This window comes from Drosophila takahashii, chromosome X, assembly GCF_030179915.1.
Source record: "Drosophila takahashii strain IR98-3 E-12201 chromosome X, DtakHiC1v2, whole genome shotgun sequence".
Lineage (NCBI taxonomy): Eukaryota > Metazoa > Arthropoda > Insecta > Diptera > Drosophilidae > Drosophila > Drosophila takahashii.
This window is the reverse complement of record NC_091683.1, coordinates 22,425,368-22,569,546: the sequence shown is the minus strand read 5'-3', so window position 1 is coordinate 22,569,546 and position 144,179 is coordinate 22,425,368. Positions and strand designations below refer to the sequence as shown.

Genomic DNA, 144,179 nt, shown 5'->3' with positions numbered 1-144,179 from the left:
CACTCCAAAGCCATCAATTTTTTATTAGATTATATAAAATTTACCAACGATTTATCTATGCCCAGCGCCGCTAGCGTGTCACCATCTAACCCAATCAGTCCCCTTCCATGCTCCGACCTTCCCCCCGATTCCCGATTCCCACTTCCCATTTACCAGCCCCCTTCAACAGTCCCCTGTCGCCGCCTTTTCATCCGCTTCAGCAATCGGAAATCTGACGACAGCGACAACAGGATGTATTGGTTGCATTTAATGCAACTAATTTAATGAACAAAGGGCGGCCGATTGAAGGGGAGACTGATTATAAATATGCACATATATATCGGAGTAATCGTATTATCATTATCGCTGGGTGTCGGCGAGCTGCATGAGTTGTATTCAATTGAAGAGTTTTGAGCAATTAACTTTTGCCATGTTCAAGGAATGGGAATTTATTGGAGCCAAATAAAGCTTTTGTGTATTTTTTCTCGAATATTCTCCAAGCCTATGCAAGCTTTTAAATATATTTGATTTTTGGGAGCCTTAAATGAATTTAAAGTTAAGTTCCCACACTTTCAATCAATAAATTTATTGATTAAAATTCCCTTCCTCATTTGCACTTTAGCACTTTCTGTTAAAATGGGAAAACTCTTAAGCTCGCCTGATGCTACTGTTGTCACTGTTACTCTGCCCCGCCCAACGCCCACTGCCACGCCCCCGACCAACGATACAGTTACTTTGAGTTGTCTTCCTGCAAATACATTAAAATGCAGTTGGAGCTGCAATTGCTGGCGTGGCCACGCCCCATTTTCCCACTTCCACTTCTCGACGCCCACCTGTCAGTCTGGCTGTCAGTTTTCCGTTTTCCCTTTTTTGCGCTGGCAGGCATTCATCAGCGTTATCCTGTCTCCTTATCCTGACGCTCTACATGCAATATCTGCACTTTGCATTTCTTTGCTACTTTCGCGCTGGAATTAACATTAGTTCAACCAAAATGAAAGGCAGCCGGGAAATTGATTTGCTCTTGTTTTCTCCATCTTTGCAGGTTGCCTGGCAATCACCTGTGAGCCGGAGAGTCAATTGGTAAGTCCTTGAAAACGATAAACACTCCTAATATAAGGTTAGTGTCCTTACCTTTTATCTCCACCTTAAATTTAATATGAGGAAAGGAAATGAGTGAGATTTTAAAATCCTAGACTTTTGATAAAAAATATTTAGACCTAAACATCATTTTAAAAACTGCTACCAAGCGTAATTAAGTGATTTTCAATCCCTTTCCATTTTTGAACACCTTGGCTCCCTTTAAAGCAGCCCAGATATTCAACTGCTGCTCCCGATGTAATTGGAAACTGCCGATGGCCCCCAAAATCCGAGAAGAAACCTCGCTTCCTAATGGCACGACATTAGTCCTGCTGCCGGGTTTCCCTCTAATTTCTCTCATGTGATCCACTCTTTTGAATCCGCTGGCGCTGGGCTTTGACTTTGGCTTAATGCCGCTGTCGTTAAGTGCGCCAAACGGGCGAAAAGAAATTGCCACTAAATGTTATTGAAATCGAATACGTTGGCCCGCCCCCTTCGTCCTGTGTGGGCGGTGGTCCGCCCCCTTGTCACTTGCCATTGGCCTCGGTGCGTTGCGGTTGCTTTTAATATCCTTAATGTCCTTGTATCGACGAGACCGAGCTTTCCCACCGTCGTCACCGTCGTCATCAACGTCCTTCTTGGCTTTCCCTGGGGCTGTTCAGCGAAGCATCCTGCAGTGTTTATCCTTTTTAATCAGAAATTGATGCGCTGCCTTTTTCACAGCCACCGAGGGCGAGACAGCGAGTTTCAGATAAAGATAAGACCACGCATCCCGATACAGATACAGATAGAGGTACAGAAGACAATGGACAGCGGATACGTGTCCTTTTCGCTTTTTTCGTTGTCATCGCTTTAACTTATTGCCCGCAACAAATTCCTAATTACAATTTCAATTAAATATTTATTTTAATTAAAAAGCCAACTTCAAAAACACATCTCATCCACATCCGTTGCTTGGCAGTTGGCGGTGTACTGAGCGAAATAGGTTGGGCATTTAATAAGTAAGGTGCGTACTTTCTATAAGGGCGTATTTGATTTAAATATTTTTGTTTTTTGTGAAGTTTATTTTTATTTATTTATAGGTTAAGATTACACATATTTTGTAAAATGTAATATGAGTAAACAATCATGTTTTTTATTTAAAGCCTTATCACACTAACTTACTGGATTTAATTTAAGAAGTCATCGCAGCCTAAAAAGAGCCCCATCTGAAGAATTTATATATGGAATTAAAAATACATTGTACTTTGCCATGACCTTTTAAACCCAGTAAGTTAGTCGAAACCTAAGGGTATTATACCGCAATCTTATTGGAGCTATTTTTTAAAGTCGTGAAAATCGGGAGAAAAAAATCCTACAGCTTATCTTATGAATTTATATATTAAATCTAAAATACATGCTTAGGTTGCCATGACTGTTGGAAATCCAGTAAGTTAGCCGAAGGTCCCGCAAGTGCATTGAGTAAGCTAATAGTTATAGGTTCTTATATATATTAAATTAATTTATAATTATTTTTTTAACACGTGCATCTCTGGTATATGTCTTTAAATTCAACACATAAGAGTACATGATGCATTAAAAATATTTTGTTGCTGTATGGTTGTTCTCTTTTTTTTATTTTATTTTATTTATTCACCGTGTAGCGCCGCTAGTGGAGCAGCAATGCGAATCTGGTGGTTACCTCGAACCCTCCGGGTCGCCGAACCGTCGAACCGCCGCACCGCCGAGGCCCCGCTCCTCGCGCTGCTTCATTAAATTTCATGAATCGCCCGCAGTGCTCAGCCATACCATATCCTGTGCATGTTGTTGATGGCTCTGCCCACAAAATGCCGCGGGTGCTACGGTGTGGAGAGGGGTTACGGGTATATCATCTACCATTGTTGTCTGCTCAAACATAACTCTCCGGGAGCAGGGCCAAAGCCATACACACCCGTATCCGTATCTTGACCATCCTATAAAACTCGAACCACCCAAGACACCCACCGAACCAACCTCCATATTGTTGTTTCAGCAAAAGCCACAAAAAATGTTGGCGCTTTTATTTATTTGCTATTGATTTCCACTGTCCCAGGACGCAATTTGTTTGCAATAAACTTCATAACAATAATTCATGTCCGTTCAAATAAATAATTCATGGACCCCGTTCCGAAAACGAAAAGGAAAACACACATACATATGGATACATAAGATTTGCACAGCTTTGATAGATAATTTCTTGGCCACCCCACTTCTCTCTCTCGCTTGTTCTCTCTCTCTCCCTCTTTGTATCCCTAATTTTGGGGTGGGGTTGCTCCTTCCAAGGACACCGCAAGTTAATAAATCCAGCAATCGCCATGATAATAAAAAGTCGGCGTTAAATTAAAAGGTGTTTCAGCGCAGCCAAGCATGTAAGCGAGTTCTGATTCAATACATTCGATCGGGACTTGCTATTAACTCAGGATGGGAACGGGCACGTGAATGATGATCCGATGAATGATTCAGTAGGTTGCTTAGTAGAAGTGAATAAGAGTATTTCCAGTGCAAGGCGGGAAAGTTAGTTGAATGGACGGAAACAGTGGTTAATATGGAGAGACCGTGATACAGTGATATTTGGGATTAGATGAAAAAACAGTTTGAATCTATTTTATATTCGGAAGTCTTATCCTAGTTATATCGTTTTGATGAATAAATAAAATGCTGTTAAGGCAAAAACTTCAATGCATAAATATATCGATTTTGATATTAAAATTGTTTAAATGTTTTAATTATGATTTCTAAGCATGATAAAAATGAATAACAATTAAAGCATCCTAATTTTTTTTTCTTCTACATTTAGGAAGTATCTCGAAAATTGATGTCAAAATAATATGAAAACCCTATTATACACCCAGAAAAAAAAATTACCTTGATTTAAGTCCACGTTCCTTAAATTAAGGAACGATGGACTAAAAATGGCTAAATAAGGCTATTCATGGACTTAAAAGTTTTCATCCCATATACATTTTAAGTCTACATGGACTAATTTTGGACTTAAGGCCATATGGACTGTTACATGGACTTAGGTCCATTTTTAGTCCATGTAGACTTAAAATGTATATGGGATAAAAATTTTTAAGTCCATGTATAGCCTTATTTAGCCATTTTAAAGCCATTATTCCTTAAATCAAGGTCAATGGACTTAAATTAAGGAAATTTTTTTTTCTGAGTGTAATGTTTTGAGTATATACGCAAGTACATCTAAACGTAACATTTTTGTAGCAAATAATTACCGATTTCTGAAAAGGATTTTTAAATTTGCTTCCTTTCTTGTTAATTAGTGATATTACTTGGCCCACTGTAGTGTATTAGTTCCTGGTCAATTTTTTTGAGTGCTCCCGTATGATTTCGCCAAGTAATCGAAATCCAAAGGCAATAAACGAACCGGTGCACAAAAATACGACTTTCTCCGCTCCTCCCTTCGCCTTTCTCGTGACATTTTCGCATCCGCACTTAAATTCGCATTGGAATTCCGATTCGGCGGGGTATGGATTAACAATTAGCATTTCCATTGCCGTGGCCAACCCATGCCCATTACCTCGTTTTGTGTGCGGATTGCGGTGGCGATTCCACTGCGAAAGTGGAGTGGTATTGGGGACATGGGAAATTGAATTTCCCATTATCGTTTAAATGAAAATTCGTGCAAGCGGCGACAATCAAAAGCTGCAACATTTTACTTTCCCCCCTCTTTTAGCTGATTAAATGCAGGCCACGCGGCGTATGGGGTATATGCTTCACCGCGGCATTGCTCATTCGCCACGTGTGACGCTCTGATTTCTCGCCATAAAGCACAAAACACAGGGTGTGAGGTGGCCAAAGGAAAGCGGTCAATGGGAATTGCGTTTCAGCAGGCCGGACAGAGTCGGACAAATATAATAAAAATCAAGGGAAAATAAAATATTTACACATGCATACAAATAAACACAAATAAAATATGGCCCAGGACGACGGAAAGGAAGAAAAAGAGAGCGAATCTCCAGCGACAGCGACATTGGCGAGAGGCAATTGAGAAAATGAATTTACTGTGTACGAAATGGTTAAGTAAAAGTTTGTGTATCGAAGCCAAAAGAGGGCAGACAGACAAAGTGGCTGAAAGTCGGACGAAAACAGTGGGTTAAACGGCACAATACGGGCTGTAAAAAGTTGAGGAAAAATGGTGAAGTCTGTGCTACGGTAAGATGTTTCTTTTGATCAGTAAAAAGTACCTCTCGAATATTATTTCAATTCTATTGCCTAGTTAACTAGGCACAGACGATTATACAGAAATCGAATGTGAGTTTGTAAGTAACAAATGCCTCACCATATTTAGAGATCTATTCTTTTTCTAAAAACCCCTCCCACAACCAAATCCTGAATCCGCCACTGAGTCAAACGATTAATCAAATGATATAATAATTTCTTGTATAGTTATGATCTGTAGATTATTGGGCTTGCCTTTACATTTAAGGTTATATGAGCGCCACCTTAGCAAGTTCACACTCTTAAATATGTTGCTAAAAACTTCTCTATATGTTGCGCCACTGTACGGGCAAAGTGTGTCCCAATTTCGGGACTTGGCTGTCGTCCTAGCCATTTTCCTGGTCCCGTTCCCTGTCCCGGAACCCAACAGCGTCCTTTTTGGCCAGCGAGTGTTTCCCTTTGGCCGGGTTTGTTTAACTGTTTGCCGATGCTGGACGGCTGACGAGCTGATTGAGGAAATGCGCATCAGGCGCACTGAGCCACTGCCAATAAACTATGTGCCTGCTTTCCCCAGATCCAGCTTTATATATAGATATATATATATATATGTATGTATGTATAGATATATGGGAAGTGTGTGCATTGATCTCGAGGAAAGCAAGCGAAATCCTATAAATATGTCATTTGAAAGATAATGCAGCAATAACAAAGTGGCGGCTGCAGGAGAGGCTGGGAAATGGCAAGGTGGGTGGAAGAGCTCCAGGGAAACCCGAAGCCAAATGCAGGCTGGAGAAAAGATAAATAGGCAGCAGTAGGCAAACAAGATGAGCAAACAAACGTGCAAGGGGGAGGTGGGCCAATGTGGGAGGATTACACTCAAAAAAAAAACCATGAAATCCAACATATATTAGCATATACCATATAAAATTAAACCCATATAAAACGCTATTAACAAATTTAAAATTAATTGATTTAAAGACATAAGCCTAAGTTTACGCCTTTTTCCTACTTTATAATTACACCCGTTAATCGTAGAGTAGAAGGGTATACTGTATTCGTGCAAAAGTATGTAGCAGGGAAAAGAAAGCATTTCCGACCCCATAAAGTATATATATATTCTTGATCAGGATCACTAGCCGAGTCGATCTACCCATGTCCGTCTGTCCGTTTGTCTGTTTGTCTGCCTGTCTGTTTATCCGTCTGTATGAACGCTGAGATATCGGAAACTACAAAAGCTAGAAGGTTGAGATTTCCCACACATATTCTTGGGCTTCCTACGCAGCGCAAGTTTATTTCAGCCGAGCGCCACGCCCCCTCCAACGCCCACAACAGCCCACAATCGCCCACTAACGTTTTTAAAATGTGTCTGGCGCCTACATTTTAAAAGATTTCCGAGAAGTATAAATGCAATTTTGTTGTGTATATTTATACCTATCGAAATGTAGAAAACATTTTTCAAATCGGACCATTCATTAAAAAGTTATGTGCAATCAAAAAAATGTTATATATCCATCTCCCTTTAGCTGAGTGACGGGTATTAGATAGTCGGGACACCAACCCGACTATAGCGTTCTCTCTTGTTTTCATGTATTTTCTATAAAACTGAGCCGATAAAATTAAAAAGTATGACTTTCTATCTTTTCTTTATTGGAATTAGAGCTTATCAAAGCGATAATTTTGCTGCAACTTAAGAAAGGTATTTAAAATTATGCTAGCCTACTGGGTAAAACTCTCTGGATATCAAGCATTGAGTAAATGCCGTTGCTTGACAAGACTAGAAATGGGAGGAACAAATTCGTATAAGTAATTTTAAAGGAAACTTTGGGGACGTTTTGCAAGGTCTAAGCCCGAAAAAACTTTTAGCTTTTACATTAATTTTTGGCTCACTTTAGTCTACCACGAGCATACGATTTTATTTTTAAACCGCTCTAATGTAATTCTGTCATTTTTACAAGTGTAGAATTTATTTATTTAATAAAAAACTTGTATTGATGTACCTATACATAACATAGTTAATCAACACAATTAGCCTTTTTCACATAGTTTTCGATACATTTTTTTACGTGTACCGTCTGCAGTTCCTGGCTTTCGACTCAAATGGGTAAACAAGCCAGCATACACACACACGTGCAAGGGTGCCAAAGGCGGCAAAACGCATTTGGAAAACGCAATGAGAAACAGCCAGAAGGACACTCACGAAGCCAGTAACACAGCGACAGAGTGCAGACAGGAGGGAGTCGCATAAAAATGCCAACTGTCCGCTTGTGTGACTGAGCCTGTCAGCAGGACATGAGCAGGACACCGAGCCTGAGACACGGCAAAATAGATAGATTTCGAAGCTGGAAGCTCCAGCGGGGATTTGGCCCACAAACATACTGTAAAAGAAAAAATTAGAAAGCCAACAAACACGCCGACGTAGTGGAGCATTGTTAAAGGAAATGGCACACGGAGAAGAATATAACCATTTTCGAAACTAGGAAAGCCACCGTTGAACGATTATATTGTTGCCATATGACACGTTTTTAAACTCTTTTATTTTAATTGTAATTTTAATTACAATGGTTATGACAAGCTTGGTTGGGCCTGTCATGAAAATTAGCGATCAAATTTAATAATAAATATAGTTTCAAAGAAAAATTTATAAAGTAAAATCCGTGTAATAAACATGCATAAAATAGATTTTTTTTTCAGATAGAATTAAAACAAAAATGTAATGCTGTGTCTACTGTGTCCTCCGTGCTCAAATAGTGAATAGTTTTCCTGGTCCAGAAGCTGTAACGGTTTTATAGGTATCCTCGGGTCAGCGGGAGGCCAAGGCAATATTGGGAATTTCAAAGAGAGATAGCAGGACGCGACGGTTGTTTGCTAGATTAAATTTACTACATTTCAAATTGAATAACTAAAGCTCCCTGAGGATCATCTTCATTTTGTATTTATCCAGAATGAATGGTAAACGACAGTTGAAATAACACACACACATACGCGGAGCTAGGGATTGATGATAAAGCAGAGCAAAATATTGCAGAATTACGACTGGAAGTCGACGGAGGGGGGCGATGGGGCAGGATGCCAGGACACACATACGAAAACAATCAGTAATGTAATAGAGACGACGACAAGGACAACAACGCCTGCAAATGCCGAGCACGGACTGAAAGCACAGGACTGGGACTCGGGACTAGGGACACTGGACTCCTCCGGACGGAGGATTGTGGAATCATGGCGAAGACAGGAGGAGCCAGGACGAAGGACGAACGAAGCCATTACAGTTGCCAGCGGCATTGCAGGAAACAGCTTGACAAGCCGTTGAAATTTATATTGAAAGATGTTTCGTAGCCAGCTCTGGCAGGATTAAGTAACTACAGCCACCACCAAACCCCCTTCCGCTGGATTTTTGGTCCTGTTGCGCTGCATAATTCATATAGAAATGAAATCATTGCATATGCATGGGAACAACAATTGCAATCCTTTTCTAGACTTCTTCTTTTTAAAAAGGTATCGATGCTGAGCAAGTTGGGAAGCTAGCTTTGACTAGCCGAAGTTAACATAACCTTGGAGCTCTAACAATGTCATGCTAATAAAATCATATCACATATATAAGTATATAACCCAATATTGTATAAAATAATGACCCAATAAGGTATACATATATATTCTTGATCAGCATCACTAGACGAGTCGATCTGGCCATGTCCGGCTGTCTGTCCGTCCGTATCTACGCAAAATAGTGTCTCAGTCTCCCAGCTATCGGGCTGAAACTTTATCAAAGGTATTCTTATATAATTGGTCGTATAGTATGGTTTGGATCAAGTAAAGGTAATCAGGATACGACAACCAACTTTTAAAGATAATGGCGGTGGCACTTCTTTTTCGGTTATAGCTCCGTTAAACAAAATCAAAAGTCTGTCTGTCTGTCTGTCCGAGAAGTATAAATGCAATTTTGTTGTGTATATTTATACCTATCGAAATGTAGAAGACATTTTTCAAATCGGACCATTCATTAAAAAGTTATACGCAATCATAATTTATATATCTATCTCCCTCGCACTCCCTTTAGCTGAGGTTCGAATATTAGATAGTCGGGACACCAACCCGAGTACAGCGTTCGCACTCCCATTAGCCTAGTACTCAGTTCGGCTAAGAGTTTTACTAGTCGAAAAATATTAATCTTTTAGTGTGACCGAAGTTTTCGGAGTTCATCCGCAATGCATGTAGCATGGTCTTACTCTCAACAAACAAATCAACTGGCGCCAATTTTAAAATATTACAAAACGTTGAGCCGACCTGGGTCGAAAGCTTTAAATTCGCTGTTGGAATGGCGATATGTATTGCAGCAACTCCTACAGGCAGTTTTCCATTGGTTTTTGAGATTTTCCTTCCATTTATAAATTGTTATTGGCACACCGCTTCTGCACAAACACAGCCAAAGATCAAATTTTTTATTCTTTGGGCCGCGGCTAAAGGCGTTCATCGGAATTCATCTGCTAAATCTGTTTTTTTTTTTTTTGGTATTTTCTTACTATTTCCTTAGCTCAACTGAGTACTGAGGTGGAAAAAAGTCCTCGGCTAAAGGCTTTAGCTACCTATTTGCCTCTCGCTTACTCCTATGCTTAGCTAGCAATTTTCGTCGTACTGAGTACTAAGCTTTTCGCTGAGTGACGGGTATTAGATAGTCGGGACACCAACCCGACTATAGCACCCCTCAGTTCAAGAGTTATTTCAATTCAATCTTTATTTTCAATTTTTATTATAAAAGTTGACAAATAACTCTTATTTGTTGATTTTTAAAATAAAAATTGAAGCGTAAGAGTTATTTGTCAACTTTTATAATAAAAACTGGAGAATAAGAGTTATATGTCAATTTTTTTGAATAGGTTAAGCCTTATTTACGATCCCTGGTTTTTTTTAATCCAATTTCTTTAAACAAGTCTTCTGCTGTATTCTATGAACGCACGTTGCAGCAAGTGGAGCGTCTCCCTCTCTGCGCAGCAAATTTCTCACTAAAATCAGCATCCTTCTGCAAGAGTACAAAGATGGCGACTTATATTGCCAAGTCCAAATTACCACTTAAAACCCTCCAAAACAGATTTTTTAAAGGGAAGAAAGCCATTTCTTCTACCCTTTTTTAAGTTACTCAAGCTGATTTAAAAAATCAACTCGATGGCGGATGTTAATCAAGCGCATAAATAAAAGAACATAAAAACGCTCGACAAAAAGCTTTCTCCCAAGTAATCCCCGTCAAACCGTTGGATGAAAATGTTGAATTAGCAAAAACTCCGATAAGAAATATGCAAAAATGTTTGAGAAAACAAAATGGTACTCACTTTTCGTGCCATGTGTGTGTGTGAAAGCGGAAAAGGGTAATACAAAAGGGAGGTAAATGGGAATCGGGTGGAGATTGTGAGGGCCGAATCTCTTCCTTGGTGGCATGGCAGGTATGAATAAACATAAAAGCGTTTTCGGAGCCTTTATCGCGTAAACGCATCAAAAAATTCAATTGTATTTAATACACACACACGCATCGATTGAGCCGAGCACAAAAGAAGCAACAGAATGTGTGAGATTGGGCCATAAAAGTGAATATTACGCATACGCCCTATCATCCACCCAAGGGATCGGACCAGTTAAGCCGAGCCAAAAGCCAATTTGATTAACAAAAAACCGCCTAAGATTGGAATGAAGATGATGCTGATGCTGATACTCCTAATAATGATGATGATGCAGCATGAGCATAATACAATGGAAAAACTTTGGGGGCATTGCAGTTAGGCTTACCATCTAATCTCAGGAAAAATGCTGAAATTTCCGAGAGCTTACCCACTGAAAAATGAATATTTTCTCAAATAAAATGCAGCCATTGAGACAGGGTCGTTCGCCACCTTTTCGTAGATGGGTAAATTGTATTTGAATATAAATCAAAAATATATTTTGGACAGCTAGGGGAGTCGAAAACCTCAAAAACCAAGTCTCAATTAATAGAGAGGGCGGAAACTGAGTGTACACTTGAAATATAAGAGGAGCTGAAGGGTATTTTTCCGTAAATTATGTTTTCTACATTATATTACACTTTCTTGACTTCTTAATAAAATAAGTTTCTTTGTTAGTTTTAGTTTTGTAAGCCTCATTAACATAATCAAAATAAAAATAAATGAATACATACAAAAATTTAATTATATATTTTAATAATTTAATTATTATACAATTTTAATTTTTAATCGGCAAATTTTGGAGCCCCTATTTAGTGGTTAGAATACGGAAACACCCTTAAATAAATCTCTTTCACTGTGTATTTGTTTATATATATTTCCGAAGTGCACGATAATTTTAGCATATCAGTCTGATGCATAGTGCAGGCAGTTGGTTTTATATTTACCTGAATATTTTTGCTAATTTAAAATGCGGCTGTTGACAATGCGTTCGGGTAAGCATATTTCATCCGAAGAATTAGGCAAAGCCTTCTTTTCGGGTTTCTTCTGTGGCCCCAAGGATTGAGACAAAGTGTGTGTGTATTTGCGCAACGGGGGCTCTAACGCGCCAGCAGCTCTTCAACTTTTGGTGTTGAAAATTTATCCCGAATGGGGTGGGGTTTTTTTTCTGGGGCCAACGCTTGGCCTAGTTTCCGCATCGGTGGTTCGCTTTACACATGTTAAGTGTTCAGCCAGCTCACCTGGCCCAAGCTGGGGAGACATCCCCCTCCATTTTTTGGCCGGTCAAGCGACCTACGTTAAGTGTCAAACACATTTTACTTGGCAATTTCTTGGGTCGTTCGCTGTGGTTTCTCCCACACGCTTCTCCCCGAGGCGCCTAATGCTCTTGTGTCTCATGTCGTAGGCGTTGCCAACTCTAATGAAATGATTCATTTCCGCTTTCCGCTCTGGCTCTGTTTGTGAGTGTGTGTGTGTGTGTGTGTCTATATGTATGTGTGGCTGTGAGTGTGGGTGTCTTCCGCTTGACACTTTCTTTCCGCTCTGGTTGTGTGTGTACGTGCAGCCGAGTTCTTGGCGGACTCGCTTCGTTGGCTTTCAGTTGGCCACGTTGATAAATTTGTGTAAATTCGTTTTATCCAATTTCCACACACACGCGAGCGAACTAATGTCCTTTGGGACTTGCCTTTACCTTTTTTGTACGCTCAACGGTGTGCGGTTTGCCTATCACGTCCTTTACTCCCTCGAACGATCGTGGATAAATTTGAAGATAATTTCACCGGTTTCGCAACCGGATTTTGTCAATGAGGCAAATGCTGTGTAAATATTTCATTGGCACCTCTTTAGCTGCATGTTTCGCAATTAAATGCTTGAGTCATGGCGTATAAGCTGTTGAACAGATAAATAAATAAACGGCAAGTTAGGGGCTATTTGGCGTGCAACCACGGACTAAATTTGTGTTAAATGTATTACAAGAGGCATAGGTGCTCTAAGTTTAATATGATGAAATATATTGGGCATAACATTTATATATTAGAGCACAACGGCTATTAACAAAATATTTCATAAGTATAAGTATATTATGAGGTGAGACTATAAATATTTATTACATTTAAGAGGAGGAGGAGTTTTAGGTCGCAAGAAGATCATTTTAATAAATTCATCCTAGTCGTAATATTCCAAAAAGTTTGTTTGGCAATGTAATGTGGGTCAATTGGTTTAAAGAATAAGAACAAATTTTTAAAATATTCTCACATGGATTTCCCAGTTACGTTTACTTAGTTTTGATAATTTTCAAGCATCGAGCGCATCCTATATACCATTTTTGATATCCATATGGTTGTGGCTTTATCTAGCGACGGAAACAACGCCAGAAATGTTCAAATTGTCTCGTGTTTAAATAATTTCTGCGCCACTTTTTCCTAAGCGCTTTGCACGCTATATATTTTTTCTTTTGCTATGGGGGTTTGATCTTTTCGTTTATTTTCCTCATCGTTTTTTTTTTTGGAGGTTGAGTGGGGGTTGCTAGCGGAGCTTGGTGCTGCGGTTTCATCTGCAGCCGACAGGGGGCGCCTCTTGGTCAGCCCACCCATTTTTCGCTTCGGTCACATGTTTCATGCCAGTTACAGCGGATTGGTATTGGGTGAGAGGATGGTGGTAGGAATAGCGGTACACTAATAAAAATAATAAAAAATTTAAAGAAACGATTTTTAAATATCAAAAACGTATGTTTCTGTAAAGTTTAAGCATTTTTAATGAAGACGAAACGAGAGAGTGCCTCGACTATTAGATACCCATTACTTAGATAACTAACAATTAAACACAAATTAACGCGGCGGCCATCTAGGGGAAGTCATCGGAACCCCTGGCGATTTAGGTAAGGTTTTTGCGTTAAGGGCGTTTGTCGGCATTAGAGTAGACGTGCCAAACTATATTTCGGTAAATCGATAGGTATTGACCAACAAAATGTATTTTAACTTAAATTTTCATTTTAGCATCAAAACTAACGGGGGCGCAACAGTTTTTGGCGGTTTGAGGACGTTAGAGAGGGCGTGGCACCTTGATGATATAAACTTGCGCTGCGTAGGGGCCCCCAGAATCTGCATATTTAATGTCAATCTTCAAGCTTTAATAGTTTCGGAGATCTCAGCGTTAATACGGACAGAAAGACGACTCGGCTAGTGATACTGATCAATAATTTAGGGTCAAAAATGCTACCTTCTGACATAGCATAAATGTATAGTATCTAAATTGATTTTAAGTAAATCCAAAATATCAAAATCTATACTAAATCAGATCAAATCAAATAGAATAGGTACTACTTGGAATACTTAAATACATTTGAAAACATCTTCGGAATTCTAATTTTATTGAGTCTTGGCATTGTGTGCTGCTCTCGAAGTGCTGAAAGAAAGCATTATTTTTTCTCTGAGTGTATTGGGCAGTGGGTGGCTGTGCCCACCCAGCGAACGACGGGCCTCATAACTTATGCCAGAGTCCCCTCCCCTTCCTGCCCTGCGCTTCGTTACCAAAAAATGGCAAATGGCGGGCCGAAGTAGCGCATTTGTTACCACGGCCATGTTGTCACACACACACACCCTCTATTACACACACATGGCCTGGGGGGTTTCCCAGCCCCCGATACCGAAGACCCCTCCCCGACTATCATCATTCCCTCTTGCTTGCTGCACCATCCTGGGGCGTCAGTTTTGAAACATTTACTTTATGTTGTTCACAGGAAATTAGATTTTTTCCCCCTCCGGTTTTTGTTGTTTTTGCCGGCTGCTGCCACGCCTCTCATTTCGGCGGGCGATGGGCAGGGTGTCCAGTGTTGGGCAGCGCATTTAGTTTTTATAGTCAACTTGTCAATGACAGGAGCAGCAGCAGCGGCAGAAGCAGAAGCATCCCAGTAGCAGGAACCATGTCCTTGCGGACAGGAAACAAGCTCATTGCGGAAACAGCTTTTTAGCCGTAACAAGCCGCACACCAACACTGTGCCAACTTGTTTGCCATGCTAATTTATTTATAGACGGAATGTGAGGGGACGATAAAGTAAGCTTCTTGTTTTTTCCACTGTTCACTGGATCCTCTGGGCGATTTATTTTTTTTCTGGATTGGCTTCCATGTAAATTTCCGCCGCAGACGACAAATTGCATACGTGGCACGCCCACCTGGTGAGCAGTGGGCAGCTCCCCCTTTCCCAGTCGCCCCTTTTTCCGTCTTTAATTCGATTTCGAGCCGTGCAAACAAATCATTTAATGCTTGCCAAACTCATTTGTGCAAACATATTTGGGTCACTCTCCCTCTCCTTCTCTTTCGCTCTCCTTTCACCCCGTTCCTTCTGGGTAGGGAAAACCGTGAAAAAATGTAACCGAAAATGTTTCGCTGGTTGGGAAAACTATCCAAATTCCCCAACACCTCCAAACACTTCTCTCGATGCTCTGGAATCTGAATCCATTTGGTGCATTTTTGCATATATCGTGTATATTCGTGGATAGTGACCGGTATTAACAAACTGTGGTCAAGGGCAGGTTTAAATTTAAAATATAACTTACATAATGTCTTTTAGTTGCAATAATATCTCGTCTTACTATTGACTAGCCTCAATTAAGCTCTTTCGCGTTTCATTTACGTTAAAGTAGCAAGTACCATAGATTGGTATTATACAGGGGTGGTCAAAAGTATTTTCACAAATGTTAATGTTAACTGTACTTATATTTTGAACTTATAATATAAACTTTTGAATGACACAAAAATTTTCTTAACCCATTAAGACCCCTTTGAAAAGTGAGCAAATTTTGCGAAAGTCAAATTTTTAACTTTTTTCCTGGGGCTTAAAACAAAAATGTTTTGATGCAAAGTTGTTCCCCAATCAAAATTAATAATAACTGCAAAAAAACAAATTTCAAAATATTTTTCCTTGTATTTTTTATGATTTTTTGAATGGAGACCTCTCAGTAAAATTTTGTATGAAAAGGAAAAAAAAGCGGCAAAAATAGCTATTTTCATAAAAAATACAAGGAAAAATATTTTGAAATTTTTTTTTTTGCAGTTATTATTAATTTTGATTGGGGAACAAACTTGCATCAAAACATTTTTGTTTTAAACCCCAGAGAAAAAGTTGAAAATTTTACTTTCAAAAAAAATTGTCTAATTTGCCCACTTTTCAAAGGGTGCTTAATGGGCTAAGAAAATTTTTGTGTCATTTAAACGGAATTGAAGTGCTCTTTCCAAAGGTGCCAAAATGTTTATATTATAAGTTCAAAATATGAGTACAGTTAACATTCAAATTTGTGAAAATACTTTTGACTAGGGTTGTATATGAAGAAAAAATCTCTTAAAGGGGTAAAGGGTCGTGACAATCGTAATATCAACATACAAAAGATCTGATATCCCATTCGAATAAACAATTTTCAAAATTTTTCTCAATTTTCTAAATTTGTAGTGTTAAGCTTATACCGCTCTTTTTTAGCCAAACCAAAAACATTTTTTAGTTTTTGCGATACCTTTCGATTTTTATTTCTTCGTGAATGTAAAGTAGTCGCCTTCGCACACTCTTCTGGTGCTAAAAGTGACTTAAACTATAAGAAACCCGCTTTATTCAGTTTTGTTAACTAACTTTTATCCACCATATTGGCTGTATAGTGGTACGGGAATCCCTTGCTTTACCCGCGCTCCTTGCGTGCCTGTTTTTTTCACGCTGCCCTTGTGGACAGCTGGCCCCTATAGAAGCACGTGCCTCGCCTCCTGTAGCTCAACGCCCCCCCTATTTTTTGCCAACTCTCCATTTGTACTGCAGCTCGTTGTAGGACATGATAAGTAGCATAACCATTAAAATCAAAAGCAGCCAGCGCCATTTGCAAATGGAACGCGGGCCACTTTGCTTAATGTTCGGCCTGGTAACACGGTGAAAGCATCGCCATAGCCATCGCAAGCGCCATCGCCACGGAACGGCCAGAAACCCACCAGCCCAGATCCCGCGGACATCCCATGGACATGCATTCATTTTGAATGGATTCGCGGAATGTCGACGGTGGCCGCAGTGGATCAGGTGGACATGAATGGAGATTGGTTGTCCCAAGGTAAAAGGAGCCGTGGAAGCCGTGGAAACCGTCGAAACCGAAACACGGGGCGATGGAAGGGTATCCGTAACGTTGACTGAGCGACTGGGGGGAGGGAGAGGGGGCGGGATGGGCAATGGGTTAATGGGTGAATGGGTGAATGTCGCGGCGAGAATAAATTGTACGAATTAACCCATTTATGTGTGGGCTTATTCAAGCCCTATTCATTGTTTCACGGTATTAAACGTGAATGCGCGAATTAAATAGTTTACCACTTTATTTCATCATGTGCAGAGACAGTTTAATACACATTGAACAAATGAGAAATTTACAGCGGATTAATCACGTAAATTTATTGCCTTTATTTAGTAATTGTATTTTGAATCAATCAGCATTTCGATAGATTTTCCCCCGGCTGATTCACTTTAATTTCATGCTTCAATTGCAAGCGGATGGGCATTTAAGAGCTATCTAGCACACAAATTAAATTTTAGTCGAATTCATTTCGCCTCCGACGCCTTCTCTTTAACAGTTTTCGATGGTCCTTTGAGATCGTAGAGGGATTAGGAGACATCGATATGCATTTCAATTGGGTTGCCACTATAGCATGGCGCCCGAGCAGGGACTGTCATTCGCCAACGATTTTTCCCAGATGCTAATAGAGCAGCAGAGGTAACTGAGAGACGCCCACAGTGCAACGAATGGCATTAATGGTCGTACGAATGATGAATTCATTTACTTTTGACCTTATCAAAGGTTGGCTCATTGCAGCTGCATTGAAAGGACCCGTCGCAGATCCTTTCAACTCATCTGCTTTGAGTTAGAGCAATACGTTTAATAACCACAAGCATCTTGGTGATTATGATTATGCCACTGCCATTTCCCCGACTTTTCCACCATTCATTCAACGACCTGCCACCGCACTGCCTCTTCTTTTTTTGCAGCTACCACCTTTCGCTGCTCGCTGCTCATTCGTTTTCTTTCATTTTGCCGTGCACGAGGAAATTTCGTTTCAATTTGTAAAACGTTCTTCTTTGTGAGGGCGACGTCGTCGCAGTGGTTAAATTTCATATTTTTTAAGGGCATTCGAAACTGTTGCCTCCGCTCGACGGAATGACAGCTGTTGCCGGACAGCCACTCCCATCCCCACTCCCCCCGGCAATCCGCACTTTTCCAGCTCACCCCGTTCACCTTCCCGGCCCGCACCCATTTTCCTCCTTTCGTACTTTGAACAAATGAAAAGCAATTTACGCCGCTGAAGGTATGACAGGACAAGGGCGGGAAAAGTGGGGGGCGTGGCGCCACGAGATGCTACCCGTGCGGAACAGGAAAAGCGGGGACTGGCATCAGGCGATGGCCAAGTGAATCAAGGTACAGAAATCGCTCAAAAGCATTCAGCAACCGCCATTCATGCGAATGACCAACACCAGATGCCCCGCTGACCCCTGACCCCCGATCCCCGATCCCTGGATGTTAACCCTTGCCGCTGGCCATCCCCGATTTTCATTTTCATTTTCCGTCTGTCGCTGTTGTTGCCCACAACATTCTAAGTTGCTTTAATGGACGGCGAAATCAACATTTTTGAATATTAAAATGAGGATTCTTTGAGCGACAGCGGAAAAAGGTTGCAGGGGCGGATGGGGTGTGGCCATGGTTCTGTGGCTCAGCCATAAATAAGAACATTTTCTTAGCGAGTTTCAGCCCGCTGAAAAACTTTCCCGCCACATTCGCTGAAGCGAGTACGTCTTCTTGGCTTTTTTGAGTGGGTGTTGGGAGGAAGAGGATGAGGATGAAGAGAGAGGGTGAGGGGGGTGGGAGGGTTGAAGAAAAGGTTCGCGGTTATGCACCTTTTGTTGGCCTGGTCCGGAATTTATATTTTATTTTATTTCACATTTCGCCGGTGCCATTTTAATATACAATATTATGTTTTGCCTGTTTTTCGTAAATTTCCCCTTTTCCTTTGCGAGACAGCCAAAGAGGTTAAAGAAAGGCGGAAATAACCGCAGCAACAGTGACACGTTTACGACATTTTTAACGCTGAGAAAGTGTTTAAGTTGGGAGTAGTTTCGTTGGGAGCGATACAGATACTATTTTTGAGCGCACGTGGATGATGTGAATGGAATCGCAGGACAAATAGTAATGTATTTTGCAATTATTAGTGATCGGTTTAACTGTCGCCCACTTTTAGCTGAGAGTGAATCAATATGGCACATGCATATATAAAAATTAAAAAGAAAAGTGACTTTAAACGCTTCCTTCTGCCTCTTACTCCTGCAAGTAACGGGTATAATAAGGTCCACATCTGATATGGATACACTTTGTTTATTGGTTGACATAGTATTCAATCTTCGTCTTGCCAAAATTAACTCTCTTTCTTGTTGACTTAAAAATTAATTGCTGAATCATATTTATACATTAATAAGCAAATTTAAAAGAATTATAGTAAAAATTTTGGTCTCTACTTAGAGCCGCTTTCTTGCTGGTTTACCTTTCCCTTTACTTCTCTGTTCAAAGCCAGGCAGCATATCCCTATCAACTATGCTACTTATGCTGCTTGAACAGCTTTTCTAGATGTCCTCTGTCATATTTGCTGCAAAATGCTCGCTCACAACTTATTCCGCTTCGTCATGCGGCAGTTAAAGCTGCCCCTTTTCCAACCCTCCCCATTTTCCAGCTTTTCCCTTACCTACATTTATTTGAGACGCCTTTTAGCTCGTCCAGCGCGTGTCCTGTTGCCGAGGCTTCACATTTTCTATTTCCCGCCACAGTGCTGCAATCATTAGGGAAAGGCCACCACATATTCCACTTCCTGCTTCCTCAAGTAGATTATTCCTTCGTACTTTATAAAATTGTATTCCTTAGTCAAGACTGAATAGCCAATGAAAATACATTTTAAATATATCTTAGTTTAGGAAGATTAATTTCTTGATTTAGAAAATTAAACATATGTATTTAATACAAATACGTATCATCTGGAAGGGCAAAATTTCTAATAATAATATATATATTCGGAATTAATTCAGAGGTTCAGTCAGGAAAAGCGAACTATTGTGGTCAAGAACATAGCTTTTAACTCAAAAATATCCTAAATTGTGGGTCCGTTCGCATTGAAGTTTTGGGTGTATAATATGGGCATCTTCATCTAAATTTCCTATTAATTACTATTTGATATTCCAACCGTTTATATGGCAGCTTTATGATCTGAGTGATCTGATTTTATTTAACTTTAATTCAAAATTCAGAAATATTTAAAAAAAAATGTATTCCCAAGAGTAGAAGGTAATATTACAAAAAATACCGAAACTATACTTTTTTTTACGTTTTTTGTATCTTTCCTATGGGAGCTAGATATAGTTGTCCGATCCGGCCGGTTTGGGAAAGTTTCATCCCTATAGCATAAAAACTAAGAGACTAGTTTGCGTAGAATTGGACGCACAGACGGACTTGACTTGTCTAGTGATGCTGATTAAGAATATATATTTATTCTTTATTGGGCCGGAAACGTCTGCGTTGCTAACTCCCGACTGAAATCATTATTCCCTGTGCAATTATTATTATTATTTTATCCTCGGTAACCTGTAACTTCTGACTGAAGATATTGGGTAGAGATATATTTTTAAATCGAATTTCGAAATATTCATCTTTTTGTAGTGCAATTTCAGCCCCATTAAACCGATTCTGCTCCAATGTGCGCTGTTGGAAACCGAATACGGGGCAAGGGACGCCAACTCAAGAACTGGACAGCCACGCCTACACCCTTCTTGGGCTTTCACCGCGCCCTCCTCAGCCCACCCCTCAGCCCACCCTTCGCCTACTTCGCCAGCGCCACCGCCTGCGTCTCATTTCATTTCGTTCCATTTTGTTTTAATAAATTAAAATGTCAACTTGATAAATGAAGGTTTCGTGGCGGCATTTTTGAAGTCGCATCCGTATCCCATTCTCGTTGGCGAAAAAGTTGACGCACACACACGCACTCGCACTGGCACTCTCGCAAGGGAAGGGACACCAGGGCATCACACACACACTGGGGATCCGCTGGTCAGCCAGGAAAATGAAGACTGTCCCTTTTGTGCGGAAGTCCCAAGTCCATTGCCGCACTAAATTACGTTGTTGTTAGTTTCACTTCATCTGCGGTCCGAATGCGAACGCCTGGGGCGTGTCCTGCGGTCGTCTAAGTGGTTATGAGTTAATTTTATTTATTTATTTATATTTTATTGTTATCATTTATATTACTTTTTGTCCGCTTCCGGTGTGCCTGCATTGTTTTCCCCTCAGCTCGCTTCCCTGGACGAGCACATGTAGGTGGACTTTGCAACGGACCCAACCATTTCTACAGGGCGTTGTTGCTTAAAGCTGGAAGAACGGACTATAAATTTGCCCTAAACCGAAAGCCGAAAACCGAAACCGTAAAGACATTTCCGCCTCTCATTAAATTTGTCTACGCATTCATTTGTCAGCAAGTCGTAAAAAGGACCCGACACGAATTTTATTTTTAGGCCTTGTCCTTTTTTTATTGTTTCCCGTGTCCCTGCTCCTCCGCCTCCGCCCCGAAATCCGCCCATCTGCCTTTGGTATCCGGACACCTGTTTCTTTTTCAGTTTCAGTTTCGGTTTCTTTCCCGGCCCTGGGCTTATCAGTCAGTCAATGCCAGGCATCAATTCATCCATCTGGCCTCGTTGCGAGAATCTAGTCGGGGCAAGCCAAAGACATCGTAATATGGATTGATAGATACAAAGGGAATGACAAATTATAAGGAAAAATGCTGGAGACAACGGCAAAGCCATCTTGAGAATGGAGGACATCGGTTCCTAATCAGCATTGAAGGTCTGATTTGACTGGATTTAAGGCAGGCGATTAAAGCTAACTTGATTGCACTCATTTCATATCTATATATGGATAGGCTATGGCCAGACACATGCTGGGATTTTTAACTTAAGCACAATTCGATTGACCATTGAACCGAAGAACATTTTTCCTTAGGTTGCATATCTAATTAAATTCCATAAAAAAATGTCCGCAGTCATATTGTTGTGCTTTAAATTCCATTTGGGTGCAGCCAACCGTTTCGTGCCCCACTTTGTTGATTAAAAGTTCCAGCAATTTTCATATGCACAGCCCAATCAAGCGCAGCTAAATTTAAAATCGGAGCAATGATTATTTTCTTTATGCGAATTTTATGGTTTGGGTTGGCCGAACTTTTTATATTCCTTTTCGGGGACAGTCTGCGAGTATCGGTGGCAGGTGGCTGCGAAGTCTCGTTGTCCTGGCCATTGTTAATTTTCCTTTGGCAGGACTTTGACTTGGTCACAAAGCGAGCTCCCCAAAGGAAAGCGAACGGACAAAGAGAGTGGGAAGAGGAGGGAGTTCAGACATTGACCCACCTGAATGACTCCTGGGAGCTGTCGGAAAACATTTCCCATCCACTGCCGCCCAGCCCCATTTCTTCCGCTCCTGCGCCAAATGCCTGCATTAATTGTCAAAAAACGAGAAAAAGACACAAACGATCACGGGGGAATGGGGGATTTTTTCGTTAAATTTTGTTGCCAGTGCAACAAATCAACAAACTTGACTTTAAATAAATGCACCGCCAATCCACTTGGATGAGCTCGAATTGCAGGAGCAGTTCGGGCAGGAGTCAGCTTTCAGTTTAGCCACCGCCCACCGAAGTTTGTGTATTAAATTAAAACGCTCAGCGCCAAACTTTCCCCGGAACACACCCACACACACTCGTTTACACGCAGATGCCCACAGAAGGCAGAGGAAACGCCAGGATAGGAAACCAGACCAGACCAGACCAGGACCACCTTGGGAGGACAACTTTTGCACCTTTGCTGGCACTTTCAGCGTAAATCGTTTTCTGCCAGTGCCCACTTCCTTACCCTTTTTACACTGCGCAAACTCTTTCTGCAATAACTTATTTTAAATTACCGATGTTAAATCAATGAAAGGTTAAATTATGTTGGCTTAGTTTTGCCTATATATTGTTCACATGTTGTTTAGGTTGTACATTTTATGAATATCTCTCTCGTTTTTGGGGCCCAAAATTTACTTTAAAAACAGTTTAGCTATCTCGCCTAAGGTGTTTCTAAGAAACCCGAGCCGTTTTACCTAGTTTTTTCTACCAGTGTCGCATTGCAACTGTTATTAGCCGGAGCTCGAGAGCCAGGAGCGAAGGCAGGTTCGGGATCCAGAGGACGAGGAGGGGGGGCAGGCTGAGCAGGAGCAGCTGCTGCTCCTTTGGCGCTTGTGCGGCGTCTCTGAAGTGCAACTGCAACTGTAGCCTACATCGAGGCGCAGAAGAACCGAAATCCCAAAACAAAACTTTTTCTTGCCACGCGGTTTGTTGATATTGGAAAACGGGAAAACGTAGGAGAGGAGAAAAGCGCGGGGAGGCTCAAGTGCCGTAGTCAGTCCTCGCCTAAAACTCGAAACCAAAAGGAAAGTGCAGGAATGAGACAACAATAATGCATGTACTTGAAAGAAATTGCCGAAAATCGCTTATGTATTTTGAAATTCGCCATTGATTTAAGTCAATGGCGATTCTACAGGATATTTAAGTAATGCATTTTTAATACCCCTTGCCCAGGGAGTAAAATGTGATTTCACAGAAGAAAAAGAAAAAAAGGAAGGCTATGCCTAATTCTAATTCTATACCAATTCTAAGATCTCGAAAACTATAAAAGCTAGAACGTCCTCTAACGGATACAATCGCCTTCAAGGACCTTATAAAAAGCCTGCCGCCCACATCTTTACAGATTTTTTTAAAGTGTAAACTCCATTACACCATTATATTACACCATTATATTGTGTCTATAAATCGAATCGGGCCATTCATTAAAAATTTATAATGAAATAATGAATATTCCGCTAGATGGCGCCACTTTTAAGCGATTATTATTTGGTCATCCGTAAGCACGGCTGTACTCCCAAAAAAAAAGGCATAACAAACATTCGCGAAAAAATCACAATTACGCGTAAAAAAAAACCGTTCGCACACACATTTGTTTTGGGTGTGATAGAAAAGCAAGTCTCTTGAAATTCAATTATAAGAAAAGTGTGACCGCTTATCGCGGATGTTTTTTTCACGATGTTTGTTGGATTGATTTATATCACTATGGACGGCAGTCCATGTAGTGACGAAGCGCACCAGGAGAGTGTGCGAAGGCGACTACTATATATACACGAAGAAATGAAAATCTACTGTGATGGTCCGATCATAATGAATAATACACCTATCGAAAGGTATTGCGAAAACTAACAGGATTGCATACCAAGACTTTAAGAAAATCAATTGGCTTGGGAGAGAGAGCGGTGAAAGTGAAAAAGTGAAAATTTCGAAATTTGGAGCTGTTGGGGCCGGTGGGGATAAATGCCCCCTCGCAATATTTTAGTTGTATTCCTTTTGAAAATACCCGTCGAATGAGGGGTCATTTGTCAAAATCCGACTCTCCGTTCAAAAGTTATAGCCAAAATAAGATTTTCTTCTTCTTCCCAAAATGAAAATTTAATTCTGTTTGTCAGTTTGTCAGTTTGTCAGTTTGTCCAAAACATGTTTTTTAAGTTTTGAAAATTTGATATGACGTTCATCACATCGATATAAAAAACTTTTGTTCTACCACTTTTGGAAAAACTCGCTAGTTTAGCGGGAAAACAGCTATAAGTAGCTAAAATTCGGAAAGCCGTAACTTCTATACTACTAAAGCTACAGGCTTGTGCTGCATCTCGTTTGAAAGGTATTTTTAAATGCTATAAACGCCTTCTATATGCAATTTGTGTAAATGTAATACTTAAAAAAATATGAACAAAAGACAATTTTTTAAAATTTTTTTTTTTAGCTTTTTTTTATTTTTCTCAAAAACGGCTCTAAGGATTTTCTTTAAAACCTTAAACTGTATAGCCCTTGAGATTCCTTAAATTTTGGTATATAACACATTACTGTAAAAAGTCACGTTTAAAAGTTATTTTTATTCGTCACGCTGCAATAGAAAATGCCTGTAAAGGGAAAAAGGCTGGAATAGTTTGCTAGGGCGGGCCGAATGAGAAAAGATTAGAAAGTCAATTTAATGACGAGTGTAATAATTTTTCGTCACAAATGTTGATATCAGAACTTTTGTATGTTGAAGGTGCGGTCGTCACTAGTTTTTTACCTCGTTAAGAGGTGTTTTTATTTGATAATTATTATAAGTAAGGTTTAACTTTGCATCTTTGCATCTGTTTACTATATGCTCTTGCCAAGCCCTGTTAATTTGAAATTAATTATCAGGTTCCTTTTTTAGCGGCCAATAGTCATTGAATTTTCAACTAAAATTGGTTTGGTCCAAATTTGCTTTGCTTTTATAAAACACAGTATTAAATTAATTATTTATGTTTGGACGGGCATCTCTCATTTCGGCCAAATGTAAAAAACACACACAACGACATGAAAGGCCAACAAAATATCAATTTTATGAAAATCAAACACACAAAAATAACGCAATTAGCGGCTTGGATGGGGCAATCATAAATTGTTCCCGCTATGTGTGTGTGCGAGTGTTTGTATATATACATATATGCGGGTTGCTTTATGAGTTTTTCGTTTTAATTTCCTCTTGTTAATGGGAAAAGCTCACTCACATAATAAATATGAATTTGATACGAAAAATGCAATTAAAATGTATGAAAAAGCGTCGAAGAAAAGCCAAGACCAAGAACGCACACACACAAACACACACACAGTGACACGGAAAAGTGTGTGTTTGTGCGTGTGTGTGTGGGTACGAAAGCCATTCATGCAAAACATCAAAAGCTTGCGCTCCTCGCGCATTTGCAATATTTCATAGCATATTTTTCCGGGCTCGCCGGGCCTAAGAAAGTTGCAAGAATTTTTCAATCGAAATACAAATGAAATTATACCTACGCGTGTGTGGGGATGGCTGGTGGGTGGTAGGCTGCTGAGAGTGCCGCTTTAAGTGAGTTTTCGTTCATTAGCAGCCACCCACTTGGGCGGGAAAAGCCAAACAAATGACAGCAGAAGAAGGAGAGTGTACGGCAAATGGCAGCGGAGGAATGAAGGAGTGGCAGCGGGCCGAAGAAGGGCCAAGAAAAATAAGGCAAAATTGTTGCCACTTCAAAAGCAATGCAAAAACTGCCGCTGGGCCCAGAAAAGAAAAACAGCTCTTCCCACAGAAAAAACAAGTGCGGAGATTGCCCCACAGCACCGAAGTGGGAAAGACCCTTCAATAAACGTTAACCGACATTATCCAAAGACTAAGTTGGGTTTTTCTCCCTGTTTTAACTTTAATAACGATTATTTTCATTAATGAGATGGAAAATTTAAAATTGAATTACCTGTAACAACTACATTATCTAATACTTATATGAAACTCTCGGTATAGAATTGAAGCTACAAAGTAACGCTTCATAATATTAGGTAAGAAATTAATAGTTAGCGTGCAGAATATTTTTAGTGTTAATTTAATATCAATTTTTCATACTTAATATGGTTTTTAACAACATTTTACAACATTTGCCAATTTTCCCTAAAGATAGGCAAATCTGAGACTTGTAGTTCGAATTGGAAACCTTTCATTCAATTCTTCCTGGACTTCAGAACGTAATGGATAAGCTCTGCCGTCAGCACAATCGCATTGCCCTCAAGTAGGGTATCAAAAACGAAGACAAGAAAAATGTGTAGTAGTTGGTGGAATCTGTGCTTGACTTTGACTTCAATTCAACGCCTTCGAAATTGCTCGGCGAAATGCGGCAGGCTCTCCTGCCAAACATACTTTGCCATTTTTCTCACAATTTCCCCGCTTTCCCGCCTCTTACCACTTCCGGTTTGCCTGCCCACTGCACTGCCGTAATACGCGACTTACTGTTCATAAACATTTGACGACGAAGCAACAGCCTGCAAGCCCTGGACCTCTTTCACCCAGATTTCCACCCCCTATTCAGCCGTTTCCCCACGTTTTTCGCCCCTTTTCCTCAATCTAGATGCCTGCGGCCTTTGCACATGCGATTTCCTTATTGTAGCCATTATGTGATCTGCTGATGGAGGAAACTGCAGCCGTCGCTGGTTGACAAGGCTGTCACGCCCCCTATGGACCGACTCAAGCCACCCCCTGAAGACGCCCCTCCGCTCCTGAAAAATTCCCCTGAGCTTCCGACAGGAAGGCATTGAAGAAAGCCACTTCCGACTTTCTCGCAACCGCTCTCTTTTTCGCTCGCCCACTGGATTGTGCCCAAAGTGCAAACGGAAATGGGAGGGGTTAAGGAAGGTGGTTCGAAGGGGGTTCAGCAGGAGGAAACAAGGAAGGGGGAGGTTGTGAAGCAGGAGGAGTCTACATGCCATCAACATTAAAGGCCCAACCGCATTGTTGCTACCATTTTTATTAGCCACAATCAATCCGCTTAAGCAGAACGACAGGGAATGATAAAAAAGCAAAGAAGGGAAATATTTAAAAAAAATGTAGAAAAATGAAGAAAGAATAATAGAAAGTGGGCAGGGAGATAAACAAGTGACGAAGAAAATAAAAGCGAGCAGCAAGAAAGGAAAACAAGATGAAGCAAAAAAGAGGAAATCGGAGAGAGAGTAGGAAAAGAAAAATAATAGAGTAAAGAAAGTTGTAAAAGGGGCCCCACTTTGAAGAGCTGATGTCTGCTTTCAGTGGTTCCTGTTGATTACAATGTCACCCCACAAAACGGAACCCATCTTTTTTTCGCCTCCTCTTTACAAAATCACAACAATGGACCGGAGGAAATTCACGGCGAAAATGAATGGAGAACGTTTTACAAATGGTGGAAATGTGAAGCAGCCATTTAAAAATATAAGTCGGTAATCAGTAATCCGTAATCGGTAATCAATGAATTACCACATAGGAGGTTAATGAAAATGAGACTGCACTTAGCATTCAGGCTAAGAAACGTTTTACCTGAACAAGAAAAACATTGTATTTTTCAATGAAAATTTACGATTTTTCTGCGCAGAAAAAAAAAGGATCAATTTGATATGCGCATGGTTAATTTATTTAAAAACGTTTTTCGAAAAGATCAACCTAGCGCCTACAATTACTATTTTTATTAAGTTTAAGTTTAAAAATTGGTAACAGTTTTTTAATGTTTTACAAGGAGTCGTTCAAGTAAGTTTTTTTTCTTTATTACACACAAAAAAATTTGCTTGGTAAAATTGACCAACAAAGATAGTTACGTAACTATTAAAATAGTTACGTGTATTTTGTTTTTGCTTTGGGTTTGTGTCTTTGCTAATTGTGTGTATTTTGTTGTTGTGAAATGACTATTTACTTAGTAGAATTGACAATTTTGCTGGTTGGGGCCTGTTTGACAATTATTACAGTTGATTTTACCAAGTTTTTTTTTTTGTGTGTATTATTATTTATTTATAACAGTTTTTCCTAACGGTACAAGCTTAGCACTTATTTTATCGCGCTAGTCACACAGGACATACTATTTTAAGAGCAGATTTTGTAAATTATTTCACTTAAGGCATAGTTAAATTGTATTCTACCTTGGTAAATAGTTCCACCTGAAATCATTTTCTGATTTCTCTACGAACATTTTGGCAGCAGTCTTGGCACACTGGGCCCCTCACTTACCCTTAACCGGATTGCAAATTCAGTGAGCTGTCCATCGACGCACCTCGCACAGCAGTCCTAACCATCAATTCAGCTTTCTGGCCCCTTGAACGCCTTCCATTTCCCATTGAAATTGTTGCGGGTGGAGCTGGCGATGCCGCATTGAACACCAAATGGCCATTATGTGCTGAGCTGGGCCACTTGATTTGTGGGGTCTGGTTCGGTTCCTGTTCATGGAAAAACGTGATTCGTGATTTACATGTGTTTAACTTCCGCACTCGCCCACACGCCCACGCTCTTTTGTCCGACAAAGCCGAAAAGGGTGTTCAACTTTTGCCTGGGGAAGCGATTTATTTCCAATGGCTCCCGGCAAGGTGTGAGATATTTGCGAGGGCACAATTAGCTATGTTTAATTCAAAAGACGCTGCCTTGAGCTTACCTCGGAATGTGTGGGAGAATATGTTAGAAAGTCTATACAGACATTTGGTTGCAAATTCGAAATCTTAAAAGTAAGCATATTTCAACTAATTATCTAATGCAACACTTATATATAATAATTAGTTGGCTTTAGCTTGATTAATTTTAACTAAAATGAAATGTTTAAATTTTGGGTCTGTTTTAATTTAAATTTCCGTAGTTAATGTTATTGTTTACTCTTCGTATTTTTTTTACTTTCAAAAATCATCGCTTGCAAAATCATTTTCTCTTACCGAATGAATATCTTAAGAAAACATCTTAAAGCCGTGCGCTCTGTTTGGTGTTTTATCCATAAAAATAAATACAATTTGAAAATAAAATCGATATTTGGGGATTTTCTTTTGACCGTTTTTGCGACATTTATGTTTGCATTGCCATGCACTTAGCTTTGTTAGTCTGAGCTGATTTTTCCCCAATTTCCCACGCTTTTCCAGCTGCCATTTGCCATTCGCCAGATGGCTGTTGGCAGACTTTTTCCTTTCGCCGAGTCGTATCTGTATCGCTGTGTGTGCGGGTTTAATTGTCACAGTGCGACCCAAATGCAGGCCCATTCCGAAAGCACCCCCATCGCAACCTCATTTTTGGCCATTTTTCGAAAGGGCGTTCGAGCCACGTAAATCGCCTAAAATTGTCCCAACAGCGCTGTGTCGTCGGCTTTCAATGAAATTTCGTCGACCATTTTGTGTCGCTGCAAAAGGAGATCATCGCCATTCTTTTCCGCGGGATGACGCTCTGCCATACCCTGCAATCAGCTGGGTATTTGCCATCGGAGAGGGCACTATCTGGCTGGGTGCCGGAATTCCCGGAATGCAGTTATACCCTCGAGACAGACGACGGGTATTAAAAGTTACCCAACAAGTTTGGCATTGCAAAAAGGAACAGGACAAATGTTTTTCGCTTCTTCGCTGATAAAAATTGCATGCACGCATGCACAGGGAAAAAGTTAAGAGGCTCGCTAATGAAGAACGTTCCTCATTTAACCTAAATTAGATATTTTAATTGGATATGCTGAACTGTATCGAACTTACAACTTACTCTTATTGCCTCACTAAAGGTGAATAATTGCCACAAGTTGACAATGGGCAATATATAGTCTGCATTGAAATTGTTAACTACTCCTTTGTCTAGACTTTTTGTTCGTGTCTTGTGACACGAGGGGAGAATACGGCATTCCCAATTTATATAAATAAAATCCTCCAACTTAGTTCTTTTTTTCCCAGTGATCCTGTTCATATGTGTGTTTTTGCTGCTCGAGAAAATATGGCGCAATAAAGTTTTGCGCTCTTGCGACATGAGCGCATTTTTGAAGGCTCCTGTTGAGTTTCAGTGTGCTTCGCGCATATGCAGATTCATTGGATGTGCGGGCTGTGGAAAGAGTGTTTCAAAGCGACGAAGGGGGATGGGGGCAGCAGAAATACCCCACAGGAAGTTTCTATCGCTGCCAATTTTTTAATTTCGAAATGGGCCCGGGGCCATTTCAAGTCAACAGCTAGTGCAGCGCTCCAAAAGGTAAACGGTGGCGGGGAAGTCCCCGCTTGAAAAGTGTAACTTGGGTGTCAGTTTCAGGCGGCGAAACTTTCCCCTTTAATCTTTCAATGAAATGTTAAATTAATAAAGTTAGCTGAATTAAAGAAGATATCGCAAAGATATCATACTCGTAGAGTATTCGGAATATTCCATTCGTTAAAAAGTATGTACTGGTAAAGCGTTTTTGACCATAATAGATATCCAAACCGGGAACCATATGCTACTTTTTTCTAGTTTAAAAGAATGGTTTTTTGTAAATAGCACAAACGGTAAAAACTCATATTTAACTTGGTTCAAAGCACGAAATAAAATCTTTATTAATGAAGTCTCCGCGCTCGACTGATTCAATTGGCATTCAATTTGTTGATTTCCGCTACGTTTTTTATTTTTATTTGGCTTTTGCTTGCCTTGGCGCCGTTTTCAATCAGAGCGGTTGGCCAGTGTTGATTTTGGCCAACACGACCCAGCGGGAATGTGAGAAGTTGGTTTTTGTGTTCTTGAAATCCTGTTCCTTTTTGCAGGCGGCGGTGTGGGGTTAGATAATTTCTGAGCGTTAAATGGGGGTGGGTTTCTGAGTAGCATCAATATCAGGCCACTTATGCGCTGTGTGATTTCTGTGGCACCACGATTATAATATTTTTGAACAAAAAAATCACCAAATTCAAAAATTCTATGATTTGCACCAAAACCAAGAGACTTGTTCTCACATTTATTTTTAATTTTTAGTAATTTTAAAATTCGTAGAAAATATATGAATAATTGTTAATCAAAAAAATTAAACTATATAACATTATTATCATAATGTCTATAATGATAATATTAATTTATTTTACTCAACATTTTTCAAATAATAATAAGGATGAATGTGGGATTCAACCAAATTATAGAGAAAAGCCACGGTAAGACGATTAAAATATTTGATCACATTTATCAAGGAATTACATTAAATTACAAAGAAAACTATTGTTGTTTTTTACATTTTTAAACATTTTCTGTGAAATAAAATAATTTGATCGTCAGATCGTGGCCTAAGCCATTTTTAAGTGTTGTTAAAATATAAAAATTCGTGTTGGTGGTATTGATAACACGAAAAATGCCTAATATACCTATAATATACGTAACCTTTAATGATTACGGTCCCTGAAAAGTATTGTTTAAATATTTATTCGGCGCCAAAGTGTGACCCAACTTTACAACGAAATTTACCTCACATTTATCTGCATTTTGTATGGTATTATCAAGAATATAATGCAGGGTCACATCATTTTTAAATTTGTTGGAAAAAGTGAAAAAAAAGTGAAAATAGTTAATTTTAATCTAAACAACAATAAAAAGGTGAGTGATAAAATGAATTTTGTCTTTTTATAACCTTTATTTCAGCGTTACAAAGGTTAGTATCACAGATATTTTCGCCATTAATAAATATACGCCTCCGGATGCTATCTTCAACACAAATACTGCATTTCAGTGACACTTGAAATGTTTTTAATCTTTACCAGTGGTAAATGGTGTGAGGTGTTCATTAAATGGTTGTATAAATAGTACTTCAGTACGAACTTAGTTGTTTAACTTAATCAAAATATTACATTTATTTCAGCCAGCCCGACTGAGACTTCTTGGGACCAGAAGTGTTGCGCCTGCGTTTGTCATATTTTATTTTTTCTTCTCATAGTTTTTGATATAGATACCTGACATAAAACAACTGAACAGAGGGTAAATGATCGGCCATGGCAAACCAGACATAATTTCTGGAGAGATCCTTTAATTTTGTGCGGAGACCTAATAATGGTAATTACTCTTATTATTATTCCTGGTCTTACATTCATATCTAAATTATGTTTGATATTTTCAGAAGACAGACAAGAAATGGATATCTAAGTACTGCATTCGGCCAAGCAAAACCCGGGAATGCTTCAGGCATTACAAATTTTTAGTTCCAATGCTTCGATTGTAAATATTATTAATAAATACACAAACAAATATTACAAAAAACATGATTTTTATTGTGGAAAATCCGATACTGCAAAGCAGTGCAAAACCAAAACTGCGAGGGTCTGGAAAAACCAAAACTGGGAGGGTGTAGAAAAACAGATATTGCAAGTGGAGGAAAACCATAACTGGGTACGTGTGGAAAATCTATAATGCAGGAAGTCGAAAAACCAGTGGATTTTGTCCTGCATTCTTCTGCCAGAGATCCAGATAGAAACCTCATTTCCCCCTTACTTTTTGTGTCACCCCCGTGTATTTTGAAACCAGAGATGGAAGAAATGTAAGGGGTGAATGAGGTTTAGTCCCTTCCGCTTCTATGGAGAAACCTCTTGAAAATATGTTATTTTCCAGAGGAATTTTCCCGGTGGGGACACCCCGTCCACACACAGATGGAAACTGGCACATACACATACACAAGGCCGGCCTATGAATACGCGTTGGTGTGCGCATATCCGGCAAACAAAAGGCGACATCGATGGCTAATTTTGTAGCAACCGAGCAATGTCAACAATGGTGGACAACAAAAGCTCCAACAGGTGATTGAGCCAGGCCTTAATTCCCGACAAATTAATTTAAAAATGTTTTAAGGGAAAGGGATATTATCGGAATCTAGTTTTGCTAATTTAATGCAAAATATAAAAAATTTAGAGTTTGCAAAGGCTTTATTTCGCAAGGCCGATCTAAAAATGTTTAAAATTGTACAGAAATACGTTTACCTTAAAAATGCAGCCTCTGGATTAGGGGTAATGAAAATAAATATTTTTTGTCAACATTAACTTATTCCTGTCTGATTCCCCAACCACTTAAAGCGCTGCGTTTGACATGATAACAAAGCTCGAGTGCGCCGGGATTACCTGGATTCCATTTCAACGGCTTCACGGCTTCCAGCTGCCTTTCCCTGCTCCGCTTTTCCAGTCGACTTTCCCGACGGCAGCTGGCATTAGAGTCCCTCCTCTTCAGACCAGCTCATAAAAGCTACAAATAATCGTGCATTTATTACGCTTATACCCTGCACCAAAAACACACATGTTGCCGTTATTTATTTAAGCGCACAAATTTGGGATGTTGCACTCAGCAAAAAAAGACTTCTCTCTATAATTTAACTAAGCATTTTATCTGAAAAAAATTTGATTTTGTTTTGAATAAATAAAATATTTTACTAATATTTAATGTCAACATAATAATTTAATTCACATGATTTGCGAAAAACTATGACATTTTAATTTAAGCTTTTGAAGTTCTATAGACAAAGAAAAACTCAAAACTTATTACTTATTACTTAGCTTCCGCTACTCATATTTTCACAGTGTAATTGCCCTATTTTTTTGCCATTTGTTTTTTGCCCTCTCCCCATTTTTCGCATTAACATTTCACCCTAAATTTGATCATTATTATTGTTATTACTATTATTATGCGTCGGGCTAATTCGCACAGATTTCGCAGCTACACGTGGGGCTCCTCGGAAGCCCCATTTCCACCTGCACTACCCGTTCCGACTTCAGTCCCCTTCTCCTTCTCCCTTCCGGCTTTGGGTGCCCCCAAGTGGCTCAAAGTACTTGGCCATGCTTCGCGTATTCGGCCGCCTGCTGTTTTGCCTGCGGTTCGCCATCTAATAAGCTAAGAGGCAGGGTAATGCCCTTAAGTCGATAATTAGGGGCATTGTTGTGGTTGGCCGACGAAGGATCCGTTAACCAATGTTATCGCAGTGGGATTGACCGTAGTTGCCAGTGCCTGCTGTCCGTTGATGAATATTCTCGGGCGATAAATAATTCCGACTTCGAACTGCAGTCGTTTAAATGAAGTTGGAAGCTTGAAATAATGATCTAGGGATTTACTTTATTAAATTAAGGCCAAAGCTGCACTAGAGTGGCCTTAGTTTTGTAGTGCTTAAAATTAAAAACATGTTCTATAAAAAGCAAATTCAAAAAATGTTTGCTTAGTTACTTTGAAAAATATTAAAACAACATTTTCAAACTAAAAAAAATATCAATAAATCCCCATAGAACTTATTTATTTTGGTTACCTTTATTAACTTAAGTTTTATATAAGCCAAAATCCGATTAAGCGACGGTTTCCTGAACTAATAAGCTTGTAGAAAGCTGGACAGTTTCAGCCAATTTAAATTTGATTAATACAATCTTCATTATTATTATCATTCACCCCCGGCATCTGCTCTCCTTCTCTCTCTTGCAGCTGCTCGGTGGATGCCACGTGACCGTTGAGGTGAGTCGAAGGCATTTTAAACATGCTGCACCCATCTAGGGAATTGCCCGACGGCTGAGATACAGATACGAATACAGATACAGATACAGGGACCCGGCTGCAGATACATTTACAAATACCAGGCCAAGATACTCATCCGAGACAGCTGTCTCGGCATTTTAAGTGACCGGATTCCACTTTTCCCCGGCATTTCTTGGCCCTTCCTTTTACCCGTCTTACGATAACATAAGCAATCGACCCAAAAACTTGGTCAATTGGCAATAAAATCAAAAGCGAAAAAAGTTCAAGAGCAACGACAGCTTCTGCGGAAAGTCGGTGAATGGGGGATGGTGGATGGGGGATGGGGGATGGGCAGAACGGCGGCCTGGCGAGGGCTGGAAAAGTTCCTCGACAAAGTCCAAGCGTGACTGGCATCAGAAAACCGACGCGGTCGCCGTTCGAAAGTCGGAGTTGGTTTATAAAACGCTTTGTACGCTCAAACAGACACAGTAATTGACGATACACCAGCTAGCACATACACACACACTCACAGGGTCCGGTCCAGTATTATACCCCTACTTTGTTTTACGTGGCGGTCGGCGGTAGACTACAAGAATTCTAGATATATGGCCTAAGTCACCGACAACTGAGTGTTCTTTCAGGAAAAATTGGTTTATTTTTGGTGAAATGATTATGTAAATGCCCTACTGACAGCTGTAAGTATGAAAAATCCTAGTTTATGAGAGTTTCGCGTTGTTGGGTCTTTTAAAACATCTATAGTGAACGGTATTGATGTTTTTGACTATCGATAGAGGCACAATAACATCAGACTTATCGAAAATTAAAAAAACTAATTAAAAAATTGATGTAAAATTATGAAAAAAAAATTATTGATTGAAATTATTATTATTATTGTATCATAAAACTTATGGGGAAACCCGATCTAAATTTTACTGCGATTAAAGTGAAACAAATTTCAATGATGAGACCTAACAATCGAAATACCGTCGTGTTCTAAAATATTTAGGTACTCTAAAATACTTTTTTTCTTATAATATACCAACAATTTTATGTAATTGAAATTATTTCTTTGAGCGATAGTATCGATTGTGTGACCAAACTATCGATGTTTTATAAATTTTAATACCATCGATAGTGCTATCGATTTCGTTTTCAACTCTGATGCAAGCCCTCAGGGTGCATTTTTTCTGCTCGTAGAAAGCGTTTCCGACCATTAAAAATATACCTATTCTAAATCAGGATCACTATTCGGGTCGATCTCATCATGTGTGAATTTACATGAGCTAGAAATAGTATTCACTAATTATAAATGTATATCCAAAAGAATGTGCTATGGATTTGCTGACGAAAATCGTGTTTACTTTATATCTAGAGTTGCAAACTTTTCGCCGAGAAATCCGCTATTTCGACTTGGCACCACCGTCAACTGAATCCCTTGAGGCTTTGCTTCCTGTAGGGTATTGGGAAAACTTTGGAAGCGACGGCGACGCGCCTTTCATAAACTTTGAGTGTTTCTGTTGCTGGCATGCACTTACTACATTCCGCTTTTCTTTTTATTTCCCCCCATTTTTTTGGCCTCACTCGCATTTATTTGTATTACGCTCAGCTTTGTTCGTCCTTTTGCTCCTGCTGGTGCTTGTCGAGCGCTTTCTTCTGCTCCGCTCGTGTTCTTATTTATTTTTTTATTGAGTGGCCATCTTCTGTCTGTGTACTGTGTACTGGAATTTTAGTGAAAAATTATTTATTATAAAATCCACCAACGAAATTATGAGGGAAATTTCCGTTCTTTTTGCTGCTGCTGTGAAAATGTATATCGCATTCGCTGCCCAAGCACTGTGTAGTCTATATAGTTCATAAATGTAGCAAGTTGGAATTGCATTTCAAAGCAATAAGCAAGTTTATTCCTTTGCCGGCGAAGTGGAGGGCAAATGGACAAGGGGAAATGGGAAAAAGAGAGTAAGAACGGGCAAGTGCACACTTGAAATTCGGCTTCGTTAGCAGCTGACCAGATCCTTTGCTTTGAGTTCGAATTTCGGTCTTGAGTCCGGGTCTCAGCCCCAAATTGCATTTCCCTGTCATAATTCGATGCAGGCCGGCCAAAGTGCCGATTCCCTCAATTTTGCAGGTCCCCCTGAGTTTTTGAATTTTTGAAACAGCCATAGACATTTGAGCCGATGGTTATGGTCGATGGGTTTTTCGTAACTTAAGCTGGGCTTTTGAATGGCCCGGCAGAAGGCAGCTGGCACACTGCCACCTGTTAAATAATCGACAAGCATGGAGTCCAGCGTGGCAAAAAGTACTACTGTTATTCACAAGGTAATATAGAGGGGTAAGGAAGGTTAGGAGACAATTGGTAGATACGATTCGGTTTCTTTGTCACTTTTAAAATCACCTTGCAAAATGTACGATTTTTTATACGTCGAACCAATCACAAAATGTTCGATTTGCGGTTTGTCGCATTTACTTAGGAAGAAGCTTGTTGATATCAATTTTACATCTTAAATTAAATCTATAGAAATATAAATAAAAAATGTTTCAATGATTTTTTTTATAGGAAAAAAAACTCAAATTAGAATAAAGCCAAATTTTGAACCTTAACGTTTGTTCTTAAAAAGTACAAAAAATCGCATTCAAAATTAAATATTTTTTAATTTAAAATTGAAGACAACGATTTTAGTTTAGCAACTTTGCATCAAGCAACAACCGCGCAACGTGTAAGAAGAGAACAGCAATACAAACACGGGAAAGCAGGAATAAAAACAAAAAATAAAATAACAAAAAAAATAAAAACCAATCCTTTTATCTCAATCCTTTATCGAAAAAAAAAGTTTCGATAAATTTCGGTTGACTTGTTCAAAGGGTGTAGTTTTTCAAAGACATTCGGCCGAAAGGCTTTAACAAACAAAAAACATGTTTGTACACATGCACATGGTGTCTCATATTGTAATTGTAACATCTGATGATGCAAAATCAAATTAAATTTTTAATTCAAGCAACAAAAAGCGTTAAGAGCGATTTTATTTGATTGTATAAATGTCGCTGAATATTGATTAATTGTAAAAACGCAATCGGTAATTGAAGTACTGAGTGCATCAGCTTAATGAATTTGCACTTCATCGAGAGTCACAAAGAAGTAATTACCTAATGCAAAGGAGACGGCGGAGAAGGATGGGCGTGGCTCATCCTTCAACCGCAAAATCAAAGCTCCCTCTGCTTCCTTTCCCCTCAAACAGACACACAGGGCAGACAAACAAAATGCCGGACAGCAGGATCACAGGTTGAGTGACTGGCTGACTGGCTGACTGGATGACTGAATGTCTGGATGACTGGATGATGGTTTCAGCCATTCTCGTCCTGCTGGCCAGCACTTGTAGCCATTCTCCTGCTAAGCAGGCCGACACCAAAGCCAAATGAGTTCAGCGCCCGCAGGCAGAGACAAAAGAGGGACAATGGCAAAGGGAAATGGGACGGGAAAGGGGAAAACTAGGAGAAAATGGGGAAATTGCGAACAGAGTTTTTGGGCTGTGTAGACTGATTTAATACCTCATTCTACGAGTAAGGGGTATCCAATTTATATTCGCCTTAAATTTACTTATCTTATTTGGGTTAATAATAAAACAATTTGAATAATGTTATGCTTTTTTTATACGATATATTTATGTTTTACATTTGTATAACGATATACATATTTTATTTTACAATTAAGAACAATTTTTCATAAAACCTTTAGCCCAACTGTTATTCAATTATTTTTTTATAGGGCTGCGTAGGAAGCCTAAGAATATGTGTGGAAAATTTTAACCTTCTAGCTTTTGTAGTTTCCGAGATCTCAGCGTTAATACAGACGGACAGACAGACAGACGGACAGACGGACATGGCTAGATCGACTCGGCTAGTGACCCTGATCAGGAATATATATACTTTATAGGGTCGGAAACGCTTCCTTCTTCCTGTTACATACTTTTGCACGAATACAATATACCCTTTTACTCTACGAGTAACGGGTATAAAAACAAAATTTATGAAACAAAACTTCAAATTACGAATACTTTATCTAAATTTTTTCTTAATCTAAGAAACAATCGTTTCAGACCCTATAGAGTGTATATTTTCATAAAAACACTAGAAAAAGGATATCAACGTAAAATCGATATGACCATGTAAATTTCAGGTCAGGTCATGCAAAACGCAGGTCGTTTTTATATGAAGTACCCTTTTCGACTAGGTCAAATTTACCTGAGGCCAGGTCAAATTAAAATTGATCTTAAATAAGGTAAAATTGACCTACGATTCATATCCATTTTTTTTTGGGTGTAGTCTTGATCAGAATCACTAGCCGAGTCGATCAACCCATGTCCATCATCTGTTCATATGAGTGTCAAGTGAGTTACCAATCAACATATATAAAATTGAAAGGATTGGTTAGCAAAAGCAGAGTAACAGACTATATGCTTCACTTTTGAAAATTTGTAAAATGGTTTCATTGTCTCACAATAGAGAACTATTTCAACATGTGCGCAATATGCACATCAGTATTTCTTGGAACAGTTAGGAATAGAATTGTTCCTTAAAGTGCCAGGGAAATGATAAAAGAAACTCAGCTCGAATCAGTGTGCAAGAAAAGGCATTGGACGCTTTTCATTGAGGTTGTTCAGACCACGACCACTAACTCCGCACCCGCCTGCCGCTTTCCCGAATTTCCTCCCGCTTTTCCCACTTCGCCGGCAGCTCCTAACGAGCGGCGAGTCGAGCAATGATTGCGGTTACTTGCTGGTTTTCATTTCATTTTTCATGCCACTTCTTTGCTGGCTGCAGCTCCATCGGAGGTGGAGTGGGTCAACTGGCTGGCGGCTGAGGGCTGAGAGCTGACGGCCCTTGGAAGGTGTTGGCTCCGGCTGAGCTGTGGTGTCTGCCCGTCGTATTTGTGATCCTGCCGCTTGTTAAGCACTTTAAACAATGTGGCAGCCTGGCGCTCGTCTTGTTAAATTTAATTTTGCCACTTGCCCGACCAATGACAGGGCACAAAACGAATTCCGACAGCAGTCCGAGGACTGAAATGAGGCATCTGCCCTCCGCACTCGCTCCTCTAGACAGACAATTTGTCAAATGAATTCCGAGTCATTTTGGAAAATTGCATAAGTAGAAAAAGCGGGGGAGAGCGCAGAGAGCTGGGGGACACTTGACATGACACTTGGAGTGGCCGGGGAATCCCCGGAATGCAGCAAGGCGAAATGTTTTAAATGCAGTTCGCTTTAGATATTACCTGGCAGATGGAAAATCGTGCGAAGGTGAGAAGCTGTGCGCCCGCATTGTTCCACGCTGCAGCAGCGTAAAATTTAATTTTCCAATTAAATGGCGAAAGTTTTTTGCGCCTTCGTCCCCTTGTTGTTTGTTGCTGCGGAAAGTTTGTATTTTTTGGCCATCAAACTGACATCGGGGAATATTACAAAACCCCAAAACGCAGCGGGCGAGATAAAACATTCAGCTGCAGCGGAAAAAAGAAATATAGAGCCCCTGACCACTCCGGCGATTGCATTTGTTTTGCGTATCGAATGCACAAACATTTTCAGCTCCGCAAAAAATGTTTTAAAAATAAATACGTGTATATGCTGCTCGCGAAAAAGAATTTGAGGGAATGTATTTGAGCAGGGGCGTGGACCGTTGGATAGCCTGCAAAAGAAAATATTAGTACTTGCCATGAACAATCGAATAAACAATCGAACAATCGAATTAACTTTTAATTGATTAGATTTAATCGGTAACTAGAAGCGTGTATTATCTGGCGATTTCCAGCCATTGCTTAAATCATTATGTTCACATTGTTTCAAACTAATATGCCCCAAATTTCCGAGAGTACTTCGCTGGCCAATCGCGAATTGCGAATGCGGGCGCGAAAAGTTGGTGGAGCATATTGTGTTTGCCCCAGAGGTGCCTCTGCATACGTACATGTATGGTATCGATTAATTAACTATCGTGAAATTGTTTAGCCAGCCGCGCTTAGTGGAACTTGAGAAATTTGCGCCAATATTTGTAAAACTCCCGGAATTCGCCTGGCTGGCGAAATGCAGAAGGAAAAGGAAAAAAGGAAACACTTAAACTCCAACGGACTTAGGCTAATTCCGTGGCCGTCAGTTGGCCGAGTAACCGTGAAAAGTTTTCGACACTTTAGCAGTAACCGTGAAATTTGTATAAATTGCACTTGACATTTTCTCCGCGCATTTTTCAGCTCAACTTTCGCCATAAACTAGCGAGGGGAGGGCCAAGAGTTCGCGACTGGTCCCACATTAGCCGAGAGCAATTGAAATTAGTGCGGTGGTCGGAGGGCGACTGACTTCGGGGGCGCGGATGGTGGCAAAGTTTCAAGTTTTTCGCGAATAACTTTGGCTGCAATGTGGCGGCAAATTGGACGCTTGGCAAAGACCGAAAATTAAGCGGCCACCCGCAAGTCATCCGCTTTCCCGAACCGTTTTCCATTTTCTATTCACCCTCCGCGGGGAGCGATCTCCGACCAACATGTCCCACTGAGTTGAGGAACTAAAATTCATCAGCTCCAGCGAATCGAAAGAATCGAGTGGTGAAAAGTGCCGGCATTTACTTAAAAACTAGCTGCGAAATAATAGGTTTTTGGAGCCCCTTTAATAGTTTAATTCAACAGCTTTAGTGATTGAAAACGACGAAGCAAACACAAAGAAAAACGAGCCGGAATCAAATCGATATGCGCAGGATTTCGAGCATATCAAATCGACCATCGTTGCATACCCAGTTTTTTTGGAGTATCAAAGAGCAGTGAAACAATAAATGCGCAACAATCTTACTGATTTTGATGCCCAGTTCCCGTGTGTGTCCACAAAAGTGCTCGCCCACTCAAGGAGAAATGAAAAATTAGACACTTAAGATCCATCAAAAGACAGTAAAAAGCCTCCTCAAGCAAAGTCTTATTGCACACTCCATGCTTAATTCAACTACTTAGCATTCCAGCTTCAATTGAAATTCCTTTTAAATTAAGAAGTTATAAACTGGCGCTATTAAATTAACGGGCTTTCAAACCATCCCGAAACATACCGCTTTCGCTTCGTTCCGTTCCGCGTGTTCCACTTCGCTCCGTTCCGCTGGGGGCAAATAATTAATTATGCAGGGCCCCGAGAACTATGCAACAGATATCGGTGGGTCGCTCGGAAAAACCGATGTGCCGAGGAAACTTTCGTTGGCCGTTTGACGTTTCGCCGTCCAAAAAAGTTAAATGAGTTTTTATGCTCCCCCTGCAAACACCCCTGAAGCCACCCCCTGAAGCCACCCCCTGCAAGCCCCCAGCACTCCCATCTCTAATTGGAAAAAGGCGAACGTTCGCAATGACAATACAAAACTTTGCAGCTCGGCGAAAATTGAAATAAATTTCCGGCAATAACAACAACACACAATAAATAACAATGAACGAGTTGGCAGCACCTTGAGGGGGCCGGGAAAACTGGGGGTGGTGGCTGTTGTGGGGGTTGCGGCCATTTAAAACTTGATTAAGGCCCTGAACGATGACGTTAGTTGATGAGAAACCGGGGAGGAGCGGGGAAAAAGCCCATTAAAAGGGGGCCGCCGACGGCCTTCCCCAAACATTCTTACGTTTCCTCGGCTTTTGGGGCATTCTCAGAGCTCAGAGCCCCGCATTCATGTGGGCCGTTAAATCGCTTTAATTGCCAATTTCCGGTTAAGTAATAAAAAGCGTTTTGCGCCCGCTCTGCACGAAAATTGGTGGGAGAGCAATTAAATGGGAAAATATTTCTCGTGGCGATTCCGCTAAAATGAATAAATTAATGTGCGCATGAACGATTGCCTGATTGATTGATTGACGCTCAGCAGCAATCGGGCCAATGGCCAATGTGCTCGGAAAATTGGAAAAGTTTCCTTTGTCTGTGCGGCCGAAAACATTTCATGTTTGCCTTTCATTTCTGCGGCCGGCCACGAATGAGTTAAACAAGTTAATTCGGGTTAACGATCGCCTGGCTCTTGGCCTTCCATCATTTGAGCTCCAGCGGTCAGGTGCAGATTGACAGTGTTTCCACTTTTTGCCGTTTTTTTGCAGATAATAAATCATATCAAGTGGCCGCATAATAGGAAAATGCGAAATAAATGTGTTAGGCTTTCTTTGGCCTGATATTCATTGGATTCCAAATGAAAATCACACTGCGCACGTATAAAAGCGTAAGAAAGTTAAATTAAAAATTAAATTAATCAAGTTGCAAGCGAGCTTAGGAAATTTCTGTCACAATTTCAGCATTTATGTTCATATGAAGACGAAAATGTTTAATTTATATTTGCGTTTCAGGAATAACTAATGGGACAGGCTGGAGTATAGAGCACAGTTCCCGTTCAAATATTCACATTAAATAACAGACAATCAAATCTAATTTTCGTTTCATAACCGCTAGAAACACCGAAATATTTGCAATAATATTTTTAAAATTGTAATTAAAAAATGAAGAGAGAACTCGGAAAACATTGGGGGAAATGCACAAGGCTTACATGCATGATTTGCAGTTTGTTCCACGTATTTTCCCCCGTTTTGCACTGCCTTTCGACCATTAAGACCCCTCGCTAATTGAGTCTGCCGTTCCGTCGACGGGGAAAAACCCCGAAAATTCTAATGGGTTTTTCCCGACTGCCCCCGTGCTTAACGTTTAATAGCGCATATTTCCACGTTTGCTCATTCGCATATTTCGGCATTGCAATAAATACAAAAAATAATTAACTCATTAAATAAGCATTTGGCGTTGCAATTTGTGGGGTGGCGTCTGTCATAAATATAGCTTAATGTCTTGGCCAGGAGTGGGACTTTGGGTCAGGTAATTTTTGGCCACTAGGCCGCAATTAATGCCAAATGCCGGCACATGGCCAGGACATCGTCATTATCGTGCCAAACAACTTGCGGCAATAATAAAAGCATAATTTACAATATTCGTTTTGGCCGGTCGGACTCTTGCCTTTGCCTTTGCCAGCCACTTAATAATTTAGTTAATTAATTTTCACACAGGCCGGGCCAGAAACTTTTGTCCGGCTGCGAAACCCTTGCACTCAATTAACATTTGGAATTATTTATCTAAATGATCACAGAGCCAGGTATACATGTGAGTTGTATATCAAGTGTGGAATGTGCAGGAGCAGGAGCAGGAGCAACGAGGACCCACGTAGAGACAAAGGCAAAACAACGACAACCGACAACCACAACGACAAATGCCGCCCATTGTTGGCATTTGCAATTATTCATACGCCACGTAGACAAATGTGCTGACAGCACACACACACACGCGATGTACACAGGACATTCCTGCTTAGATTTGTTGCCTGCTTGTAATTGTCGCAGATAATTAAGTTGCTTATACTCGTAAGTCAGTCCCGAGTTTGCCCCAGGTCAATGGTTCTGGCCATTAAATGATCATCCTGGGAAAAGGGAAAATTGGAAGTTCCAACTTCCTTCTTACCAGGATTCAGGCGAATTTCTCGATTTTAAGGTGCACACAGGATAATCGGGGATGCCACCGAAATCCCCCAGCGGCCGAATTCAGCGCTAAGCGATTTCTGTGGCAGCCCAACATATTGATTCCCTAATTTAATTAATTTAAGCCCAACCATCTAGTTTTATTTGAGAGCTTTTCTCGATTTTTCTCAGTGCAGTCCCCCATCCTTGCCCACAAAATCTCCAATTTAAACTTAAAGCTATGCCCAATCGAGTCGGAATCCGGCAATTAACAAGCTCCGTTCTGTCACCAGAGGGTTAAGCAGCAGAGGAAACGCAAATATAAATAAATAAGAGCTGCAGAAATTCGTTTCCATTTTAAGTAAATTAAAGAAACTGCAACATTTTTATACCATTTCTCCTCGTCGCACCGTGGCGAATTTGACCAAAGAAGGATGCAAAAGTTAAATTATATATGTGCTACAAAGCACAATAAGAATTTCTCTCCCGATTACAAATAAGTAAAACTTCAATTTATTTAGAAGTTTAATTCATTTTGCAAATAATTTAACTTAAATCATGAGACTGTAGTCGTCCTGATGATTATTCGCAACACCCAACAAAAAATGATCAATTTGATGTTATGTGGTATCAATTTTGACTTGATATGCTCGAAGTGTAAGCAAAATGTTCTAATTAGGTCAGTTTCAATTTCTAATGTGTCTTGCTCCCTCCCACTTATGTAATTTTAAGCGCTATCTCGCTCTATTTCGAATTGAGATAGAGGGTTGTTAAAAGATCGATAGTGGACACCATCGATGTTTTTGGCTATCGATGGTGGTCACTATCGATACTATCAATAGTATCGAAAATTAAAGAAAAGAAAAACAAATTGTTTAAGGAAAATTATGAACAACAAAACAAACAAAAACTCATACAAATTAGGGGGAAAGAAACGGTCTAACTTTTACAGCGATTAAAGTAAAACAAAATTCGATGTTGAGCCTTAACAATTAAAATACCGTCGTGTCCTCAAGTACATACTTTAAAATACTTGTTTTCCTTAAAATATACCAAAAGTTGCATGTAAAATTCAACTATTTTTTTGGAGCGATGGTGGGTTCAAACCATCGATGTTTCCAAAATATTAAAACCATCGATAGTATCGATAGTGCTATCGATTTTTTACCAACCCTATTGAGATAATTATTTACTCTCGCTCCCACTCACGTAATTTAAATCACCATATTGCTCATTGCTCTCTTTTTCGAAGTCAGAGAATCTCCGAGAGAGAGAAATCGGTATTGCATGGTAAAAACGACATGCATATAAATACCAGAATTTTACCATGCGTAGATCGATTTGATACCGGCGTGATTTTCTTTGTGCATTAATAGCCCGGCCATTTTCAAACGAGAGCCTTAGAAACAATAAATGTGATTTGACTTGTGTCGATTAGTACTTCCGAATTTTGAGAGCCAAACCGCAGTTACGCCCTAAAACGCTAATTGTTGTATACAATTTTTTTAATTGTACCAAACACTTCTTTTATAATTTATTCGATTAACTGATTTATTCATTTTATTTTACCATTTTGAAATGAAAACACTCGAATTGCGCCAATGCGCGTCGCCTGTCGGATCTTTGTCCTTTGCAGTTATTTATATTTAGAGCCTCTGCTCGCAACGCCCACTTCAAGGCGCCCTATTTGGGGGCTTATTAAAAGCGAAGGAGTGAGAAGTGAGCTGCAAAAACGGGCATAAGATTATAAACAAAGTGCTCAGTTTTTGAGTCTTTGTAAAATATTAAAACACATAATTTACAAGGCGGAGTGGCAGGAAAAGGAAGCGCAAAAAGAGGAGCTGCGAGTCCTGGGGACGAAGAACAATGGGCAGATTAAAACGCATCCCAAAGACAAAGCCAGTGCAATTTGTTGCCAAAGCGAAGTTCGCCCCCGAGTTGCAAGTTCACAAAAAAAGGGATTCGACCAGAAGCTGAGTCAAGGAGTTCAGGATATATTAAAAAGGAAAGTGGCAAAAGGGAGCTCTCTGAGTCCTTGGCAGTCGTAATTAACACTTTTCGGCTGCACCGTAGCCACTACAAACATTTCAGAAAATAAGTTTAGGAAATTTAAAAAAAAAAAAATTAAAGGAAAATTGCTCATACTATACATATTGGGAGATTGTAGTAGATAATATCTGGTAGTTATAAGAATTAAATTTGCCGTCTCTATTCTTTTTTTGTTTTTTTTCTTAATCTTAAATAATCGGTCTTTTTTTCTTTTAACACATTTAAATGGACTTTATTAAAAGGTGCAGGCCTCTGGGCATTTAAATATGTTAATATAGACGTATATAAGCATATCTGCATACCAGAAAAAAAAATTACCTTGATTTAAGTCCATATTCCTTAAATTAAGGAACGATGGACTAAAAATGACTAAATAAGGCTATACATGGACTTAAAAATGTTCATTCCATATACATTTTTAGTCCACGTAGCTAGCTAGCTTTCTTTCTTGTTTGGTATGAAATGAAATAGAATACATTAGAGTCCACATGATAACACTTTTATGTTCGTACAGTTGGAATCGGCATTGACATTTACTTCTCAAGTATATTTTGCTATACCAGTTATAAGTTGCTAAAAATAGGAATTGCCAATGAATTTACAGTAAAACCTACACAATTAAAGATGAATCGCTAACATCTTCAAGATCGTATTACAATTGTTTACTTGCTGACTCCCAAATTAAGTAACAACAAAGCCTAATGCTCCGAGTAGAATTGAGAAAGGAGCTCAACATAATGCGAGTTTTTGCTTCTCGTATTAACTTGACCAGAAGGAAGCTCCACAACACCTGATTGCCGGACCGAATACGACGAAGTCCGGCTGTTTTGTTGCCGTTGCCATGGTGAGGGATCTGTTTTTAACCGGACAATGGTTGCGGGACAATGGACGCAGGACGAAGGATCCAGGAATCAATTGACCATGCTGTGGCGATGGCTTCTTGTGGCTGCCACTGCAGCTGCTGCAGTTTCAAGGGTCCATAAATAATAGGCACTAAGCATGTGCTCTGTAATCCGCCAGCAGTGTCCAAAATATACGAAGAAAGGGAAAATAAAACCAGAAAACAGCACAACAATCCAGTCCACTCCACTGGCAGCCACTCTACTCGACTGCACTCCAGTCTTTCCCACTTGCCCACAGCGCTGGATTTCTTTTGGCTTGGAGTGGCCAAAGGTGCAACTATTTAAGGCACTACGACTGCCACAAGGCAAGCTGTATGAGTACACTCGGAAAAATTTGTAATTTGAAACTGATATGAAACCAATTTTTTACAAAAACCTAGAGAGTATCTCGACTATCATATAAACGTTACTCAGCTTTAAGGGAGTGCGAGGAAGATGGATGTATGCGAGCTGCAAGGCGACACCTAGCGGGCAAAGTTTTTATTGCTCACAACATTTTCAAGAAAAATCGGTGATATAGAATTTTTTTATATATTATAAAATTTTGAGTAAAAGGAAAGGATCGAAAAATAAATTTCAAAATACAACGAAAAACGCTACAATGTAGTAGGATTGAAAAGCAAAGGTAGATGCCGAAGTTATAGTTTTCAAAAGAGAAAATATATTTCAAAATAAAATCAAAGGAAAGATAAACATGTTTCTAAACACTTTCAAACAGTTCTTACTAGCTTCAGAGGAAACTTTTCTTAGAGTGTAAAATAGCCTCGCCTTCTGATTCCGGTGGGGCAGCGCAGCACATCAGAGCGCAGTACACAACAGGATCAAAGTTTCGCCCTGCTGCTACCCCATTTAATATTAAACGTTTTGCCTTGCCCAGCTGCCTGGGACTCTCGACTATACCTCGAATTCCCTCCGCTCCTCAGCAGATTTTCTTTCTGGCGTGGTAAACTTTTGCTTGTCTGTTGGGTTTTTGCCCCTTTTGTTTGGTTGGCATCGGAAGCGACCGTAAAAACTTGTCGAGAGTGATAAATAAAACTATAAATAATTATGCTAAATAATGAGTTGGACCCAGAATGCCAAAGACTGATTAAATCATGACAATGCATCATACAAACAAGAAGGGAAGCTACCTTCGGCCAGCCGAAGCTTATATACCCTTGTAGATTAAAGAATGCTTACTCGGTGCAGTTCCAGGAATTCCAGATTCAGCGTATTTATTTATTAAAATTTTGTTTTTAAGTAGTCAAGAATCAAAACGCCTACTTCCTACAAAGTTACAATGAATTTTCTCATATTTGTTTGAATATTCCTAATGGAGCCTTAAGATATAGTGGTCCGATCCGGCTCGCTCCGACATATGTACTACCTGCAATAGAAAGAAGACTTTCGGGAAAGTTTCATCGCGATAGCTTTAAAACTGAGAGACTAGTTCGCATAGAAACGGACAGACTGACAGACGGACAGACGGACATGGCTAGATGAACTCGGCTATTGGTGCTGATCAAGAATATATATACTTTATGTGGTCGGAAACGTCTCCTTCACTGCGTTGCAAACATCTGACTGAAATTATAATACCCTCTACAAGGGTATAAAAAGAAGTCTGAGGGTAGAACTGGGTGTAACTATAGAATAGTCGATTAAGAAATTGCCGTCTAACGTTTTTTTATTCTCTTAAGAAACAAGTGAAGAAAAAGGTGAACTTAAAAAATTATCTATTTCAAAAGTAGTATATGTTTTTGTAAAATTGTTCAACAAAATAATGTTATAATTTACAAAAATTAACTTTAAATACAATTTTTGGCAAAGTACTTTCTTTTTCATGTTTCGTTTTTTTTCCAGGGACTACTCTTAAGTAAAAGGTATGAAATATTATCTTATTAAACACCAAGTGTGTAGTGCTCAGGAGGGGATTAACCAACAAGTTCGGCCTTATGCTCATAAACCCGTTCACACATTCATTAATGCGGATCACCCGTGAGTGCTTACATCCATCATAAAATTACTAGGGGAATACGCACTTCAACAGGAATTTGAAACACTTACACTGGCAAAAATGTTACTGATGCAGCATGCTTGCCCAGGCGGACACATATATGGCTTGTAATAATTTTTTTTTATAATTACTAGGCTTATCCCACGCACGAACGTATTTTAAAATCCAATTTTGAAGTTTTTTGTGTCAACAACTACTTTTTTAAGGGTTTTAATATACTCTTTTTCTACAATAAGCCTTAAAAAAAAGTAATTTTTAATTTATGGCAAATGGGTCAGAACGCCATTCCTCTTATTGCATACTACACGACCAAAAAAGAATTTCTTCAAATACATATTGTAATATCCCTGGCCAATACATATTTCTCTAAGTGTACTTTCGGTTTGTTTTGGCCTCGTCCGCTCCTCGATGGCCGGACAAATGTGGCCTCGTTAGCGGCCTGGTCGGTGAAAACGAGTTAATCGAGGGCCGCAAGGACGAGTGGGTGGGAATATGGACTGCGGAGAACGGAGAACGGAGAGCGGGCTGGACAAGGGCGCTAATTGCGTGGACATGCCAAATGTCGCACCTGTCCTGGCCAAACAGGACAAACGGCAAACTGGAGGGCAGGATGCGAGCCCCGGAAAAGGATCGAGGATAGGTGGCATAGCAAACAGCAGGCGCTGAAATGGCAAATAAACATTAGAGAAAATACAACAACGGCAGGGGCACATCAAAGGGCAATCACACGTGGCTCGTATCCTTTTTTCGCACTTGTCCCCGGTCCTTTCTGTCCTGTCCAAGGGATGCATACCGAAGGAGGGGGTGGCAAAACGAACGAGCTGGCCGCAATAAAAGCGCAACACGTAATTGTTGTTGCCATCTAATGGCCGTTCGAATGAGACGGGCGGAGCGAAAGGATACACGGCCAGGATAATAACACTTGAAATGGGCAACAAAAGGAAACGATAAAACAATCAATCCGAGGAAGCGCTCAGATTCAAAAACAGAGCAGAAAAAAGACAATGAAAATCGCATAATGAAGTTATGGCGGCAAAATCGGACTAAGACCGATAGAATTTATTGCCTTCAATTAGAAAGCATTTGCGCCACACGAACTAATTCATTTATGTAATTATGCACTTATACATTTTAAGTATCATACATACGTCACTGGCCATTTGCCTTCTAAGCTTTATTTCTAAACTGCTATTTAAGAGGTTTTCTTGAATATAATAACATGAATAATATACAGTTTTACTGTGCGGATAAACTCTAAATAAAATATTCAGCTAATAAAATAATAGGTCATAAGTAAATGAAAATATTAATCATTTCATTAAATGCGTTTTTCGATGCCAATAACAATAATAAGTTAAAATTTGTCTTTTAACTCCAAGCCAGTAGAATTCTCGATTTGCACATTTTTTTGTATTAGTATAAACAGAAGAGGAGTTCGATGTCCATCGACTTGGTTGGCTTCAGTTGGCAGTGGACCAGGGAAAATAAAAACGAGACCCAGGACCGCCGATGGCCAGCAATCTGCTCAGTGGTAAGTGAATAAAGCGAGTCATTCTCCATTCGCCAGCTTCACTTGGCCAAATTAAAAGCAATAAAAATTACCGACCTGGGAGAAGGGGAATAGAGCTTGGCTCCAGGACGAAGTGTTCACATGCATGTGGAGTGTGAAAAGTTGGCTGACCTGCGGGTGATTTCGCAGAGCTTTGTGGTGTCCTCGACAGGGTAGTTTACCTGTTGCCTCAGCAGATGCTTAGCTGTATCGTCAGGGCCAATGACTCGAAGACTAACTAAGTTGAAGGAAAAATTCTGATATTTATATGTCTTAAATTGCACACCCAAATAATCTTTAATCTCGCAGTTTTCAGATTATACTTCATGCAGTATGGTATAAAGGCTGTACTCTGTAGTATTAGGCTAAATTCAGTTCCGAAAGTTTAACTTAATATTTCCGAAAGTAAACACAATGCTTTAAAATTAATGTATGATTTTTGATTTTTTCGGTGTAGGCAATCTTATATCCAATTTCACCTATGCCTTTCAAATATATTGAGTTTCTTTAATCAAATTGAATTGGTTTATCTAAAAATGTATTTTCTATAATACTTATATGTTTTTGTATTTTAAGCCGACTAGCGTTTATCACAAAGTCGCCATTTGCTTGGTTTTTAGTTTTTATCAGGGACTGTAAATAATGATGACTGATTTATTTATTTTTTGAACCAAAAAATCAAGCACCTAGGATCGACAAACGCAAAAAATTAAAACACCACAGAGATCGTCTTTCCTTAAAATATTCCTTTAAAATAATGATTTTTTTCTTCGTTTTTTTATCACAAATAATGAATATTGAGTGAGTTTTAAAATAAAACTCAATGATTACGGTCCCTGCTCTTAATATATATAATTATTTTTTTTTCATTTCTTAATTTTTTTAGTTTTTTCTGTGGTTTACACGAGCTACATGCACTCGTATACTCCTCTACAGTTCTACGACCGCCAGTGCTGGCGGCTTGGAGTGGTTGGCAAACAGTTGCATCGCCGCCGGATCGGCGAGTAATCAAAGCTGGACACGAAGCCCGGGGCTTCATCCTGAATGTTTGCCCTGCTCTTGATGGTGGGCGGTTTTAGAGTGCGCCTGGGTGCTCAGCCGCTAAGCCTGGAACTCGTCCTGCTCCTCCGGGGGCCTGGTGACCTGTGGCCTGCCGTGGGGGAGCAGCTGCAGGGGTCGATCGGCCGCGGCCGGGGGCTCCAGACTGGGCAGGGGTATGAGGACCTGGCCGGTCCTTCCGAGCGGGCTGCCCTCCCTGCTGCCCAGAATCTCCTTGCTCAGGACGAGGTCCCTCCCCAGCTGCTCCTCGCGCCAGTGGACACTCCGCTTGCCGCGCTCCCTGCCAGCCAGACCCTGCGATGCCGTGGCTGCCACGCCTTGGATGCTCGTGGCACTGGATGGCCAGAGCCGTGAATGGCTGCTGACGTCCGGCAGACTGCGGCAGCTGCTGAAGCCGCTGCCCCCCGTGGTGGTGGTGGTGGTGGTGGTATTAGTGGTCTGGGCAAACAGCTCCATCACACTCGGCGGCTGGGCTTCCTTGTGCGCCGACTTGAGGCGGTGCAGCGTGATGCAGAACTCCTGGAAGCCGTGCACCGTGTGGTAGTTGTCCGGCTGATCCTTGCAGCCGGCCAGGGCCATTTCGGAGCCCCCGATGCGCGCCTGCCGCTCCATTCCCGGCGACCAGGTGCGCTGGTAGTGCGGCGCCTCCACGTCCAGCTGCGACTCGTCCAGGCGGTCGATGGCGCTCTGCAGCGCCGGGTCCAGGAGCCCCACCTCGCGGGCAGTGCGCACGTCGTGGCGCCAGAACTGCTGATGCCGCCGCACCGCCGGAGCCACCTCCTTGATCCGCAGCACCACCACGCCCATCAGCCAGACGCAGACGATGTTCAGCAGGGTCAGGGCCATGCTGACGGCCGCGCAGACCAGCAGCTCCACGGAGAGCAGCGCCGAGTAGGTGCGGTGCTTCGTCAGGCTGGCCAGCAGCTCGTGGTCGGCGGGCAGCAGCTGGCACCCGATGGCCAGGGCCCCGAGCAGGCCGGCGTTCACCGCCGGCGGCAGCAGGGAGGCCGAGATGGCCACGCCCACCAGGGAGCCCGTGTTGCCGCCCAGCACCGCTATGGCCCCGGCCGCCCCCGAGGCCAGGGCGGTGCAGACGCCGATGGCCAGGGAGTGCGTGTCGCAGCGGGAGACGATCTCCTCCGTGAGGCCGGCGGATATGGCGAAGAAGTGGCCGAAGCCACAGACGATGGCCCCGAAGAAGAAGCCAATGGCCACGGACACGGCGATGCCGAGCAGCTCGTTCTTCAGGCCCAGCCAGCGCAGCTCGCGGTCGCCGATCACCGAGCCGAAAATGGCCGCAATTATGGGTCCCATCAGGGGCGAGATCAGCATGGAGCTGGACAGGAACAGGAAGCTGTTCTCGACGAGGCCCACGCAGGAGAGCAGGGCGGCCGCCATCAGCAGCACCACGAAGTCGAAGGTCAGGGTGGCGTCGCGGCGCACCTGGCGCACCACCTGGTTGACGTTCAGCCGGCACCTCACCGAGTCCATGAAGCTCTGCCAGCCCTGCTCCTGGCCCTGCTCCTCGGGATCGCCGGCGACCTGGGCCCTGGGGCTCTGCGGGCCCGGCTTGGACCGCGTCTCCAGGCAGGTGAGGGCGGACACGTGGGTGCCCGGTCGCTCGCCGACGCCCCAGTCCTGCAGGGTGCACAGCAGCCGTTCGTAGCGCTCGTCCTGCAGGAGGTCGAAGCGCGCCTGCAGCTGCTTCCCGGTGACGTCGTGCGACCAGAAGACGTCCTCCAGCCGCAGTTCCCCGGCTATCGCCCGCAGCAGCTGCTCCAAAGAGGCGTCCTCCTTGAGCTCGGGCAGCTGCAGGGCTCTGCTGTGGGGAGGCGCTGTTGCCTCGCCTCCAGTGGCCCCGGCTATCTGGCCAAGTCGCCAGCAGCGCTCGCACACCTCGCGGGCGGAACACTTGCTCCTCTGGCAGCCACCGCAGCTGGGGCAACATCGGGCGCTGTCCGGCGGCTTGGGGCTCAGCCTCAGCTCCTCCGCCTCGGTGGGCACCGTGACCACCACGCAGACGGCGGCGCTCATGGTCTCGCCCGCAGTCCCAAGTCCAAGATTATAGATCCTGGATCCCGGATCTTAAGTTCCTCCGCTTCGAGGGCGGATTTTAGTGTGGGTGTGTGAAACGAAACGGATTCAGAAGTGTTCGGTTTCGATGGATCTCTAAGGGGCTACTGGGTTCAGTTGCTATCCACCTCAGTGGCACCCTTCCCCCGGTGGGTAGAAATTATTGCCAGTTGGTAATAATTAGACTTCGGATTAAAGGCAAGACGTGGTTAGGAAAAAATTATTTTTCAAAAAATTAAAATCGAGAATAATTTATCTTTACTCAGAATAGGTTTTTGAATCAAAATCACAAAAATCTAAAATTTATTTCCGACAAAAAATGCAGAGATCAAAACTGCGTTAATTTCCTGTAGTAAAAATATTGCTATGAAACCTAGGAAGCCTATTACTTAAAAGCTCTAGCTAGATCCCGATTAAATACCAAACTAGAATAAACTTGATTAATAAAGACCCTCACGCCCTCTGGCATAGTTTCTAAATATAATTCAATCGCCCTGGATGACTTCCACTAAAGCAGTGCTTCAGTGGGAGTCCCGCAAAACCCCTTCGCCACCGCCTACTTTCCGACTAAGCCAAAACTCAGATCAAAACAACGGACATGTCCGTTGCAACATCCTGATGATGAGGACGCTCCTGCGATGATGGGGATGATGATGATGATGGACGCTGCGACAGATGCGCGTTTTATCCTGTTTGCACGCGACTGCGGATGCCGCTAGCTCCTGGAACCCACAACCCCAGTTAACCCCCTAAAATCCCACCCCTATGTCAACATTTTCCTGGCGCTTCTGGCTGCGTTTGTTTGCATCCGCTGCAGTGGCTGCTTTGCGAGGACCCCGCTCCTCTAAAAACGCCCCCTTTGCCGCATAATCGAAACAACTACGGAAACTCTGGAATAAAAAAATTAAAAAAAAAAGAGGCACAGCCTGGAGGTGCAGAGCAGCCAAAATGTCAACAATCTGCAACAGCCATGAAATATTATGAGGCTTTGTGGGTGGCAGAAGCGTGGAAACGGCAGGCGTTTCGGCAGTAATAATGCACCACACGAAAGTCGCACGAAAAACGCGTGAAAAACGGACCAAAAACGCTGCAAAACCGCCAAGCAAACACACACAGATACTCAGGTACCGACACACAGATGCACTGACCCACACATAAGTGGTCAGGCATGCTTCCTCTTCCCCAGGGGCTATACTCTATCAAGGGGTTAGAGTTGAGGTTGAGAGTAACTAACTACCAAAAATAAAATAAACCCCTATCTTTAATCGTTTTTACTAGGGTTCATAAAAAATCGACAGCTTTATCGATACTATCGATGGTTTTAAAATTTAGGAAACATCTATGCTTTAGGCCTACAATCTATACTATCGCTCAAAAAATAATTTAATTTTACATGTAGGTTTAATATATTTTCCGAAACAAAAGTATTTTAAAGTATATATTTTAGAACACGACGGTATTTTTAATTGTGCTCAACATTGAATTTTAACATTAAAATTTACCATTGAATTAAAAAAATTTAAATAGTTTTTTCAACAAAAGTTTTATTATACAAGCGTAAATTTTCAATTATTTTTGTTTCATAACTATCCTTAACTTTTGTAGTTTGTTTTTTATTTTCTTTAATTTCCAATACAGTTTTAACTACAGTACTAGCTCTTCCTTCCATTTATTTCTAATTTACTTACTAATACTCGTAAGAGGTCTTTAAAATGTAAAGCAGTAGAAGAAAGAATCTAGTGAAAAAACTGCAAAGGTTTATTTGATTTGTTTGTATCTAAAGTCATATCTCATATTTTCGGAATGTAATTCGCGTCTTTGCAGAGTATTCAACGCTTCGGTGCTCCTCTTCTTTTCAAATTCACATTTTTTGTGGATTGCGGGCAGCGAATTCCTCGGTGTCCATTATCTAGCGAAGTTTTTTTTCTGCTCTTCGAAACGAACGCGTTTTCCATCTGCCATTTTGCAGTTGCTACTCATATGAAAGTACACGGCGATAATTAATTGATGACATGAAATATGCTAATCAAAATTAACTAGCTTTAAGGACGATGCTAGATTGCAGTGTATTTGTTCAACATCCCAGCACTCCGAACAATTAGTACAAAAAATTAAAAACAAAACTTGTATTCATTTATTGGCATGTATATATATTAATTCCACTTTTCCAATCAGTTATTTAATTAAAAGTTGTCTAAACTTTTGGAATATGGATTATGAAAAATTAAAAATGCTGAAAGCCCAATAATATAAACTCCGCATTCTGTCACTAATTATATCTATTTTAACAGTTGCTCAGTAAAAAATCTCAAGTTAAAATAATACCAATTACCTTGCTCCGGCATATCAAGAGATGTTTTCTCTCCGTGTAGCGATGCATGTGAGTCCGTCGAGATCAAGCGTCAAAATTACATTGTTGGCATACGCCGCCTTTTTCTGGCCCCAATTTTTTTATGCCTTTTGCCGTCCGTCCCTGCCACACCTACCAGCCTCCCCTCTGCCGCACATGCCCCCTTTCAGGCTGTTGTTGTTGCGGCTCCGCTCCTGTTGCTTGGAATCCTTGCCATTGTCTGAACAGTTGTGTTTGCGCGTGTTGTTTTTTGGCCACTTTTTTTATTCCCCTCCCTCCCGACGACTGTCCACAGAATGTGTGGAGTGGTGCGGTGAAAGGGGGCTGCAAAATCCTTGGCTGAGGGGGCGGAGGACACAGGACGCAGGACACAGGAGAAGCGTTGATTGTTGCAATTTCTCGTTAAATTGAATTCGCTCGTTCAATGCGAGCGCCCAGGGATTCGAAGTGCGAGCAAGGATTGTGGATGGGAAATTGGCGGTGCAAGAGCGGCGAGTAAAATTGGGTGGCAGGCCAGGTCCGGCAAGCTGCACTGCTTATTTATGACAAGTGGCCAGAGACGAGGGGGCGCCTGGCTTTTCCGACCGGACAACGGAAAACGAATGAATGCGACGACGCATTATGAGATTGCCGGGCTTTGGTTTTTCCCCAAAATGACACAAAACTCAGGCGGCTCAGCACTCTTGTTGCCCCCCTTTTCCACCCATTTTCCAGCCTTTTTCACTCTTCACCGAACCCTTCCGCGAACAGCTTTTATCCTCAATTAAAAAAGTGAGACGCGAATGCGATGACTGCAAATAATCCAAATGACCCGAGAACAAAAGACAGTCATGTAAATTTTCACGGAAAATTAGTTTCCTCTTTATAAATATTATTTTGTAGGGATGCTCTAAGAAGCACAAATTGGAACAACGCATGTTATAGATGCAAGTATTGAAAGTAATTTAAGGAGAACCGGGATTTTCTTCAAATGAATTAAAGATTTAAGTATAACATAAAGCACTTTAAGCCGATGCACAAAAAAGAAAGAATATATGGTGCCAAATTGAACTGAGGCTGCAATGATTCATGACTCGTTAACGCATTGTATGTAAAAGTACCTGCCTTGGACTTTCAAGTCTTCCGTTGGCAATTGTGAATTGCGATTAGTTGATCCCCAGAATTTGCACATTTTGCAAATGGCAGATGTCAAAAAGGGTTGCAAACGGGAAATTCGGAGTTTTGCTACGCACTTAAGTCAAACTTACATTTATTGCCACTAATTGAGATGCAGTGCGAAGGCGAGTATATGGCTCGAATGATCAGTGAGCATTTGGGTAATGAGCTGACTTAGGACTTAGGCAGAGGGATATACGGACTGTCCCTGGTAAATTACAAAGAGTGGCATCTGGCACTAAAGCCCAGCCTTAGCCATTCCAATTACTTAGGTGAAATGCCGGGAAAGTGGCTCAAGCCGATGGAATTGCAGGCAGAGTGGCAAATAAATAAGGTGCAAACACGTGTAAGGAGGCGGGGAAGGAAAGAGAAGGAAGTGAAGCAAGCCGGAGCAGGTAACTGAAGGCCCCAAGTTATCCTTATCATTGTTATACTTAAGTTAACAGCAGCTTAAGTAAGCAAACGCACTCGAGCTTGCGCCAGTAATCAAGCACACACGCACTCTCCACAAACGCCCTCAAATATTGGCTTTTATGGTTGCCGCACAGTGGGCAGACTTGCGCAATTGGCCTGTTCATTTAAGTAAGAATAACCGATTTAAGTAGTGCTCTAGTCCCTCTATTAATAGATCTTTTAACTAAAAATCATTCAATTAAAAGCATTTTTAAAAAAAACAAATTCAACTAAACGTCCAAACGTCCTACATTTAAATCAGCGGTCGGCAGCGCCCTATTAAGTGAGCATAGGGTTTTGTTCTGCCGGCGTGCTGCTCGCACATGTATAACGTAGAACAGCGGTCTACACACACACATCGATGAGCTGCCCAGTGAAAATTACTCACACAAATATAAAACAAAATGTCAACGTATGTGTGTGCCGACCGCTGATTTAAATACATATCAAAGTAAAAGCGCTTGAGGGTAATATTTCCTTAAATCTAAATACAATTAAAATGTTTAATGTATAGAAATGAATCCCAATTGTATTTAGTAAAGTTACTCATCTTTTTAAAATAAAATTTTCAACCAAACTAGAGAGAACGCTATAGTCGAGTACTTCGACTACCACGAGGGATATGAAGATTTGCAGTTGTCAAAGCTATTGGCTCCATCTAGCGGCTATTTTATTTTTTGCTCACAACTTTTAAAAGCATTGTCCGATTTTAAAATTGTGGGAGCCAGACTTTTTTCAAAAGTCCTTTGCGAGTGGGCGTGGAGTTTGAATGAAACAAACTTGCGCTGCGTAGAAAGATCGAAAAATTAATAATAATATTTCAAAATTTCGAATTAAATTAAACAATAACACTATATTTTAAAGCCCCCATAAAATAAGTCGAAATATAACACTTTGTAATTTGTAATTTAATAGGAATGATCTGCAAGGGTATATAGTATAACTTTCGGCTGACCGAAACTCCGAATGGGTAATCTTTATTAAATATTTTTGTAACTTATAAAGTATCTTAGTGAGTATTCTTAAAATAAAGAATAAAATTTGTAGATAAATGAAATTTTTTTTCGTGTGGTACAATTGTGTATGACCCCTTAAACACAACCCACTGTCCCTCATGGCTGCAAAGGTGCAGAGTGGGTTCTTATCGCCCGCAGAGCTGCTGGTTTGGGGCCATGGAAAAGCAGTTGAAACCGGGAGAAAGTTGGGCCGACACTTGCCTCATTTTGTGGCAGGCGCAAATCCCCATAATCAGAAAGCTTTTGCACTTTATTTGTGTTAGTTTCAATTATATAAACAACGGCAGAGACGAACAGTTGGCAGTGGAAATGGCAGGCGAGGAACCAATTACCGCTTGATTTAGGACACGCACACGAATGCAAAGCAAACACAGATACGCACTCACACCCGCACACTGGCAATCACATACTCATGCATTAGCCATAGAGCCATGACAAACTTATTGAGATTCATTGAGCAGATTGTGAAGCTTCAGTTCAGTGGCCATGGGCGGGTTAAAAGGGGCGTCTGGCGCGGTGCAAGGGGGGTGGACGGCTGCCTAAAAGGGCGTTGGAAAAAGAGGGCGTGGCAGGTTTTGTGGGCTCTTGTCGGCTGGTTTGTTAGGCAGACAATGGCTAATGCTTCAACTGGTAAATACAAACACAAATATGTACACTGGAAAAAAGATTCATCCCAGCTGTTGGCAAAAATAAAATAATAAAATAAATATTTTTTTCAAATTTGTAGAGCCTGTTTGAAATTTTAGATATAGGACATCTTTAAAATTATATTAAATGTATTATAGTTTCATTGCATTCACTAAGTATATCTTCTCTATCGAGAGACTATAAACAGGAGTATAAGCTTTAATAATAATAACAAACGTAATAAAACAGTTTTGATAGATCATCGAAATATTAAATAAATAGTACAGTCCGAACTTTGTGTCTTATCTGTGCTTTATAAAAATGAACTAGTTTTACAGTTAAAAAAAAATTAATTGAATTGATAATATAACAATAAGGCAATAAAACCTTTTATAATTGTTTACAGCACTGTATTATGTGTTATGTGCTTATGTCTGCCTGGGTGTGTGAGTGGTTTGTTTACTTAGCATAAAAGCTCAGGCATTGAAAACTAAAATACTGCAAAACACATTGAAACTCTACATTGCAAAGCATTAGGCGCCATTTCATTCATATTTTATGCACACACAGATACGAACGCACACAGCTTGCAATCGTTTAAGAGGCTGTGCGATTGTGTGTGCACTTCTGCTTAATATTTAAATAAACAGAAGTTTCCTTTCACCATCTCACAGTGCGTCAGACATTTTTCGATCGAAAATGTAGAATTTCTTCCAGTAATCCCTAGGGAGCTGAAATAGTACCCTTAGATATTGAAATATATTAATTAAACAAAATCGAACTTTGAGGTCCATGTGCTAAGAATCCTTGCGTCGGGGAACTTTTTGGGAAACGCAGTTTAACTTGGGAATTCGTAACGAATTCAAAAATGTAGCATCCATCGAGGTAAATTGTTGATGTTGCATAGTGTTATAACTAAATCAAATATGCAATTAATTTAAGTGCTCATGATGCAATTATGCACATAAGACATCAAGGAACATAACAAAACAAGAAAGGAAGCTAGCTTCGGCCAGCTGAAGCTTATATACTTGTAGATCATTTCTATTAATTTACAAATCGCATGAATCTGAATTACAAAATTGAAAAATATAGAAGGTTTTTTGTGTTCCAGTTTGTCCGTTTTTAATTTTAGTTGTCGTTTTTTTGCTGATCTGTTTTGTTTTTTAAGCCGATTGCTGGCAACACAAACTAGAAGAGATGTGACATAATGAAGTCAGGAATCACGTAAGATTTTTAAAATTTGTTTTATTTGTTTGTTGGACACCCTTAACAAACTCTAATAAATAGATCAACTTTGCTTCAGTGGCAGATACAGTATTTGATTGAGAGTATTTCCATGTACTTTTCACGCGAGAGGGAGGGGGACTTATTCCATATACCCCCTGTGGATCCGCGCTTACTTTGCTTGTTCCGGTATCTCTGTGGAGTCCCAATTAATTTTTTCGCTAGCCCAAAAGTATGCAGTTGAAAATGCCGAGTCCACACGGGGCTTCGCTGCTCGCCCACAGATGGCGCGTGCGTGTTGAGCTGGGCGGGTAGATTTGCAATTTAAATTTCAAGCAAGCGGAGGCGACGAAGGCAAGTGATCGGGGCCGGAAACAAGATGCGTATTCCCCGGACGCCATTGCACCCACAGTCAGCGCAACTCAGCTGCTGCAATCAGCGACTAATGCAGCTCGTTAGGCAAACACACAGAGGCAGGCACAGGCACATGCACAGGCACACATGATTTTATTCGCCGTGTTAACATGCCGTCTGCATATGTTTGCCAAGGACATTTCTCGACAAGAAGCCGACCGAAAAAAGGAGCGGGGGAAAAAAGGGAGGAAATGCTGTATTTTCCTAATGGCATTTCGTTCGGCAACAGACGACGAGCCTCTCACACCTACAATCTATATTTTGACAGATATTTTGGCATATTATGTTAGTCATTTCTTTGTGAATGTCTGTTGGTTCGTCTGAGCCTGTGTGTGTGGGCGTCCTGTACCTGATTTTGTTTCCATCTTTTAAACCCCGAACCCTCCGAATGGATTCGTCAGTGGCTGGCAGCTGTCGCTCCGCGCTTTATTTGCCTTTCGCTGCACCGGGAAAAAAGCATAAAACCTTTTGAAACTTAAGGGGGGAATTACTTATAGATCCTGGTATAATATCCAAAATACTTCGAGTTTCTTTCTAAAACTTTCACAACAAATTCTTCTTTTACAATTTGATGAAACAAAAAAAAATTGGGCCCTCAAAATCTGCCCTCAAAGCTTGGATCCTAACAATCATACTGCAACTAAGGTCAATGTTACACCTGTGAGCAAGGGAAACAACATATATCAATAGCTGACTTTGAACGTGTTTAACCGTACTAATATACTGTAGAAAATTAACCGAAGTCGATATGAATTTGAACATTTAACCTACATAAATCATGTTATCATTTTGAACCATTACGTACACCAAACTTAACATAGCAATGTTGTTAGCATAATACACCCATGTTAGCTAAAATCATTTTTTAGTAATAATGATGATATATGATATGATTATGATATATTTTTCACATATACTTAGCTTGGTGTGAAGTTCACAGTGCCAGAGAGAGTGAAATAAGCACAACATTAGGTCATTTAAGTGGAACTTTTAATTCACGGCATCGATACATTCAGTGGAAGATATCAATTTTAAAGGTAGTTAAGGTTTGCATCCTCCTTTCATTCGCTCGGTGTAGAGCAGTTTTAACTGATGCAACGGAATTCTCTTTGACAACTCTTTAGGCCAGTTGCTGCTCAAAGTTCCAACCATTACCCTTTCTTCCGTCCACCTGCCGGCCTGCCAGTGGAATATTTAGTTGATTTCTAGTCTGCCGTTTGCCTTTTCACCAAATTGCTGTGCGAAGGGGAAGCGACCGACTTTCGGCCAGACTTTCGAGGAACTTTGAACAACGAAGGAATCTGCCTGAAAATGGAGTTGGCTGGCTGTTGGCATTATGGTTGAGTGCGCTTTCCCCGGGGCTCCCTCTCGAACTTATCGCCTAATCCCGCATAATCGATACTTACCGCAGTCCTTGGCCAGCTATCAAATCGTGGGGAAGCCCTCAGCCGCAAATCCGCCCTTGGCCCAAGGAAAGTACACAGCTTTTTGCATTTCCGCATTTGTTTTTCTTCAGAACTTTGGTTGTTGGTTGAATTTCATTGACAAAAACACGCCGTTCGCCTGAATCGCCTTTTCTACAACTATACACATGCATTACACTATTTTCTATGCTTTAGTTTTGATATCTGTTTACAGTGGTTTCACAACTATTGGGCTTACAATACAGGGATAGAAACACGTGTGTTTTTCACTGAATGCGTTTGAAAATGCTTCGGTTTGAATGGCTTTTGCACTAACGTATATACACAGAGACAGCTACAACAGGTCCTCCGATATTACATATACATATATATATTGGATAAGTGTGATGATAATATAAAAAAAAAGATACATCGAAAGATTCAGAGTATACATATACATTGGCCTAAGTCTAACAATCAATTCTTAATCCTAAGTAATCACAATTAATATTGCTAGGGCTCGCAACAACGACAGCAGCACGCACATATAAAACTATTGTAATGTAAAAAAAAAGTCCCCCTAAAATTAAATCAACAACTTAAAAAAAGAAATCAGTTTAAATACCACAAAAAAAAAATGCCCGGGCAAACAAAAATAAAGCAAAAGTTGTTGCTAAGTAGTGAGTTTCGGATGTGCTATGTACAATTTGGCATTCAATTAAAACATTAAAAGGCAATAAATATTTACTCAGACAAGGGATGAGTGTAAAGGTGAGACAACTATGAACAAACTTCAACATGCAATTGAAACGGTGTTGCTGACACGACACTACATATCTTACACTAGACTGGGCGGCACCCAGCGACGTCCTGTGGCTCTAGTCGGTGGCCAGAGCCAGGAGTTGCTGCTGCTGCCTTTGGTGTTGCCGTTAGCGAGTGCCTGCTGCCGCGTCGCTGCCGCGAAATGTGCTGAAGAACCGCAGCAACAGCGACTGATCCTCGCCGCGGCCGTCCACCTGGCGCTCCAGACGCCAACCGATGCTCGGGAGCCACCAGAAGGGCGTGTAGCCGTCCTGGTTCGGAGGTGTTGCTGCTGGCCCTTCTACTCTTATTATTTTGCTATTCCTATTGCTACGATTAGTAATACTTGATAGTGTTGCTGCCGCTGATTCGGCCTGGCTCGATGTTGCTGCTGTCTCTGTGCTGGTTCCTGCCTCACTTGCGCCCTGGCCTAATTGCGGCATCACCTTTGACCAATTTGTGTAGGTTGCTGCTGTTGTGACGGTGGCATCCTCAGTTGATTTCGGTGCTGGTGTGGATGTGGATGTTCCTTCTGCGCCGGTTGGCTCAAGCTGCTGCTGTTGCTGCTTGCGCTGCATGCCCTTCACCAGCTCGTTGATGAGCCGCAGCTCCTGTTGGTCATCAATTTCACTGGCGTGGCCGCCAATTGTATTTGTCATTAAATTGTCATTGTCACTCTGCGCGATCAGTTCGCTGCTGCTGGGCTCTGGCGTTGCTGTCGTGCTGCTAGCGGCAACTTCTTCTACAAAATACTGATAATGAAACCGGTCAGTGGAGGAGCTCGAGTCAGCAGCATCAGCTGCAGTTGTTGATGTTGCCGTGGCCGATGTTGTTGTCGTCAGCTGAACCGGTTGCACTTTCGATTTTATCAATACCAGGCGATTTTCACCTTCATCCGTCTCGGGTTCTTCTGGCGGATGTGGTGATGTTTGGCTAGAGGTGGAGGCGGTATCCATCGACGCCTCCGCAACCGTTGTGTCGTCTGCATCTGTGCTCGTCGACTCAGTGGTGTACTCCTCCTCCCCACTTGGCACTATATCCGTGGTGCTCTCCTCCTCCTCCTCCTCATCTGGCTGCTTGGTCTGTACATCCTGGTCTGCGCTCAACGGCGGCGACACCTTGCGATGGCTGAAAAGCGGCGGCAACAGCTCTATGCTGCCGTCGTAGGCCGGCAGAAAGGCGTCTGCCTTGAGCAGCTGGTCCAGATCCGCCTCCGCACTGAATGCAGTCGCTGTGCTGGAGGAATAGTCGTTGTTGCTATCGGTGAGGGAGCTGGTCACCAGCTGGACAGCGCCATCCTGCGCCTGACCCGCCGGCAACACGATGGCCTCCACCTGGCCAATGTCCCTGTTGCTGTGTGTGAGATTTGTCGATGTGGACAGGGCATTGCTGGGAGCCGCCTGCAAGTCCCCGCCAGCAATGCGGCCACTGGCCTCCCCCGAGGGAGCAGCTGGTGTCGTTGATGCTGCTCCTGCTGGTGATGATGCTGTGGTGCTGCTGTTGCTGTTGCTGGCCTGCGTTGCCGGCGGCAGGGGCAGCTCCTCGGGCTCACCCGTGCCCGTGGGGAATTTCTTCTCGAAAATATTGAATTTCAGCGGCGCATCCTCGCTGGGCAGGGCCTGATCCTCAGCTCCAACGGCGGGCGGCAAGCCGTCCTGCATGGCAGTGGGTATGACCGACAGGTCGTACACGATCTCGTCGCTCTCCACGTCGTCGCCGTAGTCGTAGTCTCCGATGGGCGGCGGCGGGGGATTGCCGTCCGTGCCGCCGGCCAGGAGGAGCTCCTGCTTGATGAGGTCCGTGGGATCGATGTTGGACTGGGGGATGCAGAGCTGGTTGTACAGCGTGTGCCCCTGCGGACAGTGGCGGAAGGGCAGCGTGAATATCGACTTGGCGGTCACCTTCTTCTCCTTGGTCAGGTTCCGCTGCTCCGGGTCCAGGTTCACCCAGTCCTCCCAGACCATCCGCTGGACGTTGCCCTCGATGGGGCGCGAGGTGATCGGCAGGCCGTCGCTGGCCCCCAGGAAAACCGTTAGCGCCAGCACCGCCAGCAGGCAGTTGGGCGGGGCCATCTCTTCGGGATCGATCGCTCACTTACTCCTGGTCAGCGCTGCAAAGACACGAAGGGGGGCTGGATTATTAAACTGCTGTGCAGGGGGTTGGCCTAGTGCGACAGAAAAGGGGGAGCAGAAAGCGAAGGCAGCCCACAAAGCCCTTTGTGCCCCAGCAGCTGTTCAGCTGTTCAGCTGTTCTTCTGCCCGGATCACCCGCAGCCCCATTCTGCCCCGTTCTTTGTGGGCGGGGAAACAACAACGCATACCGGTTCTCTGGCCGCACACAGAGCGCCGATGCACAGTGAAGCGAGTGGGTGAATACTGTATATACTGCATATTTCCGAGAAATTTCTCTGTTTTATGGTTCAGCCAAGAGATGCAATCTATTGCCACAACTTTTCCACGTTTTTTTAAATCTCAGAATAAAGGATTTAGGAAAATCCGTAAACTAGTGCTGTCGATATATCAATATATAAATGTAAAATAATATAATATAACAATATAAAAATTATATATATCGTAATATTTCCTTTGCCAAAATAGCGAAAATAAGTTTTTTTTTATATTTTATGATATTTTTGAGTTTGTAACTTTGAATTTTAAAGTGTTGCTAAAAATGAGCATGGACTCGAATTACTGATACTTTAAGAACGACTTTTCATTATTATTACACTTATTCATGAAGGGTAGTCAAATTGATATTAAATATCAATTCTCCGATTTTTGTCTCTCGGAGATTCTCTGACTCCGAAAAAGAGAGCAAGAAGCAATACGGCGACTTGAGTCAAAACTGATACCACATAATATCAAATTGATCATAATTTCATATTTAGTTTGAATGCCTCTATATTTGTTAATAATATTTAAAATATCATTGTTCGTCTTGTTTGTTTAAAATATAAATATAAATATCATCGATATTTTGACAGTCCTACTGAAAACCTTTTCGCTACCCGCCACTTTTTAACTCCATGACACTTCCCGTCCAAATCCTCTGGGGATTTGTAATGTTTACCAAGCAGATAGATTAGGAACAAGACATACACAGATGTTCCTGAAACAACTACAGGTTTTTGAAATGCAGGTGCGTTAACACATAACACTGGCTGTCAGAATGTTGGCTTTTGGGATTTTCATTTTTAATTTATGTCTATGATGTTGGAGTTGTTTACATAAGTAATAACCACATAGGAACTTATAATACCTAAATTGTACTAAAAAATTTAACATCTAAAAGGATTTTACTTGTAGATTACGGCCCCAAGGCAGAAAATTTTCCATCACGTCACAGTTTTGAGGACCATGATTTCCAAGGTATCAAATCTTTAAATTTCTAGAATTTAGCTGACATCGTAAATCGATAAACATAGACAAAGAGCCATTTCGGACCTCTCCTTTCTTAGTTAAAATGCATTTAGCCAAGTAAAGTTTGGTCGCTATTTTTATTTGTTTTACAAATTTTTTATATATTTGCAGATCTCTTTGCATATATCTCTATTAGATTTTATTCACATTTTTTCTTTACCGCAACCACAGTACTTTGAGAAGCAATTGGATTCAAGACGAAGACACAAAGATTGTAAGCTTGGGCATCTCATTAATGGTTATATCAACGGTTCCATTCGCACACACAGAGACACACGCCGGCCATATCGCACATCAGTCATTGCTGTTGTCATCAACATCATCAGCAGCAACAGCAACAGCAACAATGACAGCAACACTATCGGCAACAACTTGTTGCTGCTGTTGTCGGAGTAGCATTGAGGTGCTGCTGCAGTTGATATTTTTGCTACTGTTGTTTCTGCTTCAGTTGCTGCTGCTTCAGTTGCTGCTGCTGTTGCTGTTGGTGCAGAGATTCCCCATGTTGCCGATGCACTTGGCTCAAGGTGTGCTCGAAATCCCGAGCACGCACAAGTGTTTATTTTTACGGCACGGCGAGAGGAAGCGAGACGGAACCATGTAGAGCGGGACAGCGACAGGGAGGCACACACATATTCATATGTAGGTTATCGGGGGTTCTTGGAATTTATAAGTTCAAGTGTGTGGCGCTGCGACCGCGACTTTTCTAACTGTTGCACTTAGGTTTATGGTTGTTGCTGCCGCTTCTGCTTCTGTTGCTGTTGATGTTGTTATTACTTGTTAATAGCCCTGCGGAATCGGAAAGTGCGTGTGGGTCGCGTATCGGTCGTAAAAGCCGTCCGCAGCTGAACTCTCATCTCTTTTTCGGAGCCCGTGTCTGAATGTCAAGTACCTAGTAGATTGTGTAGATTGGTGGGCCTGCCCGATAAGGTTAATGTCACCAGAGTAACGGTTTTAAGTAAGGCAATGACTTTGACACCCGCAGCAAATGAGGCACATTGTGCGGGGGATCGCGCTCGGCACGTGCATATTCCTATACCAAGATTAAAGTGGTCGAAACTAATTGGAATATAGCCACAAGTCTCTAGAAACGGCAACCTTTGCTTCTTCGTCACTTTCAAATCATAGTTTTGTGTAAATATAAATATGGAAACGACGTGTTCAAGTCTATCTAAAAAAAAACTGGAATGTAACTTGTTGCATTTTGACTACACATGAGCAAAAACAAGAGAGAACGCTATAGTCGGGTTGGTGTCCCGACTATTTAATACCCGTCACTCAGCTAAAGGGAGTGCGAACGCTGTACTCGGGTTGGTATCCCGACTAATAATCGTAACTCAGCTAAAGGGAGTGCGAGGGAGATAGATATATAAATTTTGATTGCGTATAACTTTTTAATGAATGGTCCGATTTGAAAAATGTCTTCTACATTTCGATAGGAATAAATATACACAACAAAATTGCATTTTTACTTTTCGGAAATCTTTAAAGATGTGGGCGCAGGACCCATTTTAAAATCGTTAGTGGGCGATTGTGGGCGTTAGAGGGGGCGTGGCGCTCGGCTAAAATAAACTTGCGCTGCGTAGGAAGCCAAAGAATATGTGTGGGAAATCTCAACCTTCTAGCTGTTGTAGTTTCTGAGATCTCAGCGTTCATACAGACGGACAGACGGACAGACGGACATGGCTAGATCGACTCGGCTGGTGATCCTGATCAAGAATATATATAGTTTATAGGGTCGGAAACGCTTCCTTCTACCTGTTACATACTTTTGCACGAATCTAATATACCCTTTTACTCTACGAGTAACGGGTATAATTATACACTGGCTTAGAAAAGACAAGTGTATGAAAACATTTCATATAGTGATTACTTTATGCTGTGAATTAAGCATAATAAAATATAAAGTTTCTTCTTATTTCGACTAATAGATACCCGTTATTCTCCGAGCCAATTTTTAAGTAGTAGTGCGTAGTAGCAGTAGTTTTTGCGATCAGCGGTCTTATATTTTTAAAAGTTTTATTTGAAAACAATAAACGTTGTAATCAGCTGGCTAAATTTGTTTTATATAGAAATATTAAGCTAACCTTTAAATGACGCAAAGTGATTGAGCCTTCTTAACCAAACGAATCCCTGTAAAACTTATTTAGTTTCATAACGAAATACGAAGTGGATTCTGAATTTTGATCAGTTGTTGCACTAAAGTGTCTGTTGATGTCATATAAAATCTTAATTATGTTTCTTCCCGATTCAAAAAGACCTCATAAATAAATTGAATTTTTTCAAAAATAGCTGGTTTTAACCCTTGGCTCCCTAATATTTCAATTGCTGCAATCAATAATCACGCTAGATCCCCTTGAAACTGCATATTGGCCCGGTTTATCCCATCACTCTCTGGCCGCCCAATAATGTGACGCTCTATTTCCCGTTTCGATTTGCTAATCTATATTTATGAAGCCCCCGGGAAACCGAGCAACGCAACCCGATGGATCCCATGGAATCCACCATTCGTGTCGGCGGACATGTGATGGCTGCTGTTGCTGGCTGTCACCAGGCATCAACTGTTATTTCAGCCACGAGAGTCCCGTAAAAAGCTCCCTAAAACACCCTCCCATGCCCCTTTGTTTATCCGCGGAATAGGGGAAGCCCCTGAAATTCCTCCCAAAAAGCCCGTTCACGGAGACCCTTCCACTGTGGTCAACAAACGGACGTGAAGGGTCGGACATTCCATCTTCCATGTCCTAAACATCCAGGGAACATCCAGGGGGCCTCGCATCAGCGCCCAGTTGAGCTTCCTATATCAGTTCATCTGTCAGTTTGGCGGGGCCCAAATTGAAATCAACTTCACACGTCGCAAATTTTTAATTAAAAATCAGCAACTGATGTCAATTTTGAGGAAGCTCTCTTCCAGTTCCTGTTCCCGTTCCTGTTCCTTTGCTCTTTTTTCGTTGTTTGTTGATTCGGACAACATTTGATGCCTTTAACGCGGACATGGAGATAGAGATAAAAAGAGGACATTTCGGCATGTGGATATGGATGTGTCGGCTGTTTGTACATAATTCCGCAAACATACATTGACATCTTGCTAATACAAAGCAGCAACACGTAGGACTCGGTGTTGGGTGCTTCGTGCCGGCACGTATTCAATTCGATTCAATGATTTAATCCCGCATTCCGTATCCTGCGTTTCGCATCCCGAATCCCTAGTCCCAGTATGCTGGCAAACACGCACACTCAGCCTGGATTTCCCGCAGATACGTAGCTACGTATCTGAACGAGTGCGTGCACAGGATCCCTCAGATTTTGACTTTTTCAGGCAGCGCGTCATGTCCCCTTAATTATTTGCTCGCCGATGGAAACGTTCTCCTGCTGCCATTATTTATTTCTACAAACGCATCTCCTTCTGTTTCCTCGCTGGCCCAACAAGGTTCGGCTTACAGGGATGCTCTGCTTACACACAGAACAAAATTTAATGTGAAATAGGGTCAATTCTACCTTATTTCATATCAATAAAAAACCAATTCAAACATATCAATTTAATATTTTATGATCAATATTTATCATATCATATCAAATATTTTATCATATATATAAATATATTAAAATGATATGAATAACTTGATATTTTAAGAATTGACCAATTGACCAGCACATATCAACCTGATCTTTTGTCAATTTTTTCTCTGTGCACATTCGAAAGCTATAGGGAATCAAAATCGTATTTTCGATCACTTTATAACAAAAATTGATATTTCGATAATATATCGTGTGTTGTCTTGTCTTTGCAGATCCATTAATCAGGATGCCTGCCCTAATCTAAGCGTGAGTAGAGTTATAGTTATAATCTTATTTTACTTACTACATTTTTATTTATAAATTTAAAATCAATATAGAGCTTTTAAGGCGAGATATCTGTTACTTAATAAAGTAAAGTGATTAGAGACATTTTTGTAGTTATTTATTATCGATTTTGAATCGTTCAAAACCCAAGAAAATCGTAGATAACCCATTTATTCACAGACTAAAAATATGTTTATCTCTGAATATTTTTCCCCCATACTTGAATAATTCATAAGGTACCGGCCATAAAACCCCCGCTAAGTGACAGGTCAATTGCATCATTTGTGATCTCATCGACACCTCCTGCCATCACACTGCTCTAATGGCATACAATATCATAGCTAATGGCCCATTGAGAGGCTGAGCAAACATCTGGGCGTTCAATTGACCGTTGCTGAAAGTAGTTCAATTAACAGCAAGTGCTCATGGATACGTGGACACAGACACTTGCACGGGCTAAAAAATGTGTGCAAATGCGACCAACAGAATGCCTTATTATGCAGCCGACTCTGTTAATGCCTGGCCAAGAATTATACAACTCCGAGTGTTCGACTTTAGTGTCTTTCAGTTGGCCATTACCCACGCACGTGGCCACCTCTACAAATCTTAACCAGTTTTCGAACTCGGTTTTCTTCGCCATAATTTCGGTGGCCGGGTAAAGCTGAAAAAATTGAAAATGCAAACTGAAACGTAACGAATGGAGTCCAAGTGAAGCCCAACTGGCTGCTGTTGCTGTCGCTGATGTTGCTGATGCGCAACAAGTGGTCACAGTAGCAACATGCAAAGCAGCAACAGCAACAGCAACAGCAGCACCAAGTGGTTCGCGGTGGTGTCATTTAGTTTTTATTGCCGCTTAACTGCTGCTTAAAGAGAAACAAATACACTCGGAAAAATGACCAGCAAGTCTGATTAAAGTCTTTTCCAAAAGGAGGTAGCAGTTGTGATCTTGTCGATTAAATTTAACAATTTTGTGCTAAGACAAAAAAGGAAGCTAGCCTGCAGATCATTCCCATTAGATTACATATTACAAAATGTTAAATTTCTGTATAATATAGTAATCCGATTAGTTTTAAATTTAATTCAAAATTCTGGAATATTAAAAAAAAGTAGAGTACAATAAAAACTAACGATGCTATAATTTGATTCCTATTAATTTCCTATTATTCTTCCGATCGTTCCCATGGCAGCCATATGATATAGTCGTCTGATTTTGATCAAATTTATTCGAAATTCAGAATTACAAAAAAATGTTATTCCCAAGCGTAGAAAGTTATATGTCATATACTACCGGCAACAAAAAAAGACTTTTGGGAAAGTTTCATCCCGATTGCTTTAAAACTGAGCGACAAATTTGCGTAGAAACGGACAGATGCTGATCAAGAAACGTCTCCTTCACTGCGTTGCAAACTTCTGACTTATTTAATGCAGAGGTCGTTTCTTACCACCCATTCCTTTTTTCTCAGTGCATGGGCAATCACTCAGCCGCCTGACGACTTGGCTGGGCTGCCAAAAGGCGGTTCAAAGCAACAGACGGGTTTTCTCGTTACTGCGGCTATTGTTTTTTTCAGCTTTTTTTTGCTTTTATTTCTTTGTCGCTTGGTAGGGCACTTGAAAACCGTTACAATTAACTTGAATATTAATTCGAACTGAAAACCGTTAGGAAGTGGCCTCTGCATTTGCATGAGATCACTTGGCCCTATCGGTGGAGGGAAATCTGCATGCTGACATCATCTTCTGCGGTATATTGCAGCGCATTCCGCAGTTCCAAAACCGGCGGACAATCGATGCCGTTTGTTCAATTGCGAATCTCAATTCTAATTTTCCATTTTTCATCTTCCATCTTGCAATACTTTCCTTCTCGACGCCTCCCCCCCTCCCCGTTTGGAAATGAAAAGCACATTGCAGTCTCATCATCGCCCCGGGACTACGTGCTCAAACACTTCACACGCCAATTTCCCCAACATGTTTATGGGTTTTTCTTTCCCATCATAAACTATTCAAATCGTAAATTGATTTCCAAACAAACCGAAATGCGTGTGAAAATCGGGCGTGAGAAGCGCAATTAGTTTTCAATTACCACGCGGCGAGTGGGAAATCGAATTGAATCGAATCAAATGGCGATTGAATTAAACGCAGCAGGTGGCCGCAAAGGGGCGGGATCGGTTTGCAGTTGCCAAACCGCCGGCTGAAAGCGAAATTTATCAATAACATATAGATAATGCAGTTCTAGGTGGCCGAAAGAAACCCGAGAAGAGAAGAAACCAATCCAATTGGGGGCGCACGCACGCAGATCGGCAATTAACGATCAGCAATTGGAATCGTCCAGCTGAAAACTGTTTACGACACCGTCGTGTGGCCTGTGTGTTCGTCCTCCTTTTCTGGCTCTATTTAGCTCTGTTTTGTGGGTGTGGCCATGTGGCTATGTGGCTATGAGATATGGCTAAGTTTGGGTTGGTTCGGCACAGGCCACAAGCAAGCAGCTGACTGAAATGCGCACGCAGACGCGTGCCGAATTAATAAAAACGCATTCGCACTCGAATCGATTTACATTTCGGTAGCACTTAGGCAAGAGCACGGCACGAAACCCCCAGAACGACAAGACAGGCACGAAACTTGATCCCAATAAAATGAAAAGCCCAAAAAAGAGTAAATAACAAGCATATAACAAAATAAGGCAGCAGAACAATGAAACTGGAAATTGACCGGACAAATCGATAAACAAAACAAATACCACATTTAGCACTTACTATTTATGGAACAATTAAATAAAAACGGCGCTGGCCTCAATAATCCACATACTAAGCTCTGTTATCAATTCGAGTTGCGATATTCAAAAACTAGGGTTACACCAAAATATTTTAGGAGTCATAAGATAATTTCATTAATTCTTTTTAGAAACATTTTGGGTCAAATACATCTGTTGTTTTACTGTTTTACTGCTATTTTCTAACGAGCACGAGGCTTTGAAATGTATTTCCCAATTTAAAATATTAAAAAGACAAGAAGACTTGTTTCACAGATTCCCCTGGGATAAATTAATCTTTTAAAACTCTTAAAAATCATTTACAGACGCTGAGAACGGTCCGCGGAATTCCCGAAAAAATGTTCAAATTATGCATTTTCCCCGCAGTGTCTTCACATTTCCCAACGACATAATCTTCCTCCCCCGCACAAGCGTAACCCCTCCGAAAATTCGGGCAGGGCATTAGCATAAGTAGCGATTAGAGGCTACCAAATATCGTGAGTGAGTCTAATTTGTTGCCCTCGCCTAAGTCTGATATATGAATCACATCGATAGAGATTTTTGGGGAGGCGGGGATATGGCTAAGATGAAGGCCCCCCATTTGAATGACGCAAAGAGTTTTGGTAGACGATTTCCATATGGCAAATGTTGTTGGCACTTTTCGCCGTTAATGTTATGCCAGTGTACTTACAAACCCACGCGCGAAAGTAAATAAACACAAGGTGGACCTCTTGAACTAAAGATGATTTATAGTTATCCGCACATTTTTACTCACGCTAGTGATATTTGAACAACACTTGAAGGAATCGTTTCTTCAGTTTTGGGCTCTGGTTTTTTAGCAGTCCAATTAGTTTAAGTTTGATTATTGGTCCTTCGTTTCACAAAATTTCACATAAAAAAAAAACACATAAACCAGATTTTAAGCAGGAGATTTTCGGATTTTAGTTTTATTGCATTTAGAGCGACTTGGATAGCTGAAGATCTGAATACAGACTGAGTGGAAAACACAAGAAAAATCACAGAGAAACCAAAACAAAATCTTGGTCGAGAGCAGCGAGCACACACAGCAGATGCAAAGATACAAAAACAGAGAGATACGTAGATACAACGATATTCATGTGTGAGAGATACAAAGAGCACGCTGGAGATAAACTTACGCAATATAAAGAACCAAAGAGGCAAGAATCCGCTATGGGAAAGTATCTGAATGTGGATCTGTGTGTCTGTAGCTGTGGATGTGTCTGTGCCCGAACGAGTATCTTTATCTCAATGCTCTGGCGATTTGGCGGTAAATCTTTGCCACACTTGTTTGTTTTGATCCTCGGGACAGGTAGAACGCCGTATCTGGCATCTCCCCTCATTCCTACCTGCCGAGCAGCCTTGAGATACTGTTGTTACAGAGGGAGACAGCCCGAAACCCATGGCATCGATAAGAGCGTCCTTGCGAAGTGAGCGCCAGTGTACTGCTGATAGCAGCGAACAAGCGAAAGATATACAAACTTGGCCCTGAAAGTGCATTCTACATCTCAGCGATTCTCCCGTCTTTTTCCTTCGCAGCGCACTATGGGGCATTTGACCACTTTTGTTGGCCGAAATTAATAACTCGGTCATTTCAAAAGATATTGACTTGAAACTTTACCAGTCGCCATTTCTTATCCCCCCGCATATTATATATGATAATCATCCGGATCGGAAAACCATATCATATATCTGCCATAGAAACGATCAAATTAACTTTGCTGTTTTTGGAGATAAATGGACATAACTTTAGAAATAGCAATTATGTAAGTTTTTAAAACAATATTAACAGTTTTGTAATTTACTTTACATTTGTACGACTTTTTGTTTAAGTTGTAGCGGAACTTTCGTTTTAAAGCCGCTAAAGTCCACTTAAGTTAGTCAATTACAAAGCTAAGTATTTCTACTATATTTTTATAATAATTTAAAGTCACGGAAGTCCTTACTTCCTTAGCCAACAGTGCAAACGATAGGAGATTGTGAAATTTGAGGTTATGGTCTAAAAAATTAAATTACAGAAAAAGTGGCAATAAGTGGCGATTCTGACCATATACATTTTAACAACAATTAAATAATCTACAAATCCCAATAGGTTCCAGAAGTGGACTCCGCTGGACTCACTTTGTTGCTCCATTTGAAAATTAGTTTTCTTACAAAAATGTACTTGTTAGACCACTCCCTTTAACACTCATTTGTAAAAAAAAACCGTCTAATTTTTGTCGTCGAACCACACAAATACTTAGTACATAGCATAATCCTTTAAATCCAATCCAAAAAGTTTACTTAGATTGCTTAAAAACTCAAATTTAAAGCACTTTAAAACTGCAAGCAAAAAGTCGAAATACAACAGCCCGATAATTGAATTTCGAACAGCTGATTTAACAGCTTCTAACTTAACAGAGGCGACCTCTATCGGATTTCTGTAAACGTAACATTGTTAAATGGTCTTTTGTTAACACATCCCCAAACAACATTTTTTGTTTTAACGACTTTTAAAAAATGGGTTTTGGCCAACCAAAGTGGTCAAATGCCCCATAGTGCAGCGGTGAGATTCAACAAAATACTGCATTCATAATCGGTTAAGTCGGCGAACCAATGTGAGCGCATGTTGGAATCGATAAGGTCGGTGGTTTTCAATGCTCTGATTCAATAGAGCCACTGAAAATGATAAGGCGATATTTACGAAGTCTATTAAAAACAACGAAATTATTATACACTTTACTCGTAGATTAAAAGGGTATATTGCATTCGTTGGAAAGTATTTATATGGTAAAGGGAAGCGTTTCTAACCGTATAATGTTCGTATGTTAACCGTATATTCGTCCGTAACAACGCTGAGATTTCGCAAAGCTTTAAAGTTGCGATTAAGCTCAAGTTACAGCCGACCGCCATGCCCACTTTATCGTCCACATACGCCCACAATGCATAAATCTGCTAGGCGGCCACAAGTTTAATGATTTTTATTGTTTTTTTTTTTTGTTGATCCACGTAAGGGGGATCAAATCCCCTCCATTCGGGTAAAAAAATAAAAGAAATACAGAAATACAGAAAAGTATGCAACACAAAATTTGTTCTGGAAACTTGGCTATTGGTGCTGATCAAGAATATATACCTTTATACTACTGTCTGCAAGGGTATAAAAAGCAAACAGTTTTTTGTCATTCATAAAATTGTAAATAAACTTGTGCGCAAATAAAATTGTTTTCAGGAAAAATTCAACTTCTATAAGTTAAAGCATGCGCGCGACAAATAGTTGGATCGATTTATAGAGAAATTCGAGTTCTAGAAGTTTGCCAACATTTTATTGCCAGAGAGTTATGATCGAGTTAGAGAAAATTCGAGTAACTGTATTTAAAAATAAAATCAAACAATTATAAAAAAAAAATTGTACTATTATTATAATTATTATAATAATAAACAAGAAAGAAAGCTAGCTTCGGCCAGCCGAATCTTATATACCCTTGCAGATCGTTCCTATTAACTTACAAATCGCAAAAATTTTAAATTTCGTATTATTTTAATATTATTTTTTCTATCCTTCCCTATTGCAGCTATATAAATCGTCCGATTTTTGTTCAATTTAATTCAAAGCTCTGAAATATTAAAAAAAATCATATCCTAGAGTATAAGAGACTACAATAAAAACCAACGGAGCTATAATTTGTTTCCAATTAATTTCCCATTAATTTTTCGATTGTTCCTATGGCAGCTATATGATATAGTCGTCCGATTTTGATAAAATGAAAATTGAAATTCGGAAATATTTAAAAAGAGTCATGTTCTAAAGTAGAACAGAATACAATAAAAACCAAAAAAGCTAAAATTTATTTCTGTGTAACTTTCCCATTAATTTTCCGATCGTTCCTATGGCAGCTATATGATATAACCGTCCGATTTTTAAAATATTTTATTCGAAATTCAGAAATATTGAAAAAATAATATTTCCAAGAGTAGAAGGTTTTATTTCAAAAAACACCGAAGCTAGAATTTTTTTAACCTTTCCTTCCTATGGGAGCTATAAGATATAGTTATCCGATCCGGTTGGTTCCGACTTATATACTACCTGCAATAGAAAGAAGACTTTTGGGAAAGTTTCATCGCGATAGCTTCAAAACTGAGAGACTAGTTTGCGTAGAAACGGACGGACAGACGGACGGACAGACGGACAGACGGACAGACGGACAGACGGACAGACGGACATGGCTAGATCGACTCGTCTAGTGATGCTGATCAAGAATATATACACTTTATGGGGTCGGAAACGTCTCCTTCACTGCGTTGCAAACTTCTGACTGAAATCATAATACCCTCTGCAAGGGTATAAAAAAAGCATATGTCTTTGCGCTATTAAATGGGAATAAGGGGTCTCAAAGCTCAACACAAAAAACGAAACTCGAGTAAATACTCCCGCAACCTAGGTCAATGAATATAGCCGTCGACACCTGATTCCCCTTTCATACATATACCCCTCTTAAAAACCCGATCCCTTGAACACAATCTCTCTTGGCAGCAGTTGAATTCTTTTTGCCGCTCGTCGAAAGTGAATAATCACTCCGATTTCGAAGCTTTCGCTTTGGCACCGCAATATAAAAATGGAAATGAAAGAAAAAAACCAGTGTTTGCAATTCAATTAACGCCGTTAATGTCGAATTAACGCCGTTAATGTCGACATCGTCGTCGCGGCAACCGATGAGCTACAATTACAAGATCAGCGGCGATCGTCGAACAAGAAACCCACCGACCGTGTGCTTATACATATCTCTTTATCTTTAGCTATCTCGAGCTCGTCATGAGTCTGCATTCGTATCTGCTTAATTCTGATAGGTATAGCTGGAGTTGGCAGACATCAGACAATGCACAAATAACAAAAAAACCTGATACAGCGACAAACAGAAGCAGCAACAAGTGCATGTGAAACAAACATACCTCTGGCAGAACAATCAGGAAGCGTATTCAAGCGGTTCCATTTTATTATTTACTTTTTTTACTCGAACACAATGTATGTACAGTGAATACTATTCATATATATGTTCGTAAGTGCCAAATACAGCGCGAGGAAGAAAAAAATATATTGGTGCCCTAAGAACACCGTAACCGCAATTAGAACACGGAAAAGATTTCTTTAAATGCATTCAAAAATAATAAATAAGAAAATCATATTATAAAATTCGTTTAAATAAAATTTATAAACATTTTTTATTAAAATACTACATTTTAAAGAAATACCAAAGAAGGACTTACGCAAATTAAATAATACACGTTTTCTTAATTGGTGACTGACACCAGTAATTAAAATGCAATCAAATAGAAATGTAACAAAAAAATACACACTGTTTATTAATTATGAGTTTTAATCAATAAACCTTGTCGAGTGCCGCGATTATCTAACATCCTCTACTCTAAATTACGAGCTACACAGAAAAAATTCATTCATATTACCATTGTAATTTAAGCACTCTTAGAGTCGCCGCCGAAAATAAGTAATTCCTTTCCCGTAAAAAACGGGATATTAAAAAGAAAAATAAAAATTAAGGATGTCTGATTTCGTAATTAACTACGCCTTTTCCAGCGAATTTACAAATACCTTTTTTTATTATGAAGACTAAACTATCTTAGCCAACTTCCTCTCAATGCAATCAAAGGACATACACATGCATGAGCGAAAAGATTCGGAACGGAAGGTATCGGTTGGTCTCGGCAAGGATGCATGAATAGTATCTATTGAGAGACCCTTCCTAATTTCCAGTGAGTCAAGCTGCCGATAAGCACAAAAAAGTGCTTAAGGTCAGCTCTAACTTGTCGTTGACATTGCACGTCTGCATGGTGTGTGCAACAACAGTGCCGCACAATGGGCTTCCTTGTTTCCGCCCAAAAAAGAAACATAAATGCTAAGCCTTCAATGTCAAACCGCCTAGCGGAATCAATCATCACCCTCTATCTCTCTGACGGCATGACGAATGATCACATAAAATGCCACACCAGACCAGACCAATTAGTAGATCTAGTTCCAATAATCGTAAAATGTCAAAACACAACGCATTTTAAACTGAAAAAAATGTAAGCTCTGGACAAAACACATTTCTTGCGTCTTTTACTATGTCTTTTATTATGACTTTTACCAGAAGTCAGGGTCTTGTGCACAATAATAAGTGGTGTTGGGAATTAAATCCAAAACAGTCTGGGCAGGAAAATAATAGATAGTCAGATTAACACAAAATCGCGATATTGTTGTGGGGGGTGATATCAGAATACATACTTTACATACTTTTTGAATACCCATCCTACAACTAATCCAATCGAGGAAAATTCTTATCCATCCAACTAATCAAATTTCACTGTTGTATGCAGCACTATTACAAAAAAGGATTCATTTAGTCAATTCCATTTATGATATTTGCTGTGATATAAATAACTTGCAACCAGAGGCAACCAAAAAGTGACGTTTTAGCCAGAGAATAAAACAACCGGAATTTCCAAAAAACATATATATTTTAATTTTATTAACCCCTTTTGCCGCTGACCGAAAACGCCCAGGAATCAATATGTTGGGAAAAAGTCACAACCTGAACCACGCCAGCTCATCGAGGCTAGTCATAGCTCGAAATTAGATGATTGAAATAGCCTTCGAATGGCTTTATGAAATATGCAAACTATTGGCAATTCGATTGATTGGAATGGAAATGGAACGGAATGATATCGAATCGAAAGTCCGAATGGGAATTTAATTTAATTCGATGTTTTATGAAAAGCGATTGTTGCAGTTTTGTCAATTGTGTTTGCAGTTTAGCTGTAGTATTTTTTATGTAACGGCCAATGGGCAAACTGCAGAGTTCGTGAGGGGCCAATCAACAGCGAAATAAATATAAAAATTAAACGGGGGGGAGGGCAGAAAAAAAGGGAAAAAGAGAAAACAATTGTTTATTATTTATTTACGTACTCGTCGTCGTTGATTTGTGTTTCTTTTCGCGTATGTGGCGCACAATTCAAGGCCAGACCTTTATTTGTGCCATATTTCATTGTTTAAATTTTCGGTTTTCGCCTTTTTTGCCTCCGTGGGCGAAGTCGTGTAAACATAGAAAAATTGCCAAATTAACTGGCCATGTGAGCTGAATGGGAAAACAGATTTTGAAACGGTATTCGGGGCGTTTGTTTAGATATTTTGGATATTTTCAATTGCGCACCACGTGAAAAAGAGTGACGATGGCGCCATTCAACCAGTTCGTCCGTGGATATTCTCAGGTGAATTCAAATCGCAGTGAAAGATTGCATAACTATCCAAAGGTTATAGCTTTCAACCGGTCTGGAGATGATTTAATTTGACTGGGATATTCTTATTAATTAATTAATCTTTCCGTTACGTAAGTTGGCAGGGGGTATTGGAATATTAAGGGTGGATTTTTAAAAAAAACATATTTATATAATTAGCAAAAAGTTTTCTGATCAGCTTGTAAACTTTTCAAACAACTTTTTGCTTTGGCTTTGCAAACATTTTTGGCCATTTCCGGCCAATTTTGGGGTTTTCAGTTCAATTCTGGCCGCTGTTTTGTTCTGTTTTGTGTATTGCGGACTGCAGCTTTGCGGCTTATGCAACGCATTTTCAAATGAATTGTTCGGCAAATCAATTTGCATATTGCGCGGCACATTTGCGGTAACAACAGGCGTGGCTAGCAACAACAACAACAACAACAGTAGCTGATGTTCAAGAGTTCACGAAGCGGTCCTAGCCCCTCGACCCCTTGACTCCCCGAACCCGCCTCCCCGACAATTTACAAAAATATTTTTGTGTTCACACTCAATTAATACCAATTGACTGCAAAATTGCCAACACCTTTGACACGTTTCGAATGGAAATGGGTAAATGGATGGGGATGTGAAAACAATCTCACAGTGCGCCCAGCTTCTATGTATCTGTACATTTGCGTATCTATGTATCTGCAATGCCCAAGCCAATTTACAGGATGGGCAAAGCTCGCGGTTTTCGCTCCGCTGCTGAATGCAAAGTAAATCAATAAATAAATAAATTGTCACATACAAAATTCATGAGAAAATTCTCAAAATACATCGGTAGCATTGATAACAGGCAGCAAGAACAACAACCTCGAATTATTCACATTTTGAACGCAATTGAACTTTTCGCATAAATTTCCGTGGCAAGAACTCCGGGGCTTGTGCTGCTTTTTTATAGGCACATATACGGACAGTATTGAATTGAATTAAATTAAATGTAACAGCTTAATTGATAAATAATTTGTATTGTTATTGCATTAAATCGACTGAACCCGAGACAAAATGCGAGAATATTACCCAAACTGAAATTGATGATGCGGCTGAATGGGCTCCAGCCCCAACGAAGTTCAACAGATTTATTTAATGGTTGTGTGTGAAAGGCTTAACAGATACTTGCCAGTGCTTTTGGGGCTATAAAAATACTATCTACATTTCTGAGATATACTAAGCATCTTACAACGTCTTATTCTAGACTTAATAAGCTGAGGCCGTGACACAGATAGAGCCATAACGATCATTAACTAAAATGTGGTAATAGCTAGACTTTGAGTAAAATACATATATGTAAGAGCATGTAACCGGAATGTAGGTGTTACTTTTATCTGCGATAATTTGATAATTTATATAGACCAGTAACATTCAGTAGGTTATAAACGCAGTTTCGCTGATTGAGTGTATATGAGTACATGTGCACCAGCCTCAAGAACAAGAGCAGGGACATCAGAAAGAGACGCAAATGTGTGTGATGAAAGAGACAAGTAAATGTTGTTTTATTTAGCTCAGTTCTCCTCCTATTTTTATACCCGTTACTCGTAGAGTAAAAATGTATATTGTATTCGTGCAAAAGTCCGTCTATCCGGCTGTATAAACGCTGAGATCTCGGAAATTGTAAAAGATACAGGATTGACATTAAGCAAGCAGGTTCTAGGGGTCCATACGCAGCGCAAGTTGGTTTTATCATGGTACAACGCCCCCTGTAACGCCCACAATCCGCAAAAAAAAACTCTTGGCGCCAATTCCATAGATGCCGCGTGTTCAACACTGTTGCTGGTGCTGGAAAAAACCTGGTCACTCTAATTCGCAATATGTTAAGGAAAATCTAAATCTAAAGAAAGTTGTTAAGCTGAGTAACGGGTATTTTATAGTCGAGGAACTCGACTATAGCGTTCTCTCTGGTTGCACCTAGGTTCTTTTTATTTTATTTATTGCATTTTTGGTGCATGGTCAGTTATCATTGGTGCTCGTCCGCTATCGGTATCGCTTCCTGGTTGAAATCGAAAGCACACAGAGAAAACAAGAGAGAACGCGGTAGTGGAGTACTTCGACTATCAGTTACCCATTACTCAGCCAAAAGGAGTGCGACGGAGATAGAGATAAGCAGTCGTCAAAGCTAGCGGCGCCATCTAGCGGTCATTTCAATTTACAACTTTTAAATGCATTGCCCGATTTTACAAATTTCTTTTATATTTCGATAGGTATTAATAAACACCAAAACATGTGCACGAATACAACATACTCTTTTACTTTACGAGTGAGAAACAGGTATAAAAATAGTGCATTTTACAATACCAATTTTTCAAGTTTAAAATTTTAATTGTAAAATTTACGGTTAGATGGTGACTGCAGGGGTATTAAATTAGGCCGAAGCTAGCTTCCTTTCTTTGTTTTGCGTGGTTTAACCCTGTTTGCGATTTTTACGCAACTCAGCGAACTCTTTAAATTCATTGTGTGTTTGCTGTCGATATGCTGGCACTTGTTTTCGATTTTATTTTAATTAAAATTATGTCACCGCAAATGAAATGTTATTGAACCAGCACGAACGATGCTTGCCAAATCGACGAGTTCATTAATTTGGATTTTGTAAATTTCATACAACGTGCGGTAACAGCAACATCAACGATAGCAACAACACTTGCAATATTAATACACACGAAACTTTTCGGAGTTCCCATAATTTATGCCCATTGTGATAAAGAAACAGTCGGCTTCGCGACGAGAACGAAAAAAATATAGGGAGTAATTAAGAATATCGCAGCGAAGAGCGTTGTAACTCTGGACGGAAAATCGTATAAAAGAAATTATTCGTTGTTGTCTGCGGAAAAGTTGGTACACCCAAAAAAAAAATCGACTGAAATCGCCCTTGGTTTTAGAAAATCGCCTATAAATTTGCTTTACTGGCGATTTTGTCTATATTAAAGAAAGTATGTTTTTAAAATCAAAGACGTTTTTTCTAAAAATCAAAAAAAAATAGACTGCAATTTAGAAATATTTTGCTAGAAAGTAAAAAATTATTTCTTAGAATTTAGAAATAAAGGTTTTCTAAAAAATAGAAATACGGTTTTTTTTAAATATAGACAAATATTTTTTAAATAAAAAAAAAAAAATTCTCAAATTCAGAAAATACAAAAATCTATTTTCGGGCTTCGGAATTATACCCGGTTGTTTCTGTGACGCCACGGCCTTTGTGTTGTTTATTTTTTCGTTCTTGTTTGTCACCTTATTTTAATTTCCTTTAATTTAGCACATGGGTGGTTTCAAATTGGAACTGAAATGAGTGTACAAATTACAAATTATAAATATAAAAACCCAATAACTTACTATTTTGAGAAAAACATCTTGGTCGCCGCACGCGGGATTCGAACCGCTAACCGCTCGCGCCTCACAGTTTGCAGTCAAGCACTCTACTAGCTACGCCACGGAAGCATCACGTGAGGCGCTGTACAAAGTCTATTCACATTTTGTTCTCCTATTTTTACTCAAATTGATCTGGCTTTCTTCTGGTTATTCCTTTTAGTTTATCTTTTAATTTTACTTTTAAATATTTATTGATTAATATTAATATTTATATATTTATTATTTATTATGGTTCAATAGTAACAGTAATTGAATGTTTCAAATTTGAAAAACTTAAACAAAATGCAATACATTTTTTTTTATTAATATGTAACTATTAGTGTTAAAAAAAAAAACAAAAAGACACCACGAGTTTTTCGTCTCGACGTGGGTTTGAACTCACTCTTGCAGCCGCAAGCTTGAATAACATATGCATGCACGCACGCGTTAGACCCCTAGGCCACCAATCCCGGAAATTTTCTTCGATTAATAGCGATTTTTTCTTAGGCTAAAAAAAACTTTTCTAAAAAGTCTATAAGAAAGGAAATCGATCAAATACGGTTAAATTTTTTATTTTCTAGAAAAATATTTCTTAATATCACACATTTTTTTCAAAATGTTAGAAAAATCTTCAAAAAATTTTTCTGTTATTAGAAAAACAATATTTCTATTATGTAGAAATATTTATAATTTTAATGGCAATTTTTTTTTAGTTTTAGAAAAGTTCAGTCTTTTTTTTTCTAAAATCAATGGCGATTTTAACCCTCAAAAAAAGAAAGGATGATTAGAAAAATAAACCTTATAATTTAGAAAAAAATTGATTTTTCTGTATTTCAGAAAATATTTTCTAAAAAAACTCGTTCAATTCAGAATTTTTTTGAAGATTAGAAAATTTTTCTGAAGATTAGAAAATTTTTCCTCTTTTTAGAATATTTTTTTGAAGCACAGAAAAAATTTTTTTTTCTATATTTAAGAAAAAATAATTTTTTGAGTGTACCCTTATTTTATTTTTAATGCCAATAATAATGAAAACAGATTCAGAAAATAGAGAATTTCGTTTGAAATTTGAAATCTCGAACTATTGCTTAAGGTTTTTGACGAAATAATCCTATAAAAAAAGGTTGATATATGAATAATCATGACTTTTAAAACGGTAGTTTGATATTAGGTTAATACCTACTAAAGTAATGCTGGTTGGTAGATATAAATAAAAATAAAAATTTCAAAACTTATTCTCTTAGATTCTTCTAATATTCTCCATTTGCTTTTTAGAGCGTTAATCACAAAATACGAATACAAATTGCCAATGAATACCAATTTAGTTGTAGATTTTTATTTCGGTCGGAAGACAGTTTACCCCCAATAGTGTTACTATAAAATATGAAATAGAATCCGGGCTGTTCATTAAATGTATTTTCAGCAGATGCCAGCAATAAGAAAGCGAAAACAGTTGTGTTTAATCAACTAAAACAGAGGAAAAACGAAGTAAAAGTGCAAAAAAGAAAAACTGAAAGGAGCGGAAGAGTAGTGGGTGGCATTCTGAGTGGGTTTGTGGGTGGGTGGTGCTTGTGTTGCAAAACTTGTCAACGCCCCCGTAAAATTGTTCCCTTTCGCGATTTGTGGCAGGAAATTTATCAGCTGCAAAATATTCAAAGAATATTGGAAACTTAACGAAAGGCAATTAGGTAAATACTCTTTTTTGAGAGTCCGGAAAATGTATTTTTTAAAATATTTTTTTATAAAATTTATACATTGCGTTTAGTTTTCAGAATACAGTATAGCGGTCTAACTGCAGTTTTTACGGTGTTTTTTCTTAAGAATATCTCCATGCATAGAGGACTTCTTCGGTCATGGCAGGAAAGTCTTTAAAAGTTAGAAAGCATTCGATGCAGTTATCTATAACCGTTGGGCAGGAAAGTCCAAAAATCAAAAACAAAATTCAAGAAGATACTTTTTTATGGCAAATTGTAAAAAAAAGCCTACTTGTTTTTTTTAGCAAAACACTTAAAATCGTAGAAACGGCTGCTTCGTTTTTATAGCTAAGCACGCGACTTTGAAATTTAATTATAAGATAACCATGCACATCCCTTGATAAACTTCAGAACCTAAATTCTTAAGAAATCGCAGTTCATCGAAGCAATTTTTTTTTTCAATTTTTAGGGCACATTAAGACTTCCAACATTAATATGTTTAAACAATTTTTATTTAATTTTAAATAAAAGCTATGTATGTGCTTTAGAGTAATAAACCAACATATGTAAACACGATCTTTTAAAAAGTATAAAGCCCCTTTCAAAAAGAATTTAAAATCCCAATCGATGAACAGTCCCGGACATAAACAAAGCACCCTTTTAAAAAAATGGAGTTGTCTATATCTGTTGCTATTCGTTAATATTTCTGGCCATAAAAACCAATACTCACCCCAAATCAGGCCACATAAAGTCAAATGATATATGAAGTGGGCGAGAGGCAATGTAAAAAAAGTCCTTTCCAATCTGGCAGACAATCTTTTCACAGGATGCACAATACTTCTTCGTTTTCGGTTGTTTTTGCTGAGTGTTGGGGTAATTCTGCAATTAAAAAAGAGAAGCAAAGCCAAATTAAAGCCTCGGACTGTTGAATGAACTTTTGTGCTGTGCCCTGTTTTTGTTGATAAGCCAAATGTAATAAAAATACCAAGTAGGGAATGGGTCGTCCAGTCGTCGAGAGGAAATATCAAATGGCGCATTAAAGAAAGTACAAGTAAACAAGTTTAAACAATTTTAGTTTTTGAATATATACATAACATCCGGAGAATGATAAGCTATTTAGTTGTTCTTCCGTGAACTAAATTCACTCACTAGAAACCAAGGCCAAAAATAAATGCGACTTGGAGTTTTTTGGAAAGCTGTATTTATCTTTATGGCTCATTCCACGGCAAACGTGACAGGCAATTTGGAGTCGAATCTCAGAAAAAATAGATAGATGAAATCCCTAAACATTTATTTTGTATTCATATTTTTTAATTAAGCACCGCTTTGTGGATGAATACACTAGAGACTCGTTTTGAGGTATTTTACTATTTACTTTGTTGTTTAGGTTAATATCTTTTAGAAAAATGTTTAAATTTAAAATTGAGTAATTTTTAAGAAACAAATTAAATGTATAATACCTAAACCTTCTAGTAAAGAAGACGATTTTTGTTCTGCAAACTTAGTTTCAAGCGATAACAGCGCAATGAACGCAGCATTGCTTAAGTGCGTTTTTCTCGAAGCCACGTTTCGAGAGTCTGTGTTCATCTGCATTTCTAAACGGCTCAACCGATCGTTTTCAAATTTGTCGCAGATTTTTCTGCATAAAAAATACCCGCCCCTGAAAAGGGCTTCCCAGGAGCGGGTTTTTTAATTCTTGAGCGAAATGTAAAAACAAAATGGAAATCCAATCATTTTTAGCGGAAGTACAGTGAACACCGCAAAACGCCTTTTTTTATTAGTGTTCCAGCAATCGCTTTGCCACCGATACATTAGCCGAAAGTATCGGCTATAAAAATTAGTGGATGTTATTTAGATGACACTAAATAATAAACAAAAGAACAGAAGAATTAAATCCATCCAACCAGTTTTTATAGAAAAAATCGCAAAGTTAGTCGATTTTTTGGTGCCAAAGACCCTACCCCCCCTTAAAGGATAATCTTGAAATGTTCTCCGTTACAGATTTGTAATTATACTTTTTACAAAAGAAATCTAAAAGCTTTAGTTGGTCTTGATGTCTATTTAATTGATATCTTGGTGGCCTTAAAGCCCACTGGGGTGTTCCCCTTTTTGGACAAAACTTAAATTCATTTTTTTTTCGGAGTACTGCTCCTTCTTTGTTTTGTTCGAACCATTCTATGTTACAAATCCAGTTATTTGTTGAATTTGACAGTTTAATTCTACGCCTCGATGAACGAACCGAACCCCAATCAGAACCGACCCCTCTTTAACCCTCACGCAATGCCATGTGTCTATTTCAATCCCAAAGATACGGATGGATGGCGGGGCGGATTACAACAGTGGGCTCGTGACGATAATTTGACTGCGCCACGAGTTGGTGAAACGAAAACACGAAATATATGTCTTTGCCTTTATTCCAATAATTGTATTTCATAGTGTGGTTAACCATTGACAGAAATGGGTAAATTATAAAAATGATTTTATTAAGTCTTTAAACATTAAATGAATATTTTATTTTAATCGTTTTTTTAGCAATCGATTTGATCCATCTTCGATTCATCGTGTTTTATGAAAGAATAGCGTATTGACATTTTTTTCAACTACATAGTTACTACATACATATGTACACATCCATTACATTTCGTGAATGAGAATTTACTCACGCGAGCACCTCCAACGTGATAAAGACATCAGATGTATCTGATAGCATGCTTAGCTGCTGATTTGAAAATCAAACAACTTTGACATTTTGATTTTCAAGGAAAATTTCAGTTGAGCCTCCACTAAGATATTGTGTCCTCCTGACTTTGAAAAATAAAACAAAAATTAAAAAACAAGGCCTCCAACAAATTGTTTATACATCTAAACGGCCCAATAACTGAAAATAAATTTGCATCGGGGCACGAAATTTTCTATGTCGCCTATTAGACATTCATGTTCGTGCTTGCTAATGGATTTCAGGGGCGGCACGAGGACCCAGGGGGGTTGGCTGCTTAGGGCCCCAGGGGTAAAACTTGTCCAGAAATCAAGCGAGCAATCAAGAAAGCAACCAGAAAGCCAGCGAAGAGCAAATCAAGAAAGATAATAAAAATAAAACGAGTGAGATATGCCGCCCTGTGCCAAAAACAAGTTTAAATGTCAAAATGTAACTCTCAGACGACAACGAGAAAAATAAATATACGAAAATAAAACCCGGAGAGACAACAACAATTGCAGCAATATTGCAAGTTGCTGGGGCGCCGCAACAGCAACAAAAATCAAATTAGCGCCTGTTGCAATCGACAGACGTTGTTATTAATGCTTTTTTTTTGCTTTTTTTACTGCCGTTTATAATTCGCACTTATGCAAAAAAAAAAAGTAAAAATTAAACGCAAATTTTTTTACTTGTTTTCTTCTGGCAATAAAAACGGGGAACAACTGCAATAACAACAATCGCAACGAGTTGGCAAAGAAGACATATAAATGATAATCATTATAAGTCCGTTAAAATTTATGAACAATGAAAACTTCAACGACCACAAAAATTCCAGGGGAAGAGACGGAAAGAAGACGTCAAGCGAATTTACATTCAAAAACTTAAAGGGGTTTTTTCGCGGACCATGTTTAATTTTCGAACGACTAAACTGATGAAAGCCGGTATTAATTCTCGTAGACTCGTTCTAGGTGAATCTGAAGCAAGAATTGCAAGTCAACGTGTAGAACTCGATGTGAACAAATTCAAAAGAATATGTGAACAATGTTTAACAATGAAACGGTATAAAACCATCTAATTCGTTAATCCAGAGCACAATTAACGAGAACAACTTTCATTTTTTTAGTGTGGTTCCAATTCCACAGCACCTCAAAATCTCCGAAGCTTTGTGCAAGTCAACCGTTAATATTTCACAATTTTTGTAAATCGTTAGCTGTGGGATATAGCTAAGGTCTTGAACTCGTCCGATTGCAAAACAGATTGCAAGACAAGAACCGCGACCAAGACACGATTAAAGCTCAATTAATTGTGCTTGACAATGACAGGGAGACAACATCATCGCTTATACTCTATAGACTACAGCCGATGGAATAAACCAGCTCCGATGTCAGGGACAGCCCAAAACACACGTCGTATGTGGGGGTGCTTAAGGGGGTGAGGCTTAAGTCATATTCATTATCAGCAATGACATATGCAATGCATTTTTAAGTATTAGTCTCTATCTGTTTTTAATTTAACAAAGTGATGCACCTAAAACTCAGTACTAGGAGTGATATCAAGGGGTAGTGCTTCCTCGGAATAGTCATCAAGTCATTCTCCCAGTGTAGCTCACTGCATAATGCAGGTCAACGTTCTCCACTCCACTCGCGAAATGTTTTCCACAATTGTTTTTGCCTTTCCTGGCTTTTTGCGACTCCTCTCAAACTGATTTGTGTTTCGATTTCGATTAGACCAAGACGCGGGCGTTCTGCTTTGCTCTCGGGTAGTTCACTCAAGTCATTAAACTTTCTATGTCTGCGCTTATCACTGTTGTTTTTGCAGCTGCCTTCGTGCTGCCCGCCAGCAACATGTTGCAGCCGCTCGGCCTCTCATTAGGCAACAACAATACGGCATCTATTGCAGCCCTGATTTATCTGGTATCTCACGTTCGCGAAGGGCTTGGTCGTGATCCACTGGCCTGTTGCCATTGGATAGTGGATAGTGGATGGTGAGTATCGGGTATTGGCCACCCATGAATTCCAGTTTCTGGCTGCCGCACACCTTGATTATTCAGCAGCACTACAAAGTCATTCACAGTTTCTAAGTTGGCAACTCCCTATGCCGATGCTGTGGTTTCCAATATTATTTGCTCACCTAATTGTCCTCTTTATGGGACGCTTTCACATTAAACCAGTTCCATACTCTGAAGCACAATACTTCTTTCCCTTTGAACCCCACTCGCATCATTTTGTTGGTACTATTCCTTATTATTAAATCACATTATTGGGATTTGTGTTCTTCCAAATATGTTCAAAATTGTGTAACAAAATTTTAAAATTGAAATATTTCAAAATTCTTCGTTAAAGAGTTAGCTTTTGGGATGCTCAATTAGTGATAAAGAATTTGAAATACATTTGAATGAAACCGACTTCCAAGTTGTGGTTTCAAAGCTAAGAGACCCAAATAACCTAAAAAATATAAAAAAAACAAAAACAAATTTTTTAACACCCTATGTTTTTCATAATTACAAAAATTTAAAATTCTTAGAAAACATCTGACCATGTTATGATATTGAATACTTGTTCAATCCATTTTAATGCCTTAAATGTTTGTCAAAACAAAGTTTCTCAGTTCGAAGTAAGCTTGACATTTTTTAAAGCAACAATTATTTGATGAATCAGGTAATTTTATTCTATTTTTTAAGTGGTGAATAAAAAAGCAACATAGTTTTGTCACTGTACATCTGTATCAGCGGCAAGTCAGCATTCGCGGTCAAACGACCTCTCTCCACTTTGTTTGGGCTGAGGGCGCCATCAGTTCATGGGAATCCGGTCCAGAAGATGCCACACACAGCAAACGAGAGGCGGCAGAAGAAGAAGCAACTGTAGCACCAGCAATAGCAACAACTGCTGCAGCTGCAGCAATCTTTGACCCCGCGCTGCATTCCCAGGCATTGGCGTGGGTGCCACCAGTGGTGGCGGTGGCCAAGGGGGGGTTCTGGAAAGGGGGCTTCTAGGGCCACTGGCAACTTGCTTGCTTGCATTTCGCTGTCGCAACAATTTTAATACATTTCTCACATGATTTGCAGCGCATATACTCGCACCAAACAATGTGAACTGCTGGTGTTGCTGTTGCAAGTGTTTCGTGTTTCGGGCCCCATTGTTTGCAGATCTGGTTGTCTGTCAGTTGGTCATGTGGCCAAGTAATTGATCATGCCATGCTTTGTGCACTGCAGAAACATCAACGCCCAGCAGCATCACAAAGGCGTCTCGCTAAGAAAGAAATTACCCGATATGTAACCCCTTTTTTCGGTCTATAATTATAATATCAGTAATAATTATTTAAATCAAAAGTACCAAAGAATTTGTCGGGAAATGTCCTAATTTAATATTTGTATATGTACTTCCTTGATATTCACGGTTTATAAATTATGCTGCAGTAGTAACTATGAATTGTTAATTAGAATTGTTTCCATTTTTGTATACATTTACTATACAAACACTAAGCTAACTACATTCCAATCCATTACGAAAGAGTAACTTGTTGAATGGTAAAATTGACAATGGGGAATTGTTTGTTTTACCAACCGATTTTTTGTGTGTAGGCAACACGTCTGCTAAAATATACTCCCATATACATATAAAAGGGTTTAAGTAAAATGGGTATTAAGCGTTACATTCCTGTTAATCATCTCATTGGCTTATCGTGTTTATTTGTTTAAAAGTGCTGTTTTTGCTGTCATAAAGCGAAAAAGCCCATAAACGCAACGTACTGCATAATAAACTACTGCAGAAACAACAGAAACCTTAACATCGCTGCGGCAACATGCTAACATAAACAAGAAATAACATAACAAAAAGTGTCACAAATATCGAAAAAAAAAATAAAGAAGCGCGGCATAAAAATGCCAAAAAGCCAAACGAGAATTTTTACCAAAACATTGCCTGGCCACCGCAAACAGCTGTAACGGACGCCAACAACTACGCCAGCTACATGGACGTCACGGCAGCAACAACAAGCAATACTGCAGCAGCAGCAACACCAGCAACAGCGAAAGCAGCAACATCAACACGGTAGCAACACCAAGAATATCAGCAACACAGAGTCGCTGGCAAACACGCGTTTTCATTTTGCGCGGATCCCGAAACTTGCATTCAAAGCTGTGCATTCCCTCAACGCACACCCACTGACCGCCGGCAACCTGCCACGCCCACCGCCCCTTTCTGCGGCCACACCTCTGCTGCAACATTCAACATCCGTTGCCAAAAAACCCAGAGGCTGAATATTAGGCCTCGGGCCTGCGACACAACGATAGCATTGTCAAAACATATGCTTTCACACTTGCTATGCTCAAACATAAAATGGAGAAAATGGAGCGCTGGGAGGAAAACTAGTGATTGAAACGAGGGGGTAAAAAGAAAAAATGCTGAAAAAAGCCACTGAAAAAATTGTCAGAGTTCTATAAAACTCTTGAGGGAAAATCTTGAAGCAATGCAGTTGAGGAAAAACGTTATACATCTTAAAAAAAATAATCAACTCTTCCCTAAAATCCGCTAGATGTTTAATTAGAAGAGTTACCAAAAAAACAAGAAAGAACGCTATAGTCGGGTGCACCGACTATCAGATACCCGTTACTTAGCAAAAGCGAGTGCGAGGGAGATGGATATATTAAACTTTGATTGCGCATAACTTTTTAATACCTATATTTCGATAGGTATTGATAAACACAATAAACCTGTAGCCGCAGGACACCTTTTAAAATCGTGTAATGCAATTGTGGGCGTTAAAGAGGGCGTGGGCCTCGGCTGAAACAAACTTGCGCTGCGTAGGAAGCCCAAGAATATGTGTGGGAAATCTCAACCTTCTAGCTTTTGTAGTTTCCGAGATTTCGGCGTTCATACGGACGGACAGACAGACAGACGGACAGACGGACATGGCTAGATCGACTCGGCTAGTGACCCGAATACAATTAGGGTATTCACCAGTCTTGGCAAGTCTGGCAAATGGCAGATGCAGCATATCTGCCACAAGATTACATGAAGTTTCCCACGTTTGATATTAATCATATAAGCATAGGTCGACCTACGGCAGGTCTAGAATTTTTTATTTCATGTATTTTGTTGTTGGATATGCGAAATTTTCACCTGCCTGCGACACCTGCCAGGACTGGTGAATACCCTAAATATACCCTTTTACTCTACGAGTAACGGGTATAAAAACATAGTGTTATATTTGTAATACATTTTAAAAGCTTGTCCAATAAATTTGCAAACGTTTTCTTCGGCTAGTTGGGGAAAAAAAGTCCTTTAATGACCAGGCTAACGTTCTCTTCACGGGAAAATTAAGTGCTTGTCACATTTGCGGTTGACAGTGCTTATTTTTCGGTATTTTCGTCTATTTGTATGCCTTTGGCCCTCTTTTACCCTTATTATAGCTTACCACATTGCGGCTCTTTCTACACACGGAGAATGATTAAATCATTTAGCCAAAAACAAAGCAGAGAAAGAGCGCAATGAAAATAGAAATGAAAGCGGAATATAAAATGTGTAATAAAGTCTAATAAAAAAGAATTGTAAGCGGAAGTGGAAGAGACGCATTCAGCTGGAACTGAAGCGGACTTATGTATTTCGAGAAGCGGAAGAAAGAGTCGTCATCATCAGCGTCATAAAGAAAGAAGAACGGCCGTGGCGAGTAATGGAAATTACGAGCGGTGTCTACGGACAAGAACAATAAAAGAGCGTATTGTAATAGCAGCAAAGGCAACACATTGCTGGTGCAGTGCACCTGCGTCTATATCCATATAGAGTCCATATACATATGAAGGTATAGTCGCTACAATTCCGATGGAGCAGCGGCGATTAGACGCTGCCCCCAAAGCGTATTCTACTTCCGCTTGCCGCCGTCAACAACGCCAGCACAAATAGCAGCGGCAACACAACATCACCAGCAGCAACATGCACCATACACGTAAAAAAATTCGCACGATATTTAGAATTTTGTATTCAGTGTGATCGAAACCATTATTAGGTAGGGAAACGGGTTGAAACACTTATTCCTTTATCCTCGGACATTTAGTCAATGACTTACAAAACGAACTTAAATTAATGTTTGAGTTTAGTATTAATTGTAATTTTGTCATTTAAAAAACGGTTAGAAGTTGAAGTTTACCTAAAATTGACAAAGATAACACAAACCTTTTCCTTTTAATTTGAAAGAGTCACAAAGGCCCGCTGTCGATTTAAGAATGTTTGTATGCACAACGTACGTTTCAATCATTAAACAAGAGAGAACGCTATAGTCGGGTTCGTGTCCCAACTATCTAATACCCGTCACTCAGCTAAAGGGAGTGCGAGGGAGATGGATATTTAAAATTTATTTGATTGTGCATAACTTTTTAATGAATGGTCTGATTTGAAAAATGTCTTCTACATTTCGATAGGCATATTTACAACAAAATTGCATTTATACTTCTCGGAAATCTTTAAAAATGTGGGCGCCAGGCACATTTTAAAATCGATAGTGGGCGATTGTGGGCGTTATTTCATTATTTCTGAGCGATGTTTTTTCGTTTACAAATAATCATTAAATTGTAACTTTTATTTTTTACTAAAAAAAAATATAAATTTTTTCGGTCCCCTCTATAAACATTTTTGCGGAAAAAATGGTCTCCTGAACAATAACTGAACAATAATCAAAAAATAAATGTAGCTGTGAAAAATATAGGAAAAAGGAAATAATATTTTATTGACTAAATCTTTTGGAAAACGATTTATTTTATTAGTAGCTAATCATTTTTCTCTCTGCCTCAGTGGTAGCCCAAAGTTCGTAACTGATGCTGCCTCAGTAGGAGCCGCCCTCATTTCGCCACAGCCCCTGAATCGCCCCTCCATCCCTCGCTCGGCCCAATTTTTATCCAGCCCTGGAGCTAAGGCACCTGTTCGTCGACACTTTGACGCTTGGCTGATTTTAGGCGAGCGCGGTGCGTGCTACGCTTTTGACTTGGCGATGACTCAGCGAACGTACTCCTCATACAAGCCCCCTGTACAAAAATCCCCACCGTGTGCCCCTGAATCCCAAATTCATCCGCCTTCATGGTTAAATAACCATGCGGGAGAGCAGGGGACAGAGAAAGAGGGAAACGCTACGCTGCACATGGGGCTCAAAGTCGGAAAGGGTGGGGGTCGAAAGCGGGCTAAATGGGGGGTTTAGGCGGGTGGAGACTTCGCTCTAACGGCGAATATGTATTACATTATTAACATTTGCGACCAAACGTGCTCAACAGGTGAATAAATTAATGAATACCATGAATGGGAAAATGTGATATGCTCGCGATAGGAAATTCTGAATGCAATTGCATGGCTTCTGGACCTGAAACCATATATGTATGTACTTAAAAGCATGTATGAAGATGGTAAATATATATTTCACCAGCGCTGAAGTAAAATAACGGATATGTTTATACAACTGTTCATGTAATATTTCAAAGAGTACAATTCAAGAAAATATTGAGAAGAACACCCAAGAATTCAAAGCTTACCGCTGAATTCCGACAAAATTCCTACGCACATCGATATTAATTCTACCGTATTTTTGCACTGGGCGTTTAGTTGAACTCAATTTTCTAAATGTTTAGATCCTTATATTAGAAAACATTAACACCTTATATTTGGGTTCTTTTCGTTAAAAACTTTTTCTAAACTTGCTGGTCCCCACATACTTTTCACTTGCCCTCTAATATTAGCCGGCTTCTTGGAATCCATTCGAGAACAAAGTATTCATGATCTGCACCTAGGGAAATAGAAAATTCCAGAACAAACATTCACCAAGTTTGAGTGTAAGTGGAGGTCGGATATCGGCTTTGGTATTTGGTTTTCGGTTTTGGGCCCTCAGGCACGTACTGCCCTACGGATCGCCCATCCGATGCTATTTGCCGCGATGCAGCTGAATCAATTTTACCACGGCTATATGTTTAGCCATGGGCACAAGTGACTTAAAGAGCCTCGAAAATAATTTCGTGATAGATTCGATTTTTTCGGTTACTGATTTCATTTCACGTTCTCTGAGGGCGCGGGTGTATTTAAATTGAAATCGGGAAGTGGGGAAAGTCTGGCAGTCTGGCCCGCACAGATCCCCCTCAACTGTTTACAGCTATATAGTACTATCTCCATCCCCGGGGTTTGATTTTCGTGCTGTCTGTAACACTTTCTAATGCTGATAATGACTTTGGGAGCGTTTCGCAAGCATTTTATTCTGCACCGAAAAAATTTATAATTCGTTTTTTTTTACTTTTACACATTTTTGTTATTATTATATATATCTAGTTTATATATTGACTACATCAATTAAAAAATGAATAAACGAAATATTTTAGATATGTGGAATCTTTTTTTGTATTTGTTCCAATCCCAATAAATATTTAAATAAATAAAATTTGAATTATTATTTATTATTTTTATTGTGTAGACTAAGAGGAATATATTAAAATTATAAAAGCGTATCATAAATAGCACAATGAAATCATATGATATAATTAAAATGGATACATACGTATGGAAAGTTTTTCTCAGTGTTCTATTCTCGACTCGGATGTCAACAATTTTAAGCCACTCGAGTACTTAGCCACCCTTCCCAATGTTTATTTTTTGGACAGTCGGTTAAATGCAATTAACGTGGTAACACTTTCATGCGGGACTCGTTTGAATCTAAAATTCGTTTCGCCTTTGCTTTTAGTTTTTCATTTTAAACCAACAAATTCATTTTATAGTCAGCGGAAGTGATCACTTTGCCATAGGGTCACCGAGTGACATCATCATCGCCATTATCATCATTATTACCATTCCCACAGAGCGATAGCGCTCATTTCCATAAACTACGAGTATAAGTGTAAGCTCTTATTGTTTGAAAAATGTGTAAGTGCAAAAACTGATAAGACACCGCTTTAAATTCGAAAATGGTTCATTGAATCATTGGAACTTTCCTACTATGGTTGGAATTTACAGGATTTATGGGGTAGTGTTGTGACTTAGACTTTCAACGAATTTCAATTATGTGCTATGTGTTTGCAAAATATACAAACCTACACACAAAAAAAGTTGCTTTGAGGGCCGTTTTCTTGTCCGTTTGTTAAATTTAAAGTAGGGGTAAAATCTTGAAATCGTATGGAAACTCATTGTTTTAAACTAAGTCACAACTACCTTTTTAATATTACTTAAAAATTACTGTGAAATAACTTATAACTGTATAATAGAAATATTTAAAAAGTAATATTCCCAAGAGTAGAAGGCAATTTTTTAAAAAACACCGAAGCTAGAATTTTTTTTTTTCGATCCTTCCTATGGGAGCTATAAGATATAGTTTTCCGATCCGGTCGGTTCCGACTTATATACTACCTGCAATAGAAAGAAGACTTTTGGGAAAGTTTCAAGCCGATAGCTTCAAAACTGAGAGGCTAGTTTGCGTAGAAACAGACAGACGGATGGACAGACGGACGGACAGACGGACGGACAGACGGACGGACAGACGGACGGACAGACGGACGGACAGACGGACGGACAGACGGACGGACAGACGGACGGACAGACGGACGGACAGACGGACATGGCTAGATCGACTCGTCTAGTGATGCTGATCAATAATATATATACTTTGTAGGGTCGGAAACGTCCCCTTCACTGCGTTGACTGAAATCATAATACCCTCTGCAAGGGTATAAAAATAAAATATAACTTCTTCAAAATCACATTTAGACCATACAGAGCCTTTTAGAAGGTAAGGGATTTCGTATGCTAGTATGGAACTAATGTACCAAAAGTAATTATCGCACCCGCAGAATGATCAGTTTTCCCACATCCTTATAGTCAGAAGGTCAGCATCGGGCGTGAACTCGGGAATCCCCCGTGGATAAGCCCACGAAAATGACACATCCCGAAACTCAGCAGATAAAGCAATACAGGATGACCAGAAATGCGAAAGATATGCGTTTCGTGAATAAAATCCGCATTCGCATGGGGCCTAAAAAAAACCTCGCTGTCTGCGTTTCAATTGAATTTGAATTAAAAAACTAGTTTCCACAGAAAAAAGAGTAATAAAAGCGAAGAAAATTATAAAACACACTTAAAAGTTTAAACAAAAAACACATAATCCACTTACATTTCCGGTTTTATATCCCAAAACAAAGACGGCAAAAGAAGATGCGCGTGCTTGCTTTTTGTTGCTTCTTTATTATCTTTCACCCGATTTTAATGTTGTCGTGTTGGTTTGTGGGTTAATACCAATTTATTATAAAAATAAATTAGCATATAAATAAATATTAAACACCACAAATTGGTATTTAGTGACGTTGTTGGTTTTCTTTTTTTAGAATGTTTTATATATTTTGTTGGTGCGGTTGGCTGGACCTAGCGATTTGAAATGAAGGGACTAAATTTTATTCAATTGCTTAAAGTTTTCCCGTCGCTGGTTACCTTTCATTTTCCACTGCTGATTTATCACTTTGTTTAGTGTTGTGTCTGTCTCTTAAACAATACACTGTTTTTATATATTTCTCCGTTTTCATTTGTGTTATTTGTTTAACAGTATCATATGTTTTTGATTCACAAAGAAGACTTTTTCACACATACAAAAAATCACTACAAAAAAATCGATTTAAGATAGTTCTAATGGTAAGAAACTGTTGGGGAGAAAAACATAAAGTAATATAAATTTAGTATTTGAAATAATGCACTGCCTACGTTGACAAACCCTATGTACACCGAAAAAAACTGGAGATTACATTTCAATTAGCCATATTAAAAAAAATGGTATTTATTATTGTAACTTTAATTTTAAAAGGGGAACAAGATTTTATCACTGTGACGTTGTGTTTTTAGGATCACAGCTTTAAATTATTTATATATAAATATAATTATATAAATTTATCAATGGTTTACTTTTGATTGAATTCCCTCAAAAATAGTCCAAAATATTTAAGTCACTTCAATGCTTTGATGCTAACTATAGATATTGCCAAGTGATCTTTGTTTTTCAGTGCACATAGGAGAATGAATATTTACAGGGCATATGTATTTTTAAGATTATAAATTATCGGACGCCTGTTGCTGTAAAGGCAACAACAATAGCAGCTACAACAACCGTTTCACAATATACATAGTATGTACACATACAGACATACAGTATATTAATACACGCTTTCGTAGTGTGTATTTTATTTTATTTTATTTCACTTTATTTCATTCTCTATTTTCCTGTTTCCTTTCACAGATATGCACTCTTGTGCACACATATTTTGTTTTATTTTTTTAGGCTCTTGTTTAATTTCAAATTGAAATCGGGTCAAATTAAGAAAAGAAATAAGTAACACGAAAAAAATCGAAAAATAAATAAAACCGAAAAGCACACGAAAAAACGTTCAACTTTTTTAATAGTACACATTTTTACGGGGAAATAGAATAGAAAAAATATTTAAACTCAATATTTTCACACACGTATTGGCCGATTGCACATGTCTTTTAAAAGTTGTATGTTTGTATGTAACAAATTAAAACGAAATATTAACGAATTCTTGTTGTTATTTAATTTACTATTGTTGGTGGTATTAATTTTCTGTCTTGTTCCTCAACTGTTGTCGAATTCTTTTCGCAAAGAGATATCAGAGGCAGGAAAAGAGAGCACGTACCGTTACCGTTCACGTTCACAGTTGTTTTTGGAATGAGAAGCGCTTCGAACCGTCGACGTCGCCGTCATTGAAAAAGAGAGGGAGAGCCAGCGCGAGAGAGGATCGTCGATCAGATATGTATAATTATATATGTAGCTATGTATGTACATACTCGATCGCGTTGCCGGCAAGAGAAGAGACCGGACCGCGGCTTGAAAAACTCTCTTTGGAAGAGCGCGCTAGGGTCGAGCTTAGCTTTCAATGCTCTTCAGTTGCAATTGCACTGAGAGATCGTTTATCATTATTATTTGTATGCCTTAAAATAAAGTATTTATTTTTTTTAATCATCTCAAGTGCGAAAGGTTTGACAACCTCGGAAAGTTGGATTTTACTTAATAGGAATACGTCGTTTTTTATTTAGAATTTGTATATCTAACTATATGTATGAGTGCTTAAAATAATGTATTTTTTATAATGTCGGTTTACGGCAAAAAAGTTGGATTTCTAATAAAGCTTGTGGTATAAGTCATGTGAGAACATTAGGGGAGTGTAGGGTAATGTGACGAACGATATGATTTTTAATGTAACTTTCCCAAAAATCAATATTTTTTAAAAGTGTAAAAGCAGAAAGTTGCTTACATCTACTGAGCATATTTCTGTAAAAGTGAACCATCCTTTCCAACTGACGAAACAACTAAAATCAATACTAAACTACAATAAAAATGCAGCATTTACAAGGTAATTTTTGAGCAAAAACGGTGTCACTCTCAAACGGCGCAAACAAAAATAACGCCAAGTACCAAAAGCTGTTGATTAAGATCTCATTTATACGAGCATATATTCATCTGATTATATTTTTCACTCATCTTCGCTCTGTCACAAATAAATTGAATAGGTTTGCTAGTTTGTGCACCACCTCTTTAGAAAAAATTACCACACGAACAAATTACGGGACTTCTTAATAATATTACTGTAAAAACATTATCGACACGATAAGAGGAGACGACTACATTTATTTGGAATTTTTATCGTGACGTCATATGTGAGATTCGACGAGTTCGTCACCTCATAAGAGGTTACGTGGACACAAAAAGCTAAGACCACCAAATAGTTTTTTGATTTTATAAAAAGACTATTATGAAAGTTTTAAATTAATAGATTTTAAACTAATCTCTCAACTGACCGTCTCAGACGGACATGGTCATATCGACTCGCCAAGTAATGCTGAGCAAGAATATGTTCACCCGATAAATGCTTTACAAACTTCTGACAAAATAAAAAAAAAAATTTGTATAAGCATTAAAAACTAAGTGTGGACACGTTTTACACTATGAATATTTATCATGTGTAATATTTTCGAGTGTAAAAATAAACAAAAGAGCTCACTGCACTCTTTTGACCGCCTGCAAAGGATGATTAATGACCTTAAGCAAATGCATTTGTGTTGCTCTTTTTTTTTTGAATGCAGCCAATTGTTTAATTTACGAAGACACTTCGGCTCTTCCTGGTAATATTCCACTGGCACTAGTTGTTTTTGGTCGCTTTGAGCAACATATGTATATTTTAATTTTTTTTTCAAAGTTAGCAGACCACCAGGAGAAAGTACAGAAAGTAATAGCAATCGAAAATAAGCAACTTGGCTGAGCTAGGATAACAAAAATCTCGGTAAACCAGAAAAATCTGCGATGAATGTCCTTAGGCTTAAAATCAATTTAAGAGCTGTTTTTCTTGTATTACCAGGCATCATCATCATTGGGGATTGAATCGCACTTCTGGGTACTTTTAATTAGGCGCCACTTGAGCCAATGCCGCTGTTTAGACCAACATAATGACCAATTAGGGCCACTTGGTCCAAAGTACACCGTTCCAATTTCGAAAGAAAGACATTTGTTTTGTTTAGGATAAATTCAAATCTTTTACAAAACATCGCTTAAATAAAAAAAAAATAATTATTATTAAAAAAAATATGATCGATTAAACACACACTTTCGCGAAACACATTTTCCTTCCATTTGGTATTTATTTAGTAAAACAAAAAGAGTTATGCACCGTTCGATAGCTTAATATTGGCACTTTAAATTTACAGTGAAAAAATATTTTTTCCTAGGAAAGTATTAAGACTTGTGAGTTAAATAATTTTGATGATTATGTTTAAGGTTTTGAAAAAAATGAAATTGCCTCGACTATTAGATACCCGTTACTCGGCTAAAGGGACATGATCTAATCCATTTCTCATCCAGTTCAAGAATTTATATACATACTTTGTGGGGCCGGCAACGCCTTAAGTAACCTTTTGTAGTCTGCAGAAAATAAATTATTTTTTTGTGTATCTACGAACAATTTTGTTGGGTGAATTGGGTGCTATTTCGTTAAGTGTATAAATTGGGATCAGCCTTTTTTCCTCCCTTTCTGCCTTGCTCTGTCTCGTTCCCTTTTCTGTTGATTTTTCAACAGTCAAGTGTGTGAGTGGTCTTCTGGCCTTTCGCCCAAAAACAAAAACCACAAAAAAGTTTACCAATTTAAAAAAACAATACAAAATCATCAGTTTCTTAGGTACTTTTCCTTCTTCTCCTTCTTGCGGAGAGGCCGCGTTGTTTTGATGCTTTAAGTGAAATCAATTAAAAAATTCGTTGTCTTTCCAATGTTTGCCTTCTGCCTCTGCTTCTTTTTTTCCATTTTCAGCCCCCCTTTTCTCGAGTGGCATTTGGAATTTTGAATGGAAATTAATTTCTTTTTACATTTTTTCCACCGTCTTACATATAATTTCTTTTCCCTACTATGCTAATCATTTTCACTTTTATTTTTTGTTAATGTTCTTGTTTTCACTTTCCGAACAAGTTTTTGTCTCTTGGGAAAAAGCGCAAGCATTAATTAAGAAACATAAAAACAAAACCTAAGGTTGTCAAAAGTTTTGCGTGGGAAGCTAAGGCTGAAAATACAAACAAGACAAATACACATGTACATTATTGTACAGACATATATATGTACATAGTTAAGCAAACAAAATCGTAAGTTAATAATTTAATTAATATTGAAGAAGAACGAGAAAATGTTGAGGGACGGAGTTCGACTAAAATTTAAAGATTTAATACAATTTACAATCAAATTAATACCAAATATTTATTTTTAATTTATGTCGAAATACATTAATTATAATAATTTTTAGCCGACTTTTGTTAGACACATTTGAGATTAGCTTATAGAGTATAAGAACGATAATGGAAAAAGCCGTTGGCGGCGCTATAAAGTCAAAACGCAAATTGACAACTTAATGCCATCAAAGTTCAAAGTGCTCACAGCAGTGCTGCCAACCGTCAGCTTAAAAAACAGGGCCCTTCAGCAAAAAAAAAGAGATTAAATTTTGTAAAAGGACAAAAAAATTAAAAAACACTAAGATGTTATACATTTTTATACATTTTTTTTTCGAATACGTCTTTCTCGCTTCCACTCATGTCATTTTGCTCGCCATATTGATTACTGCGCTCTTTTTCGAAGTTAGAGAATCTCCGAGAAAGAGAATTCGGCAAAATGATATTATTTAATGTAAATTTTATGAATATTTCAGGTAAAAACGATATGAGTAGGAATAACCAGAAAATTAGCTGGACTTATCGATTTCACGGCGACGTGCTTTTTATACCCTTGCAGAGGGTATTATGATTTCAGTCAGAAGTTTGCAACGCAGTGAAGGAGACGTTTCCGACCCCATAAAGTATATATATTCTTGATCAGCATCACTAGACGAGTCGATCTAGCCATGTCCGTCTGTCCGTCTGACCGTCTGTCCGTCTGTCCGTCTGTCCGTCTGTCCGTCTGTCTGTTTCTACGCAAACTAGTCTCTCAGTTTTTGAGCTATCGGGATGAAACTTTCCCAAAAGTCTTCTTTCTATTGCAGGTAGTATATATGTCGGAACCGACCGGATCGGACAACTATATCTTATAGCTCCCATAGGAAGGATCGGAAAAGAAATCGTTAAAAAAAATTCTAGCTTCGGTGTTTTTTGAAATATTACCTTCTACTTTTGGGGATGTTATTTTTTAAATATTTCTGAATTTCGAATTAAATATTTAAAAAATCGGACGAATATATCATATAGCTGCCATAGGAACAATCGGAAAATGAATGGAAAAGTAATAGGAAATAAATTCTAGCTTCTTTGGTTTTTATTGTATTATCTTCTACTCTAGGATATGACTCTTTTTAAATATTTCCGAATTTCAATTTTAATTTGATCAAAATCGGACGACTATATCATATAGCTGCCTCAGGAACGATCGGAAAATTAATGAGAATAATGAAATTAATTGAACATTTTTGCGATTTGTTAATTAATAGGAATGATCTGCAAGGGTATTTAAGCTTCGGCTGGCCGAAGCTAGCTTCCTTTCTTGTTTTTGTGTGTATTACTCTACGAGTAACGTGTATAATAATTTGTTCACTTAATTAAATATTTTATTTAAAAAGTACAGATTTGTCCCGAAAAAGGACAAAATGGCAGCACTGCCGCGCACACAAAAATTCCAAACGAGCACTCCCTTAAATCGCTCCCGCCTCGTTCTCCATTTTTCTAGGCGTTTTCCCCCGCACTTTGCCCTCAGCAATGTTGGGAATGAATGTCGAATGTCGATGCTGATTCCGATTCGACATTGACATTCAAATCTAAACATAAATAATAACAATGATAAACATATCAACACGCCACCGGAGCGGCGAGGAAAGGGGGGCGAAGCCGCATATGCATGCCAAAGATACCAAAAGACCCGAAAAAATTGGAAAAAAGCGGAGAGAAAAAAGAAAATATATCGATGCCGAGCGCCGGGCTGACATGAATCAAGTTTAAAGCGAGAAAACCCGAAAAGGGCAGCCAACATTTTTGGGATTCATTTGCTTTCGAGCCCCCAAAAGAAAACATCAACACAATCCTACAGCGAGAGATAGCCATACGGGGAGTGAGCGAGGGGGGAGCGACTCGGAAAAAAGAAAATCCATGGGGAAAAATAAAGACATGGCTGGAAAAAAGGGATCACATGGCCAGGACAACATGAAAAGTGGACAGCAATTTGCAAGTTTGGCAAAGCATAAGCCATTTACATATCACTCTCCCTTCTCTCTCTGCCTTTCCATTCCCATCTCTTTTCCCCCGTCTTTGGGGATAACCTAAGCGAGAGTTCAATGGAGGCCAATCATACTTACCATTGTTTAAGGAGGCCGGAAAATGGGGACACAGGCCAAATGCCATTTTATACAACCAGAAACATTAAAAAGAAGCAAATTAATTTTGGCCAGATTTTATAAACGCACAACAAAAATTGTATGGGTAAAATTGACCAATTCGAATAGTTCGGTAACTATAATGTTTGGTAACGATTAATAAGGAGATTACAATTTTAAGTTTATATGTAGATTTGTTATTTCGTATTGCATTCATTTTTACGCGTTTTAATAATATAAATGAGGTATTCCTTTTAAAAAGTGCTCCACACAGCTGTATATTCAAATTGATATTGTAATCTCTGAGGTCTGGGTTCTTTCTGAGCCCACCCAAAGTTCATTTTTTATCATCAGTGGGCAATGGTCTTGTTTTCCGAAATTGGGAGTCCCCTTGTCGCCGCCACTCCTTCCCCTTGACCAAAGACGACGACAGCCAGTGAAATATATCCCTAAAAGAAAACACACACAAAAATCGGGAGCATATCATTGGCGAGCAGTCGAGTAATGTTCGGAGTCCGATAAGGCGGAGACGGCTTACCGGGAACCCGAAACACAAAAACCTAAAAATCGACAACACAGAACTTAAAACCCAGAGCTCCAAACCCAGGTCCCAGTCGAAGAAACTCGTGACATACGAACTTGGCAATGAGTCATCAAAAGACCAAAGACCATTGTTGCGTTGACCTTCCTGGAAGGGAAAACAAGGAAAAATTACTCCAAAGAATCCGAAGACATCGCACATCTGTGGTCCATTAATGAGTTGCCACTTGAAATTTCTGAACATTTGGTTAATTTTTCTGTCAGTTAAATCCTCATCTCGTTTCCATTGCCCAAGTAATATTTCTTCTTTCTTGGCAATATTTAGAGGTTTTCGAGTGCTCCACAAGTGGATATGTCGGGTCGTCCAGAAGTCTCTCCCGATTTCACAATTACGTTGATTGTTTAACTTTGATATTAGAACTGATTCCCAAAGCTTTCATTTTAAAAAATAAAACCCTTCTTTTCTGACTTAACTTATATTGGAAACCTTAAACTAAATTCTTCAGTTTTTAAGCACGTTTTTGATTTTTTATAAAACTTTAAAGTAAAAAAAACTTTTTCGTGAAAACTAAAGTTTTTCTTAAAACTTTTGTCATTGCAAAACAGTACAAAGAAGTAAAGGTCCAGCATCCCAACTGACAGACCTCTCCCCTACCAAAATATGTAAATGATTTGTTAGTACCCAAAATTGTTTAACTCGGAACATTCATTAAGAAGATATGAGCAAATAATTTACCAATTTAAAAAAAAAAAACAAAAAATCCTGCAATTATTTTGAGTGGATTCAAAGCGAATAAGATGAGTAAGTCTTCATCGAGGCTAATTAATATAAATATATATTTATTAAAATATTTATTTATGGAATACCTTTCCCCTTTCGTCACTTTTTGTCGAAAAGTCATCTAGTGGACTTTGAAGTTTTTACAATCGAGCTTCTAACGATGGTCATTTGTGTCATCTAAATGACACTTTATGAGTAAAAATAACTTCATTACAGGCAGAGCTCCTGCTGTAAACTAATTATAATCAATCGCCTTTAAATTGCTGTAAGAGCCCTCTGGGCCTTCCTTTTCTGGGCCGCACTTTAAAAGGTGTTGGTTGTAGTTGTGTGTCTGGGCTTCCGCCTTGCAGGAGATACTTGAGGCCAGCGCAGACCAAACAAACATTTTCCCCGACCTTCTTCCCCAGTTGGCCGTCTTCCATCCTCCGATTTCCCCCTTTTCCCGTTCTTCGTTGACCATTTCCAATTGGCCATTTAGTATGTGCATGTAATTCCCATTATAATACACTAGCTAAAAGTTCTTACACACGCTGTAGTTCGGACTAGTTGCGCGGATCCACGGGGGGTTTATATAAAATGACCCCCTACTCGGGTGAAAAATGAAAGGAAGTTGGGTACTCATAAAGTATGCAACCAAAATTCCCACAACACAACCAATTTTAAAATTGTGTCATATGTAAAAAACAAGTTTATTAAAAACAAAATTATAATTATTTCATGAATAAACAATTTTATATAAATTATTTTGATGGAGTTAGTAAAGCCAATGAAAGTGTTAACAAAACGAATGAAAAGTATTGTTATTTTGTTCTTCTTTTAAAGAGTATTCAGACCTCGACTTCTCCAACATTTCTTTCTCCTTTCACAAAACGCCATGTTTATGGGCCTTTGGCGTTTTCCGCTTGATTCTATTTTCAAACTAAACCCAGCTAAACTGAACCAAATCGAACTAAAGCAGCTCGCTGACTGATTATGGTATTAGGCAGAAAAAATTGAAACCGTTTTTGTGGCACTTTTCAATGGAAGCCCCAACTGCAGTTAGCTCGTCTCGACATGAAGTGGAATCGGAATCGAAATAGGAATAGGACCACTAACAAGGCAATCTACTTAGAGACCATCCTCAGAATCTCTGCTTCTGTGACCCCCACGCCTGTCAAATCGACATTTTCCCAGAGTTTGGTTTCGCTTAAAAGCCACAGAAACCGCCAGATTGTTTGTCTTAACACCAGTTGTCCCATCCCCCATCCGAATTCCGCGGCTGTCAATCACGGCTGATGCGATGGCTTCTCCATGATATTCCCTCGTTTGAACTTCATTTGACGTGGTGTTTTCCCGCATTTTCCCTGGGCACTAGGCGTTTTCCAGGGTGGCCAATTACCCCTCCTTCGGCGTTGCAAAAAAAAAGCTGGGCAAGAAAAACAGGGACGACGGAAGTCGGCTGTTTGATGAATGGCCTGTCAGTCGGAGCCGAGGAAAACATGCATGTATATATTTCGCACAGCCGAAAATTGGAAAGAAAACCACTGTCAAGTGATTTCGGTATTTTAAGAATAGGGTCGTTTGGAAATCTGAAAATGTATTCTTTAGTTCTACAAAAATGTGAAAATGATTTGGTGACAAAAAATGAATAGGCCGCCGACTAAACAAGTACAACATTTCAAATGTTCTCAATCGCAAAAAGGAATTCGTGTGTCGGTTTGAAGCTTAAATGTCCGAATATTTTCAGCTGGCCGAACAAGAAAGTGTTGTATTTACCTTTGCTTATACCTTTTCCGTCACAAAATTTGACATCAGACATTTTGTATGTTCAAGGTGCGATCGTCACGGTTCGATATTTAAGTTTTAGATAATTACATAATTTATTTGCTAAATAGTCCCAAAGTGAAATGTCAATCTTTGGATTGCTGGCATTATTATTTGCAATAACTGCAAGAACCAATTAGTGTCCCTTACTACATAAATGCAGCCAAATGGACACATGTTAGTTTATTTAAATTTATATGAACATCATATAAGAACAGGGAGTCAAATAGTCAACCACTCAGCATTAACATGCAGACCTTTCATCCAACTATCGAATGGAATATAATCCTCAAATCGATGCAGTTTGATAATCGGCTTGTCCAGGTCCTCCTTATGAAAAGTTTTCATTTGCTGATGAACTAATTATCTGAATGTTTTGACTGCAACCACCCTCATTCCGTTCAGTCCGTTCCCCCTCTTTTAACCTGCCTTCAAAATGCAGAGTGTGTGTTGCTCGAAATTAAGTAAGAACCCATCGCCGGTCTCTGACGTCTCATTCTATTCCCCCTCTGCTGAGCTCTATGTCTGTTATGTAATAGCATGTTAGGTGTATAACTTTTATTATTATGATTATACTTTTGTCCCAGCTCCCAGCTCCCAGCACCCAGCTCCAACTACCATGGCGGTGCTGCTGATGTTGCTTCTGTTACGATATGTTCTTATATGGGAGGTGGTGTGGCTCTGAAGAGATACGTGAAAGTCACGTGAGTCATTAAAATGAAATAGCAGTCGAGTCTAAGTAGAAGCATGACGAAGGGCGAATGGGAGGCGATGATGTTGCTGCTGTGGCCCTTGATGTTGCTTCTGGGTTAGTTGCTGTTGCTGCTGTTGCTGCTGCACTGGGACAGGAAGCGAACTTGGCCACAACGAAGAGTAAACACAGCTTTCGTGCAGGGAAAACAATTATATAATGGTAAAATTAGTCTTGTAATTAGTTTTCGAGCAAAAACCGCTCCAATTTAAATATATTTTTTGATTTGTACAAGTTCTAAGTTAATTTGAAATAATACAAAACCTTGCACAAATCTAACGCAAATTACAATACCCTCTGCAGATGCCTTGATGTAGAATATTTCCAGCTTTTCAATACTTGCGTATTGTTAATGTCTTTTTATTTCTACGATCCCGTTTTCCCCAGTGTATTCGTGTGAGTGACGAGACGCTTACTGCCATAAACAAAGTGCTTGTTGCTACTGCTGATGCTGCAATTGCCTGGCGTGTTCTTTGTCAACGCTAATGTCATCCGAGCTGAGGTTTCTCCTGGGTTTTCGGTCCGAGTTGGACCTTCCGATGAATCCATAGTCATGGGCAACGTCACCGTCCCTCGCCTTCGTGGTTGTCGTGTCTTGGCCCTTGGGAGCTTGGATTTTAACTTGCAATTAATTTTCGACTTTCCCTTTTAGCCGCTCTTTTCGCGCTAAGTGGCAGTTCATCATGCATCTCGGGGGAGTTGTTGCCAATGCGAATCGGTTTCAGATCGATTAATAGTGTTAATTGCACCTTAAGGGTCCTAAATGCAATCAGTTGTGTAAGGAATGTACAAATGCAAAGTTTACTAATATGAGATATATTTATTATATAAGATAAATATATATGATAAGTCTAATAAAATATCCGCATGAAAATGCTTTAAATCGAAATTAAAGCATACAGTGGACTGTTGATTCTACAAAAAAGATAAATTAGTTATACCGCGGAATCTGTAGGTAAAGGAAGATAAGTTTGCATGGGAATTATACTTAGGAGCACCCAAATAGCCTGGAAAACTAGAAATAGTTCAAAGTTCAATTTTGTGTTCCTGCGTTATTTGCTTTCAACATTTAATGAATGGTCGATTTCAAAACTTGTTGTATGTATGATATGTATCAAAAATATAATACCAATATGAGCAAAACGGCACGCTGTGGTCGAGTTAATTTAAAAGTAAATATGCCTCCAGATGGCGCCAGAAGGAATTATCTTTGTGCGGTCAACACTAATGACAAGAGCGCGACCCACACAGAGAGAATAATTTAACTAAAACACCAAAATTTTAATACAAAAAAACAGGGACCGTAAAAAAGAGTTATTTAAGACTTTTATTTTTAAAGGTCTACTGAGATTTTTATATATTTAATTTAGCAAGTTAGCTGATTGGGCATTATAGGTAAGAACAAAAAAGGGTTTATTTCATTTTTTACGGTCCCTGAAATAAACATTTTTCTTGTACGAAAACATGATTAGCGAAGTAATAATAATAATAAAAAATGTTCAAGGAAGTCCAAAATGTGACCACAATAAAGGGGATTGGCTTGTAAGAAAACACCCCCTACACACAAAAAAATTTGCTTGGTAAAATTGACCAACAAAGATAGTTACGTAACTATTAAATTAGTTACGAGTATTTTGTTGTTGCTTTGGGTTTGTGTCTTTGCTAATTGTGTGTATTTTGTTGTTGTGAAATGACTATTTACTTAGTATAATTGACAATTTTGCTGGTTGGGGCCTGTTTGACAATTATTACAGTTGATTTTACCAAGTTTTTTTTTTGTGTGTATATAAGAGCGCAATAAATATTTACTTATTTTTATACCATTGCAGAGGGTATTATGATTTCAGTCAGAAGTTTGCAACGCAGTGAAAGAGACGTTTCCGACCCCCTAAAGTATATATATTCTTGATCAGCATCACTAGACGAGTCGATCTAGCCATGTCCGTCTGTCTGTCCGTTTCTACGCAAACTAGTCTCTCAGTTCTAAAGCTATCGACTTAAAACTTTCCTAAAAGTCTTCTTTCTATTGCAGGTAGTATATAAGTCGGAACCGGCCGGATCGGACAACTATATCTTATAACTCAAATAGGAAAAATCGGAAAAAAAGACTTAAAAACAATTTTAGCTTGGGTGCTTTTTGATTGATTTGGTGCTTTCTCTTGGGAATGTTATTTTTTAAATATTTAGGAATTTCGAATAAAATTTAGAAAAATCGGGACACTATATCATATAGCTGCCATAGGAACGGTCGGAAAATTAAACGCAAATTAATAGGAAAACAAGAGAGAACGCTATAGTCGGGTGCCCCGACTATCAGATACCCGTTACTCAGCTAAAGGAAGTGCGAAGGAGGGGGAGATAAAAACTTTGATCCGCCGTAACTTTTTAACGAATGGTCCGATTTAAAAAATTTCTTCTACATTTCGATAGGTATTGATAAACACCATAAAACTGCATTTTTACTTTTCCGAAATATTGAAATTTTTAAAATCGTATATATGCGATTGTGGGCGTTAGAGGGGGCGTGGCACCCTTTTGAAACAAACTTGCGCTGCAAAAGAACTCCTAGAATCTGCATGCCAAATGTCAATCTTCTAGCTTTTATAGTTTCCGAGATCTCAGCGTTCATACGGACAGACAGACAGACAGACAGACGGACAGACAGACGGACAGACGGACAGACGGACATGGCTAGATCGACTCGGCTAGTGATCCTGATCAAGAATATATATGGTTTATAGGGTCGGAAACGCTTCCTTCTACCTGTTACATACTTTTGCACGAATCTAATATACCCTTTTACTCTACGAGTAACGGGTATAAAAATTATTGCTCGTTGGTTTTTGTTGTATTCTCTTCTACTCTAGGATATGACTCTTTTTAAATATTTCCGAATTTCGGGTTTCATTTTATCAAAATTGAACTACTATATCATATAGCCGCCGTAGGAACGATTGGAAAATTAATGAGAAATAATGGAATATTGAACATTTTTGCGATTTGTTAAATAATGGGAATGATCTGCAAGGGTATAAAAGCTTCGGCTGGCCGAAGCTAGCTTCCTTTCTTGTTTAAATACATTTTAAACGATTTTTTCAGTAAATAGCTGTCTTGGTCATGAAAAATAAATGCAGCCATGTTTTTTAATAGTTGGGCAAACCTGGGTTCGTATCCACCTCCAGCGCGTCCTTTGCAGCTTTCACCGAATTCGCCTTTAATTGTGTAATGCCGACCGCATTTTGCATTAATTTATTCATATGGCGATTTATTGATTTGGCCGCGTTAAATAAATTGCCACTGCATTTTTGATTTCAGCTCCTCGCCATGGCCATAATTTCAATTTCGTTTGTCAATGCGGAAAGCAATTGCATTACGAGCCTTTGTTGTTACTCAATTAACATTTAATTATCCGCAAATGGGGGTCCAGCTTTAAAAAAATATCCAACTGACCGACTGAGAAACGGAGTGACTTGCCAACCAACTGACCTCTGCAGCGACTGAGAAACCTTGGAAAACCCAACTGAAATAAATGTACGAAACGCACCCAAATAATGGGAAAATAAAGTAGAAGCGCGCTGTAGTAAAACTTCAGTTGTCATGGTCACTAATTGAAAAGGCCGCGAGCAGGGGATGAAAAACGTGGTGGTCGCCGACGGATTCCTCACGGGACATCCATTGCTGAAAGCGACAGGTTAAGCGATCGCCCAAGGGTCGGGAAATACAGGTGTCGCAATGGGGCGGAAGTGAGGGGCCCATCACCATCATCACCGTAGAAAGGTGACCTGTTCCGCAGTTGAGGCTTTCGCGTGAATAAGCTCTATTCAAAAGTGCTGTGTATTTTATTTTTTGAATAGTCCTAAACTTTGTTTTGTTGTGCAAAAATAACGGAGGCGTATTGCCAAAAATGCGGTATATGTACCTGTCATCTCGAAATTATTAGAGCTATTGTGATGGATTCATATCAACATTTGTAATTGATATGATTTTAGATCGTATTGATATGAAAAGTGCAACATCGGTATTATTTTGATAGGAACCTGACAAAACGCTATGGCAGAGTGCCTCGACTATGAGATACCCGTTACTCAGTTAAGCTACTTAAAAAAAATAGTTAACACTTACTCTGTTGACCAATTTTAAAATTGGCAATGCAGAAAATGAATGAATAAGCGTTAAAGGCAATAGGTATTGACGAAACAAAAAATGTCAGCTTAAATTTGTATTTTAGCATCAAAACAATGAGCGCCACAGATTTTGGCGGCTTGTGGGCGTTAGAGGGGGCGTGGCAACTTGATGAAACAAACTACCGCTCCTTAGGGAACCCTAGAATCTGCATGCTCAGTCCCGTCTTCCTATCTACTATAATTTTTCTAGTTTTAATAGTTGTTTACCGTTTTATTGAAGGACAACGATGATTTTAAAAATCTCTGTATTTAAATATTTATTAAGGTAATTTACGGATTTATCGTACCTTTTACTATAGTAAATCCCATCGCTGTATTAGTTAGCCTTGTTTTGCTGTCACTTAACTAGCTGGAAATCCCGAATAATTAATTTTTAGCTGCTGTTTTTGCCATTCTTATTTATTTTTGTAAACGAAATTTCCGGTTAAGATGACTGGCAGCCGGCAGGAGTCATTTGGCACATTAGCTGCCATAATTTTAATGGCGTTTAATGGCCCTGAAATGGGATAGAATGGGAAAAGCGAAAAACGCATTAATTAGAAAACGAGCGAGCAACAACGACTAAGTAATAAAATAATAATAATAAAGCATGCCAACGTGACAGTCTCCCACGAGGGAAAAAACAGTAAATTGGGACCCAGAAAAAGGCCAAAAAAAATTCACGCACTTGACACAAATTCCTTTCGGGAGGCGGCGAGCATTCAAATTGAAAATAAAAATGAAACGAAATTCAAGAGTGAGAAAAAGTGGGCAAAACTGCTGCGAAGGCATGCTAGAAAATAATTCATATTACAAACGATGGCAGTCCGGCAAAAAATGGTCTAATGTTCTCAGCATAACAAGGCAGAAAAAGTCCGAGGGACGCCCGAAAGACAAATAAAACTGCGGCCGAGGACCCTGGAAAATGGGTTAGTCCTGGCACCAGACTCCACAGTCACTCACATAAGCAAGGAACTATTAATTTGCTGTATAATTAAGCCCTAATGGGGTTTTCGTATTAGCACTTTAATTACATTTTTAGCTTGTTCTTCAATTCTACGTCGGTTTTTGTGCTCTAGTGTGATTTAAATTATGGATAAAGCTTGGAAACTGCTATGTTCATTCATGGCTGATTTCAAGAATGGGGATTTTAGAATAATTTGTTGCATACTTTTTGGAGACCTAATTTCCTTTCATTTTTCATCTGAAGGTGGGGGTTGGCCGAATTTATTCCCCATATCCCCCCGAGGGTCCGCCCATGGCTTTCCATAAAAAATATACTATTTTATTACATAAAACGTGAGAACTAGCCCAAGTGTGTGGAAATTTGGGAAATCTTTTATGACAATTCATACGCTTTTACTTAACTAATTTCGTTTCTCCCTTTCTCTACTTTGCAGCGATATGGCAACAGGAAAATATCCAGGCGAATGCGACACGCTGCTTAAGACGGGCTGAAAGAGACGGGGACACATAAACAGAAAGAGACAGAGACAGGGACAGAAACAGAGTCACAGAAGAAGTCTGAGGAGCAAGAGAAGGAAAATACAAGGAAAATGTGCAAAGGCAGCAATTCAAGAACGACAGCACCGCTGGTAAACTTATTAGCGAAATGCACGAAGTCAACAAACGAGCAGGCGGCAGTCCTCGAAAATGAAAAGGAATCGGAAAATCGGGGGAATCTCGTGCCGCAAAAACAACGAGCTAAACGTCAAAACAAGCAGCATCCACAGCTGCAGCAGCAACACCAGCAACAGCAGCAACTGCAGCAACAGCAGGAGCAACATCAGGAGCATAATCAGCGCCAGCAACAAGGACGTCAAATAGAGCAAATGGCAATGGGGACAAATGAAGAGGCGGCGGCTGCCAAGGAGCACGAACAGCAGACCAAACTGACAGACTCCGAATGCAAAGGCAAACACAAACACCGACGAAATCGCAATAATGTTGCCGGCGTGCAGCAGCATGTCCTGCGGTCGGAGCTGCTCCTGCTCGCCCTGTTCCCGGTTATCCTGCTGCTGATGCTGCTGCCGCCGGACACCGCAGCCTCGATGACACCTTCGGCCAGGATCTCCATCTCCAGTGCCAAAGGACCGGCACGTGAGCTCCTCTTCACGGAAATGGGCGGAGGAGGCGGTGGAGGCGGAGGAGGAGGCGGAGGCGAAGGCTCCCTCGGCGGGGCAGCAGCCTCGGGGGAACGAGGTCCTGGCCCAGGACTCGGCGCAGGCGGCGGAGGAGCGGCTGGGATCGAGTGCCCCAGCTTCGACAACACCGCCTGTCCCTGCTACAAGTTCGAGGATGGTAAGTGCGAACGGTCGAGCGAACTAATTAAACGCATCAGTCGAGACACGAAGTTAAAGTTTATTGCACCCAGGACGTGCGGACGAGTCCAATAACGAGGCCACGACCATAAGATGCCCAGTGTCCAGTGCAAAACATTAGTTTCCCTTTATACAATTAAAAGCAGAAGAGTACGAAGTATAACATTTGTTTTTTTCAAAAGGGTTTAATTTAAAATATTTAACCCTAAACATGATTTCATTTTCATATTTGTTAGGGCTCAAAATATCTCCCAGACATTAATTTCTATCAAAATCAAATGTCATTTTAGTTAATTAATTTAGACAATCAAAAAGTGAATTTTTCAAAAACATTTTTATTCCATTGTTTTATTAAAAATATAGCTAAAAAAAATTCAAGTCGATACAAATTATGATTTTCTGAGTGGACCTTCTTCTGAAGGTCCTGAGCACAATTGAAATTTTAAACTGTGATCAAAATTTATTAAAAAAAACCCATGTTGCCATCTTGAAAATCTAAGATAAACTATAAAGTTAATAATAAATAGAACGTTTCCCCTAAGGTTAAAAAATATAAGCTGTAAAACTCTTATCACTAAATTATTTAAAAACAAGAAAGAAAGCTAGCTTCGGCAAGCCGAAGTTTATATGCCCTTGGAGTCAAAATAAATACTAATAGTTTAATACTCGTTCGATCGGTGTGGCTCTAGGGATTCCAGATATATTATTGCCTATTTAAAATGTAGACTGACAGACAGATAATTTTAGTTTTAAAAATCTGCACACACACCTCCACGAATCCAGGGTATTTTCAAGATGTTCCTCACAAAATCAAAGCGGCTTGATGGAATCATCATGAGCTGGGGTGTCCAGAATAAGAGGTGTTGACCCCAAACACCAAGGAATCATTATTTCATCAGCTGCGAAGGACCAAAATACAGTGGTTAACACACAACAAGAAATAATGATGTTACTTAAAACTAAAAAAAAAGCCACGACGATCGCACCTTCAATATACAAACATAAAGATATTTAATTTTAAGACGAAGCATTATACATTTCGCTAAATAAATACACTTTCCTAATTTTTCTCGTTTAAGCCCACTTTAGCAAAATATTTGAGGTTCTCGCCTTAACTGAATCCTTTTATTGCAGCCTGCCAAATATTATATTACATCTGTTTTCTAACTCTGTTGATATCAGTCAATGAAAACAAGAAATGACTCACAAACATTTTCTTCGATTTCGACCAACCAATCAGTGAAATCAGTACTTACATACAAGGTGCCTGCCAATCTAAGTGTCCGTTCCACATCATCCATGAATATTAATTAGCACCTGGGGAGGTGCATATATTTGTATACATGTGGGGCGTCAAGTGAAACGAATATGACAGTCCATTCAGATTGGCAGACTAATAATATGCATTACAATCGACTGGCCGGGACAGTTCCTTTGATAGTCAAAGTGGAGCTAATTGAAATGCGCAAATTGCCTCTGCCCGTCAGCGATAGTCAAATGATAATTTCGTCCGATTTGCAGGTTTATTCCTCGAGTGTCCCGGTACGACGGCGATATCGCTGCGCTCGACCCTCGAGCGCATATCGGCGCCGATCCACTCGCTGTCTATCTACGACTTCGACCGCTCGGTGACGTCACTCTCGCAGGACGTATTCCAGCCGGGCGTCCACATCCGCCACCTGCAGTTCTCCCACTCCCACCTGGAGGCCCTCAAGGACAACAGTCTGCGCAACGTTCGCTCTAGCCTGGAATCCCTCAGCATTGTTAATGGAAAACTGACACAGGTGAGTGGAAGAAATCGATCAAGTCTTGTGAAAAATGTTTGAAAATGCTAAGTAATAACGGGTCCATGCAATATCGCCCAGTGAAATAACGCCCAAAAGGTAGGTTAACGCCCCCATTCGCCCTTTGGACCCTACACCGAATAGACTCGAAATAATAACAGATGCTTTCAAGTTCAATTTTTTTCCGGAATTCGTTAAAATTATCCAAAGTAAATATCTAATATCAATAATTAAATATTTTTGCAGAAAAATAATTATATTTTAGTTATTTTATTTTTCAGAAAAATATTTAAAAAAAAAATGTAATATCTTTTAGAAAATATTTTTTTCAAAAAATGTAAATTTAAAAAGTACAATTTTTTAAGAGATCTTTAAAATTCAAAAATTATGTACGCCGGAATTCGCCAAAATTATCCCAAGTAAATATCTAATATCATTATCTAATTATTTTTGCTGCAAAATATTTATATTTTAGTTATTTTATTTTTCAGAAAAATATTTAAAAAAAAATTTAATATCTTTTAGAATATATTTTTCAAAAAATGTAATTTTAAAAGGTAAAATTTTAAATTAAAAAATTATGTTCGCCGGAATACACGCGGTTTCCAAAAAGACCTACTAGTAAAGAAAACGATTTTGAATTTAGCAACCTTGCATCAAATGACAACAGCGCAACGTCAGAAAAGAACAGCAATACGAGCGCCGGCAAACACTTCTGTTGCTTCTCTCTTCTCGCGGGAGAACTCTAGAACTACAAAATTCGTCAAAAGTGTGTAGTTGTTGTTATTAATTTAATTTTTATCGTGTAAAGCGGCCAAAATTTAAAATTAACTCGACTGGACAGATCTACATACTTCTAGAGAGTCTTGGTGTTCAAACTGGAAGATTAAAATAATACTTTCCATTTGTGTATCACTCGTTAGGACCAGACCACGCCAGCAGATTTAAATATTTTCGTGTGCGCTTCGTCACTACGCGACTTGCCGTCCACAACGATTGCTTCTTTGTTTTTCCGAAACTGAAACTGTTGCACAGAAGTCCCAATTTTGTTCCAATTTGTTGCCTATTTTCGGGCGGCACTGGGTTCGAGTCGCAGCTAAGTCGTGAGAGGAACTGGGCCCAGCCGCATTAATTGCATTTGCAGTGGTTTCAGCGGTGGTTTCGCCAAAGCTAATTAGTCCATCAAAAGCTAGTCCCACATCGGGCACTGGGACTCCGCACCATTTCCAGCTATCCAGCTTTCCAGCGGCAACATACGGCGCCGAATAATGTTAAACAAAGTTGGGCAACCAAAAAAATGCAAATGGCTTTCTACGCCATTAAATTTGGAAAAACAGCCGTCGCAACGGCAGCGGCAGCATCCAAAATCCAGAATCCAGAATCGTGAATCCGGGAATCCCAGAATCCAGCTCTGCGCATTCAACAGGGGCGAGCGGCAAATGGCAAATAGGCAGGGAAAATGGCAAATGGGAAGTGAAAAGCCCGCCGCCAGCCATAAAAAGTAATTTGCCGCCGCCGCCGAATAACAAACGAGCCAAAGCCAAAAACAATTGCGTTCAATAAAATAATTTGCAGGCGAGCGCAACTGGCAAAGTCGGCCAGTCGGAATCGCACAGAAAGAGACAGCGACTGGGAGGCAGATAGAGAAGGCTGTATGCGCCGAGGAGAGCTTTAGGGCAGTCGAGGTAGTAAATAAATCCAAACCTCCATAAAATAGCTCCAAAGTCAGAGAAACAGCTGCAAAATCGTGTTTAAAATCATATTTTCATATAAAAGTTGCACATATTTTGTGCTGTGCCTTAATGGAAGCTTAGGCTATTCAAATCAATGACGTACAATATTATTTTCAGATTGAACGTTGTTTCCTGGGTTTGACAATCTTTCAGATAATTAGGCTAAACAACATTCTTTAAGTTTTTCTTCTTTTAAAGAATAAATATCGTTTTATTTGACCTAGTGTATGCGACTGTCGTTAGTTTTCAGAGATTACCCAAGGTTAGTTTATACAGAGGCCTTGGTGGTGGGTCTGCGGGTCGTTATTGGGACAGCAGTGTTCGGAACGGGCAGTTTCTCACAGACATCTGGCTTATCCCCCACCTGCCGTCGCCCACATCGCCGTCTATCGGTGCGGTGCCAGTCTAAGAAATATAAAAATGAATTCACTCGATTTAAAGTACACGATTATCAGTAACAAATGTTAAATGTAAGTATAAATAAATAAGGTGTTACAAAATTAATGCTTTTTAAATGTACCCGTTGTACCCGTGTACCCGTGTAGTGCTCCCGTTTTTAACTTTTAAAGAGCCAGTTGTTGAAATTTTTCTTATAAAATATTACTAGGAGAAGAAAAATACAACAACTAACCTTTAAAAACGAAAAATGTTATTTAGTTTCATACATTTTGTTCCATTTTCCCTTTGTATATATAACTAACTACACAGCTTTTTTGGTGGACACGATCTCGGGAAAACAATATGTCAGATCGCTCAAAAAATTATTATCTTGCACCTGAACGGAGGATTTCCTATTTTTTAAATTTGGCCTTTAAGATTTAATAAAGAAACCCAAATTTCTTCGTTCACCGGCAAGATACTTGAAAAACTAACATTTCTTTAAATTTTTCATATCGAATAATCAGTTTTTCCGCAATGCACTTGAAAACGATAAAAGTTTCTTTAATGTAAAAAATAAAATCTAGCACCTAAAGTCCTTTTTTTACTTGTAATTCTATAAATACCTTAGCCTCAAAGGGTCTTCCCTTGTGGAGTACTCACTTTTTCTGGGTTGGCTGTGGCAATTCTGGTTGCGCAGCTGACAATTGTTGGCCAGCAGCTTGCAGCTATGCAAATTTCGCGACCGAACGCAGATCTCCGCCTCGGGGGGCGTTCTTTTGCAAATAACCGGACGAGCGGGACAAGGGTAGTAGCAAGGTCGCCGGCTCGCTTCGCCCACGCCTCGAATTCCTCGGCAGTCCAGCTCCCGGGTGTGAATCACCTGCAGGGGGTTTCGCCGGCGATTCAGGGCCAGCAGGTCGCAAATGTTCCGGAAACGCTGGCAGTCCCCATTGGGGTGACGACCACAGACTCGCGGACTTCGAAGCGTGCATTGGGGCGGGAGAATGCAAAGTGGGCGGGGCGGTGGGACTCGGATCACAATGGACTCAATGGTAGTGGGCTTTCTGGTGGTTGTCCTATTGGTGCCACTAACCACCGCAATGAGGACAATCCCTAAAAATGATTTCATACTTATTTATATGTATTGCTTTATAAAATCTTTATGGGACCCGATTTTAAAACTATTCAATCTACACCCAAAAAAAAATAGTCATAGAAACGAAACTATTGTTACATGAATTCTACATTATTGATTGTCAAATTTGCATCAATAAGATGAGTATTAAATGAATACTCTTAAAAGTATTGAATTGAAACTTTCGGTATAGAAATGAAACTACAAAATATAAAGTTTATACTATTTCGTATGAAATTAATACTATTTAGTATTAGGTTAATACCACTTTTTTAAACTACATCTAGTATATTTTTAATAAAACGCTTAGAGAGTTAACACTTTTGATTTTTTTTTGGGTGTAGTTTTGCTTTATTTATTGTTGTTGTACACTTGGTAGTATTAAGCCTTTTTTTAGTGTTGCGGCCTTACAAAATCGAGAGTTTAGAATTATTTTACCTAAAGTGAATACGAGGCTTGCTTTGCACATTATTGAGTTTAACACTGAAACTCTTCAGCGTCTGAGGGCCTGATTCTTCGTAAGTGCATTATATACAGTTTCTGTCTGTTATAAAAACAATTACCAGGAATATATTTCATATTTTACCATTTAAGAATTTACCAGCAATTGTGTTTACTTATGGGCCTGATTAATTGATGGTGTATTATTTTGCTAAACAAATGTTTTTAATACGTGCACATAAAGAACAATCAATGAAAAGTTAAATTATTTTAATATGCTTTTAGATGTCTTTATTGAACAGATATTTTATCATCTTCAGTCCTTTCACAGTTGCTAAATATAAAACCCAGTCTGTATCCGTAAGCCCAATCCAATCAATAAGCCATATGGAGCCAGCAACAAAGGCAACTACAAAACAAGCAATAATACAGCATATGTTTTGATGGGTACAAAAAAAGCCACCTGATTTTTAGAAGTGCAGAGACCTACAAATAAACCATTTTTTCGGGAAAAGTTATCACTCGATCGAGGGAACTTGAGGAGGAAACCCCACTTGCTTGTACAATAATGTCGAAACTGAGCATTGTCCTGCTGATTACCACGATTGTGGTAGCCATTGAGGCGGACGGAATTGGGCGACCTCCTCGTTGTTGGGATCGCTGCACCATCAAGGACCTCCAGAGTCCGCGGGTCCTCTGCGTTCGCGACAGGGCCACCAACACCTGCACCAAGCTGCGACCCTGTCGCCTCCAAGAGCGGAACTGCATCCGGAGGAATGCCGGAAAGGAGTTGCTCCGGGAAACCTGCAGCAGCCAGTGCCGCAGGATTGCTGGAGGCCTTAGCGCCAGCGGACCTTGTGCCCCCAAGAAGCGACCCGTGATCAAGGCTTAGAGCGCGGACAGCCGTGAATCGTTTTTTGCCTTGTCTTTGGAACTCAAAATACCCATAAATATATCATAATGTGCAACAATAAAAATAAATATCATTTTATGGCAGACCATTTTTTCACTGGCCAGCCACTGGCCATAAATTTCGGTTGAGTCGGGGCGGAGTCGCTTGTCCTGGTCGCCCTCGATGTCCTGGTCGCGTTCGCAAGGCGCCAAACGGCAGCGCGAAGGTTCAATAAATTAAAATCGACTGCCATAAATTTCCATGTCAGTACATTAATTAAAAGGCCGTAATTCGCTTTGTCCATGTCAGGTGACACTGCATCTGCATCCTTTCGAGCCTGTGGCCTTCACACACAGCAGTGCCCACCCTCACGTGGCCAGTGTGGTGGAAACTCTGCTCAATCAATGCAATTAAAAGCCCCTCCACTCGGGTGGTCGTTCAAAGAAATTACGAGAAAATATTTTCAATTGCTCGACTCCAGTTGCCATTGGCAGCTGTCGAAGTGTCCTTTCAAAACATCAAAATATTTACTACACTGATAAAACAAAAACTGTAGTAAATCCATTTATTTCATATTCCATTTCCATTTCGGCTTTCGATAACTTTGAATATTAATTTATTGTATATTTAAACATATTTGTTAATAAAATGCTTTCAAAATAATCATAATTTTTAGACTGCAAAAAGAAAATTTTTTTTTAAGTAGTAAGAAATGAAAGCGATTTTAATTATAGTTTTTCCAGAATCGTGACCAAAAAACACTATTCCGAAATAATAGCGATACAGTTGTAAACTATAAAATGCTATTTCGTCGCATTCAGCGGTCCTATCAGTATGATTTCTTGTGTTAATATATAAACTACATACTACAAACATGTCAGGTTTAAGATATTTTTTATTAAATAGTATGCATTTCAATATTATTATTCCAATATTAAAAACTACATTTTGAATTTAATTTTACTATCCAATTTATTTTATCAATGTTCAAATTAGATGTGGGGAAAGCATTACGTCCGTGAGTATCACTTCCAAGTATCACTTCCGAATTCGAATTTCCCTCTGTTGTTACTCTGTTAACTTCCGAAAAATTAATCGGAATTGGAATTAGTTGCATATTTGACTTATTCATTATTATTTTGTGGTTGCACCTCAAAACCCGGTAAAACCAAGCCATTGCAATTATTGCCAAATCGTTGTCCATTGTTGTTAAAAAATACCACTTAATTTATTGTTTAAATTGAGCGAACCGATTTTAATAGGCATATTTTTTGGCAAACTCGGCAACCCTTTTTTCAGAATTGTGTAGCGCTAGATGCGAAAATTGTACAGAACTGCCATAAAACAGCTGTCTAAAACACACAATTATATTGCAATTGATTTTAGACCCAGCTATGGCCTGTTTCATAGATTTTATGCACTAAATGTATACTTTGCTAAGGGGCTGACATACAAATTAACAGCTGGCCAAAAATTTGATCCGACTTTTGGCTATAAATCGGAACAAACGAGGGAAATTATTTTATGGCAAAGGGAAGTCCGAGAATGTTTATAGCTTTCAATTTATTTAGCCTATTGCCTTCCGTGTGGAAAATGGAAATTAATAGAACAAATTAACAAAAAATCAACGATTCAGTGGTAAAGCTCTAAATTGTTGTTCTGCGTGAACTTTTCTTTCGGTGACAACCCAGGTCCAAGTTACCAAGTTACCTGTTTCTTCCAATCGAGTGGCCTTTGCCTGCTCACCTCGGACGTTCGATGACAGTTGTCAGGCCATTTTTTTCACGCCAGCACAGTTAATTTGGAAGCAGACCCCGACGTGTGAGTAACATAGCACCAGCTCCGAAAATCGGGAAAAACGCGTACTTTTTCGCAGTGAGAGAGAACTACCGGAAGAAGATGACCAAGGTGAAGGACGAAGGTGAGCCAGCCATCAAGCGGGAGCGCAGGGAGCTGCACTCGCTCAAGAAGGATCGCCGGGAGCGCAAGGACCACAAGGACCACAAGGAGCGCAAGGATCGCAGGGAGCGCAAGGAGGCGCCCGCTGGAGGAGCTCCCTCCCGGCTGATGAACCGCTCGCCATCGCCCTCGAACGCCTCAGCGAGCAGCGAGGGAGGCAGCAGCGATTCCAGCTACTCAGACTCGAGCTACAGCTCCACCGGATCCTCCAGCTACCCCAGCTCCACCAGCAGCTCCACCACCTCGTCCAGCGACAGCGAGCAGGAGCCGGAGGGCGGCGGCAAGAAGTTGGAGCGCCCCAAGCACTCGTGCTGCCGCCACCGGCACCACCGCCGCCATCGGCGCCACCATCATCCGCGCCACTCGCACTCGCACCATCGCCGGCGCGGCAATCGGCGCCACCACTCGAAGCGCTCGGCCAGGAAAAGTCGTCGCGGTATGTCCGCCGCCAAGCTGGCGGGCTTGGTGAAGGAGGAGGATCCTGCTCCCGCTGCAACCGCTGCTACAGCTGCTCCCGGGGTTATACAGATACCGGGCCCCATTCCCCTGCCTGTGCCAGCGCCCATTCCGGCTGTCCTGCCTGGTCCGGAGCACCATTCCCATCTCCGTTCCCATTCCCATTCCCATCCGCAGCCTGTGCCGGCTCCGGTTCCCGCTCCCCCTCCGGTGGCCACCCCATCCGCCATGGTGGCTGCCGCGGCCTTGGACCATCGCAAGCAGCGCATGCGCAGCGATCACAACCAGGCCATCGCGAAGACCATTGCCAAGAACATCGGCAACACCACGACTAGCGCCAAAATCAAGGCGGCCGCCACCAGGACTTCCGGCAGTGCCACCGCCACCGCCACCGCCCCCGCCATTCCTGCGCCCCCCAAGCCGGCCCACCCAGCCAGGTCCCCGATGAGATCCAAACCGCCGACGGCCAAGGAGTCGGCCAAGGAGCCGGCCAAGAACCCACAGCCGCATCGCTGGGACTCCAGGCGCAGGTCGGTGAGCAATGATCGGCCCCGTCGAGGTCCCACCACGCCGCCGCCGAGTCGGGAGCCCAGTCGCCAGGGGCAAAACGGTGGCGGCAACGACCACGACAACAACTACCAGCGGCGCAAAACGAACTTAGGGGGCGGTGGAAGGCGTCCACCGGGCGGCACGGACGGCGAGGGCGGCCAAATGGCCTACCGGAACGGAAAGGACACCTTCAAGTTCCGCCAGCCCGTTCGCATTGTGCGCCTGCACATCAAGGGACTGACGCGCCAGGTGACCAAGGAGCACATCACCGAGATCTTTGGCCACTTCGGCGCCCTCACCGCCGTCGACTTCCCCATGGACCGCTACCTGGGCCGCCAGGGGCGTGGCTACGCCTTCGTGGAGTACGCACGCCCCGAGGACTGCGCCTGCGCCATCAAGCACATGAACGGCGGCCAGATCGACGGCAAGCGCATCACGGTGTCCGCCTTCCAGGAGAGCATGCTGAAGGCTCCGTGGCGCCACTACCGCCGCTACTCGCCGGTCAATCGGCGCCCGCGCCAGCGCTCCACGTCCCGCTCGCGCTCCGTCTCCGGCTCGCTGTCCCTGTCCGGACGCGACTCGCGGTCCGCCTCCCGTTCGCGCTCCAGCTTCCGCTCCAAGTCGCGGTCGCGCTTCAACAGGCGCTACCGCTCCCGCTCCCGTTCGTCGCCGCGCTACGGGCAGTACCATCGCCCCGGCTCGCGTTCGCCTTAGGACGGCCAAAGGAAGGGACGCGGAGCGAGCTAGGAGCCACAGGATAGGATACCAGGACTTGCCAGGAACTACCAGGGAAAGCTGTTTCTCATGATCCTCCAAATAACACCTAATACAAACGGAGACGTTTTACAACAAATTGTGGTTGCGTATTTATTTTCGGCCAAGTGGCTAAGTATAACTGCAAGCATTAACTGCATCGCTAAGAAATCGAAAAAATAAATACTCCAAGCAAAGATTGCAAGACTTAACCCAATGATAAAATTGACTTAAAATTGTATTTGCAATTTTTAAATAAAACTTGGTATATAACTCTCATGTTTGACTTGTACCGGAAAAATGTATTATAAAAATCAAAAATGATCAGGGACCGCAAATAATCGTTATTTGAGATTTTTATTTTAAAAGGAATACTGAGATTTGTACAAGTTTTAATGAACAATTTAAGTGGTTTTTACGCACTTTATAGGCATGGACAAATAACAGTTAATTTGCTTTGCAGATTTGTTGACATGCATATACTTTGGGAACAAGAGTAAAAAGAACGTTATTTTTGACGTTTAAAACATAATATCGCAATAGTCTTTTTAAAATAAAAATCTCAAATAACGATTACTTAAGGTCCATGAAAATAATTGTTATTGGTTTTTTTATATTTGCATTAAAATATAAATTAAAATACAAAATGAAATCGCCAAAGTTTTTTCGGTTTTAGCCAAATATTTTAAACGAATGCATTTATGCGTGCTCCTCTGAAAATTTTTCAAATATCTGAAACTTTGTCGGGCGTTAGCTAGCATTTATATTAACGACTGGAACTGTATATTGAGACAGACAGACAGACAGACAGACCATACAAAATATTTTAAGTGACCATTTATTAATAAGGGAGCTTAATTTTATCGAATAACCCAGGTCGCCCTTGTTGAGCATTTTGACGATTTTATTTTAAAAACTGGTTTTATAATAAATTGATGACTACCACTTATCTGTTCCTATTTGCTACCTAAAAGTAAAAAAAATTGTTTTAGTTTTTAGCTAAAATTCACATCAGATAAACCTGTTGTACTCGCATTTAAGACCAGGCAAATTTTCAATTTATTCGGGGCAAAAGCAGTTTAATTGTATGGTGACAGTGACAGGTGAAACGGTCAAAGCAGGTGTGCAAACAATCGTGCAAGCGAATTGGGAATGTCCCTGGGGGCGCACTCCAGTTTTTATTTTTCACTGCCACGGGGTTGTTGTATAATAGGGATTTTTAATTAAATATTTTCCGAAAAACAAGGGAAAGCTTGAAGTAAACGTAACCACAAAGTCAAACAAGCAAAGCCAAAAAAAAACACACGTGAGGCACGTGGCGTATACGAAATGATATTGAAATTGTTTTTTGCACGTTACAAATCTTTTCTGCACAACAACAGGTCGCGGTAACTTTACAGATATAGATTTTCTATAAAAACATAGTTACACTTTTTATACCCGTTACTCGCAGAGTAAAGGAAATATTGTAGCCATCAAGGTGCCACGCCCCCTCGGGCGTATAAATGCAATTTTGTTGTAAATATACATACCTATCGAAATGTAGAAGACATTTTTCAAATCGGACCATTCATTAAAAAGTTATACACAATCAAAAAAATGTTATATATCCATCTTCCTCGCACTCCTTTTAGCTGAGTGACGGGTATTAAATAGTAGGGACACCCACCGGACTATAGCGTTCTCTCTTGTCTTAATTATTGTTTTAATGTTTGTTAGCTGGCTAGTGACGATCGCACCATCACCATACACAAGTTCTGATATCAGACGAATCATACATATAAAATGCGAGTTTTCCCAGCGTACCTCAGTTTTTTATTTGAAAATAAACATCATGAGAGACCATTATACCATTATAAATTTAGTGCTCTACATGTTCTTTCGACTTTAAAGTTCAGCATATGCCCTTTTTCCTAATTCCAGATGCCATCCCGAGCCTTGAGCTCGATGCAAAAGCTGACGGCCCTTGATTTTGACTACAACGAGATCGTGCGAGTGGAGGACTACAGCTTTTATGGTCTGCGGCTCTCGAAGCTGAACCTCAAGGGCAACCGGCTGCAGGGAATGCCGGAGCACGCCTTCGCTGGACTGGAGGAGTGCATGCAGGAGATAGACGTCTCGGAGAACGGACTGCGCACCTTCCCGCTGATGGCCCTCCGGAAGTTGGACCACCTGCGCATATTGCGGCTCTCGAACAACCGGATTCCCACCTTCTACGGAGACATTCAGCTGGCCACCAACAATGCCTCGGCGGCGGCGGCTGCAGCGGGTGCGTTCCAGCTGCCGTCCTTGATTTTCCTCGACCTGAGCTCCAATCAGTTTGCCGAAATCGGGGACGACTGCTTCAGGGCCTTTCCGCAGCTGAAAACGCTCTCCTTTTACGCGAATCAAATAGAGTTGGTCCAGCCGGAGGCCTTCAAGAGTCTGCGCGAGCTCATGTCCCTGGACATGTCACACAACAGGATCATATCACTGGATCCAAAGGTTTTCGAGAGGAATAAGAGACTGCAAACGGTGGACCTCAGCCACAATCATATACACGCCATAGGAGGGGTGTTTTCGGACTTACCCCAGTTGAGGGAGGTCTTCCTGAGTGAAAACAATATCCTGGAGCTGCCGGCAGACGCGTTTACCAACTCCACAAACGTGGACGTCATTTACCTGGAGTCCAATGCCATAGCCCACATAGACCCGAATGTCTTTAGCACTCTGGTTAATCTCGATCACCTGTACTTGAGGTCAAACTTCATACCCCTCTTGCCCGTTACGCTGTTCGACAAGAGCACAAAGCTCACATCCCTGTCCCTGGATAATAACGAGATCCAGGACCTGGAGATAGGCATGTTCAGGAAGTTGGAGCACCTGCGGGAGGTGAGGCTGCACAACAATCGCATCCGTCGGGTGAGGAAGGGCGTGTTCGAGCCCCTTCCGGCCCTTCAGGAGTTGCACATTCAGAAGAACAGCATCGAGGATATCGAGCCGCAGGCCTTTCACACCCTCGCAAATATGCAGCACATCAATCTGCAGGATAATCAGCTAACTGTACTGGAAGATATCTTTCCGGACGATAATTCCTCGCTGCTTTCTGTGCAGCTGGAGGCCAACTACCTGCACAAAGTCCATCCCCGCACATTCCGTCGCCAGCAAAAGGTGCAGATCATGTGGCTAAAGGACAATCAGCTGGCCAGAGTGGAGAGGTCCTTCTTCGCCGATACTCCTCAGCTGGGCAGGCTGTACTTGAGCGACAACAGAATCAGAGACATAGAAAAGGACACCTTTGTCAACCTGCTACTGCTGCAGTTCCTCGACCTGAGTGGCAATCAATTGAGACAGCTGAGAAGGGACTACTTCGCACCCCTCCAGGGCCTGGAGGAACTGAGTATAGCCCGCAATCACATCGAGGCCATAGAAGGATATGCCTTTGCCAAGCTGAAGAATCTCAAGACCCTGGACCTGTCCCACAATCCGCTGGTGCAACTGACACGCGACGTTTTTCTGGACGAGCTGCCCTTGAACTCTCTGAGTCTGGCCAACTGTTCCCTGAGAAAACTAGAGCAGCATGCCTTCAAGTCCCTGACCAATCTGAACGATCTGAACCTGGAGAGAAATCAACTGAATCCAGCGGACATCCAAAAGCTGGACATACCAAATCTGAGGAGGCTGCTGTTGAACCACAACAACTTCAGTCACGTTGGCTCTGGCGGAATAATGGCGGGAATGTTCGACAGACTGCGCTCCCTGCAGCAGCTCTCCATGTCCAATTGCAGTTTGGGACAGATACCCGACTTGCTCTTTGCCAAGAACACGAACTTGGTGAGACTGGACCTGTGCGACAACAGGCTTTCGCAGATGAATCGCAATATCTTCAGTGGCCTCAATGTGTTCAAGGAACTGAAGCTATGCAGAAATCAGCTCTCCGAGTTCCCGCACATAGCGCTCTATAACCTGAGCACCCTTGAGAGTCTCGACTTGGCCCGGAACCAGCTGGCCTCCATAGATTTCTTCAAGCTAAGCGGCACCCTGAACCTCAGGCAACTCGTCCTGAGGGATAACAAGATCACCGCCTTGAGCGGCTTCAACGCCGTCAACCTGACCCAATTGGACAGCGTGGACTTGAGTGGCAACCTGCTGCTCTCGTTGCCAGCAAACTTCCTGCGCCATTCGATCAACTTGCAAAAGGTGGACCTGTCCAGCAATCGATTCCTGCAAATACCCTCTTCAGCTTTGTCGGACGTTTCCATACCACGCCTGTCGTGGCTAAACCTGACTGGCAATCCCATCAACAGAATCTACACTGTGAAGGAGGAGCGGTACCCCTACCTCAAGGAGCTCTACATCTGCCAAACGAACCTCTCCATACTCACCTCCAAGGACTTCGAGGCCTTTCAAGCCCTACAGCACCTTCATTTGGTGAATAACAGAATTACCAGGATTTCCCCGGGCGCCTTCAAGTCCCTCACCAATCTGCTTACCCTGGACCTGAGTGTCAATGAGTTGGAAATGCTGCCTAAGGAGCGATTGCAGGGACTTCGGCTGCTACGTTTCCTCAATATCTCGCATAATACCCTCAAGGACCTGGAGGAGTTCAGTGCCGATCTGTCGGAGATGCAGACCCTGGACCTCAGCTTCAACCAGCTGGATCGTATTTCGAAGAAAACCTTTAGGAATCTGCACGGCCTGCTGGAACTGCTGCTCATGGGCAATCGGATGACGGTTCTCTCGAACGACGCCTTTCGGTTTTTGAGGAAGCTGCATGTGCTGGATCTGCGCAAAAATTACTTTGAGCTGGTGCCACTGGATCCACTGAAGCCGCTTGAAACCAATCTAAAAACACTTAAGCTAGAGGGTAAGTACCTTAGGAACTTCCTATTGAATTATCCTAAACAGGCACAGTAAATAACAGTTTTTTGTGCTCTTTATTTTAAAAGGAATACTACGATTTTGACTTTAAACCTCAAAAGTAACACTCTTTTTACCCCTTGTCCGTTCGTTTTGGATGCAAAAAAAACTATATTTTCTCTTGGCTACAATATTTTGAAAGGAATGGCTGAATTAAGATTTTACAAATGAGAAATCGATCGCAACTTCTAGATGGTTAAAGCCATTTTGAATAAAACAATAATTGAGTGGAGGTCCAAATTAATTATGATTTTGTTGAAAAGTTTTTAGGAAATCGTGCAAAAAACATAAAAAAAAAATGATTTCATATATGAGTGATTCTTTGTGAAACGTATCGAGATTTTCTTAATCGTCTCAAAACGATATCTCATTTTTATCACAATATTACACCATTTAAAAAGAATTTTTAAAAAGGTAAAAAAAAATCCATTTGACAGATGCGAAGTTATGGCGACGCTTTCTTTTTGTTTAATTAATTTATAATTTTAAATTGCGAGGGGTAAAAATTAAATAAAAAGACCCAAAAATGATTACTTTTGCCAAGCTTTCAGATAAAAATAACACCCACAATGGTTCCAATGCAAAAAATAGTCCAAACTTAAAAAAAAATTTCAAACGCGGATTTCCGCAAATCGACATTTTTAATCTTTATAAAAAAATAGTATAATGTACAATGCACAATTCTTGTTGGCTCTTGAAAGTTTCGAAATGGGACCTCCATTACTTTCAGCATGATTAAATAAAACAATAAAAAACAAAGCAGTCTTTCTTTGTTAGTTTAGTTATATTAGACGAACAGTTTTCGTTCTTCATGAATTCCGGGAGAACGAAATCCTAGGTAAAACTAGTAGGAAAAATGCAGTTTGGTATAACAAAGAAATCCCTACCAATTTGAACGTGGGACAATAACTTCTTGCTACTTATTTAGTTCTAAAGAAGAACACTCGAATGTTTAGCAACACTTTACATCCACGCTAAGACCATTCCAGGCTGTCATAAAAATAAGATATCGTTTTAAGATATCGTTTCACAAAGAATCACTCATATAATCCAGTTATGATCGCTAGTATCGATTCTTTACGGTGCCAAAACAACTTTTTTTTGTAATGAACAATTTAGGTTCTCTAATATGAACAAGTTGTTTGCTTAAGTCGTCTTTAGATAAGTTTTTAATCGAATTATGATTTTGTGAAAACATATTGTAGCCAATCGCATGCGGCTGAAAGCTTAAAAAAACACGATTTCTCATAAAATCCGACGGCTTGTCATCATACGCGGCTTGTCATCAAATCGATAAACTCCAAATTCGGACGGAGTTCTGACGTACATGAATATGAATTCTACCCGAATTTAGCGCTCAGCGATTTTTGTGGCGTTTTCAGTTAATTTTTCGACCACAGTGCAATTACTTTTTACGGTCACCCTGGAGTCAAACTTTACATTCATGGCTACAATGCATTAGCTTAGCTGCCGAGTTAAAAGCTACCCTATCATTTAGTTTTTGCGCTACACTAAAACAATATATTTACAACTATTTTTTTTTAATTTTAACACATATTATTAAGGCACCTATAAACATTAACTAGGAGTTTTAGCGATTTGATTTTCACCGTAGCCATAGCACTTTCACCCTATTTTGCCCTGTGTGCCTTATTGCCATCCCGTTGTCACGGCCAATTTGTTGCTTATTGCGTGCTCGTTTCAGAGAATCCACTGCATTGCAGCTGCGACGCCCAGAAGCTGTGGGAATGGCTGCGGGATCATCGCAAATGGTCGCTTTCAACGGGCTCCGGCTCAGGAGGAGGAATCGGTGGACTGAGCGGCGGGCTGGGCGGCGATTCCATTAATTACCTGAGGTGCGAACACCCAACGGAGCTGCGGGGCAAGGTGTTCGGCCGGATGGAGCCGCAGCAGTTCTGCGACGCCCCGCTGATACCCAAAATGGCCATCCAGGACATCCAGCCCTACTCGGTGGTCGTGTCCTGGCAGAGCCGCGACCATTTGGGCCTCAATGGCTTTGAAATTGTTTACCACGCCACCGGCGACGGTCTGGTTCCGGCCGGATCTCCAACGGACCGTGAGCGGGACGGTTACAGGGAGAGAGGTCAAGAGCCCGACAAGCAGCGGAATCGGGAACGGGAACGCGAGAAGGAGCGGGATAGGGATCGGTTCCCCGTCGCCACGGATGAGGTGAGTGCCTGCCTGCGCAAAAAAATATATTATATTTATATACCAAGAAAGGAAGCTAGCTTCGGCTAGCCGAAGCTTATATACCCTTGCAGATCATTCCTATTAACTTACGAATCGCTAAACTTTTTAGTTTCGTATTATTTTGACATTATTTTTTCTATCTTTCCCTATGGCAGCTATATAATATAGTCGTCCGATTTTTGTAAAATTTAATTCGAAATTAGGAATTATTAAAAAAAATTATATCCTAGATAAGAAGAGTATACAATAAAAACCAAGGAAGCTAGAATTTATTTCCTATTACTTTTCCATTAATTTTCCGATCGTTCCTATGGCAGCTATATAATATAGTCGTCCGATTTATTTAATTTGAAATTGAGAAATATTTAAAAAAAAACCATCCCCAAGAGTAGAAGGTAATATTTCAAAAAACACCGAAGCGAAAAATTTTTTAACCTTTTTTTTCCGATCCTTCCTATGGGAGCTATAAGATATAGTTGTCCGATCCGATCGGTTCCGACTTATATACTACCTGCAATAAAACGAAGACTTTTGGGAAAGTTTCAAGCCGATAGCTTCAAAACTGAGAGGCTAGTTTGCGTAGAAACGGACAAACAAACGGACATGGCTATGATGATTATTGTTTATTGAAAGTTAGTGTTTATTGAAAGATTACTTTTGATCAGCAGGGGGTGGGGGGTCAAAAATCACCAAAAACGTGATTACATAATACATGGACAGCCCCTTACTTCTTTTTTTTCATATCCAAAATAACATTTCCGTAAAATACTTTAATTTTTGTCAATTAGATAGTAAACTGTCTAATACGTCCAGGTAGTACTCAATACTGAAGTAATTTATCTATTAATGTAATTTTTCAACCTTTCTTGTGAAAAAAATTTCACATCTGCATATATTGTTAGAGTTTATTTATCAGTTCTTCATTTTACCCTACAACTTTTTAGTGAGGATTTAGCTCCGTTGAAATTTCTAATCTTAATCTTACAGAAATAAATGCTTACACTTTTGAAAATATTGATTTTTGGAAAAGTTACATTCAAAAAACGAATCGTTCGTCACCTTACCTACACTCCCCTAATATTTAATGTAAAATTGCAAATGCAAATTAATTGCATGATTTAATTTGAAAATATTTGAAAATTTACTATTATTATTTAATTTGACATTTTCATATTTGAAAACCGCAATGGATAAAAAACATAGCAAAAAAAAATAAATATTTTTTAGTGAAATATTCATTGTTCTAAACTTTTTATGGCCTTCGATACCTCAGAATTTATACAAATCCCTTTAAGCCCTTTTTGTCCGTATGTCCGAAGTCACTATTTACCTACTCGCTCTGACAATTAGCCACTAACTGGTCGATAAATCCTCTGTATATCGTGGGACACTCTGCTCCGTCCGCTCATTACTACACATTTCCAACGCTCAAAGACCATTTCGGAGTGCTGGTTCTCCATCGATAAACCGCGAGCAACCAGGCCACTGTGGCCGCAAAAGGCCGAGGGCCGCAGGGAAAGTTTTTAATAAAGCGACACGGCATCGACATCGGCGATGCTGATGAAAATGAGAATGAGAATGGAAACGACAATGGCTCCATGGCGATGACAATAACCGTCTTGCAACCTGCTTAATTTATTCCGCAGATCCACGGCAAGCGGCTAAATGGTACGGCCAGCTCGACCAAGTTAACCAAACTAAGTCCGAATACGCGCTATCACATCTGTGTCATCGGTAGCGGTAATTGGCTCTCGGAGCCGCTGGCGAACGCTCTGCAGCGGCTCCATGCCAACGAGTCCCTGCGCGAGGAGGAGGCGGTGATGATGTCGGCGCCCCTGCCGGAGTCCTTTTCGCCGTATCAGCACCAGCATCAGCACAACCGGAACACCCACACCAACGGAGCCCTCATCCAGGACCAGAACCATAATCAAGACCATGACCTGGACAATGCGGTCGTCCTGGACCACGTCCTGATGGAGGTGCTCAAGAACTCGCACATCTCCGCCTGCACGGATGTGCAGACCCTGGACTCCACGCCCAGCCTGGTCACCGACGAGAACGGGCTTTCCAGCAATGGCTTCATACACTCCATCCTGACCAGAAGACTGGGCCTGATTGTGGGCTGCTGCTTGGGCATCATAGTGTTCATCGTTATGATCTCCGTTTTGAGCTACGTCAAGTTGAAGAAGCAACGCATCGAGAACGCCAAGCGGCAGGCTGCCTTGCCGCCGGAGTATATTTCCTACAGGCACTTCTCCATCCCCAATGAGGAGCTGACCAGGACTGCTGCCAACGCAGGTGCAGCAGCAGCGGCGGCGGCCGCGGCGGCTGCACCGAAAAATTCAAGTAATTCGGCCGACGCTAGCAGCTCGCCGCACATGACCAGTGTGCCCAGCGGCATTAGTGCGCACATTAGTGGGACCAGCCTGAGCACAGGGGGCACAGGCACCACCACCACCACGGCCACCACGCCCATAGGTGGCGTGCCAATTATGGGCGTGCCGCTGGGCAAGGCGGGCAGTCCCCTTGTTGGCGTGGGTTTGGTAGTGGCCGACTCCTCCGTGGACGGCGTCCACGCCCACAGCCACAACCACGCCCACGGCCATGCCCACCGGCAGAATAACGGTTACATGGCTGCGGGAGTGGTGCTCAATACCAACCACTTGAGCGTGTGTTAGTCGCACCATCAAAGGAGCTAAGCAAATAATTAATGCACGGGTCTTGGTACCGGGTTGGGGGGTGTTGATTTTCTAATAGAAAACTGTCGGTAATCCAGAAAAACATATGTACATTTCAATCATTTCTGCATTCGGCCTCAAAGGTAAATTCATGATTTGAAAAACGTTCAATTAGTTCAGTTAAAAATACGCAGAAATACACAACTTCGATGCTGAGCAAAGAAATATTTATTTTAAAATTTATCTGTAAATGTTTTATTATTATTTCTGATATATTTCAATCAACTGACACAAATAAAAGTAATATAAAATGAGAAACATGTAACGAATGATATAAAAATTAATATGTATAAATATGTTTGCTTTAGACCATATTAAAGTTTTCCCAAATACAGTGTTAATATCCTGAAATAATCGCTTACTCATTCGAGAATAAATCAGTTATAAGAGGATCGACCACATGTGTGGGCTCAATTTTTGGCATTCAACAATAAAATCCGCTTTTAATAATTAAATAGATGGCGCGATTTATTGGAAATTCAAGTGAATTAAGTGAATTCAGTCACTTCAGCACCCCCCTTCACATCTAAGCTGCAATACCAAAAAAAAAGAAATGTGCAAAATCTCGCATATTTCATATTTCAAATGGAGTCAACCACTTTTACCAATCAGAACAAATGCAAAAGCATTTTTATGTTTTTCAATGTGCCCAAAATGCATTTAATTTACGATAGAAACCAAAAACCAAAAATCCAGCAAAAAAAGAAAAGATAAATATAGAAAAAGGGATAAAATCTAGGTTAGTGATAATCATGATGATGCGTTCAACGTTCGTTTAGTTATGACAATTGAAAGTAGAACTCTATGCGAAATTCGGATGGCATCGCGAAATTTTCAATGTAAATAAAGTGGAATCAAAGCGAAATCTCAGCCGTAAATGTTGCATCTAAATCAAATTAAGCTCCATATAAAGCTATCTATAAGAACTACACACACATGGCCATATTTATATACATAAATATATATAACTGTAATGGAAAGCACACACACAATTTTTTTGAGCTAGAATTAGTGAGTGGATAATGTATGAGCGTATTTTTGTGTTTTTTTTTTAGACCGAACGCTAAGAAATCAAAGAAAACCTAGTTATATAAAGCGATATGAATGTGTCGTAACATATTACCAAAAATAACTAACTAATTATATAAAGGTAAACAATAAAGTAAACTAGTTTAAGTGCAGAGCCCCAAAGTATGCATAATTGTTAGAAGAACTCAAAGAGTTTCATATACATATATACATACATTTTTTTCTCATAGTTAACTATATCGTTTTCCTATTTTCCGATTCGAAAACAATTTAAGCTTTAGCCGAGGAATGGAAATACACGTAATTAATTACTTTCGCAAATAAGCATTACGCATTATGACGAAACCCCAGATGCAGGAACAAAAAGCGGAATAATACAAATATTAGTATGGCTAAAGAATTTCTAGATAATTAAGCGAACGATTTAAACGAATTCAAATCAAAACCCCTCACGAAAGCACACACTCACACACAGTAATTCGTAGCCGAGGCGACGAGATTCATGGGAGATTGCTAGCCTTCCGGCCCCCTCTACTCTATCTGTGTGCTGTGTGTATGGGCTTCTCAAATATTTTAATATTGTTATATGCAAAACACAACAACTATAGTATGCATGCAGGCAAACTTAAGAAGCAAACAATAACAATGGCCAGAAGAATAAGAACGCATAATGCAAATCAAAATCAAAAAATCGAACTTAAGACAACATGAAATAAACAAAAAACAAGGCGAAGAAACCCAAGGAGAAACAGAAGTATAAAATTAAACAAAGCTTTGTTATGCTCTACAAAAAGCCAACAAAAACTGATGCATTCGCTGACATGCCAAAACCCTTCCTTCAATTCCAGTTGAATTGTAGGGCATAAAGAGCAAAACACAAAATTCACATACACAATGCAGAGGTAAAAATTAAACAAACATACAGCAAACATACAATAAATGTAATAAATTAAAACCCAAAAAACCAAAATATTGTATGGCAAGCAACACAAAGTAAAATATTAATAAATGACAAGAAACTTTCAAACAAAAGCGTAAATCTTTTTTTATTTGGTTGCAGCGGATATTTGCACACGGTATTGTATTTGCGTACTGCCTAAAATGTCCGGGTTTCACCTGTGTTTACCCATGGGCGAAATGGCCCACTGTTCTGGCTATCTGTATATATCTTTAAAATATAATTATTGCCCATTGCAATACGTATTGCAGAGGATATTCAATTTGCATTTAGAAGTTTGGAACGCAGTGAAAGAATGAGGTGCCTTAAAAAAAATTCTAAAATTATTCTAAGTATGGGGTTTGAAAGATAAAGAGTGTATCCTTTAAAAAACTTTAACATCGAATCAAACCATGCATCCATTTGCCTCTGAGTTGGCCAATTTCAGCATTTTTCGAACTTTGAGGTCGTTTTGATAAGAATCCTTGCGTCGGGGAACTTTTTGGAAAACGCAGTTTAACTTGGGAAATCGTAACGAATCCAAAAATGTAGCATCCATCGAGGTAAATTTTTTATGCTGCATAGTGTAATTATCAATGATAGCCTACGCAAGGGTAAGATCTCCCTAATATACAAAATCCGACCATTTTTAAGAATTTTTCTTGGGAAAAGTATCTCACAGCCGGGGAACTCGATTATAAAGTTTTTCCTTGTTTTTGTTGCAAATTTTAATTAAATGGAAATTTCCGCTGTCTTGAGCACGTTTTCTCATCAGCAATATAAAATGCTATGCAGAATTTTAATTAGGGTCGCAACACACACCCGCAGATATGTATATGTAAACTCGACGGTGGGTATATGCAACAGGACTTGCAGTACAAAGATTTTCCTAGTTGGGAAATTGAGTCGTGTCCACGGCAGCCCAAAACAATTCTCAGTGTATCAACAACTTGCCAAGTGCAAACAGTGAAATTGGGCCACTAAAATGACGCGACTCGAGTCTATTTCACCTGCAACAATAAGTAGTAAGTCCCCTTAGTTGTTTAATTAAAACAAACTTTAATTGGCAAAATTTCCTGGCCTTGTGCTTTTCAGTTTCTCGCAACATTCCCCACCACAAGTGACATAAGCAATTCCGCAGTCCCTGACCATTGTAAATATGTCACACTAATGGAAAATAATCAAACGGAAGGGGATAGCCTATTGAAGTTAATTAGCTAGAACGTAGACGGATGTTGTTAGTAGTGGAAGGTGAACAGAATTGGTACTCACAGAAAAGAGAAAAAGTCTCAATTGGAATTTCCAGAAGGAACAAAAAACAAAACGCTGTAATGTTTTATTTAAGAATATTTTAAAACTGTCTAACACTGGAAAGCTGAGAATGAAAAATCTTTGCACAAATGAAGTTCGGTTTCTTTTTTTTTTTTGGCTATGCACAAAGTCCACACTCAAAAATTTTTTTTTCCTAAATTATAGAAAATTGCCATAAAAAGAAAATTTTTCTTAATTTTAGAAAATTAAAATAATATATTAAATACTTAATATAAATATTAATAATTTTATTTTTATCATATTTGTTTTGTATTCTCTTTATACCCGTTACTCGTAGAGTAAAAGGGTATACTAGATTCGTGCAAAAGTATGTAACAGCTAGAAGGAAGCGTTTCCGACCCCATAAAGTATATATATTCTTGATCAGGGTCACTAGCCGAGTCGATCTAGCCATGTCCGTCTGTCCGTCTGTCCGTCTGTCTGTCTGTATGAACGCTGAGATCTCAGAAACTACAAAAGCTAGAAGGTTGAGATTTCCCACACATATTCTTTGGCTTCCTACGCAGCGCAAGTTTATTTTAGCCGAGCGCCACGCCCCCTCTAACGCCCACAATCGCCCACTAACGATTTTAAAATGGGTCCTGCGCCCACATCTTTAAAGATTTCCAAAAAGGATAAATGCAATTTTGTTATGTATATTTATACCTATCGAAATTTAAAAGACATTTTTCAAATCGGACTATTCATTAAAAAGTTATACGCTTTATAAATTGTCAACATATATCTATCTCCCTCGCACTCCCTTTAGCTGAGTTACGATTATTAGTCGGGACACCAACCCGACACAGCGTTCGCACTCCCTTTAGCTGAGTGACGGGTATTAGATAGTCGGGACACGAACCCGACTATAGCGTTCTCTCTTGTTTTTGTTTAGAAAATATTTACAATGGTATTTTTATCTTTTTTTGTTTTCTTTTCTCATTTTTTGGAAAATATTTATAAAGTTATTTTTTTCTTTTTTGTTTAGGGAAAATTAATAATTTTCTTTTCATCTTTTTTATTTTCTTTTCTCTTTCTTGTTTAAGAAATAAAATAGTAAAATAAATATTTATGTATTTTATTTAAATAAACAAAATTTTCTGAAAATAAAAACCTTTCTTATTTTAAGAAAAAAATTCTATGTTCAAGAAAAGTACTTTCAAAATTTTAGGAAAATTTCTCAATTTTATGTCATTTTTTCTAGATTTTAGAAAAATATTTCTGCTTTTCAGAAATTTTTTTCTTAATTTTAGAAAATTCCTTTCTAAAAAATTCGGTAAATCGCCATCGACTGAAAAACATGGCGAATTTTTTGATTTAATGGCGATTTTGGGCTGTTATTTTTTTTGAGTGTATGGTTATTTTGGTCGTCTGTTAAAACTTTAACAATTTTAAATTCCACCTCGTAATCCAAAAGGGCAAGAAATCTCCACTTAACCAGTGCTTTATGTGCTGTTATGAAATTTTAATATAGGTATCGGCCGATGGAGCTAAAAATGTTATATTCCTTACCTCACCTGAAAAAAACATGTGTCCGAGGGGCCTTCAAAACGAAATTTATGACATAAATTTGTACATGAAACGTATGTTTTGTCATGTGGCCATTTATTGTCCGCGCCTCGCCATTTTCAACGTACATGTGTCCACTCCACTGTCCTCAACTTTTTCTCTATAACTTGCTGCAGCAAAATTGGCTTTTGTTCTATTTTTTCGACCCGAAAAAATTTCTTTTTTGTTTTGCAACTTTTGTGCATTTTTTGTGTGTTGTGGCAAGCGAGGAGCGCTGGGAAAAGCGCAAAAACTAGAGGGAAAAATTGAGCTGTCATCAAGCATAAAAATATGTGTGTATAACAAACGGAATGACACTTGAAATGGTGTTCCACAGAGGGGCAGGGGATGATAGGTAAAGGTTATGCGCAAACAAAGTTCGAATCCCATAAAGCCGATTCTTTTGCAATGCAGAGCGCCGGAATCCTTTTGACTAATCCGCATCAGGATATAAGTTGCAATTCCTGAAATCAATATATTACAAAAGAAGACTAAATTCGCAGGGATTTTCAGTTGTTGGGAATTCAAGTGAGACCACGTAAGGTAAGATTACAAGATTTTACGTAAGGTAAATTAAAAAATTTACTTTGTTAAACTAAGTTAAGTCATTCTAAACTAATTTTTAAAATGAATAAATAACAACATACCATAAAATAAGTGTCAAAAATACTAGGAAGGGGTTTCTAAATTACTTTTCAACTTAGTCTTAAAGTTAACTGCAAAACTAACTTAGTTAAACTAAGATATAGAGATACAGAAGTTATAGAATTTTTAAAATGAATAAATAACCATATGCCATAAAAAAGGTGTCAAAAATAAAGAATGAAAGAAGATCCTTCTAAATTACTTTTAAACTGAGGCTCAGTTCGGCCCCAGGCTACTTTTTTAGAATCTATCATTTACAGCCCGCAGAAGCAGCCACTTAGCCACTTAGTATATACCAAATATTTGCCAAAATTAAACAGCTTTAATCGGGTATTTTAGCTAATTCGCCTTAAGAAACCGATTTGAAGAAGAAGTCTGAAGACAAAAGCAATTCAAGTCATTTGTTTTATCTAATCGATGGCCTTCTGCAACTTTTTATCAATATATACATATATTCGAGGCTTGCAAAATTTGGATTGGGAAATCCTTTCAAATCAAAAAGTTGGCCAATTTTCGACTTGATTTCTGTCGCCGCTGCCTTGGTGCGAATATTTTGTGCGCTTCATTGATTTAATGGAAAAACTTTTCGCCCCGTTTTCTTACTTCTTTGTTGTTCTGCTGTAGCTGGCGAAGTCTATACTTATATGTTTATATCATGGCATGGACACATGTACAAACGAATGAACAACTCGCCGCCCATAAATCGAATAGTATTGGTCAGCCTGTGGCTACCATAAAAAAATATTATACTGGCTGTTGTAGGAGCCGTAATTTTTGTCTGATGTGGCCAAAAGGCCATACGTTTTCGGCGCTGTTGTTAATAGTTATTTTCAATAGTCATCGGTGTTCAGTGAAAAATATGTTTTCCCCCATCGATTTGCTAGTGGCATAACTTTCCATATTTGCGCATTGTTGTTTTCCGCGGTTGAGGTTACGAATACTTTTTCGTGTTTAGGCTCTAAAGGTTTTATGGCTAGAATAGTTATCCTACACGAAAGACATTATTATACTCCTTATTCGTGAAGTGAAAACCTTAAAAATCAAACAGATGAGCCACAAAAAACCGGGAGAATTGGACAAAAACAATCAACAACACTCTGTAATTGTTTCTCGTTCAGATAAATTAAAGCAGTCGAGAAAGCGGATTTGCTTTTAAGAACAGTTTATCTGGTCTTTAAGTTTTTCGAACAGATCAGGGACTTTGACAGGGATTCGAGAAACCGGGCCTTAGTGAGTATAAAGTGTATACTTGTTAGTTTAATCTTGACAACTTCGAAAGTTTAATTTTAACACTTTCGAAGTCATTAGGTTAATACTCAGAGTATCGAGTAATTTTTGACACTCAATAGTTTACTATTAATGTACAAATAGTTTAGTTTCTATGATCATTTTTTTAGGTGTACTAATAGGGTCCATATTCAGATTAAATATTTGCAAAATTAATAATTAATCTGAATTTTAAAGGCTTGGAATCCGTTTAAGAACAATAAAATAAAAAGGATTTATTCTACCTTGTACCGTTACCAGCTCAAGTAAGTTTTGAACTATTTTTACACCAGTACATTTCGCAAATTTTGTACTGGCAATTAGTACATCCTGATATTGCGAATCCAAATACACAATACTTTCACTGGGGTGAGAGACCCCATAAGTGCCTTATATTAATGCGTCCCAAAAAATGGCTGCTGTTATAGCACGCCGTTTGGAAAATAATCAAAAAGGATTCAGTGAAATTCCACTTCTGCCACTTTTGCAGCTGCAGTTTGAACAGCTTAGTGACGCCATTACCTGTTTTCCTTGCCCATTTTGAATATTTGATGGCATTCGGCCACAGACTTTTACGTCCATAGCAGCGAGCGCGTGTGTGCGTAAGTCTCATTGGGCCTGTGTGGGTGTTGTGTGTGCGTGTGTGCTTTGATTCCCACTTTGGGACTCCATTTCACTTCCCATTCCGCGGGGAATTCGACGTGTGAGATGTGTGTAAAAATACTGGAACATTTGTGTACATCTGTATGCGTGCATATCTGCATGTGTGCTCATTTGCCTGCGTGTACGTACACATTCGTATGTACATATGCATGCGGCAATCCAAGTACAAATTACATTAGTGGATGATCAGAGAACTGCGTAGTGAGCTGACGGCTCAACGTGGGAATCAAAGTCATGTTTGACAAGGAAACTCCATTAAAAATGCAACTTTTAAATTTTCCAGTGGTAAAAGAGCGGGCGAAACAACCGTAACAATAATAACAACAACAACAAACAACTGAATTCAAGCGAGCAACAGCGTGTTCGTTATTATGCCGTTTCTGCAGCTGCTGTTGGTTTTTATAGCTGCTTAAAGTTGAGCAAGCGAGCCGAAGGACCTCAGGGTGCACTCAAACAAATACTCCTGTTTTTACTCTGAATTCACCAGCTTACAAAATGAAGTCACCAAAAATTCTCCACCTACCACGTCTTGAAAACCGGTGGACAAGGTAACTCAAAAAGTAATGAACCAAATTTAAATGTTGTACAATCGTTTAACACATCACCAACGACTGCTTGATATTTCTATTTAAGATAATGCAGCATAAAAAATTTACCTCGATGGTATTATATTTTTGAATTCGTTATGAATTCCCAAGTTGACGGCGTTTTCCAAAAAGTTCCCCTTTAAGTTGGAAAAATGCTGAAATTGGTCAACTTTCCGGAGATATCACGGCAAACGGATTATTGGTTTGTTTTGATGTTACAATTTTTCAAAAGGAACATTCCTTATCGTTTAAACCCCATTGTTAGAATAATTTTAGGATTTTTTTAAGGGATAAACCAAATCATTTAAGTTTAAATATCAATCAAAATATGAGCAATTCTCTGTGAATGTCAACCACACCCAAAAAAAAAACCAATAGTTTACATTTAATGAGCGTTGTATTAAAAGTATACTAATGGTAGTATGAAAGTGTAAGTATTAAATTAACACTAATTAGTTTAAACTGTAAACTTTGTAGTGTAAGTGCTACACCAAAGAGTATAAGTCGTAAACCTTTAGTGTAATTTGTAAACTAATTATATTCGACTACTTAGTTTATTATTTACACTTGTAGTTTCCAAAAAAACTTTTTGTAGTATAAAGAAAATGTAGTTTCAAAGTACTACAAAATAGTTTCATGCCTACACTTTATAGTTTCAAGGTTACACTAATTACACTATACAGCATCAAAAATGAACCTCGATGAATGCTATATTTTTGGATTCGTTACGAATTCCCAAGTTAAACTGCGTTTTCCTAAAAGTTCCCCGACGCAAGGATTCTTAGCAAAAGGACCTCAAAGTTCGAAAAATGCTGTATTTGACCAACTTTGCGGAGCTCTCAGAGGCAAATGGATGCATGGCTTGGTTCGAAGTTAAAGTTTTTTAAAAGATACACCCTTTATCTTTCAAACCCCATACATAAAATAATTTTAGGATTTTTTTTAAGGCAAAAATAAATTCCAAAAAACATAGTCAAA

The 144,179-nt window shown here is 39.9% G+C and overlaps 5 protein-coding genes across 6 annotated transcripts; 2 read left to right on the top strand and 3 right to left on the bottom strand.

Moving 5' to 3' along the window:
- Positions 1 to 51,296: 51,296 nt before the first annotated feature.
- On the bottom strand, positions 51,297 to 53,710 carry LOC108059040 (uncharacterized). Its single transcript, XM_017144077.3, has one exon. It carries the CDS (start codon positions 53,574 to 53,576, stop codon positions 51,585 to 51,587), a length of 1,992 nt encoding a protein of 663 aa, XP_016999566.2. The 5' UTR covers positions 53,577 to 53,710; the 3' UTR covers positions 51,297 to 51,584.
- An 8,632-nt stretch (positions 53,711 to 62,342) lies between these two features.
- Positions 62,343 to 98,720, bottom strand: fog (folded gastrulation). 2 transcript variants are annotated; one of them, XM_044396165.2, is made up of 4 exons: positions 98,524 to 98,720; positions 98,210 to 98,457; positions 86,120 to 86,268; positions 62,343 to 65,171 (listed from the first exon to the last, which is right to left on the bottom strand). In XM_044396165.2, exon 4 carries the CDS (start codon positions 65,131 to 65,133, stop codon positions 63,190 to 63,192), a length of 1,944 nt encoding a protein of 647 aa, XP_044252100.1. In that variant the 5' UTR covers positions 65,134 to 65,171; positions 86,120 to 86,268; positions 98,210 to 98,457; positions 98,524 to 98,720; the 3' UTR covers positions 62,343 to 63,189. The 2 variants fall into 2 exon arrangements, with proteins under 2 accessions (XP_044252100.1, XP_016999568.2); XM_017144079.3 differs by lacking the exons at positions 86,120 to 86,268; positions 98,210 to 98,457; positions 98,524 to 98,720 and adding an exon at positions 73,836 to 73,995.
- A 15,744-nt stretch (positions 98,721 to 114,464) lies between these two features.
- On the top strand, positions 114,465 to 137,276 carry LOC108070023 (chaoptin). Its single transcript, XM_044396168.2, has 5 exons — positions 114,465 to 115,264; positions 116,806 to 117,068; positions 127,291 to 130,213; positions 131,972 to 132,456; positions 134,124 to 137,276. The coding sequence occupies exons 1-5, from the start codon at positions 114,520 to 114,522 to the stop codon at positions 135,153 to 135,155; spliced, it is 5,448 nt and encodes a 1,815-aa protein (XP_044252103.1). The 5' UTR covers positions 114,465 to 114,519; the 3' UTR covers positions 135,156 to 137,276.
- LOC108054736 (uncharacterized) lies at positions 119,070 to 120,311 on the bottom strand. The gene is made up of 2 exons (XM_017137800.2): positions 119,843 to 120,311; positions 119,070 to 119,206 (listed from the first exon to the last, which is right to left on the bottom strand). The coding sequence occupies exons 1-2, from the start codon at positions 120,309 to 120,311 to the stop codon at positions 119,070 to 119,072; spliced, it is 606 nt and encodes a 201-aa protein (XP_016993289.2).
- On the top strand, positions 123,346 to 125,609 carry LOC138913904 (serine/arginine repetitive matrix protein 2). Its single transcript, XM_070219088.1, has 2 exons — positions 123,346 to 123,471; positions 123,527 to 125,609. Exon 2 carries the CDS (start codon positions 123,550 to 123,552, stop codon positions 125,326 to 125,328), a length of 1,779 nt encoding a protein of 592 aa, XP_070075189.1. The 5' UTR covers positions 123,346 to 123,471; positions 123,527 to 123,549; the 3' UTR covers positions 125,329 to 125,609.
- Positions 137,277 to 144,179: the final 6,903 nt, after the last annotated feature.

Bases quoted from the DNA above. Each gene is read 5' to 3' on its own strand.
- LOC108059040 (XM_017144077.3), bottom strand. From the start codon at position 53,576: ATGAGCGCCGCCGTCTGCGTGGTGGTCACGGTGCCCACCGAGGCGGAG.
- fog (XM_044396165.2), bottom strand. From the start codon at position 65,133: ATGGCCCCGCCCAACTGCCTGCTGGCGGTGCTGGCGCTAACGGTTTTC.
- LOC108070023 (XM_044396168.2), top strand. From the start codon at position 114,520: ATGTGCAAAGGCAGCAATTCAAGAACGACAGCACCGCTGGTAAACTTA. The intron at 117,069-127,290 runs GTGAGTGGAAGA...TCCTAATTCCAG, and splicing joins TTAATGGAAAACTGACACAG to ATGCCATCCCGAGCCTTGAG. The intron at 132,457-134,123 runs GTGAGTGCCTGC...TTTATTCCGCAG, and splicing joins TCCCCGTCGCCACGGATGAG to ATCCACGGCAAGCGGCTAAA.
- LOC108054736 (XM_017137800.2), bottom strand. From the start codon at position 120,311: ATGAAATCATTTTTAGGGATTGTCCTCATTGCGGTGGTTAGTGGCACC. The intron at 119,207-119,842 runs GTGAGTACTCCA...TATATTTCTTAG, and splicing joins CCACAGCCAACCCAGAAAAA to ACTGGCACCGCACCGATAGA.
- LOC138913904 (XM_070219088.1), top strand. From the start codon at position 123,550: ATGACCAAGGTGAAGGACGAAGGTGAGCCAGCCATCAAGCGGGAGCGC.